The 144179-nt window shown below is 40.3% G+C and overlaps 3 protein-coding genes across 3 annotated transcripts; all 3 read left to right on the forward strand.

The window, feature by feature from the left end:
• Positions 1 to 41349: 41349 nt before the first annotated feature.
• On the forward strand, positions 41350 to 71742 carry LOC308666707 (DGAT1/2-independent enzyme synthesizing storage lipids-like; the record flags this gene model as incomplete). Its single annotated transcript, XM_081325602.1, has 6 exons — positions 41350 to 41572; positions 64537 to 64701; positions 65810 to 66003; positions 67950 to 68010; positions 69126 to 69265; positions 71638 to 71742. The coding sequence occupies 6 exons, from the start codon at positions 41350 to 41352 to the stop codon at positions 71740 to 71742; spliced, it is 888 nt and encodes a 295-aa protein (XP_081181728.1).
• A 9594-nt stretch (positions 71743 to 81336) lies between these two features.
• On the forward strand, positions 81337 to 100008 carry LOC308665896 (DGAT1/2-independent enzyme synthesizing storage lipids-like; the record flags this gene model as incomplete). The annotated part of the gene is made up of 6 exons (XM_081324240.1): positions 81337 to 81661; positions 91274 to 91438; positions 91612 to 91805; positions 97280 to 97340; positions 98167 to 98306; positions 99904 to 100008. The coding sequence occupies 6 exons, from the start codon at positions 81337 to 81339 to the stop codon at positions 100006 to 100008; spliced, it is 990 nt and encodes a 329-aa protein (XP_081180366.1).
• A 13923-nt stretch (positions 100009 to 113931) lies between these two features.
• On the forward strand, positions 113932 to 131002 carry LOC308666708 (DGAT1/2-independent enzyme synthesizing storage lipids-like; the record flags this gene model as incomplete). The annotated part of the gene is made up of 7 exons (XM_081325603.1): positions 113932 to 113973; positions 115492 to 115816; positions 118320 to 118484; positions 118661 to 118854; positions 123051 to 123111; positions 123936 to 124075; positions 130898 to 131002. The coding sequence occupies 7 exons, from the start codon at positions 113932 to 113934 to the stop codon at positions 131000 to 131002; spliced, it is 1032 nt and encodes a 343-aa protein (XP_081181729.1).
• Between the last annotated feature and the right edge of the window lie 13177 nt (positions 131003 to 144179).

The following is a 144179-nucleotide window of genomic DNA, read 5'->3' on the forward strand; positions in this document are numbered from 1 at the left end:
CCAAAAATGGGCCGGACAAAATTATTGGCACCCTTAACTTAATATTTGGTTGCATACCCTTTGGAAAAAATAACTGAAATCAGTCGCTTCCTATAACCATCAATAAGCTTCTTACACCTCTCACCCGGAATTTTGGACCACTCTTCCTTTGCAAACTGCTCCAGGTCTCTCTTATTGGAAGGGCGCCTTTTCCCAACAGCAATTTTAAGATCTCTCCACAGGTGTTCAATGGGATTCAGATCTGGACTCATTGCTGGCCACTTCAGAACTCTCCAGCGCTTTCTTGCCATCCATTTCTGGGGGCTTTTTGACGTATGTTTGGGGTCATTGTCCTGCTGGAAGACCCAAGATCTCGGACGCAAACCCAGCTTTCTGACACTGGGCTCTACAGTGCGACCCAAAATCCTTTGGTAATCCTCAGATTTCATGATGCCTTACACACATTCAAGGCACCCAGTGCCAGAGGCAGCAAAACAACCCCAAAACATCATTGAACCTCCACCATATTTCACTGTAGGTACTGTGTTCTTTTCTTTGTAGGCCTCATTTCATTTTCGGTAAACAGTAGAATGATGTGCTTTACCAAAAAGCTCTATCTTGGTCTCATCTGTCCACAAGACGTTTTCCCAGAAGGATTTTGGCTTACTCAAGTACATTTTGGCAAACTAATCTTGCTTTTTTATGTCTCTGTGTCAGCAGTAGGGTCCTCCTGGGTCTCCTGCCATAGCGTTTCATTTCATTTAAATGTTGATGGATAGTTCGCGCTGACACTGATGCTCCCTGAGCCTGCAGGACAGCTTGCATTCCTTTGGAACTTGTTTGGGGCTGCTTATCCACCATCCGTACTATCCTGCGTTGCAACCTTTCATCAGTTTTTCTCTTCTGTCCACGACCAGGGAGATTCGCTACAGTGCCATGGGTTGCAAACTTCTTGATAATGTTGCACACTGTGGACAAAGGCAAATCTAGATCTCTGGAGATGGACTTGTAACCTTGAGATTGTTGATATTTGTCCACAATTTTGATTCTCAAGTCCTCAGACAGTTCTCTTCTCCTCTTTCTGTTGTCCATGCTTAGCGGGGCACACACAGACACACAATGCAAAGACTAAGTGAACTTCTCTCCTTTTTATCTGCTTTCAGGTGTGATTTTTATATTGCCCACACCTGTTACTTGCCCCAGGTGAGTTTAAAGGAGCATCACATGCTTGAAACAATCTTGTTTACCCACAATTTTGAAAGGGCGCCAATAATTTTGTCCGGCCCATTTTTTGAGTTTTGTTTGACATTATGTCCAATTTGCTTTTCCCCCTCTCTTTTTTGTTGTGTTCCAATACACACAAAGGGAATAAACCTGTGTATAGCAAAACATGTATTCCTGCAATACTTTTCTGTGAGAAATACTTGATTTTCTGGAAAAATTTCTGGGGTGCCAACAATTTTGGCCATGACTGTATAAATATAATTTTATTGAAATCGTCCACAACTACATCATAACAATACATTGCAGTGCTTATTAAAATTCTTTTTAAAAATACAAAACATAAGAATAAACATTCTAATAATTTAGACAAGTTGCTGTTACATTATATAATCAATCCTTCCCGTAACCATCCCTTTTTGTCAACCATTCATACCATGGTCTCCAAGATAAATAATAATCTGCATCCCCCTTATCTTTCAACAGCATGCTCAAACGGTCTGATTCCGCACAATCAATGAATTTCTTGATTAACAGATCCTCGGGAGGACTAACAGAATTCTTCCAATATTGAGCCCATAGATGAAGGGGAAAGAAATTCAGATGTAGGGACAGGAATTCAGACAAAGGAAAAAGAATTCAGACCTGAGTCGATAGAGAGCTTTGAACCAGCCAGGCAGCCTCGTCTCCAGAAAAAGAACTCCCCCGAGCACTGCCCGCTGAACTTTTATTCACCTCCAATCTTACAAAAAACTACATCAGTCTCATACCAAATAGGATACATAGAAATAATTGGATTATTCAGGTGCCTATGAGATCACACAAAAACAAGGTAGCATAAGATGTATGTGAAGGCTTTATCATAGCGTTTCCCAAACTTCCCACATGCCAGGCTCCCCGCCAGCCAGGAGAGTGTGCTCTCACTGAAGCTAACAGAGAGGCCCAACTAGAGGGGAACGGAAAGGCTGAAAGGTGAAAAACCAAATTCTTGAGAGACCAAATTCTGGCCGTTCCCACATGTCCCCTTTTTTTGTGTAATGACAGAAGCAGAATGTTTGAGATAAGCTTGCGTAACATGTACATCTTTGGTGTTGAAAGTAGAGGTGCGGGATCACTTAACAAATGGCACAATGCTAACAAAGAGGGAATCCATTGAATACAGTAATACAAACTAATCAATATGACTATAGTTAAAATACCATAAACAAATAAATGTTTAAGCGAAGCTAAATCTGGTAGCCATAGAAAAAGCATTTTCCTAAGTCTATAAGTTGGAGAGCCCCAAAAATACATAGTATATAGGTGGTGGATATATTAAAATTGGTAAAAAGAGTATAATTTTGAATAGTAGTAGCTGGAGCACAGACAGGAACAATGCAAAAGCTAATAACTTCATGAGCAGAAGCAGACATTTTTAAGCAAAAATTACTCTGACTAGAAATGTTGGCCAGTTGTAGCTACAAATTGAATTGTCCTCTATTTGCTAAATCTTCATGAATTCCTACAGCTGAAGAATAAAAAAAAAGCAAAAAAACACAGCAACAGTCCAAGTGCTGAATTGGTGTTAAGTTGAGCGATAAATGATGACAGGAATAGTTGTAAGGTCACAAAGGGCATCTGCGCTGAGTGTTTTTAACATTCCCCATGTTACTGGTGGCTGAGTTCCTGCTGGCCGCGAAGGTCTTTTACGCCTTCGTGGTGTTTCACCCACCGGGTTCGGGTTCAATGTCAGGGCTGGATTGAACTCTGGGAGCGGACATGCTCAGCCTCTGGTGCCAGCTCATGTTTGGCTCGGAATGGCTTCACACACCTGGCAGGCACCCACACCGGTCCTGTAGGAATAAGAATAGATGCAAAACCCCTTCCCCAAGTAATCAATTTAGCTGGTCCCTTCCAGGTTGGCTCGGGCAGCTCCTTATATAGCACTCGTGGTCCTTCCAGGGAAAGCTCCTTCCTAAAATGTCTCTCTGCAGGAGTATAAGCTTGATTAGTGATAGTTAAATGATTCAAAGTAAACAACAATACTGGAATTAAGGTTTTAAGATCTGAGGGAGTAATTCCCCTTTCTTTTAAATGTTTAAACAACAAAGCTTTAAATGTACCATGTGCACGTTCCACTATAGCTTGGCCTGAGCTATTGTATGGAATGCCATGTTGGAGAGAAATATCCCAAGTTCTGCAAAATTGGAAAAAAAGCATTAGAAGTATATGCAGGAGTATTGTCAGTCTTTAAGACAAGTGGTCATCCCATGACAGCCATGGCAGCGAGAAGGTGCTGAATAACATGAGAGGCAGTTTCGCTGCGAAGGGGGGTAACCCACACATAGCCAGAATAAGTATCTATGCAAACGTGAAGATAGGAAGCTGGAGAAAATTGCGGAATGTGAGTAACATCCATCTGCCAGACAGCTCTTGGACCAACAGCATCAAAGGGAAAAGAGAGGGGGGAGGAAGAGCAAGGAGGACAGGCTGAGATAATATCACGAGCCTGAGAAAGTGGAATGTTAAAGGTAGCACTCTGGTGAAAAAAAGAATGGCTAGCTAAAGGGTCAGTAAAAAGTGGAGCCGCCTTAAGAGAATGTAAAGCAGCGTCTGCTCTGTGGTTGCCATCAGAAATAGTATCAGAAAAACCTGTATGGGAGCGAATGTGAGCAACAAAAAATGGAATAGTTCGGTCACGCAGGAGAGTTTGAAAAGTAAGGAATAAGAAAAGTAAATTACGATCCAAAAGTGGAGACAACTAAGCAAAGGCAATATGATTAAAAAGATTGTCCACAATAAGATTAAAAGGAATTGAATCATGCAATTTAAAGGCTAAAATCACTGCAGAAAGTTCAGCACGCTGGGCTGAGGTTTGAGAAGCTGTGAACTTAGTTTGCTATTTTCCATTAATTTGCCATTAATTTTTACAGATGAGATCCATCTGTAAATAAAGTAATAGCATTAGGAAGAAAGGTAAAAACCTGTGCAGATTGAAAAACAAAAGGTAATTCCTGTAAGAAAATCAAATGTTGGTCCTTGGGGGGGTTAAACAACACAGCTCCCACATAATCTACAAAGGCAATCACAAAAGCATTAGACTTTTGCAGAAAGAAATCATGCTGATCCTTGGTGCAAGGCAAATGAAAGACTAAAGGATGAAAGCCAGAATATAACACCTCAATGGGAAATACATTTTTAGCTGGTGTGCGTGTCAAATACAACCATTCTAGAATGCAGATAGATTTAAGCATTTCAGGAAAAAATAAGATAGCAGTTGGCTGTAACAATCCTAAAAGAGAAGCTCTGTTAACCATAACTTTGCGAAAGGCAGAATTGATTTGATGAAGGCAATGTTGCATCGCTGTGGAGACTGGAATCTGTGCGTCAGGGGTTAAATGACCTGCAACAAAGCAGTAGTTAACTCTAAAAATGGTCTAGCCCAATTAAGATCTCCTAAAAACTTTTGCAATTGTACCAGAGTAAAATGAGATGGAATGCACAGAGTTGGAACAAAAGGAGAAAAAGAAGATTGAAGCATTCGATCACCTAAATATAGAAAGGGAGGTTTTATTTGAACCTTCTCAGGGGCAATGACAAGTCCCGATTTAGTCAAGATTTCCTGTAAGGTTAGGAAACAGTTAACAGGTAAAGGCTTTCTAGCAAGCAAGTAATCATCCATAAAATGGTAAGCAAAGCATTTTTTGTCTTTGGCTGGATGAACTACAGCTGCAAGAGCTGTAGCTAAAAGTTTTGTGTTATGAGATTCAGTTTCAATGCTCTGACACAAATCAATCATCGGAGCAATAGTTGTCTCAGGTTTGGAATCAATTGCTTTCAGGGCTGTTTTGCAGTTCTGATTAGTATTTTCAAATGCCAATTGTTTCATCAGAACATCAGCAGCAGCTTCATTTTGAACCTTTTCAGGGAGAAGCTCTCGGGTGAAATTGCTTTGCAACCCATTGTCTGTAACACTTCCTTTCAGCTCTTTGTGTACTGCAGATGGGACAGACTCATGGACTTGCTGATTTTGAGCGTTTTGGACCATGGGGCAGACAGCCATTAATGGCAATGCCTCCTGGACATCCTCTGAATTTTCAGAGACCAATGCAGACTGCACCATTTGCTGAATAGCAGTCTGTGTTTGAGGCTGTTGAAAGTCCAAATTTTGCTGACTCTCAGAGCTCCCATGCCGTGAAGAATTATGATAAGACAGTGGTGGCTGAGGGTCTGGGGGATACAGGATTGGTGCCTCAGGAATTATTAATTTTGGAGGGTACAAGATTGGTGCCTCAGGAGTTATTAATTTTGGAGGGTACAAGAGAGGATTGGACAACTCAATAATAGCTTTACCACAAAGTTGCCAAGTGTGCAGTACTGATACTGGAGTGGTTGCAGCCTGATGCAAATCTTTCCTAATTTCTTGCCAATCATAGGGATTAAGAGACCCATCTGCAGGATACCAAGGGCATAACTTACCAATAATCTTAACCAGCTCTTCTACATCCTCTTTATAAACTTTAACTGTTTGCTTAGTCCTTGTCAACAAATTGCAAAGGTCAGATACCTGTTTTTCCTGTCCTGTTGAAAGAGAAGTCCCCATATTTACCCCGTTGACTCTTTAAATGGAATGAATTGTTGAACTGACTTCGTTGACTCCTTAAATGGAATGAATAAGTTGGTCTTACCTCGTTGACCCCTTAAAACGCAATGAATTAGTTGAACGCGTTCGTTTAGCTCCTGCCGAGTGGAGGTAAGCCAGAAGTTACAGTTTGCCTCACAGCTGCATATGTATCACACCCCTCACAGGCATCACGTCGGGCACAGGCATCACGTCGGGGTCACCAGATGAAGGGGAAAGAAATTCAGATGTAGGGACAGGAATTCAGACGAAGGAAAAAGAATTCAGACCTGAGTCGATAGAGAGCTTTGAACCAGCCAGGCAGCCTCGTCTCCAGAAAAAGAACTCCCCCGAGCACTGCCCGCTGAACTTTTATTCACCTCCATCATTACAAAAAGCTACATCAGTCTCATACAAAATAGGATACATAGAAATAATTGGATTATTCAGGTGCCTATGAGATCACACAAAAACAAGGTAGCATAAGATGTATGTGAAGGCTTTATCATAGCATTTCCCAAACCTCCCACATGCCAGGCTCCCCACCAGCCAGGAGAGTGTGCTCTCACTGAAGCTAACAGAGAGGCCCAACTAGAGGGGAACGGAAAGGCTGAAAGCTGAAAAACCAAATTCTGGCCGTTCCCACACATAATATCCGTGCCGCCGTTAACAAATGCGACATCAAATACCATGCAGATCTATTCAGATTGTCTGGTTTTAAGCCTAACAAAAACGTCTCAGGAGTCAGTTTAACAGAATGTCCCAAAATCTCATTCAACCATATATGAAGCCGATGCCAATACTTCCTCACTTCACCGCAGGTCCACCACTGGTGGTAATAGGTGCCCTCTCTTTCTCCATTTTTGTCCATCTATCAAATTGTTCCAAAGGTCTGGCAGATATTATTGTTAGCAGATGTAAGCTGTTCCAAGTAAAGCTTCCTTTTGAAATTGACTGATGGTGATTTCTGTCAATGATGATGATGTGAAAGTGATGCTGTAGATATTTTGGAATTGCATCCAAAACACCTATACTATTGGTATATCTTGGCTTTCCTTTGCCACAGCTATTCTACTTCTATTTACAAGTTCATTATACTTTGTAATCTTTCTCCTGTTCTTTTTGTTCTATTCTGCTGTCTTAAAGTATTGCAATGGCCATTATCTAAACTGTTTCTCTTTCTTATTAACAATTACTAAATCTGAGAGAGGTTGTCTGGCAGATCTTTGTCTGTTTGAATTTAAAGTTTCAGAGAACTTTGGCTTCTTCATTTTCCATTATTTCCTCTATGCTTTTTAAAAATCCCAACAGTACTTGCTTGCAGGCAAGTGGTATTTCTTGCACATATTCCAGTGCACCATTGTTGCTACTCTGTTATGCCATTGTTTGTAGTCAGTCTGTGTGATCTTCTTGTAGCAGTTAAATAGGTTGTCCACTGTTTCTTCAGCTTCTTTTTCAGAGGCGGCATTTGCTGTCTGTTGCTATCTTTTCACTCTTACCATCAGGAAATTCCAGGTTGAATCTCCCTCTTATGAGCTTCCACCCAGTGCTTCTTGTCCTACACTCAGGCGCTACGGAGAATCAATGGATGCCCTCTTCCCTTCAAGTATTAGAAGATAGCTATCATGTCTCCTCTGAGCCTTCTCTTCCTTAGACTAAACATACATAGCTCCTTTAACCATCATACGATTCAGCCTAGAGACCCTTCATCATCTCTGTTGCTCTTCTCTGCACTCTTTCTAGAGCCTGAGCATCTCTTTTTCATCATGGTGATTTACCTTAGTTTTATTATACCCCAGTTAATCATTAGATCAAATGCTTTATTTATCAAATAAACTACAGGAGGAAAAACCCTTCAGTGGCCACCTAATGAGAAAGAAGGACTCACTGGACAAGATCCTAATACTGGGAAAGGTTGAGAGCAAGAGAAGAAGGGGACGACAGAGAATGAGGTGGCTGGATGGAGTCACTGAAGCAGTAGGCATGAGCCTAAATGGATTCCAGAAGATGGTAGAGGACAGGAAGACCTGGAGGAACGTTGTCCATGGTGTTGCGATGGGTCGAACACGACTTCGCAACTAACAACAACACGGTGAAGAAGCAATGTTGGAGATGCCAACTTCAATATCAAAAGCAAATTATGGACAATAAATCAGGTGTGATTTTTTAAAAAGGGTAGAAGCCTTTCTCTTTTGCTTTTTATCTTATCCAAAGTATGATACCAGAGTCAGTTTACAAATCTTGTTAAAAATATGAATCTTCACTGATTTATGACTTAACAACTCATCAAATTTGCAGACGACACCAAGCTGGCAGGAATAGCCAATACTCCAGAAGACAGGCTTAAAATACAGGAGGATCTGGACAGACTCGAACACTGAGCGGTATCTAACAAAATGAAATTCAATGGTGAAAAAACTAAGGTTCTACATTTAGGCAGGAAAACTCAAATGCACAGGTATAGTACAGGTGGTATCTTGCTCAATAGTAGTAACTGTGAGAGGGATCTTGGAGTCCTAGTAGACAATCACTTCAATATGAGCCAGCAGTGTGCTGCAGCTGCCAAAAAAGCCAACACAGTGCTAGGCTGCATTAACAGAGGGATAGAATCAAGATCAAGTGAAGTACTAATACCACTTTACAATGCTTTGGTAAGGCCACACCTGGAATACTGCATCCAGTTTTGGTCACCACGATGTAAAAAAGATGTTGAGACTCTAGAAAGGGTACAGAGAAGAGCAACAAAGATGATTGGGGGACTGGAGGCTAAAACATATAGGGAACGGTTGCTGGAACTGGGTATGTGTAGTTTAACGAAGAGAAGGGTGAGGGGTGACATGATAGCAGTGTTCCAATATCTCAGGGGCTGCCACAAAGAAGAGGGAGTCAAGCTATTCTCCAAATCACCTGAAAGCAGGACTAGAAATTAGTCAAGGAAGAGAAGCAACCTAGAACTAAGGAGAAACTTCCTGCCAGTTAGAACAATTAACCAGTGGAACAACCTGCCTCCAGAAGTGGTGAATGCTCCAACACTGGAAGTTTTTAAGAAGAGACTGGACAGCCATTTGTCTGAAATGGTATAGGGTTTCCTGCCTTAGCAGGGGGTTGGACTAGATGACCTCCAAGGTATCTTCTTCTTCTTCTTCTTCTTCTTCTTCTTCTTCTTCTTCTTCTTCTTCTTCTTCTTCTTCTTCTTCTTCTTCTTCTTCTTCTTCTTCTTCTTCTTCTTCTTCTTCTTCTTCTTCTTCTTCTTCTTCTTCTTCTTCATCATCATCATCATCATCATCATCATCATCATCATTATTATTATTATTATTATTATTATTATTATTATTATTATTATTATTATTATTATTATTGACTCAGCACAGTCAGATCTTAAGGTATTGCTTTCTGAGCTATAGACAGAAGAAAGACATATGTGACCCCCACTGTGTGGTAGATGTGAGGATTGGGCCAAGTATAAAGGTTTAATATGACTTAAGACTATGTATCCCAGACCAGAAGAAAGAAAGAAAGAAAGAAAGAAAGAAAGAAAGAAAGAAAGAAAGAAAGAAAGAAAGAAAGAAAGAAAGAAAGAAAGAAAGAAAGAAAGAAAGAAAGAAAGAAAGAAATGCAAGAAATGCAATTTAATTGTAGGAATTTACAAAACAATGTTAAGCAAGCTTTGAACATTTATGCTAGAAACGACACTTTGGAATCCAGGATCTATTAGCTGGTTGGGTGATCAAAGAAGTATTTTAAATATGGAAAATTAATTGAAGTTTATTAAGCAGACAAATTAGGATGATGAGGGAGAATTGGATGAATTTCAGCTTTTTAAATAAAACAAGATGATGTAACCTGTAATATGAGATTGTAGAGATTATCATTCTCCTTGTATGAGATTTACATAACATATTTTTTTATAATGGAGTACAGCTTATAAACTGTATTAACTATAATATCCTTAAAATTGTAGATGCTGAAATTTTGACTGCATTTCGTTTATTAAAGGCATTGCCATCAATAATCAATCCTGTTATATTTAATCTGGCAAAAGACATCAGGACTTAATACCTTCAAAATATTGTTGATACCTTCCAAATATTTAGCTATATACAGGTGAAACTCAAAAAATTAGAATATCGTGCAAAAGTTCATTTATTTCAGTAATGACACTTAAAAGGGGAAACTAATATATGAGATAGACTCATTACATGCAAAGCAAGATAATTCAAGCCGTGATTTGTCATAATTGTGATGATTATGGCGTACAGCTCATGAAAACCCCAAATCCACAATCTCAGAAAATTAGAATATTACATGCAATCAATAAAACAAGGAGTGTACATAGAACAATATCGGACCTCTGAAAAGTATAAGCATGCATATGTACTCAGTACTTGGTTTGGGCCCCTTTTGCAGCAATTACTGCCTCAATGCGGCATGGCATGGAAGCTATCAGCCTGTGGCACTGCTGAGGTATTATGGAAGACCAGGATGCTTCAATAGCGGCCTTCAGCTCTTCTGCATTGTTCGGGCTCATGTCTCTCATCTTTCTCTTGGCAATGCCCCATAGATTCTCTATGGGGTTCAGGTCAGGCGAGTTTGCTGGCCAATCAAGCACAGTAATCCCACAGTCACTGAACCCGATTTTGGTGCTTTTGGCAGTGTGGGCAGGTGCCAAGTCCTGCTGGAAAATGAAGTCAGCATCCCCATAAAGCTCGTCTGTGGAAGAAAGCATGAAGTGCTCCAAAATCTCCTGGTAGACGGCTGCGTTGAATTAATGAAGCACAGTGGACCAACACCAGCAGATGACATAGCTCCCCAAATCAACACAGACTGTGGAAACTTCACACTGGACTTCAAGCATCTTGCAGTGTGCCTCTCCATCCTTCCTCCAGACTCTGGTTCCTTGGTTTCCAAATGAGATGCAAAAGTTGCTCTCATCAGAAAAGAGGACTTTGGACCACTGAGCAACAGACCAGGTTGTTCTGTACCAGCCTGCTACTGGCCCTGCAGAAAAGGCAGGGACAACTCCTTTTACAAGAAGGCAAGAGGCTGGAACTAAGCCTGCCAAATTTATGGATACAAAAGCAAACATAACAAGACATGAACCATGAAACAGGAGCTATTCAAGCGGTTGCCTTCAGCAAACCAGCCCTCCCACGCATTCCCCTTTTATACAGTTCAGGGCGTGGCTTCTCTCTGCCTCCTTCCGAGGTGCCCCATTGCCTTCCTCTGTTTACTCCTGATTGACTGCCTCCTGCATCGGCCGTCCTTGAACAGGGCCAGCTGTGGGTCATCTTCATCCACGCTGTCAGGCTCACACAGCTAGGTTTCCATCGTGACCAGGTGGGAGGGGCCTGGCTGAGGGCTCTCATCAGCAAGATCTTCAACCCCCTCAGCAAGCTCTTCAACACCCCCCTCCTCCTCTGAGTTGTCCAACCCAACTGCCGAACCCACAGGCTGACCCTGAATCACAACACTGGTCTGTTTTTCTTTAGCCCAGGTAAGACGCTTCTGATGTTGTTTGTTGTTCAGGAGCGGCTTGACAAGAGGAATACGACATTTGAAGCCCACGTCCAGGATCCGTCTCTGTGTGGTGGCTCTTGATGCACTGACTCCAGCCTCAGTCCACTCCTTGTGAAAGTCCCCAACACTTTTGAATGGCCTTTTCCTGACAATCCTCTCTAGGCTGCGGTCATCCCTGCTGCTTGTGCACCTTTTTCTTCCACACTTTTCCCTTCCACATAACTTTCTATTAATGTGCTTTGATACAGCACTTTGGGAACATCCAACTTCTTTTGCAATTACCTTTTGAGGCTTTCCCTCCTTATGGAGGGTGTCAGTGATAGTTTCCTGCACAACTGTCAGGTCAGCAGTCTTACCCATGATTGTGATTCCTACTGAACCGACTGAGAGACAATTTAAAGGCTCAGGAACCCTTTGCAGGCGTTATGGCTTAATTACCTGATTAGAGTGGGACACTTTGAGCCTAGAATATTGCACCTTTTCACAATATTCTAATTTTCTGAGATTGTGAATTTGGGGTTTTCATGAGCTGTATGCCATAATCATCACAATTATGACAAATCACAGCTTGAACTATCTTGCTTTGCATGTAATGAGTCTATCTCATATATTAGTTTCCCCTTTTAAGTTGCATTACTGAAATAAATGAACTTTTGCATGATATTTTAATTTTTCGAGTTTCACCTGTAGACTGGCAATTATGAAAATTTATTACTTGTATGTGTGGAAGAAGCCTTGGATACAAATTTCTTAAAATAAATTATATAAAAAGGACTTTCAAGATCCCTTTAGATGACTTTCCCTCAAGGAGAGGATCTAAAACTGGCTATCCAGTTAAAATGCGACCTCAAAATGAAAGAAACAATCAGAGAAATGTGGCTCTATAGTCAACCTGGTTCAGTATCATGTAGAGCAGTGTTTTTCAACCACTGTTCCGCGGCACACTAGTGTGCCGCGAGATGTTGCCTGGTGTGCCGTGGGAAAAATTGAAAAGTAATTATAAAATACTTTCTTTGTGTTTATTTGATTCCTATTCAAGAGAATTACTTTATATATAGTCAATATAGGCACAGAGTTAAATTTTTTAACATTTTCTAATGGTGGAGTGCCTCGTGATTTTTTTCATGAAACAAGTGTGCCTTTGCCCAAAAAAGGTTGAAAAACACTGATGTAGAGTTTTATAGAGGATAACCAGCATCTTGAAATCTATTGAGAGTCATTTCAGCTCACAAAATAAGTGGGAGGACTCATAACTAAGCACACCATTGTACTCTCAGTATGGTGTTTAAAGGACATGGCCATAGTCCGTCTATGACTAAGGCATTTTGACAGCAAACAGAACCTCCCTATCTAGGAACAGTTGCAGTTGCAAAAAAGGATTAAGTTGTACAAAGGCCCTACTGATGACAGCTGCAAGATGTTTCTCAAGTAGGAGTTGTCAATCCAACATCCAAATTGCATAATAAGCAGAGGACAGCAGCCAAGAATGGAAAATTGTTCCAGGAGTGAAGGAGAGGAGCAAAACCCATAACTATTTGAGTTGCTTGTGTTGCACTAGAGCTTCTTTCCCATGCAGATCTTCATATCTAAATTTAGTCCAAATTCTAAATTAACTAAGTCATTTGTTCATCTTTATTTTAAGAGAAACCAGTCTCTGATATGGCAGCTAATCATACACAGACTTATAATTCATAAATCTAAAAACGAACTTCAGACTTGTTTTTCATATGAAAATATTATTTTGGATAGTAAAGCATATTCTCACAATTTAAACAGTCATTCCTATACTGAAGGAATTAAATTTGGTTTCCAGTCAAAAAGCAGTTATTTTCCTTTATATGAAGCCACCTTGCATATTTTGTAAATGTAAAGTTTAGTAATACTTAACATACAAAATTGTTTGAAAAAGGAAAGTCAACATTTAGGTTATGTTGCATGTCTACAGTAGATCATCATTCTCAGCTTTATGTCATTGCTACTAGATGTGATAAAATGTTGAAACTGCATACATATTTCCAACAAAAAAATGAATTTCTGTTGTCCATTTTAACAATAATCACTGGAATTATGTATCAGCAAAACATGTACTTTCTCTGAGTGTATTATTTGCAGTGAATTTAATGTTTTCAATTTTTCCATGCCATTGTCCTTTTCAATTCTGCATTTTTAGTTCATTACAGTTTTTGGCTCATTGAGTCTCTGACTATCTTTCAATAAGAAGTGTCCTGTATTTTGTGTTGTAAATTTTGGCTAGTTCTTGTAATTCCTTTTCCACTATAGTACTCATCTGGACATACTGAAACCATAAAGACGTTTCTGATAATCTTGAAGAATTATTTCATTTTGGGGTGGTTAATAGTTGTTGCGTTTTTTTGTAAATAGTTATATTTTGCAGGTTGTAAGAGTTTTCTTCCCCTTGAACAATTTTTAGCTTACTGTATTCTTCATGAACATATATATTTAATACTGGAGTCAGAGAAGATTAGCTTAGTCTTTTGCTGTGATAGTTATCCAATATTCTTTAAAAAGTTGTTTTTAATTCGTGATTTCTTATGCTTGTAACTTTTTTATGCAGTTCAAACATATTTATGTAAGAGGAACAGCTTCCACTTTCATGAACTTAGGTAATAATGAATTCAACACCCAGAACATTACAGATCTTAAAGAAGTTTTTTTAGAAGAAGAAAAATAAATATATTCTTTTAAAACCATTTTTATATATTTACAGGTTTAAACATCTATAATAGAAATAAATGAAATGACACATAATCTTCAACATTTTTGGCAATTCACTGGAAATAATTTGTGTAAGCTTGATAAGAATTAGAGAAAAGATTTGGTTCATATCCCCTAAAATCAAGACAATTCCTTCTACTTTTTCAAAAAATGGCTGAATAAACAACAAATGTGTCTAACCAGTAAAGCCCAAAATCCCCCCCTTTTTTTAGCTATCAAGTTTTTGACACTGTGCTAAGCACTTGTGTTACTCAAATATTTTCATGTCCTAAAAGTAGTACAATCTGTGGAAAAGTTGAAAAGCCTTGCCCTAGATAGATATAAGAATATAAATTATATCATAAAATCAAAACGAGCAGCTGCTGTTAGGAGACTGAAGTGGCTGGAAAAAAAAGTGAATAATATCCAAAATTAGTAAGCAAAAAAGGAATATGGTGTGTGACTGTGTGTGTATGAGAGAGGAAATGGAAGAAAGAAAGAAGAATGGAGAGATAAAGGAAATCTGCTAGTACTATTATTAATATAATTCTTTGAAATCAAAGCATCTAACATATAGCAGATATTCTGGTGGTTTTCCAAGTGTTGCTGAATTATGACTTTTAATATTACATCATTGACATTATGTTTGGATTTTCTCAGGCTATGTTGTTGTGGTTCTTTTATTAGGCATGGTCAAACAGGCAAGATATGTGACTTCTCTTCAGTTTTAGCCAGGAAGTTGATGTTAATGATATGAACAGGAGGCTGTTCCAGAGAATTGGCCCAAGCATTACTTCTGGGTTGTAGTCCTCCTGACCTTTTGGAAATGAAGAAGCAACCACTGCTTCTTCTGGCATAACTGGAGTGATGAGGCCAACTACCACAGGGAGATGTGGATCTGTAAATAATTAGGTACCAAGCCATAAATGGCATAATAGATTATTACACTGGTATAGTTGATGGGTAATTAGCACATAAGCTACCATAGTCAGATCTCATCCCAAGTAGAGCCACAGATTGACTCACTAGTTGAAGTTAGACAAATGTTCTTCTGGCCACAGTCTCCACCTGCTAATCCAGCAGGATGTACAAGTCCAGAAAGTCCCCCAAATCATGGACTTGCTTCTTCAGGAGCAGTGCAATTCTGCCAAAGAAAAAATAGTGTAGAGGATTTCCAATGTACATAGAGCAGCTTTGTCTTAGTATATTTATGTTTAATCTTATGATTTTCCATCTAGATGAGCATAACCTCTAGGATCTGGGACAAGACTTCAACAACATCTCCAATATGGCCTGGGGTTGTTAAATACAGTTGCATATCATTGCCAGATTGGTGGTATTAAATGCCAAATTGCCAGATAACATTTCCTAGTGGCTTTATGTAATACTAAACATCAACGGGGAGAGAACCAACATGTGTGGTATACAATAAGAGAAGAACTACAGTGCAAATCTCTCCCTGACTACCATCAGCTGCAACTGACCACTGAAGAAGGAGTCAAACAATTGCAGAACAGTAATTCCAATTTCCCATTCCCACAGCTGCTACCCATGTCCAGTTCTCAATGTAGACCATCAATGTAAATGACCAATACTATCTTTGTCCCATGTCCTGGCTTGAATCAATATTGGTCCAGATAATTCATTTCATCTGGCACCCTTTGTAATTTCTTCTATACCACCATCTATATAATTTTTCCACAAAGCCAATTCAGATGTACTTTGGGCAAATACATTTGTTCAGCAGAAAAGCAGCTGCTTGGAAATAAATTTTACCTTGGATAAAATCTGTTTTATGATCAATCATCTTCAAGGTTGTTGGTCTTGCTAGCATTGCTACCAAATAAGAAAGCATGATCTGGCCACACTATTGCATTTCCAACAATTTTTAAAAAAATGAATTATCTATTTCAGCAATAGGTAGTAGAGTAATATACCAATAATAAAATATCTTCTACCAGTTCTCTCTATATGCAATATTCACAGAAAATTTAACATTTTACTTCTATTATATTGTCATTTTTTCAGAACAAATCAAGATGTTAAAAGTTTTATTTTAGGGTATAGAGGTTGAGGTGGGGGCAGTTTAGCCTCACTAGGTAGACAAAATCAGAAAAATCTAGTTTTTCCTGCTTCTTCTGAAGGAAGTTTATGTCATTAGGAACTCCAGATGTGGTTTCTGGAGGCCTCACACAGGATGGAAAGCATAAATTAAAGGAGACATGCTGATGGAGGATTGTGCTTCATCACAGTTCTGCAAAATACCTCACTCCAATTATCCTGCTGAAAAGAGACAATACCACAGATATTGTTCTAGGACCTGTTTCAGACTCTCCATCTGACTGTTCATTGCTGATGTCAAGAAGATAACAAAAGGGTTTCTGCATCTAATAAGTAGAAAAAGGATTTTCAAAACTTGGAGGTAAATTGAGATCTATAATGTGAGATCACATGACTATGTCTATGTACCTAAAAATGTGGTCTAAAAATGTTGTGATGTTTCCTAAACTGAAAGGAGGTATTTGCAAAAAATGAAATGAGCCATCTTTGTAAATAAATCCATGACTATTAGTATGATAGTGTATTCAACTACAGAGATTGATCTTCAGTTAACACCAAAGTTGCACTAGAGAACTTAGTAGCTGCAGTAAGGAGGAGGATCATGGGAGAAGAAAGATTTCAACCCTCTTTCACTTGCCATTTCTTCTCTGCTTAGACTCTTCCATTGACCATCCATTATCAGTGCAAGATTGTATCAGCCCTTCAAGCAAAAGGACGGTAGACCAGACTAAGAAATCAAAGTCATGTAGCCCAATCCAGTGCTACTTTTATTGTAATGTGGCAGAATCTTTTTCAAAGTTTTGGCTTGTGATGCAAATTGTATGGGGGTCTGGTTAGACTGCAATGAAGTAGAAGTTTTTTTAAAAAGCAAGAGAAAAGTCACCACAATCAAGTGTACCTTGGCAGGTTACATTAACTGAGAATCTTTTAAAAAAAACACAAAAACAAAACAGTTCCTACTAAAACATAAAATCACCAAACCCAAGAATCATAATAGACTACATATAATAAATCAAAGCACCCTATTTCTCATATAAGCCCTTTGAAACACTTTAATTTTTAACAAGTTTAAATGGAAAGAATGTGTGCCAACCCTGTTTTCCCAAAGGTTGAGGAAGGGCTCTTTCATAATTATTATAAATTAGGTGCTGCCACTGAAAATAAGTACTTTCTTCATCTACACTTTGTGAATGTCTATCAGTTTCTCCCAGGACATACAAGTTGGGGGTCGATTGCTTCTAAAACTTCTGAGTGGGTTTCATATAGAGTGAATCCCAGAGAGGCAATGGTGAGACCAAGAGGTCAAAATAACAGAATTTTCCTACTCTAGGTACAACTGCAGCTGTTGCATCAACTGAAGATGGACGGAGGCCACTTAACCTTGCCTTACCCATGAACTGTAATTATGTATCTAGAAGGACCCATAAGCTTTGGATCCTTCAATTTCAGGGGTAATGACACTACCCTGTCAGGAGACAACTCAGAGAAACAGTTTGAAAATGCCTCAATTTTGCTGGGATTCTATCTCATCTTTTGTTAATGTCAAGAAGAAAAATGGAATGTTGAAAGAAATTACAAGGCTGGGCTCTTTTTTCTCATGGCCCAGTGGCTTGAACTGCCCACTTACAAAAGGAAGGAGTCAAATCTTCAACCTTTGCAGTAGACCAGATGGATACTTTGTTCTATGTTAACAAAGGCCATCAGGAGTTGTAAAAGAAGTTGGAAGAGTATACTACCTCCTTACAACTCTTCAGAAAGGTCACTCACAAGGTCAACCATCTGATGCCCAGACTTGAACCCTGATGAAAAAAGGCTAATATTACCTTCCAGCTAGGAATTTTATGACTGCCAACAATTGCAATCTCAATAACCTTCTGAACCTTTAAAAACAAATTGGGGATGGGGACATAGTTTTCAAGAATGGTTGGGTCACCTTTTGTGGAAGCGGCACACTTCAGCCTGTTCAAGACTGCAAATGGTAACCCTTCCCAGACTAAGGCACTCAAAAAACAGCCCATTGCACACAGAGGATCTTGTATAGGAGCCAGGAACTGCTGCACCAATATCAGGGGGCCACTGGCATATCAGAAAGCAATCTCATCAAAGTCCAAAATTAATTCCAAGGACTATTTAGATAGCACCACCATTGATTTTTGGATTCTGCTTCTGAAAAGACAAGAGAATGTTGAATCTGAGTGACTTCAGTGGGAAAGTGCTACAGAAACCAGTCACAGAAATCAGCCAGGGGATGTCCCTATTGATCTGTCCCCCAAATTAGATAAAAGCCCAAAAGGTGGCATGCTAGAAGAAGTAATGAAGTTTTGTTTCACATTTTATGATGATAAGGCCCTTTATGGTCATGCTTGACATTTTACTATGCCCCAAATCACCAAATTATCTATTTTTATCTCCCAGATATATTTACATTTCAGTTCCTAGGATTGCAGAGAGATTTTGGACATGCTGCTTAGGACTGATGGTAGATAGGGCCACAAACTATCTGAGAAATATCTTGAGGAGGAAGGCTACATTAACTTGCTTCACTATATGCTTTTCTCTTTTCTAAGTGAACTTGTTTTATTTTCATGTAACATAAACAATAACAAAATAATGTTGATTTTCTGTTTTCAGCTTATGAGGTCATTGCTATGAAGAAGGTTCCAGAAGGATTAGGATTATTTATTACTACTTTTATTGAATATTCCTTCTTTGCAGCTAAACTCTATGCAAAAACTGGGAGATTAGGCCTTCTGCAGTTCATTGTTATTATTTTTTATTTACTGCCCGGCAAAACATTTTAATGTTAGAGCATTGCAAATGCACCAAATACTTCTAAAATTCATTTTTCTAGTGTGATGCCAGGGTTTGACAATGAGCATGCTTCAAAGTGGGATGCAAGGTATTTCCAAGAAGGCATTTGATATTTTCAGCTAGTGATATGGACAATCAGCTGTCACCCTCTAGCTTTAATTTGATATCTTCTGTTAAGTCGTGGGCTCCGGTGAGCTGGAATGATGACACAAGATGGAGTACAGGGAAACTCATTCTTTTATTCTTGCTGGAACTGTACTGGGGTTTGGGCCGCACCCAGCCACAATATATAGCCTAGCCCCTAGGTGGCAGTCAATAGGTTTGAACCCACACTTGCCACCTGGGGCTGACCAATTGCAGGACCGGATACGGCCTGTCTGGGTTGCTGGAGAGCCGTTAGCTCCTCCAGCAACACACGTGGTGTAATACCACAAGCCCAATACATAACACCCCTCCCTTCTAAGATCAGACTATAATACCCATCAAATAGTCTTAACAACAGTCAAGACTTATGAATCACTCCCAACAACCGTAATAAAATAATAACAAAAATAATAAATAATAATACTCATAGATTCGTGGTGGCTACAATGACATTCCCCTTCATGGATTACTGCCTTGTCGTGGCGAAGGGGCTTGCGTAATTCAATGAAGCTATGAGCTATGCCGTGCAGGGCCACCCAAGACGGAAAGGTCATAGTCGAGAGTTCTGACAAAACGTGATCCACTGGAGAAGGAAATGGCAACCGACTCCAGTATCTTTGCCATGAAAACCCTATGGACAGTACCAAAAGGCAAAACGATATGACGCTGGAAGATGAGCCCCTCAGGTCAGAAGGCGTCCAATATGCTACTGGGGAAGAGCAGAGGGCTAGTACTAGTAGCGCCAGAAAGAATGAAGCGACTGGGCCAAAGCCGAAAGGACGCTCAGCTATGGATGTGTCTGGTGGTGAAAGGAAAGTCTGATGCTGTAAAGATTTTTCTCCATAGGAACCTGGAATGTAAGATCCATGAATCAAGGAAAGCTGGACGTGGTCAAACAAGAGATGACAAGACTAAACATTGACATCTTAGGTATCAGCGAACTAAAATGGACAGGAATGGGTGAATTTAATTCAGATGACCATCAGGTATACTACTGCAGGCAAGAATCCCTCAGAAGAAATGGAGTAGCCTTCATAGTCAATAAAAAAATAGGAAAACCAATACTGGGATACAATCCTCAAAATGACAGAATGATCTCAGTTCGAATCCAAGGCAAACCATTCAATATCACAGTAGTCCAAGTCTATGCCCCAACCACCGGTGCTGAAGAGGATGAAATTGACAAGTTCTATGAAGCCCTACAGCACCTTATAGAACTAACACCCAAAATGATGTCCTTATCATCACGGGGGATTGGAATGCTAAAGCAGGAAGCCAAAAGATAACTGGAATAACAGGCAAGTTTGGCCTTGGAGTGCAAAATGAAGCAGGGCACAGGCTGATAGAATTTTGTCAAGAGAATACGATGGTCATAGCAAACACTCTTTTCCAACAACCCAAGAGACGGCTTTACACATGGACATCACCAGACAGTCAACACAGAAATCAGATTGACTATATGCTCTGCAGCCAAAGATGGAGAAGCTCTATACAATCAGTAAAAACAAGACCAGGAGCTGACTGTGGCTCAGACCATGAGCTTCTTGTTGCAAAGTTTAGGCTTAAATTAAAGAAAGTAGGGAAAAGCGCTAAGCCAGTCAGGTATGAATTAAATCATATCCCTGTTGAATATACAGTAGAGGTGACAAATAGATTTAAGGAATTAGATCTGATAGACAGAGTGCCTGAAGAACTATGGACAGAGGTTCGCAACATTGTACAACAGGTAGCAACCAAAACCATCCCAAAGAAAAAGAAATGCAAGAAAGCAAAATGGCTGTCTGAGGAAGCTTTCCAAATAGCTGAGGAAAGGAGGGAAGCGAAAGGCAAGGGAGAAAAAGAAAGATATGCCCAATTAAATGCAGAATTCCAAAGAATAGCTAGAAGAGATAAGAATGCCTTTTTAAATGAACAATGCAAAGAAATAGAAGAAAACAATAGAATAGGGAGGACCAGAGATCTTTTCAAGAAAATTGGAGAGATGAAAGGAACGTTTCATGCAAAAATGGGCATGATAAAGGACCAAAATGGCAGGGACCTAACAGAGGCAGAAGAGATTAAGAAGAGGTGGCAAAATTACACAAAAGAACTATACAAGAATGAGCTTAACGTCCCTGATAATCACAATGAGGTGGTCACTGACCTCGAGCCAGACATCCTAGAATGTGAAGTGAAGTGGGCCTTAGAAAAGCTGAGCAACAACAAAGCTAGTGGAGGTGACAGTATTCCAGCTGAGCTATTCAAAATCTTAAAAGACAGTGCAGTAAAAGTGCTACACTCAATTTGCCAGCAAATTTGGAAAACTCAACAGTGGCCACAGGATTGGAAAAGATCAGTTTACATTCCAATTCCAAAGAAAGGCAGTGCCAAAGAATGTTCAAACTATCGTACCATTGCACTCATTTCTCATGCTAGTAAAGTTATGATTAAAATTCTACAAGCTAGACTCCAGCAGTATGTGGATCGAGAACTACCAGAAGTACAGGAAGGATTTCGAAGAGGCAGAGGAACTAGAGATCAAATTGCTAACATTCGCTGGATCATGGAGAAAGCTAGAGAGTTCCAGAAAAACATCTACTTCTGCTTCATTGACTATGCTAAAGCCTTTGATTGTGTGGATCATAACAAACTCTGGCAAGTCCTTAAAGAGATGGGCGTACCAGGCCATCTTATTTGTCTCTTGAGAAATCTATATGCGAGCCAAGAAGCAACAGTGAGAACTGGACCAGGAACCACTGATTGGTTCAAAATTGGGAAAGGAGTCCGGCAAGGCTGTATACTGTCGCCTTGCCTATTTAATTTATATGCAGAGCACATCATGAGAAAGGCAGGGCTAGATGAATCAAAAGTTGGAATTAAGATTGCCGGAAGAAACATCAACAACCTAAGATATGCAGATGATACCACTAATGGCAGAAAGTGAAGAAGAACTAAAGAGCCTCTTGTTGCGGGTGAAGAAGGAGAGTGCAAAACATGGGTTGAAACTAAACATTAAGAAAACCAAGATCATGGCATCTGGCCCTCTCAATTCCTGGCAAATAGATGGGGAAGAAATGGAGGTAGTGACAGATTTTATTTTCCTGGGCTCCAAGATCACTGCAGATGGGGACTGTAGCCAAGAAATTAAAAGACGCTTGCTCCTTGGGAGGAAAGCCATGGCAAATCTAGACAGCACACTAAAAAGCAGAGATATCACCCTGCCAACAAAAGTGCATATAGCCAGGGCTATGGTCTTCCCAGTTGCAATGTATGGCAGTGAAAGCTGGACCATAAGAAAGGCTGAGCGCCAAAGAATTGAAGCCTTTGAACTATGGTGCTGGAGAAGACTCCTGCGAGTTCCTTGGACTGCAAGGCGATCAAACCGGTCAGTCCTAGAGGAGATCAACCCTGACTGCTCTTTAGAAGGCCAGATCCTGAAGCTAAAACTCAAATACTTTGGCCACCTAATGAGAAGGAAGGACTCACTGGAGAAGAGCCTAATGCTGGGAAAGATTGAGGGCAATAGAAGAAGGGGAAGACAGAGAATGAGGTGGCTGGATGGAGTCACTGAAGCAGTAGGCGTGAGCCTAGATGGACTCCAGAAGATGGCAGAGGACAGGAAGGCCTGGAGGAACATTGTCCATAGGGTCGCGATGGGTCGGACACGACTTCGCAACTAACAACAACAACACAATGACATTAAACAACGTCTGCAGGCTTACCAATGCAGTAAGGACTACAATGACATTAAATAATGTCTGAATGGCTTACCAATGGTGTAAGGCAGGGGTGTCAAACTCAATTTCATTGAGGGCCGCATCAACATTGCAGTTGCCCTCAGGGGGCCGGGTGGGTGTGGCCTGGATGGGCGTGCCTAAAGTGTGTATGGCCTACTAGGTGGGCATGGCCAGCTCTACATTGTTCGCATCAAAGGTGCCTATGGGGGCCTGGGCAGGAGTGGGACAGATCTGAGGGTCTCTGGCAGGAATATGGTCTCTGGGCCAGGGCCAAGGCAGTGGGGGCCGTTCCCTCACTGTTTCCAGGATGGCTTCGCGGGCCGCATGATGCCACTTTGTGGGCCGGATCTGGCCCCCGGGCCTTGTGTTTGACATGTCTGCTGTAAGGACTACAATGAGATTAAACAACATTTCATGGACATGCTTACAAAACAGTACTGGCAGTTTCAAAATGCCCCAGTTTCTGTAGGTAGTGGCACAAGTTTCACAACACTATACACCAGTTTATTTTACAATGTAGTCTGTGAGGTATGCAGGAGGCTTGTGTGGCCTCAAGGAATGCCTTGGAGTTCCCCTCACTTTGTGGTCTACCAGGTTACCTATTGGGCTGGGTAGACCCATGTCCCCTTGTGCTCCAGTGTCCAGTGGGATGGAAACACTCTGGCTGGCCTCACCAGGTTGGCGCACCCCAGAATCAGTCTGTTCTGCAGAGTAGGCACAGCAGTTGCTGAGATTTGGCTGGCTTGCCTGGTCAGGAGTTCCATGTTGCACTTCTGAGCTTCCCGGTTCTTCCTCAGACTCTACTTCTGCTGAGAAGTGGTTCCAGTGTGGGCTGGCTTGGCTACCAGTTTGAGGACCTTGGGAGGGACTGATGCCACAGTCCTCACTTAGTGTCCATTCAGGAAACCTTTTCCTGAGTTGGTCGATGTGTCTTCTGACCAGTCACCCTCCCTCCAACCCCACTTCATAAGATAGGGGTCCGGATGCCTTGGTTACTTGACCAGGAACCTATAAATTCCCTGGCCCATAGTTTCTGGCCCAAACCCAATCGCCCATGTGCAGCCCCCTCGGGGGTTTTGGTTGAGAGGCTTCTGATGCCACTCTGTCTGGATGCAACCTGTCCAATTTAGTAATTAAACGCCTTCTCCAATGTAGCTCAGCAGGACTTTTACCTGTAGCAGTGCAGGGTGTAGAATGCTGGCAGAACAAAAAATCTGCCAATCTGTGATGCCAGTCACCTGTGACAATACGCTTGAGTGCCTCCTTTGTTGTCCTCACCATGTGTTTGGCTTGTCCATTCAAAGAAGGATGAAATGGTGCAGATGTAGCATGTCTGATGAGGTTAGCTCTAAGAAAAGCCTGAAACTCAGCAGCAGTGAATTGGGCCCCATTATCAGAAACTAAAACGTCAGGCAACCCATGTGTTGCAAAGAGTTTTCTCACCACCTGGATTGTCCTAGCAGTAGTCATGTTAGGAACTGGAATTACTTCCAACCACTTTGAGTGGCTATCCACTACTATCAGGAAAAGCTGCCCATGAAAAGGCCCAGCGTAGTCTATGTGAATCCTAGACCAGGGGGTATGCGTTTCCTCCCACCTGTGAACTGGGGCCTGAGGCATTTCAGGCCTAGATTGCTGGCATGTAGAGCAACCATAAATTTGATCCTCTACAGCCTTATCAAGGCCAGGCCACCAAAGGTAGCTTCTAGCTAAAGCTTTCATTCTGACAATGCCTGGATAGCCTTCATGTAAGGAGTGTAAGACTCTGTCCCTTAATGAAGTGGGAATTATGACTCTGTTGCCCCATAAAATACAGCCCTTGTGTGTAGACAACTCATGTCTCCTGACAAAATAACTTTGAAATTCAGAGCCTGGACTTTTTTTCAACCAGACTGTGTATACCCATGATAACACTCTACTCAGAATTTTATCTGTGGCAGTTTCAGCAGCAATATCCCCTGCATGGAGGGGAAACTCAGGTAGGTCCTGTATGGACAATATTCTAGCAGCAGGAGCTGGATCAGGATCCATTATTGGCAGTGGTAGTCTGCTGAGGCCATCCGCATGGCCCATTTCCTTCCCTGGTTTATGAACTAACTTAAAATTGTATGCATTCTTGGCATAGGGCATTCTTGGCATAGGGCAGTAACATTTGCAGTAAACTTGCTATGTGAAAACCATCTTGGAAAACAAGAGGAGTCAGAACAATACTTCTCCAAGGAAGATTTGTGCCTTCAGCTATCCAGGTAAGAGAAGCATACATTGGTGAGCACATTGCCATCTCTGCATGGGAGCATCCAACTGATATAGGACAAAAAGTTTTCATTGTCTGGAACAATTTTTCACCCAGCTTAAAATCAGGGTGAGGCAAGCTGCAAGATGTGGAGGCATCTATTTTAGCCAATTTACTTAATCTGCTTTGGTCCCATACTCTGATACATTACATTCAATTTAGCGAAGAAATTATATGGTAGGGACCAAGCTGGAACGCTGAGTCTTTGGAGAAGGGCGGGATATAAATGGGATTTTTAAAAAAGTTTGTTGCTAATTATCACGTCAGCAGGTGAGCAATAAGCCAGACCTTATGGATATCAGCCTTGTAAGATAGTCCAAACAAGAAGCATGTGGAGATAATTAATTCTACCTTATTGACGTCACATCAACAGAATCTTGCAAAACTACATTTCTTCTCTATCATATTTACAACTGAAGAAACTGGGGAGGATCCCTTCTACGATATTTGCCACACTCACGTTCCTGCTGCAGGCTAAGCTGCTGCTTATCTGATTGTTCTCTTGGCTGCAGTTCTTTCCCTGTCTTCTAAGGTCATTCCCACAGATTAGTTTATGTAAATAGTGAGGATGAACTAAAGTGGCTAGAGTTTCCCTCAGATTAACAATGAAAAGCCATGGAAGGATTTTCATATTTTTGTCCTGTACTTTTTTTGTCCAAACCTTTTGCCTACATTGGATGGATGTTCCCATGCAGATATGCCAATGTGATTGCCATGTTTTTTGGTTTTGTGTTTATGTTTCTTTTGCCCAAATAAGCAAAGGAACAAATTTTCCTTCAAGAAGATCTTATTCCTCTTGAGCTTTCAAACAGCAGGAAATCAAGCTGCAGTCTTTAGAGAAACAAACTTCTATGGCAAAGGAGTATCCACCATAACGTTTATTTTCCATTATGAGTCTTTGATATTAATTAAGATGCATGTGACCATTAATCCAAAGATTTGCTTTGTAGATTCACTGTCCTGGAGACAGGAGTCAGTTTCCTAAACACTATTTGAAACTTTTTGCAGCCAGGTTAATACTTGAGTGGAGTGGGAGGTGCCGATTGCAATCCTAAACAGATAACCTTTGACTTACTATAAATGAGCCACAACTTTAGTTGTAAGTCATGATGGTCATAAACCTGGTCATCACATCATTAAACCAGATTTTACAACCTTTTTTGCAGTGGTCATTAAGTGAAAGAGGTGGTCATAAAGTGAATACCATAGTCATTAAGTGAATACAACAGTTGTTAAGTGAGCACACTGTTCGCTATGGGGTGTTTTTGCCAGAAAGAAAGCAAACCCCAGTTTCTAGGGAAAAAAAGATAATATATCATGGTCACATGACCATGCGATGCTGCAGACAGCCATAAATGTGGCCCAGTTGCCAAGTACTAAAATGTGTGTCAACGCTGCTAACATTGGATGTTCTTGCTTTTACAACAGATGGAAATGCAGCCATTTTTCTCTATTGCTTCTAGAGTTAGTTGATGCTGGGAGAGGGAATGTGGATGAGAGTCCAGCTAGTCCTGGAGGGGGGAGGAGCCAAGATGGTGGACAGGCAGCAAAGGCTATAAAGAGCTCCTCCAAAAGTAAAAGTTTTATTTTATTTTACTTTATTTTTATTTTAACTTTTTAACCTCTTTTAATATTGTATTTTTAACCTACCCCTTTTAACCTTTTTAAACCATTTTTAACCCATTTTAACCTTTTTAAACCTAGTTTTAAACTTATTTTTAAACCTGTTTTAACAAACTTGAATGGGGAAAAGAAGGAAGAGGCAGCACTCTGCAGCAGAGAGTTTATCCAAGCCTTTGAAGCAGCAGAAAATGGAAGATTATATTGCAAACAGACAGTCTGTTCCAGTAACTAATTGACAGGCACCTTATCAGATAAATTTAATTTATGTGACTCATTGGAATGGGACTTACAAACCGAACTGGAAGGCAAACAGCATGTAGAGCTGTCCTCCTCCCTCTTGGAGAGTGGTTCCCATCCTTGGAGCCCAGCAGCAGCCTTCGTTGCACAGGAGGGAGATGTAACAAATTTAAAGGGAGAAAATGTGACAGACTTCCTCTCCACACGATGTTTGCTTACAGTGTCGGGCCTGGCAGGCCCGACACCCGGCGAGGCCTCGGAACGACTCACCAGGCCCTGTGACCAGCCGCCGATGTGCACAACCAGCCCTGACGTACCTGGGGCTCTCCGGCGGCCCGGGGAAGAGCGCGGCCGCCGAGATGTCCCAGCAGCCATCGGGGCTTTCCGGCGGCTCGGGGAAGAGCTGCGGACGCGCGCAACCGGCCCTTCCGTCTCCAAGGTTTTCCGGCGGCCCGGGGAAGAGCGCAGTCGCCGGGATGTCCAAGCAGCCACCGGGGCCTTCCGGCAGGCCGGGGACAAGCCGCGGATGCCCGCATCCGGCCCTCTCGCCTCCGAGGCATACCGGCGGCCAGGGGGAAGGTGCGGCCACCAGGACATCCCAGCAGCCACCAGGGCCCTCCGGTGGGCTGGGTTCGGCCCGGACGGCTTCCGGCGGCCCAGGGGAAAGCTCGCCTGCACAGCGTTCCCCTGAAAACCCACCCCAGTAGACAGTTCGCTCCGAGGCTTTGCCTGCCGAGGAGCAGCAAAGCAAGCGACGCCAGAAGATGGCCCAGGCTATGCAGGTCGCGGCGGTTTGGGGTCCTGTGGGGGGTAAAGGGGGTGTAAGAACTTGAGGCTGTGAGGGGGGTTGCCTGGGCTGGGGGGTAGCTTACCGGCTGCAGGGTGGTGGGACGAGGACGGGGAGGGTATGTACCTGAAGGGCGGGATCCAAAGGGCGGAGGCCAGGGGGGGGTGTTTAAGTAGGTTGTTGGCTTGTTTGGGCATGGTGATGGGTGTCGGCCTCGCCGGCTATTTAGCAGTGTTAGTTGTGCTGTGCAACCAACGCTGACTTCATTTGTCTTCGGGTGGATGTTTATGGAGCGGAATAAACGTTGCTCAGAAGAACCAGCTCTCATTCCGGCCGCATTCTTTTGCCTCGTCGGATGGGGGGCTGATAGTTTGATACAGCTCAAACTGTAAATGCAATATATGATCTTTTGTCAATTGTCATAAATTTTTAAAGGGTTGGGGGGAAATGATTAGGGTTGGGAGGGAATTGGGGTGTACCCCACCAACCGATCATCAGTCCAGGCCTGAAAAGGTTCCCGGCAAGATTGGGTTAGGGGTCTCCTGGTTTCCCTGGCATTGGGGTGGGGTTTCAAATCCCCACGATGATTGGGAACGGCAGCAGGCGGTTACATGGAGGGCCATATCAATACCTGGGATCGCGCCCCCGCTGTCTTCAAGCGGTGCCGTGCTCCGACCCTCCAGTTGGTACCCATTTATCTGGGGGTGAGAGGGATCAGGCCCCTGAGCTCAGGCTGGTGTACTTTAATGCCAGATCCGTTGTGAACAAGGCTCCCCTCGTCCGTGATTTGATCGAGGAGGAACATGCGGATCTGGCATGCATTACAGAAACCTGGTTGGGCTCAGAGGGAGGTCTCCCTCTGACTGAGCTTTGCCCTCCAGGTTTCTGTGTGTTACATCAGCCACGGGCTCAGGGCACGGGCGGTGGGGTGGCGGTAGTTATACGGGAGACCTTATGTCTGCGGGAGACCACTATTGTACAGATAGGCGGGAGTGAATCCCTCCTCCTGAGGTATGGCCCTGGGGCTCAGTTGGGCTTGTTGCTAACATACCTGGTGCCCAGCTGTGTAGCAACGGCCCTGCCCGAGCTTCTCGATGTCCTCTCAGGGTTGACGGTTGAGTTTCCCAGACTTATAGTTCTGGGCGACTTTAACCTGCCTTCTCTGGGAGGGTCGTCTGAGTTGGCCTGGGAGTTCATGGCCTCCATGACAGCCATAGACCTGACCCAAGTAATTCAGGGTCCGACTCATGGGGGAGGACACACTCTCGACCTAGTTTTCTTATCTGGGCAGTGGTTTGATGATCTGGGAGGGGGCTCGCCAACTATTGTCCCCCTGTCATGGTCCGATCATCACCTCCTGCGGTTGGTCTTCCACTATGCCACCCCCCGCTGCTGGGCTGCGGAACCGACCAGGTAGTTCCGCCCCAGGCGCCTAATGGATCCGGAACGGTTCCAGATGGCACTTGGGTCTATACCTCACAGCCCGGCCAACGCCTTGGTGGATGCCTGGGAAAGGGCTGCCACCGAGGTGCTCAACCGTGTTGTACCCTTGTGACTCCTGACCCGGTGGAGATCCTGGTGGGCTCCATGGTTTTCTGTGGAGCTCCGGGAGATGAAGCGTCGGAGACGAGGTCTAGAGAGCTGTGGAGATCCAGCCAGTCTGAGTCTGACCGGTTGCGGTTAAGAACCTTTACAAGGTCTTATCTCACGGCAATGAGGACAGCAAAGTCTAATTACTTCGCTGCCCTCATCGCATCCGCAGATAATCGCCCGGCCGCCCTGTTTAGGGTGACTCGCTCCCTCCTTAATCAGGAGGTGAAGGAGGAGCCCTTGCAGGGGCGAGCCGAGGAGTTTAGCTATCATCTGACGGACAAAATCGCTCAGATTCGAGCCGGTTTGGATTCTGACTGGGCAGAGACTGATGGGGAGGAATCGAGCGGTCTAGAGAATGTTACCTGGGGTGAATTCGATCCTGTGACCCCAGATGAGGTGGACAGGAACATGAGGAGACTGAGTTCCGCCACATGTTTATTGGACCCGTGCCCCTCCTGGCTGGTATATGCAGCCCGGGAGGAGACACGAGGCTGGTTCCAGGCAGTAATAACTGCTTCCTTGAGGGAGGGTACCTTCCCTGCTGCCTAGAAGGAGACGGTGGTGAGGCCCCTCCTCAAGAAGCCTGCCCTAGACCCAGCTATTTTGAACAACTATTGTCCGGTCTCCAACCTTCGCTTTCTTGCAAAGGTGGTTGAGAGCGTGGTGGCACTTCAGCTCCCTCTGTTCCTGGAGGAAACTGATTATCTGGACCCATACCAGTTGGGCTTCAGGACCGGGTACAGCATGGAGACGGCATTGGTTGCGCTGGTGAATGATCTCTGCCGGGCTTGGGACAGGCATTGTTCCTCTGTCCTAGTCCTATTAGACCTCTCAGCGGCTTTTGATACCATCGACCATGGTATCCTACTGCGGCGTCTCAGGGGGTTGGGAGTGGGGGGCACTGTTTTACAGTGGTTCCCCTCCTACCTCCTGGGCCGCTCGCAGTCGGTGTTGATGGGAGGGCAGAGGTCCGCCCCGAGGCCTCTCATTTGTGGAGTTCCTCAGGGGTCGGTCCTCTCTCCCCTCTTGTTCAACATCTATATGAAGCCTCTGGGTGAGCTCATTCGTGGTTTCGGGGTGGGGTATCATCAGTATGCTGATGATACCCAGCTTTTTTTTCCACCCTGAACCAACCCAGTGATGCCTTCGACGTGATGTCCCGTTGCCTGGAAGCGGTCCAGGTTTGGATGGGGAGAAACAGGCTTCGTCTCAATCCTGCCAAGACTGAGTGGCTGTGTATACCGGCATCTCAGACTAACCAATCTTTTCCATCCTTAACTATGGGGGGTGAGGTGTTACCCCCCGTTGATAGGGCCCACAACTTGGGAGTCCTCCTGGATTCATGGCTCAGTTTGGAAGATCATATAGGAGCCGTGGCCAGGGGAGCTTTTGCCCAGGGTTGCCTGGTGCGCCAGTTACAGCCCTATCTGGACCGAGATGCCCTACGCACAGTCACCCATGCACTTGTGACCTCCCGGCTAGACTACTGCAATGCTCTCTACATGGGGCTGCCCCTGAGGACCACTTGGAGGCTTCAACTGGTGCAGAATGCAGCCACGCGAGTTGTAATGGGAGTCTCCCGATACTCCCATGTAACACCTCTTCTCCGCGAGCTGCATTGGCTTCCAGTTGCCCTCCGGGTGAGATTCAAGGTGCTGGTGATGACCTATAAAGCCCTAAATGGCATGGGCCTGGACTATCTAAGGGAGCACCTGCTGCCAGCGTCAATTTCCCATCGTCCTGTGCGCTCCCACAGGGAGGGCCTCCTCAGGGTACCACCGATCAAGGATTGCCGACGGGCAATCCACAGGGGGAGGGTGTTCTCTGTGGGCGCGCCTGCCCTATGGAATCAACTGCCAACGGAACTCCGAACTGCCCCCGACCTTCGTTCATTTCGCCGGGACCTAAAAACCTGGCTCTTTGAGCTATCTGGTCTGGACTGAGGGGCTTAATGTTTTTAAATTGTGATTTAATTTTTGTGGCTAGACTTAATTTAATTTATTTTAATTTATTTTAATTTTATATTGGATTGTTTTTAAATTTTGCCTTGTAAACTGCCCTGAGTCCTTTGGGAATAGGGCGGTATATAAACCGAATAAATAAATAAATAAATAAATAAATAAATAAATAAATAAATAAATAAATAAGGTCAACTGCCTGAAAGAATCTTTCGCAAAGTTTGTTAGGAGTCACCCAAATACTGTAGAAGGACTTGGGAGGATAACCATGGATAACCATGGGATGGCTAACTCAGAAAATGAAACTAGAGAAGGACCTTGTTTTCCTCCCAAAAATTTGAACACACATAGAGAAAATACTCAATCAGGTAAAGCCCTAAGAGATGACCAATATAACTACAGTCTGCAAACTAACCAGGTTACTTTGCAAATTTATGACAAGAGAGTAAATAGAGGGTGTTGGAGTAATAGAGAAGCTGTTAGGCTGTCCCTGAGCCAGCTGTTCTGCTGTGAATTCACTCTGATAGATCTACTACATGCAGAGTGGCTGCCAGCAAGAACACAATGTATGAGAATTCTCCTATCATTCAAGCAGCCCACAATTCCCTCCATGCTCTTCAGAATGAAGCCCTTTCTGAGCACCTTCTCAATATTTCCAATAAGGGTCTTTTGCTCAGAAAAAGTGTGCCCACTCCTGAAACAGCGTCACCAAGAGGGCACTGTCGCTTTAAATTTAGGCTGCAAACAGCCCTCACACTACTAAGCCTGAGGCTGCTGCAACTGAACTGACCCTGAGAAAGCAAAGAAGCAATATACAAACTGTGTTACCCACAGCTGAGGATGTGCCAGAGGAAATGTTGATTGACCTATTCAGTGCATTGCCAGAACCTGAGCAAGTTAACTGTTATGTATTGAGCTTTTGGGAATACCTTATCACGTGTATGCTGGAAAGCTAATGGTTCTCCAGCAACACAGATAGGACTTTCCAGTCCAGGCTGCAGTCAACTTGGTGGGAATGATGGGTTCAATCTGATTAGTTGTTCAGACTATGGGAGACTATATAAAGACTGCATGGATACCCCTAACCCTCAGTACAGTTAAAGTTATGAATAAAGCAACTATTCTTCTGTACTCATCTGACTGGCATCTTTCCTGCTCATCCGAACCCAAAACCTAATAGTGGCGATGAAGGTGGCTACCTGTGGTGGCCTGGTTTAGATAAGGCTGTTGAGGAACAGGTACACAGTTGCTATATCTGCCAAAGATCAAGACCTGAAATGCCTCAGGCACCTGTCCATAGATGGGAGGCAACTCACACGCCCTGGTCCAGGATTCATATTGATTACGCTGGGCCTTTTCAAGGACAGCTATTCTTAGTTGTAGTAGATAGCCACTCAAAATGGCTGGAAGTAGTTCCAGTCCCCAATATGACTACTGCTAGGACTATCCAGGTGCTGAGGAAACTTTTTACTACACATGGGCTACCTGATGTCGTGGTTTCAGATAATGGGGCTCAATTTACCGCTGCTGAGTTTCAGGCTTTCCTCAGAGCAAACATGATCAGACATGCCACATCTGCACCATTCCACCCATCATCGAACGGACAAGCAGAATGAATGGTGAGAACAACCAAAGACGCACTCAAGCGCATCATCACAGGTGGCTGGCACCACAGACTAGCAGACTTTCTACTTTGTCAACACTCCACACCTTGTACAGCCACAGGAAAAAGTCCTGCGGAGCTTCACTGGGGCAGATGCCTCATCACTAAACTGGACAGACTCCATCCAGATAGAGTGGCGTCCGATGCTGCTCAACCTAAACCCCCGAGGGAGCTACAACCTGGTGACTTGGTCTGGGCCAGAAATTATGGGCCAGGACACTTGTGGGTTCTGGGGAAGGTGGTTGACAAAACAGGGCCCCTATCTTACACAGTAGGGGTGGAGGGAGGGCGTCTGGTAAGATGGCATGTGGACCAACTAAGGAAGAGATTTCCAGAACGGTCACTAAGTGAGTATGGGGGTACTAGTCCCTCTCGTAGGTATCAAGCTGACACACAGGCTAGCTCTTATCCTCCCTATCAGCGTTTTCAGCACACACCAGGTTTCGAGTCTGAAGAGGACCAAGACAGCATGGAGGTGCAACACGGAACCCCTGATCAGTCAGATCAGCCAAACTACAATGACCATTGCGCTCACTCTGCTTCAAGTGTTGACTCTGGGGTGGGTCTACCGGGTGAGGCCAGCCAGAGCAATCCTCCATCCTCAGATTCTCCAGCACAGGAGAGCATGAACACACCTGGTGTGCCAGATAAGTTGCTAGACCACGAAGTGGGCAGAACTCAAAGACGTTCCTCATGGCCTCATAGGCCTCCTGCATACCTTGCTGACTATGTTGTTAAATAAGACAAAGTGTTGTAAATGGTTACCAGCTTCTGAGCATGCCCATTGTTTTTTGGATTTTGTTAATCAACATGTAATAGGTTGCATTGCATACTGAAAAGGGATTAACAGAGAGAACATCTCTCAGAAAATCATTCTTTAATTTTGTTGTAGTCCACTTGTACTTAGGGTGGTGTAATACTATTGGCAGAACAGCAAAGCTGTCTTTAATCTCATTGCATGCAACCTATACACTGCATGTCCTAGAAGGTCACGTTATGATTATTCTACCTTGAATGGGGTCAAACATTCAATTAAGCATTGGAGGTTGGGAGTGAATCATAATCCTTAAATGACAAGGGTTATAATGTCTGTTTCTTAAAAGGGGAAGGGGTGTTATGTATTGAGCTTTTGGGAATACCTTATCACGTGTACGCTGGAAAGCTAACAGTTCTCCAGCAACACAGATAGGACTTTCCAGTCCAGGCTGCAGTCAACTTGGCGGGAATGATGGGCTCAATCTGGTTGTTCAGACTATGGGAGACTATATAAAGACTGCATGGATACCCCTAACCCTCAGTACAGTTAAAGTTATGAATAAAGCAACTATTCTTCTGTACTCATCTGACTGGCATCTTTCCTGCTCGTCCGAACCCAAAACCTAATAGTGGCGATGAGGGTGGGATCCTGCTTTACAAAGAGCTGAAGTCACGAGGGGTCAGTTTTACATGCTGGTGGGAAGAGGCATCTTTCTCCCCACTCTTTCGGCCAGCTAGTATTAATACGCTAGCGGCCACACGCTCAGAATTACCCATCTGAGCTCGTGAAGCAGGAACCAGAACACAGGAACTCAAAGATGCCAAAGGTCGCCAAGCTCTGAGAGTTCGACATTCGCCACCCTGAAGAGTGGCTGTTGTACCTTGGGCAGATCAAAAATTACCTACGGGCCAATCCAATCACTGAAGAAGGTCTCAAGGCAGCAACACTGCTCTGCATATATGGACCTGCAATGTTTGATTTAGTGGAGAGCCTTTTTGCCCCCACGCCAATAGAGTCAGTATCATTTGCCAACCTCAAGCAGAAGTTGAATGGGGATTTTAAACCAAGAATGTACAAAATGGCATGAAGATTTAAATTTGATCAGAGAGTGCAACGCCCAGGAGAAATGGCATCAGAGTTCATTGCAGGCCTGCACCAGGCCGCAAGTCTTTGCAAATTCTCCAACCTGGAAGAACGCCTGAGGGATCGGTTGGTATGCGGCCTTCGTGATAAAACCCTCCAACAGAGACTATTTGCAAAACCAAATTTAACATTGTTGGAGGCACAATGAAATAATGGCTGACGAAGCAGCCAGAGGCACAGTACAAGTAGTGCAAACCACCAAACCTCTCAAAACAGAAAAATCAATCCACCACAAGGTCTCAAAATATGGTGGTGAAACCACAGTAGAGGAAGAGTCAGAAGTAGACAAGCTACAGAAGCAAGCAGGAACACAAGAACGCGAACTTCAACAAAAAGAGAACAATTATAAGGCAGTTCTCTTCCCTAGATGCATGGGTTGTGGCGGCAACCATGCCCGCGCGAACTGCAGGTTCTGGATGGCCATGTGTCAGGCCTGTGGAAGGACTGGACACATCGTGGTCATTTGCTGAGCCCATCAAAGAGACAGTCAACACAAGCAGCAGTCGGGGGAGCCGACAAGGATAGGTACCGGGGCCCAGGGTCCAACCAGTGTGGGGTTTTTTAAAAGCTGGAGAAGTATCTGCCACACAGGGGCTTGTCATCCCCTTTAATCCAAGCTTAAACTTTCAATCAAATTACAAGGCATTCCATGTAAAATGGAATTAGACTCTGGCTCAGCAGTCTCAATGATTTCACACGAGACATTTAACTATGTTTGCAGTTGTAGCAATCACTGGGTAAAATTGAGGCCATCAAGCATTATTCTGACCGACTTTCAGAACGCCCATGTTAAAATCAAGGGGGAGGCCACCCTATCAGTAAAATTTAAAATGTTTCTAGGGCACCTGGATGTCGTAGTGGTAGAGGGCCAACAAAAAAGTCTGATAGGACTTGACTGGTTTGAGTCATTGGGAATCCAGATAACAGGCATAAATTGAACACAAAGTGTTGACCTCAGAATTGTGTGTGAGGAATTTGCAGACGTATTCAATTCTAAGTTGGGAACTTACACAGGGCCACCTATTTCGTTCAAATTAGACCCTAATGTAACACCAATCAGAATAAAACCAAGAAGAGTTCCGTTTGCGTTAAAACACAAAATTGAAGCAGAAATAGATAAATTAGTGGAACAAGGAGTGTTGCAACCTGTTGAAGGGGGGGAATGGGAAACCCCTATTGTTACCCCACTTAAGCCAAATGGAGAAGTTCGTATTTGCGCAGACTATAAGTAAACCCTAAATAAAGCTTTAAACCAGCATGCTTACCCGGTTCCAATAGTCAGCCATATTCTCGCCTCTTTACAGGGAGGCGCCATTTTTGCTAAGCTCGATTTGGCTCAGGTGTACCAGCAGCTGCCTGTAGATGAGGCCACAGCAGCAGCTTAGACTATAGTCACACACAAAGGAGCTTTCAGGGTCAAACGGTTGCAGTTTGGCATGAGTGTAGTACCTGGGATATTTCAAGAAATTATGGAACGCACACTTAAGGGCATTCAGGATGTTTGCCCATACTTTGATGATGTTCTCATTGCAGGAGAATCTGAAGAGGTTTTGGCTAGTAGGCTCAGGGATGTATTACACAGGCTACGTAACGCGGGACTTAAATTGAAAAGAAACAAATGCAGTATAGGGGTCACTTCAACAGAGTTTTTGGGATTCCGTATAGATGCCAGTGGAATCCACCCTGCAGAATCAAAGGTAAGGGCCATCAAATTGGCTCCTAGTCCCAAGAATAAAGCAGAATTACAAGCATTTTTGGGTTTATTGAATTTTTATCATACATTTCTGCCTCATAAGGCAGCTGTTGCAGAGCCCTTTCACAGGCTGCTTGATAAGAAGGCTGTCTGGAATTGGACCAATGTACACAGAGCCGTCCTTGGACAAGCGCTGGCTCTTCGGCTTTGAAATGGAGATGAGCACCGGCCCCTAGAGTTGGAAACGACTAGCGGCATGTGCGGGGGAATCTTTACCTTTACCTTTTTACATGAGAGGAGTTTTCAGGACCTTAAGGGCCTGTTGTCAGACAAATCTACTGTCACACATTATATAGAATCTAAACCTGTTTGCATTGCTTGTGATGCATCTCCCTATGGAGTGGGAGCTGTTCTAAGCCACTTAGAAAAAATGGGAAGCAAGTCCCCATAGCATACTATTCTAGAACCTTATCTGTTGCTGAAAGAAATTATGCACAAATTGATAAGGAAGCCTTGGCCATAGTAGCTGGGGTAAAAAATTCCATGATTATTTATATGGAAGGAAATTCACTGTATTCACTGATCACAAACCTCTTTTGGGCTTATTCACAACAGATAAGCAAACCCCCCACATATTATCACCTAGAATGCTCAGGTGGTCCATATTTTTGTCTGCTTATAATTTCAAGATGATTCACAAACCTGGAAAAGAAATGGGCTATGCAGATGGCCTCAGTAGGCTACCCTTACCTCTTGTGGATCCTGATCCAGCCCCTGCTGCACAAATACTGTCCATACAGGAGTTACCTGAATTCCCCCTCCATGCTAGGGACATAGCTGCTGAAACTGCTACAGATAGAATTCTAAGCAGAGTATTGTCTTGGGTATTCATGGGATGGCAAGACAGAAGTCCAGACCCTGAATTCCAGAGTTATTTTATCAGAAGGCATGAGTTATCTGCACACAAAGGATGTTTGTTATGGGGGTAATAGAGTCATTATTCCCTCAGTTTTAAGGGATAGAGTACTACAGTCCTTGCATGAGGGACACCCTGGTATAGTGCGCATGAAAGCATTAGCTAGAAGCTACCTGTGGTGGCCTGGTTTAGATAAGGCTGTTGAGGAACAAGTACACGGTTGCTATATCTGCCAAAGATCAAGACCTGAAATGCCTCAGGCACCTGTCCATAGATGGGAGGCAACTCACACGCCCTGGTCCAGGATTCATATTGATTATGCTGGGCCTTTTCAAGGACAGCTATTCTTAGTTGTAGTAGATAGCCACTCAAAATGGCTGGAAGTAGTTCCAGTCCCCAATATGACTACTGCTAGGACTATCCAGGTGCTGAGGAAATTTTTTGCTACACATGGGCTACCTGATGTCGTGGTTTCAGATAATGGGGCTCAATTTCAGTGGTTCTCCTCCTACCTCCTGGGATGTTCACAGTCGGTGTTGGCAGGGGGACAGAGGTCGACCTTGAGGCCTCTCGTTTGCAGAGTTCCTCAGGGGTCGGTCCTCTCGCCTCTCCTGTTCAACATCTACATGAAGCCTCTGGGTGAGATCATTCGTGGTTTTGGAGTTGGGTATCATCAGTATGCTGATGATACCCAGCTTTTTATTTCGACCGCAAACCACCCCAGTGATGCCCTCGACGTGATGTCCCATTGCCTGGAGGCAGTTCGGGTCTGGATGGGGAGGAACAGGCTTTGGGTCAACCCTGACAAGACTGAGTGGCTGTGCGTGCCGGCATCTCGGGAAACTCAGAGTATTCCATCTCTTACTATGGGGGGTGAGTTATTACCCCCCGTAGATAGGGCCCGCAACTTGGGAGTCCTCCTAGACTCACAGCTTTCTTTAGAAGATCATATAGTAACTGTGACTAGGGGGGCCTTCGTCCAGGTTTGCCTGGTGCGCCAGTTGTGGCCCTATCTAGACCAGGATGCCTTGCGTACAGTCACTCATGCGCTCGTGACCTCTTGGTTAGACTACTGCAATGCTCTGTACATGGAGCTGCCCTTGAGGACCACTCGGAGGCTCCAACTGGTGCAGAATGCAGCCGCGAGAGTTGTGTTGGGGGTCTCCCAATACTCCCATGTTACACATCTGCTCTGTGAGCTGCATTGGCTTCCAGTTGCCTTCCAGGTGAGATTCAAGGTGCTGGTAATGACCTTTAAAGCTCTACATGGCATGGGTCCGGAGTACCTTAGGGAGCACCTGCGGCCGGCATCAACTTCCCTCCGCCTAGTGCGCTCCCACAGAGAGGGCCTCCTCAGGGTGCCACCGGTCAGAGAGTGCCGACTGGTGACCCCCAGGGGGAGGGTGTTCTCTGTGGGTGCAGCTGATCTGTGGAACCGTTTACCGGTTGAGCTCCGGATGGCTCCCAAACTTCGCTCCTTCCGACGTGATCTAAAAACCTATTTGTTTGAACAAGCCGGCCTGGTCTGATGGATTTGGGTTTTATTACTGTTTTTATGTAATTTATTTGTTGTATTTGGGCATTATGGTTTAATCTCTTCTTAATTTTTGTACTTCGGTATTTTAGTATTTATTGCCCTGTTCACCGCCCTGAGTCCTTTGGGAGAAGGGCAGTATACAAATAAAATAAAATAAAATAAATAAATAAATAAATAAATAAATAAATTTACTGCTGCTGAGTTTCAGGCTTTCCTCAGAGCAAACATGATCAGACATGCCACATCTGCACCATTCCACCCATCGTCGAACGGACAAGCAGAATGAATGGTGAGAATGACCAAAGACGCACTCAAGCGCATCATCACAGGTGGCTGGCACCACAGACTAGCAGACTTTCTACTTTGTCAACACTCCACACCTTGTACAGCCACAGGAAAAAGTCCTGTGGAGCTTCACTGGGGCAGATGCCTCATCACTAAACTGGACAGACTCCATCCAGATAGAGTGGCGTCCGATGCTGCTCAACCTAAACCCCCGAGGGAGCTACAACCTGATGACTTGGTCTGGGCCAGAAATTATGGGCCAGGACACTTGTGGGTTCTGGGGAAGGTGGTTGACAAAACAGGGCCCCTATCTTACACAGTAGGGGTGGAGGGAGGGCGTCTGGTAAGATGGCATGTGGACCAACTAAGGAAGAGATTTCCAGAACGGTCACTAAGTGAGTATGGGGGTACTAGTCCCTCTCGTAGGTATCAAGCTGACACACAGGCTAGCTCTTATCCTCCCTATCAGCGTTTTCAGCACACACCAGGTTTCGAGTCTGAAGAGGACCAAGACAGCATGGAGGTGCAACACGGAACCCCTGATCAGTCAGATCAGCCAAACTACAATGACCATTGCGCTCACTCTGCTTCAAGTGTTGACTCTGGGGTGGGTCTACCGGGTGAGGCCAGCCAGAGCAATCCTCCATCCTCAGATTCTCCAGCACAGGAGAGCATGAACACACCTGGTGTGCCAGATAAGTTGCTAGACCACGAAGTGGGCAGAACTCAAAGACGTTCCTCATGGCCTCATAGGCCTCCTGCATACCTTGCTGACTATGTTGTTAAATAAGACAAAGTGTTGTAAATGGTTACCAGCTTCTGAGCATGCCCATTGTTTTTTGGATTTTGTTAATCAACATGTAATAGGTTGCATTGCATACTGAAAAGGGATTAACAGAGAGAACATCTCTCAGAAAATCATTCTTTAATTTTGTTGTAGTCCACTTGTACTTAGGGTGGTGTAATACTATTGGCAGAACAGCAAAGCTGTCTTTAATCTCATTGCATGCAACCTATACACTGCATGTCCTAGAAGGTCACGTTATGATTATTCTACCTTGAATGGGGTCAAACATTCAATTAAGCATTGGAGGTTGGGAGTGAATCATAATCCTTAAATGACAAGGGTTATAATGTCTGTTTCTTAAAAGGGGAAGGGGTGTTATGTATTGAGCTTTTGGGAATACCTTATCACGTGTACGCTGGAAAGCTAACTGTTCTCCAGCAACACAGATAGGACTTTCCAGTCCAGGCTGCAGTCAACTTGGCGGGAATGATGGGCTCAATCTGGTTGTTCAGACTATGGGAGACTATATAAAGACTGCATGGATACCCCTAACCCTCAGTACAGTTAAAGTTATGAATAAAGCAACTATTCTTCTGTACTCATCTGACTGGCATCTTTCCTGCTCGTCCGAACCCAAAACCTAATAGTGGCGATGAGGGTGGGATCCTGCTTTACAAAGAGCTGAAGTCACGAGGGGTCAGTTTTACATGCTGGTGGGAAGAGGCATCTTTCTCCCCACTCTTTCGGCCAGCTAGTATTAATACGCTAGCGGCCACACGCTCAGAATTACCCATCTGAGCTCGTGAAGCAGGAACCAGAACACAGGAACTCAAAGATGCCAAAGGTCGCCAAGCTCTGAGAGTTCGACATTCGCCACCCTGAAGAGTGGCTGTTGTACCTTGGGCAGATCAAAAATTACCTACGGGCCAATCCAATCACTGAAGAAGGTCTCAAGGCAGCAACACTGCTCTGCATATATGGACCTGCAATGTTTGATTTAGTGGAGAGCCTTTTTGCCCCCACGCCAATAGAGTCAGTATCATTTGCCAACCTCAAGCAGAAGTTGAATGGGGATTTTAAACCAAGAATGTACAAAATGGCATGAAGATTTAAATTTGATCAGAGAGTGCAACGCCCAGGAGAAATGGCATCAGAGTTCATTGCAGGCCTGCACCAGGCCGCAAGTCTTTGCAAATTCTCCAACCTGGAAGAACGCCTGAGGGATCGGTTGGTATGCGGCCTTCGTGATAAAACCCTCCAACAGAGACTATTTGCAAAACCAAATTTAACATTGTTGGAGGCACAATGAAATAATGGCTGACGAAGCAGCCAGAGGCACAGTACAAGTAGTGCAAACCACCAAACCTCTCAAAACAGAAAAATCAATCCACCACAAGGTCTCAAAATATGGTGGTGAAACCACAGTAGAGGAAGAGTCAGAAGTAGACAAGCTACAGAAGCAAGCAGGAACACAAGAACGCGAACTTCAACAAAAAGAGAACAATTATAAGGCAGTTCTCTTCCCTAGATGCATGGGTTGTGGCGGCAACCATGCCCGCGCGAACTGCAGGTTCTGGATGGCCATGTGTCAGGCCTGTGGAAGGACTGGACACATCGTGGTCATTTGCTGAGCCCATCAAAGAGACGGTCAACACAAGCAGCAGTCGGGGGAGCCGACAAGGATAGGTACCGGGGCCCAGGGTCCAACCAGTGTGGGGTTAAAGTTATGAATAAAGCAACTATTCTTCTGTACTCATCTGACTGGCGTCTTTCCTGCTCGTCCGAACCCAAAACCTAACATTAACATTATTCAAAGATTGGATGACCTAAAAGAGGCACTGACAACAACTCAATCTACAGAAAAGCCTCTATTTAATTTGGCTCCACTAACCACGCAACCTTGTGACAATATATTTAATCAACAATCTGCCTTTACCTCAACAGTAAAAAAAAGTACTGTCACACAGGCTGACAGTGGGGTAACTGCACTGACTGACCCAGCCTCTAAGAAACAACTGAAAGACAAAGGGCTTCATCAGACAGTGCCCCTTCAGCTGACAAACACTAAGGATATAATCTAGCTTCCATCCTCATTTGATTTAGAAGTTCCCACAACATCTTTCCACAAGATGAATCCTCAGCTATGCCCCTCCAAAAATGGACATAAATTTACATTTATAGACTTATGCCAGAGTACCTGCCTATTGGGGAAAAAAATCATTCTTGGAGCAAGAGCAGAGGCACACTGGCAACCGAGATAAAGAGGAGCAACAACAAGTTCTGCAACCCATGAGGAGAAATATCGAAACTCACAACTGTGTTTATATGGGAAGCTTAGATGATATCAACCCAGCTCCAATGTCAAGTTGACATCTGGCATTTTTACCATCTAGCCAATCAACCAAGCCAGATCACCTTGCCTCTGAGAACCCCATACAGTTGATGACCTGGAACATAGCTGGCTGGAAAGGGATGGTTGATAGTGGACTAATGAGCTTTCTCTCTAGATTTGATGTAATAGCCTTTCAAGAAACCTGGCTAACCGAAGTGGATGAACCAGTACAACTGCCAGGCTTTCAGGGATGGGTCTCCTCAGCCCAAAAAACAAAGAACAAAGGGAGACCCTCTGGTGGGCTATGCATTCTTATAAAGCAAGAGTTGCAATGGCAGGGAGAGAAATTATATAACAAAGATAAATATCCGTACTTTCTAGCTGTCAAATTTGAATATGACCAGTTTGAGTTAATATTGGTAAATGTGTATATTCCTCCAAGGACATTCCAGCACTATAATTCCGAATATTGGATGGGCTTGGAAGTTATCCTAGAACAGGGGTCAGCAACCTAAAACAGTGAAAGAGCCACTCGGAACTTGTTCCCTCACAAAAGGAAAAACTGGGAGCCGCAAAAAATGTGTATGCATGTGCGTACATGTGCGCATGCGCATAACAGGGTTTGACTGAAGAGTGGAGCCAAGGTGAGATATGCACCTACCCTGCATATTTGAATTGATTGGTTGAACTTTTTTAGTCCCACTTTTTTGGGGGGGACTGCACATGGCAGAGGACTGGGAGCCGCAAGAGATGGCTGAAAGAGCTGCATGCGGCTCCGGAGCCGCGGGTTGCAGACCTGTGTCCTAGAAGATATATCCATACTGTACCCTCAGTCCATAGTGGTATTATTAGGAGATCTGAATGCTAGACTGGGTCCCTCTCTATATGAGCTTGCCCAGAAGAAGGGAATCCCAGGGGAGTTCTTTGATAACCATCCTCAGTGGCTCTTGAGAGACTGTAAAAGTAATGCCGCTGGCCTGCTCCTAGTCTCCTTAATTTTTAAGGGTAATATCCAAATTTTGGGAGGTAAGGACAAGAATTACATATACCCTTATACATACCACTCAGCCAATTCAAGTAGTGTACTGAATCTCTTTTGTGTGTCGAGAGATAAGGCTGACCTCTTTTCGCAGGTCACAGTACACCTTAGCGACAATAGTGACCATCAGCCTGTAAGTGTGACATTGCGAGGCTACTCAGATTTAAGAGCATATAACATGGCTGACAGATGGCTCACCAAAAAGGTAGAGGTGACCCAAAATAAAAGGTTAATTTGGGCCAAAGTTGATACTAAGGCAATATTAGAATGCCTTAAAACAGAGAATGCTACTAAGTGGGCTAGAACAATCCAGTCATCTACTACTGACTGGATGTCAGCCTTCAATGCATTCTCCAATCTTTGTAACATACTGAAGAAACACCTAACAGCTAAACCTGTTACAAAAAGAGCCCAAGTGGGTAGACCTTGCTGGTTTGATCCTGATTGCCAGCAACTGAAAAAGAAATTGAAGGCAACCATGAGGCTTGCCCAGAGGAATCCTACTGCCCATATACAAGCTAAGATGCTGCACACAAGAAGGGAATATAAAAAAAAACTATAACATTAAAGAAAAAAAGTTTTGCCATTTCAATCTGGTCAGAACTTGAGTTGGCTGCCAGAAGTCATAACTCAGTATTATTTTGGCACTCTGTAGCAGGTATCCTGAAGGAACAGAGATTTGCTTTTGACATACCAATCTCTGCTGAGGACTGGGAGAATTATTATCAGTGCTTGTTTGCCCCCACCGAACCAGTAAAGAAATTATTTTTAAACAGTGATTTAGTAAAAACCCTAGAACTTCCCCCTCTTGGCCATCAGTCTCAGAAAAGGAGAAACAGTCCATCATTAAAAGCTTAAAGAACAATAAAGCCCCAGCTGAGGATTTTTTACCAGCAGAATTATTTAAGAAATTTCCCAATTGGTGGGGCCCTGTATTAGCAGGTCTTTTTACACACATAAATAACACTTGCCATATACCAGATGGGTGGAAGATGGCAATAGTTGTTCCAATATATAAAAAAGGGAATAAAAAGGATCCTAGTAATTATAGGCCCATCAGCCTGATTGACATTGTAGCAAAAAAATGTGCTAGGTACTTTTTGAACAGAATTGAAATCTGGGTAGAGGAAACAACATCCTCACAGAAGAACAAGCAGGTTTTAGACAAAACAGATCTACTATTGATAACTGCTTTGTCTTGAACCATCTAATTGCCAAATATGTCTATAAGAGGAGACCCCTGTTTGCTGCTTTCATAGACCTTACAGCAGCATTTGATATTGTAAATAGAGAAGTACTATGGAGTAAATTGACATCTCTTAAAATAGAACCCAGACCCTGGCTTTGATTAAAGCCCTTTACACAAGTACCTGTTTAAGGGTGCGGTATGGGGTTAATGAGGCCCTGACTAACAGGATTCACACAAATAAAGGGATAAGGCAAGGGTGTATTCTGACCCCATTATTATTTAATTTATATATCAATGACTTGCCAGGGTTAATGAAGGATACCATGGTACACATGCCGATGATCTTAAATACTGTAACAGCTTGCTTTATGCTGATGATATGATTTTATTATCATACTCACAAGTAGGATTACATAGGCTATTAAGAAGATTCAGCTCTTATTTATTTTTATTTTTTTTATTTTAATTCCATTTATATCCCGCCCTTCTCTGAAGACTCAGGGCGGCTTACAAGCTTAGCAGTAGCCTTCATTCTATGTATATGCCTGCTTATTTCATTAGCAAATCTAAGTAAAAAATAATGGTGTTTGGAAGAAACCATCAGAGACATAAGTGGCAATTAGATGGTGAACCAATTGAACAGATTAACACCTTTGTATATTTGGGTGTAACTTTTTCCAAGACTGGATCTTGGGCCTGCCATCATCAATGGAGTACATTTAGAGCAAAAGCCCATTTGAATTTACTGCTCAAACTAAAGAACCATAGTTACCCAGGGTCCCTAGCTCCATTAATCAAGGTTTATAAGGCTAAGGTTACCACAATGATCTTGTATGGAGCAGAAATTTGGGGTCTTTACTTAACCACAGTCCTAGAACAAACACAGTCCCAGCATTTGAGATGTATTTGGGGTGTAGATCCAAGAATATCTGCTGCAGCAGTTAGGGCTGAATTGGGAATTCATACAATTCAGGCATTATCTAAAATTAGAGCTTATAACTACTGGTGCAAAGTTAATGAAATGGAGACTGCTAGACTCCCCAAATTATGCCTATAGAGCAAATAAAAATAGAATCACAAATCTCCTGGATCACCAAACTAACAAATTTTGTAAGAAGCTGTGGCCTTCCTGTCTCTTGTGTAACAGGAGAACAATCTAAAAAAAAGAGTTGCCCAAAGAATTAAGGCTATAGAAGCACAAACTGACCTAGCTATCCTTAGTAAGGTGGGTAACTTGAAATGGCTGAGTAAATACAAATGTACTTTTCAAGTAGACAGTTATTTGAAGTTACAACTCCCAAAACATCTTAGGGAGATATTTACGAGAGCGAGATTTGAACAGCTTGACACAATGGTCAGATATGGGAGATTTCATGCTGTACCGTACAATGAGCGTCTCTGCATTTGCGAAGCAGCAGAGGTAGAGGACCTGGCTCACATCCTATTTGACTGTTGCCTGTATAAGAGGGTGAGAGACAGGTATCTTGGTCTATATACCAAATAATAATAATAATAATAATAATAATAATAATAATAATAATAATAATAATAATAATAATAATAATAATAATAATAATAAAGTTGGAAGGGACCTTGGAGGTCATCTAGTCCAACCCCTGCTCAGGCAGGAAACCTTATACCATTTCAGACAAATGGCTGTCCAGTCTCTTCTTAAAAACTTCCAGTGTTGGAGCATTCACCACTTTTGGAGGCAGGTTGTTCCACTGGTTAATTCTTCTAACTGTCAGGAAGTTTCTCCTTAGTTCTAGGTTGCTTCTCTCCTTGACTAGTTTCCATCCGTTGCTTCTTGTCCTGCCTTCAGGCGCTTTGGAGAACAGCTTGACTCCCTCTTCTTTGTGGTAGCCCCTGAGATATTGGAACACTGCTATCATGTCACCCCTCACCCTTCTTTTCGTTAAACTACACATACCCAGTTCCAGCAACCGTTCCCTATATGTTTTAGCCTCCAGTCCCCCAATCATCTTTGTTGCTCTTCTCTGTACCCTTTCTAGAGTCTCAACATCTTTTTTACATCGTGGTGACCAAAACTGGATGCAGTATTCCAGGTGTGGCCTTACCAAAGCATTGTAAAGTGGTATTAGTACTTCACTTGATCTTGATTCTATCCCTCTGTTAATGCAGCCTAGCACTGTGTTGGCTTTTTTGGCAGCTGCAGCACACTGCTGGCTCATATTGAAGTGATTGTCTACTAAGACTCCGAGATCCCTCTCACAGTTACTACTATTGAGCAAGGTACCACCTATACTATACCTATGCATTTGATTTTTCCTGCCTAAATGAAGAACCTTACTTTTTTCACCATTGAATTTCATTTTGTTAGATAGTGCCCAGTGTTCGAGTCTGTCCAGATCCTTCTGTATCTTAAGCCTATCTTCTGGAGTATTGGTGGCGTCTTCTGCCAGCTTGGTGGCGTCTGCAAATTTGATGAGTTCCGCATCTATCCCCTCATCCAAATCATTAATGACGATATTGAAGAGCACTGGGCCCAGAACAGAGCCCTGGGGCACCCCACTACACACTTCCTTCCATGTAGATGCGGTTCCATTGAGGACCACACGCTGAGTACGGCCTGTCAGCCAGCTACGAATCCATCTGGTGGTAATGCTGTCTAACCCACATTTTTCTATCTTATCAAGTAGTAGGTTGTGATCTACTTTATCAAATGCCTTACTGAAGTCCAAGTAAATTATATCTACAGCATTTCTCTGGTCCAAATGAATGACCCATTTGGATCTCCATATCAAAATAACTTACTTTATGTCTGGCCAGAACTTGAAAATAACATTTAACGTAGCACAGTACTAAAACAAAATGATCCGGTTGAGATCTGCATATGTGGGACTGATTGGGGTAAATTGCAAGGGCGACTCCGAAATATAATATCATATTTTATCTATATCTTAAATTACAGTATTGTACATTATTACAATTTCATTTTAGATTGTATTTTATTACTATTTCATCTTACATTGTATTTTATTTTAATTCCGTTTTAAATTGTATTTTATAAAATTCCATTTTAAATTGTATTTTATAAAATTCCATTTTAAATTGCCTTTATCCAATTTTAGTAACAATTTGTTGCTGGAACTTTACACTTTGATATGGCCCAAGGGCTAATCAATAAAGACTTATTATTATTAAAACAATAACTCAGCCTTGGGAATCCAAGGTCATTGGGCCCAGAGTTCATAGAGTTTTGGTGGGCTAGAGAGTTGGGAAGAAAGCCCGCACTTCAAGCTAATTGGGGAATGTGATTTATGAATGCTTATTGGAGGAGAGAACTGTGTTTTGATACTTTTTATCCAGGGAAGCGGAATTTAGTTTTTGGCTTTGTTAAATAGTGGGTTCAGGACACATGGAGACAGCACAAAGATCACTACAAACAGCCTTTATTGAACTCAGAACAAAAGACAAAGACAGAGCTCCCCGGAGCCCTTTAAATACCTTGCTATACATTGCTTAAAACCAATCTCAGCATTGGATTTTCCCGCCGTATGCTGGCAAGGCAATCCGGATGCTTGACTGGTGCCACCTGGTGTTATCAGTGGCCAAGCCGTGCCTGAATATCCCAACTATATACACAACAGGCTTCAACTATGTAGTGCCGATACTTTGTTTCTCGAATAAAAGATTCTTTAAGGTAAACAATGCCTCCAAGTTCTTTTGAAGAGTTTCATCTGTCAGAAACATGACAATGTGGTCACTTGACCGTGGAGGGGCAGATGTCAGAATTTTGAATGAAAGCCATAAGCCTCTTTTTAGAGGGCCATCATAACTTCAAATGGTCACTAAGTGACTGTTGTAAGTCAGCAACTACCAGTGTGCACTAGCTACAAACACTTGAATCTGTGGGGAGTCTGCTGTTTTAAAACATGGTAACATATCAAAATATTTTTATTGTTTTAAAAATAATAAATTTTATATTATCAGACGATACATGTATTCCTCATTTGGCAATTATAATTGGAACTAGTAATTTGGTTGTTAAGTGAAATAGTCTCTAAATGAAAAATCATGGGACATATTTTTATTTCAAAAGATATCTATAAAACTGGAGAAAAAATTCTTTGAACATTTAAACTCTCTAATTCAAAAATTTGTCTGACAAGGAAAGAAAGCTAGAATTAATGTTCTGCTTCCTTCTCTGTTTGGCTGGGGTCCATAGGCACGTCAGCCACAGTCAGTTCTTGCTGACTTACCAGGGGAGTCAGCCCCTCCAGCACTGTTGCTCGTGTCAGCTTCCTCCTCCTCCATATCATCCTCCGAGTCAGCATGCGAAGATAAAGCACCCTCCAGGGCCGGGGTCACAACACTTAAATTGAAAATGTTACAAGAAGCCAAGGGAAATGGAGGCTTTGGTTTGCCAGATTGGGTTTTATATTATCAAGCATCAGTGTTAACATGGATAAAAGAATGGATAACTCTTAGAAATAAAAGATTGCTGTATCTGGAGGGACATGACCTGCAACTTGGTTGGCATGTTTTTCTATGGTATGGGAAAAATAAATACATAAATACTTCCAAAACCACTACATTAGAAATGCATTATTATTAACTTGGGAAAAAATAAAATGTAAAATTTATTTGAAAATTCCAGGATGGCTTTCAACAATGGAAGTATTCATACATCCAATCTAGTCAGTCTTGATAAAATATGGACATACAAAAATATTCTAAATTCTGAAGGGAACTTAAAATCCAGGCAAGAGATGGAAAATCAGGGCATCAATTTAATATGGTGGTCACATTTACAAATGCAAGTCAGATATGATAAAGATATTAAAAAGTATGGATTTTACAAAGAACAGACTATGTTTGATCAGACATTATTAACTTCTGATGAAAAGTTAATTAAAAAATGTACAATTTCTTATTAAATGTCAAAATGAAAGATGAACTAGTAAAAGAGACAAGGATAGAAAAATCATGGGATATGACATTCCTCACAGTTTTATTTTACCTTTACTTTACTTTAGCAGAACTACAAAGCTGTGTGATGTCAAATGGCAGGGAAGGTTTCAAGAACTTGATTCACAAGGAAGCTGGGTAAAAGGGCAAATCTTACAGCCCCTTTTCCCTACTCCCCTACCCTTTGGAATGCTCTCCCTGGTGCTGGGAGAATTAGCAAGAAGAAAGCTGATTTTTAGATACACACAGAGAGAATAATATGCTAATGTCAGCTGTTTGCCTTGGGTGCTTAGGACACAACCAAAGTATTTAGGGTGGAACTGATTAGGATCTTGTTAATTTTAAGCAGTTGCTGCTTGCTGGCAGTTCTAATAAACTATTTAAGGTCATAGAGCTGAGCTATTTAGCTTCCCTCGTCACTTTTATTTTGTTCCTGCTGTGCTACAGAGTAAAGCAGGTGAGGAAATGACTGAGAGAGACACAGGTTGTAACTGTTGGCATTTGTCTTTCCTTCTTTTTCTTTGTCTTTCCTCTTTCCCTTTCTCCTTTCCTGTCCCTTCTTGGATGCTCAAATGCAAAAGGGGAAACATTTCTCGATGCCTCCTTGCCTTGTGATCAAATGCCACTTTTGCTAGTAGTTTGTGGCCACTTAAAAGATTGAGAAAAACCAGGCTCACTTTATCCCGTGCTTACATTTATTGGGGGCGTCCACAGACAACAGTACAGCAAAACTGTCAAAATGGTGGCTGTGATAGTTGATTAGAGCTCCTCCATTTTTTTATGTGGAACAGCTTTAGCATTTAGGAACAGAGGTAGTGTAAAGTCGCGTGCTTCACATAGAGACGGACACAGAGCTGGGGTAAAGATGAGTTTATTCTGAACAGAACGAACTGGGGAAACAGGGAAGCCTGGCGTCTATTAGTACCTGCCCAGGTGGATGGCATCCAATCAGTTGAAACCTGGGCTTCCTGCCAGTGCAGGTGACAATGGGTGTAGATCCTGGCTTCCCACCTGGGTGACCATGCCTGGGGCTGTCAACAGCTTAAGTCATTAGGCTTATCCTGAGTGAGCAGTCATCGCCCGGAGCTGTCCAGCCCCTCTGCTGATCTGCACCATCAGCCTCCTGCTGTGCTGTCCTTTGTGTATGCTGGGAGGCATACACTGCAGGTAGCTTAGCTGCTTTTCTATTAATACATAATCCTTAAAAGGGCTCTCTTGTAGGGACCTTGCCTTGGTCTAATTTAGACTGGAAATATAGCAAATGAAAATATTTTTCCCACTCTGCTTTCTCCTGTTTTCTCCACTGGAAATGGCTGTTAGCAACAAACAAGGAAGGGATACTTTCCTAAGAGCTCACAATTCAAGAATACCAATGTTAACTTGGATTGCCAACAAAGTTCTGTCTGTGACAAAACAGAACACAAAATTGCTTTCTCGTTTGAACTGGGCATTTCCATCCAAATTGCCTCTCCCTCCCCTGTTTTTTTTTAAACTGCCAGAGGCTCCAGGCAGAGATGGCAGTAGGCAGGCAGCAATGGGCTGAGGCTTCACATTTTGACCCCTCTCCCTATTGTTGCCTTTGCTTTTCTCTCAGTTCATCTCTCCTAAACCAGTGCATGTGTTTGTCTGTTTGTGTGTCTGTGTGCATGTGTATGTCTGTGTATGTGTGCAGGCAGGCAGGAGGGTCTCACCCCTTACAGCCCCACGCCCTCAACAGAGACCTTCTATGATGGCAGGCTGCAAACTAATGAAATCTGGGGTTGTTGTTTTTTTGAGTACTTATTGCTTTTTCTCAATGTGCCGCTGATCACATCATGCCCTGCCCCACCCTCAGCTCCTGCCCCCAGGTGAGTGGAAGGCTGCAAGAAGATCCCATCACAGCTTCTCTTATCTCTCCTGTTCTTTTCCTCCCCAATGTTACAGCGTGGGGCTGCAAGGAGTCAGACTTCCCCATGCATGCACGTGGGTATAAGCATGCGGTGCACACACACACAGAGACACACATTAGCGTTTCTGTGAGAGGTGAGCTGAGAGCCATGCAGAGTCCCTTCAGGCACAGAGGCAACGATAGGGAGGGGTCAAAATGGGAAGCCTCCTGCCTGGAGCCTCTAGCAGCTAAAAAAAAAATAAACTTGAGAAGCACTCAGAAGGCAGTCTGAGGGGGAGAGACCGCCAGTGCTGCTGGGGGCCATGCTGCTGCTGGCTGTCGCTATCCCATGCAGGCAGGGGCAGTGAAAGGGAAGCCTAGTGGCTGTGAAGCTTATCTACTGGTGGGAGCCATCAAAGCCGCTCAGCCTTAGATCATCGGGGCATCCTGTCGGCCCAACCTCACCATCCTTTAGAAAAGCTGTAAAAACCTGTCTTTTAAAATAATCAGAATTTGTGAACCCAATCTATGGAAAATGGTTGAATGGTATTTTCTCTCAAATATTTGTTTTTATGTAGTTTTAATTTTTTTAATGGTGCTTCAACACTATGTATCACCTATATTCTGTGATAAAAATTCTTTTATCAGAACACAATGGTACCTGTTCTAATAGTATTCAGCTTTGGCACTTATTCTAAAAGGTTATGGAACAATAACCAAACTTTCATATCCCTAATTAGTTAGTTTTCCCTAAAAATTCTAATCTAAACTAACATATTTTTCAAGATCACTTCTTTCTCTGTATATGTTTGTATGTTTGTGCATATATGCTTTTTATTAAGAATTTTGATTATAAGTAAAACCTAATATAAATTAGTACAAGGAGGGTGGGCCTACGTCTCAGAGAATAACAGGTGACAAGACGTGGGCAGAGCCCAATTCCTTCTTTCCCCCCCCCCCCATATATTTACAATGCAAAGAGCTTCCAGATGACATATCCTTTTCTGTGAACCTGGAGAAATCATGGTGGACAAATGCAACACCAGAGGACTGGAGAAGAGCAAATGTTGTGCCTATCTTTAAAAAGCAAGAAGGAATGTTTACCAAGATAACTGCATATCAATTGCCTAGGCAATAATACTGGCGTTTAGCAATATTTAAGAGGGGGGGGAAAGACAGTTTCTACCTTTTGAACTTTGAAGAAGCAGGAAGGAAAGAGTATTGAGCATACCTCTCCTAAATATATTTACACTTGTTCAACCTAATATCCACTAAAGACAGATATTTGGATAGTTATGATTGTTGAGAAATAAGTAAAGTTTGAGTTGATTGGATGAGGGACAATACTATCAGTATCTCCAAAACAAAGAAGCAAAATAATGATATGAAATGGTCATTTTGAGATGAATATGTGGAAAAAATATAAAGCAGATCATAAAATTTTAAATCTCTAAGAGGTTTGGATGTAATGGAGTGGCAAAGTGTGGATTTCTTAAGTCTTGCCAGATTAACAGTAACTTCTTTTATGGTTTATTAGATTGATCAGAATGATTCCGTGAATGTAGAAAGCCTCACTCTCAGTAAAACATTTGGCAAAGTAACCCATTATATTCTCAAACTAGTGGGCTGGATTAGGTGTATCCACACTGGAATTAAATCCTTCCTTTAGAAACAGTATGAGAGTTTCTTCATGACTTGGGAAATAGCTGTTGAACAGGGTATTAGAAGGATTTGCTTATCCAATGTGCAGTTGACAAACAATTGTATAGGACTGTGCCTAATTGAAAGACAATTGTATTAACACCTTCAAAGAAACCAGGAGACTGTGAGTTGTAGTCTCATTTTAGGCACAGAAACCAGCTTGGTGACCTCGGGCCAGTTGTGGTCTCTCAGCCCTAGGAAGGGCATAATGGCAAATCACATCTGAAAACTTTTGCCAAGACAACTGCAGGGACTTGCCAGACACTCTCTGAGAATCGTACATAACTGAACTGAAAAGAAAGAAAATCACAAAGACATCCTAGCTCCATCATGATACACACACACACACACACACACACACACACACACACACACACAGATGGTTTTGCAGCTTTTCAGGACAGTGTGACATACACAGAACATAGCAATAACACTAGCAATAGCACTTAGACATATATACTGCTTCACAGTGCTTTACAGCCCTCTCTAAGCGGTTTACAGAGTCAGCATATTGCCCCCAATAATCCGGGTCCTCATTTTACCAACCTTGGAAGGATAGAAGCCGGTCACGATCAAACTGCTGCCAATCATCAGAATTAGCCTCCCATACTGCATTCTTACCACTGCACCACCATGGCTCATAGCCAAATAGCCAAATTGAACTAGAAAGTGCTCGTTTATTACTCTGAATTCAGATCTGCAGTTCTGGGAAGGAATGAGTACACTACCTCAGGAACATATTCTAATGCTATAGAAGTGAAAATGTCTTGTCATTGTGATGGACCATATGTGGAAGCAGTCTGCTATGGCTGCAAAAAAAAAAGAAAGAAAAGAAAAGAAAAGAAAAAAAGAAAAAGAAAAAAGAAAATACAATTTCAAATTATGGAAACTAATACTTTCATTCAATGCTAATTTTCCAAAGCCAGTCTTCTTGGTTGTGTGCCACAATTTAAGACTGTGTCAAATTGGAATGGCTTTGACAAGGATAGAGAGCATGGTTAGGAAACTGGCCTCTCAAAGCCTATTGAGTATGTTTATCCTTGAGATAAGGCAGATGAAATGAGTACTAAAGAATATTACAAACAAGAAGGCCATATTAATTTTCTATAATGCCAGAATATAGGATACAAAGCAATAAAGGTAAGGTACAGGAAGATCAATTCCAATGAAATAATAAACAAATGTTTTTGAGAGTAAATATAGGGTAATAGCACAATCAGTTGTATGAAAGTGTTTGTGGATGGGATGACAGAAAACAAGGTTCATTACTGCTGCTCTGACTGTGAGTTTAATCTTTATTTGCAACATTTAAATAGGCCTCCTGTACCTCTGCAGCTGAGAATATATTCACAGAGTAGGGTTTTTTAAAATGATCTTCTTCCATTACAAATACAGCTGTGAGAATGTAGGTTTTAAAAAACCATATTGACTTTATGCTTTCTTTCTTCCCCTGTATTTAACACACAAAGATTGCACTTGAAAATCTTCAATACAGACACCCAAAACAACCTGGAAACATACTTAGAGTTTATGTTCACTTTACTTGCGTTCACTAATGCAAATGAGAAAATTATCCAACTTCTAATATTTTGCAGAAATAATATTCTAACGAATGTCTGGATGCTTGAAATCTTCCTTTACAACCTTGTTATGCTTTGGGAGCTTTAGTTTCCTGATTTAAAATTTTTTATCCACTTCTGCTGACAGGTTTGCTGGTATATAATAGATATCTTGCAAGGTATCTTTTATCTTAACCTGCTTGACTTCTATGCTCCAGTTACCCTCAGGTGTTTAGTCAAATAGATCATTGTATAATTAACTACAATGCTACGCAACCTCCTCTCTTGTATTGTATAGTGTACCCATCATTGGTTCCATTGGTGGGATTTATCCCACCACATTTGGTAATCTGTATAATATGGCACTTGCCTTTGTGCTTACAATTTACATTGCTTGTAACCCAAGCATTAGGCTTTGCTATTAAAAACAATTAAGATAATGAGTAGATTCTTTGTGTTCAGTCCCCCTTTCCCTTATGCTTCTTTATTCATTAGAAATATATCCTGTCTTTTGTACCAGAAACTCAAGATAGTGTTCTTAGGGTTCCCCTCTCTTATTATTTCCCTTAAAAACAAGATTGGGTGGGTCAGACAGGAAGGTCTAGGGACCCTGTCAACTAAAAATTTCTAACTGGTAGGATCAAGGAGGAGAGCCTTTTCTGCCATTACCCTGACCCTATAGAATATCTTGCCCCCTGAGATGAGGTAGGCCCCCACTCTTCTGGCCTTCCAGAACAGCATTAAGACCTGTCTCTGTCAACTAGTATGGGAATTCAAGAGCAGTGTTGCAACCTTGGGGATGGTAAGTGACCTGAGGGCACTCTGTCCATCTTTTAACTTTGTTTTCTTAATTTGTTTTTATCTTTGTCTTTTAATATGGAAATTATAGTCATAGTAAACTGTCCAGAGCCATTTCAATAGTGAAATGGGAGGTCTATAAATTTGATTTATAAAACAAATTTAGCAAACAAACATTGATCTGCCCAAAATTTGGATGTTGACAGATTTGACAAATTAAACAATCCCTGTGCAAGAAGGTATTAAAGTTAGAATTGAATAAACCAACATCAGTGCTTCAGAAAGATTTTGAAGTTATATCAGAGCATAAGAAAAAAAAATCAAGGATATGGCTATACAGACTTCAGAGATTGTTCAGAGAGCTAGCAAGGCTTATGCCATATTCATAAAAACTGAGTATGATACTGGAGCAATTCAAAAAGATATTCTAAACATGAAATGTGTTTTGGCTAATGTTCCCCATAGACACAGAAGAAAGAATTTAGGGATCAGAGGCATTTAAGAGAATGTAGAAAAGAATAATTTATTAGGAGATGTTATTCCAAAAAAATGGATTTGTACTTTATATTAATCTCACCAAGATGCACAACATGGCCACAGAATATATAATCCAAGATTCACATGAGTGAAAAAAACCACAAAATGTTTTTTTTAATGTTACATTTAACTGAGAGATATGATTGTGCATGAAATGTATGAGCCAGGATGAAAAGCTGACTATTTAACAGAGATTTCAAGCATCTTACTTAAGTTCTTATAAACGGAGAGTAAAATATAAGTGGGATTTACCATTTAATCCAATTATCTTCCTACCTCAGGAAAAGGAGACTATTTTTATTTTTTCCAAAAATGAACTGAGTTTTAATAGCTTAAATAAGCTATCATGAAAAATTATCAGAACATAACCTTGGATCCTTGAAGCATGGCTGTTTTACATTAAGGTGAAGCTAAAATACACAGACAAAGAAAAGAGGAATGAAGTAGTTTATTATTATTTTTTTAAAAGGAAAGGAAAAAACGTTTAAAACCAACATTTATAATAGAGATTATTATAATAGATACTGATAAAAATGACTATTTATAGATATTTAAAAGCCCTTGCTGTGGGTGGGAATGGAAAGCATATGGGCTCAGAGCACATGCATGTGCACACAAACATATATACATAAACATTTTAAATTGAAGGAAAGGATTTATAATTCTTCTGTGAGCACTACTCACATTCAGTCTATGGGTATAGTGATATGATGGAGGAGGAACGAGATGGATTAGGGATACAGAGTGAAGAAAAGAGGTTAGAATTTAGCAGCAATTTCTTTAGCATTTTCTTCAAAGTATTGAAGTATCTCTTTGTTCAAAGAGGGAACCATGGTTCCTATTGTTTAGTACAATGCTTGTTTTAGGGAAGCAAAATATGAATTGGAGAAATAAAAAGCTGAAGTGAAAAATAGGATAGTTTATGGAAGACGAGAGATTTTTCTGACAACAATTTGTTATTGGATACAGAAGAGATTGAATTTAAACAAGTCATCACATACCATTTTTAAATATGGATTCAATGTAAATCACTTTTGAATGAGAAAACATGAAAGGAAACAGCAGAATGTCCTTTGGTCAATTTTAAGAAATGTATAAAATAATGATTTCTAATTTATATAAGATATTGCTGGAGATGGAAATAGATTACGGATGACTAGAATTTCTCTTCTGGATGAATGTAGGTATCTGTTGCTAGCTTTGTCCTGGTCCTTGTGGGTTCCACACAACTGCTTCCCATGAACTGTTCTATGAGCTTTGTGACTTTTGTTTTCTTCTTCTATTTCCCTTTTTTATTTTATTTTTTCTCCAGCCATCTACAGAATGCCATTTTGATCCTTTCATGAACAGCAGCCCTTCTCTGTCACTTCTCCTCCAACTAGATCACAACTATCCCTATTTGGTATGTCTCAGTTCCAACTTCCCACTGCCATAAAAATTGTGATTGTTAAGTGAAGAGTACCTGTAGATAAATATAGCAGCATCAAACCTGATAAAAATATCTTTTAAAATCTTGTGATAAAGGCAACAGCATTCAAATAACATACAAAGCAATTACATATACTAAATTTAATTTTTCTTTCAGGTGAAAGAATAATGAAATTATTTAATGGAAAACATGAATTTCTAAAATGTAAGATATACAACAGCCAGTTTGATGTAGTGGTTAAGGCATCAAGCTAGAAATTGAGAGACCATGAGTCCTAGTCCTAACTGAAGCACAAGACCAGCTTTGTGACCTTGGTCCAATCACTCTCTCTAAGCCTTAGGAAGTAGACAATGAGAAATCCTTTTGAACTGGTCCAAGAAGACACCAAAAGTCAACACTGACTCAAAGACAAGAGAAAGAGAGAGAAAGAAAAAGAAAAAGAAAGGGGAAGGGGGAGACAGAGGAAGAGAGAGAGAGATGGTGATATACAATCCTCTATTCATGCACTCTGACCTAAATCCAATGTTAAAATGATCTGACAATATTTTGAAGTATGACTGAGGAAAGGAGCTTAATGATTAAACTTAAATTAAGTGATTAAATTAATGATTAAATCAATAATGATTAAAAATTTAAGCGCAGCATCATACTTTGAAAAAATGAACACTATTGTTTTTTTTCCAGAAAAAGAAGAGATATCATCATAATTAAATCATATTTTTTTCATTTTCTTCTTTAACATGAATGAAAGGAAAGCAATTATGTTGGATACTTCTGAATATGAAACTTTAACATGGCTTATTCACATGGTAAAAGACTGGATTGATTTTGGTTACTTAGCAGAATCTGTGAGCTCTGTACTTCAGCTTCTGCTCTTATTATCAATACTTTTTCTTCTTATATATTTTGTATATTCAATCATTTTTTTAATTTTCTACATTTGCACATTTTATTTGTATATTTGGAAGAAAACATATACTAAAGAGGAAGATATCTTGTGGAACAAGCCAAGGCAAAGGTTGGCACAATGTATGAATTTATATGGAAAGATATGGCATGGTGAGTCATTCCTTAAATAATCCGAACATAATTAGGAATCAATCAATCAATCTGAATAGAACTGGGAGGGACCTTGGAGGTCTTCTAATCCATCATGTGAAATATTAGTATCACTTTATAAAGCCTTGGTAAGACCATACCTGAAATACTGCATTCAGTTTTACCACATTACAAAAAAAATGTTGAGATTTTGAAAAAAATGCAAAGAAGAGCAACTAAGGTGATGAAATCAAGAATGCTGTTTGTTTATGCATTTATTTCTTTTATTAATCAAATTTATATGGCCATTCAACTCACACATAGGTGAGTCCAGGAAATTTATAACATTTTTAAAAAAATCCCCCACATAATAAAACTCATAAAAAACCCACCCCCACAAATTAGCCTCACAAAAAACCCTACAAATTAGTCATTTGATTGGCTCCATCCCCATGTCGAACTTGTAATATCAATCTCTCTGCTTTTAAATAAAGTCAAAACAAGAAATTAGTACAGCAAGTTTTAATCCTGAATGGTTTTAGAGGTTGCTGGAGATTATCCCTGTTGGTCTACTAAAGCCCATTCAAAACCTTAGTTGTTGCTTGAAATAAGGAGGAAGTTGAGACCTTGGATCAGATTGCGCCTCTGCACCTTCTCTCCTCTTGCTGATCCCACCATTCCCCATATGTGTGTGCCTAGATTGGCATTTGTTACACTCTGCTTCACAATCTGCCTTGGTTGCCAGTTTGCTTCTAAATCCAATCCAAGGTGCTGGTTTTGATCTATAAAGCTGGGATGGGGTGGGACCAGGCTATTTGAGGGCTGCCTCTCCCCAGACATTAATCCAGAGATCTGCCAGAGAAAGCAAGCTGCAGATACTATCAGTTAAAGACCTACAGTTGTTGGATCCCAGGATATCTGCCTTAACTGCTGTGGTGCCCATTTTACTGAACTTTCTTCTTCCGAAAATTAGATTAGCTCTATCCCTTTTGAAATTCTGGATGGCCATCAAGATCTAGTTATGTTATCAGGCCTAGGATTTTCAGTAGCTGGAAACCTGCATAGATGGCTCCATTAGTGAGGTGGCTGTTTTATTTCCCTCTTCACCTGTGGATTGTATTCTTTAATAATATTTATTGTTAATGTGTTTTTATATACTGTATACATATATGTGTGTATAGGGACGTGGTGGCTCAGTGGGTTAGGACGCTGAGCTTGTCGATCAGAAGGTCGGCAGTTTGGCGGGTCGAATCCCGAGTGCTGTGTAACAGAGTGAGCGCCTGTTACTCGTCCCAGCTTCTGCCAACCTAGCAGTTCGAAAACATGTAAAAAATGCAAGTAGAAAAATAGGGACCACTACGGTGGGAAGGTAACAGCGTTCCGTGCGCCTTTGGCATCTAGTCATGACCACGGAGACATCCTCGGACAAACGCTGGCTCTTCAGCTTTGAAATGGAGATGAGCACTGGCCCCTAGAGTCGGAAACAACTAGCACGCATATGCGGGGGAACCTTTACCTTATATATGTGTATACATACACACACACACACACACACACACACACACACACACACACACAGAAAGCCATGTGTGATTATTTTTTTTATTAAAAAGTTTTACAATACATTTTATTTTTAACAAAACACAACCCCTCCCAACCCTCTCCCTACTCCCCAACCCTCCCCAACCCTCCCCAACCCCCCCCTCCCCTCCCCCTCCCCCCTCCCCGACTTCCCAGAGCTAAATACAGGGTATAAAAATACAAACAATCATAATCAACCTTATGCAAACAACAAAAAACTATTAAATCTATCGCACTTTAACTCTTATAAAATAACTACAAGCAGTATAAATATCACATCAATACTTATTCAAATGCTAGATGAAACTTTTTGGTCCCATATTTAAAATATAGTCAATCCACTTTGTCCATCCATTATATCTCTGTTGCGAATGGCCTTTCAAGTACGCTAAGATCTTTGCCATTTCCGCCAGGTTGGAAATTTTTAAAGTCCATTCTTCTATAGTTGGCAGTTCTTCCTTCTTCCAATATTGCCCTACTAAAAGTCTTGCTGCCTTAATTAAATTCAACATCAACTTAGTGTCCACAACAGTAATGTCAATAATAATGCCCAATAAAAACAATTGCGGACAAAACGATCTCTAATTTACTTTACCAAATTTTCATCAGTCATTGAAAAACCAATTTTCTGGTCTTCTTTCCACCTGGCCTGTAATTGTCCATAGTGAAACCAAGTTTATACAATTTTTTCTTCTCAAGATATTATACAACTGCAAATGCCATACATTCCTTTCCAAACTCAAAATTTCCTTATATATAATCACATCATATTTAACCCCAACACTTATATTTTCTATTGCGTGTTTCGATATTACCCATATAGGTATCTTACAATTTAACTTATGTCTATACTTTCCCCAAACTCGCAACAGAGCATGTCTTAAAATATGTACCTTAAACACATTATCCACCTTCTTATCATACAATAAATATGCATACCAACCAAATAACAAATCATGAGCTTCAAAATTTAATAATCTCACTTGTGTTAAGTTAATCCAATCACTTATCACTAACAAGGCAGCAGCTTCATAATATAGATTAAAATTAGGCATTTTAAGACCACCTCTCTCACACATATCCTGCATAATCTTAAATTTAACTCGTGGCCTTTTCCCTACCCAAACATATTTATTAATACCCTTTTACCATTCCTCCAAATTTGAATCTTTTTTAAGAATAGGTATCATTTGACATAAAAATAAAAATTTCAGCAAGACATTCATTTTCACTACTGCAATTCTTCCCAATAAAAATAATTGTAGTTTTTTCCGGCTATCCAATTCTTTTGGAACTTTTCCCCATAACTTTTCATAATTATTTTCATATAACTTTACATTTGAGAGTGACAAATATATCCCCAAATATTTAACCCTTTTAACAATTTCAAATCCTGTTAGCTCTTCTAAAACAGCCTTTTATAATACTGTCATATTCTTAGACAACATTTTAGTTTTTTATATGTTAACCTTAAATCCAGAAACTTCCCATATTGCATTATTATCTCCTTCAGTTCTGCAACTGAATCTTCAGGCTCGTCTCATTCGTCTCAAAGCAGCACGCGTCATCCTCTGGTCTCTGGCCTCCTCCGATGATACTGAAATTTGATCCACTCCTGTAACTTTCTCATCTATATGCGTTGTTCCTTCAGCACCTTGTAAATTCTCACTGCGTCGTTGAAACTCTCCCTCACCATTCTTCTTTGTAGCTTCCAAAAGTGGTATGGGGGCTGCTTTTAAAACATTACTATAAAAATCACGTGCCTGCAACACTGTAGTAAGACGATGTCTCATACCTTCATACTTCACCACCATACCTACTGGTATCTCCCATCTGAACTTAATATCACGTCGTCTTAATTCTTGTGCCAAAAAGGCAAATTCCTTCCTTCTCCTTAGGATTCTTGGAGGGATCTCTTTTAAAATCAAGACTTCTTGCTCAGCAATTGCAAATTTAGTATTGTAGGAGGCTTGAATAACCTCATTTCTAATTGCTCTCCTTGTAAAGTAAACCACCACATCTCTGGGTAGTTTCCTTTGTCTTGCAATCCACGAATTAACACGGAAAATTTTGTCTATATCTTCCATAATTGCATCTGCTGGTCGCCCCAGCACCCCTTCCAAAGCCTCAGAAACTATTTTCTTCAAATTTTCTTTAAGATCCTCTTTTAAGCCTCTAATTCTCACAGCAAACTCCATCTCATGATACTGTACCAAGGTCAAATCACTATCAATTTTCTCCACCACATTTTCGGTCTCTGTCATTTTTGCATCTAATCTAATATTATTTTGGCTGAGATCTTCCACTCTCTCGTCCAAGCGCTCAATACATATAGCCATGCCTTGAAATGCAGATAAGATGTCTGCCCTTATTTCTGTTAACTTCTCATCCAGAAGCTCTATGAGCTTTTCATCCATAAGCTCAGCTAATTGTTGCGATTGCTTTTCCATAGCCTCTTGTAACACATTCTGCAAGTCTTTAACTGTAAAAGTTGATACAGGTGCAGATGCAGGTGCAGGGGAAGGGGGCAATAAAGCTTGTACTGAAAACTGCTGCACCGGAGAAGCCCCCACGCTTCTAAGAGCTTTAGAGGATTTGGCAGCCATTTTCACCCACTATTGCCTGCTACGCACTTTCACTTTCAAACTCCGCAAAGTCCATTGAGTTAAAGATCATAAATTCACTTTCACCTAGATCTCCTGTGTCGCTCTGCCTGCATCCAGGTTCTCAAAGGTTCTCTCTTGCTGGCAGGGATGGTTGCTGACGCCCTGCTCTGCTCCAAAAAGCCCAGAGCAGAGGCGCCCCACAGTCCGGAGCATACCCAGGCTTCGGGGGGGCTCAATCCTTCAGCCGCCAAAACTTTTTGCTCTGGCGGCCCCGGAGAGCTCTACCCCTACCTGGGCGCTCACCCCCTCCTCTTCTCCCGAGGAGGGGGCTTCTGAGCTGCCGAAACAGCTGATCGGCGCTGTTTTCGGTGACTCTACAAAGCCGGCAGGGCTGACAGCCAGAATGGCTGCCTGCGGCGACGCCTTGCCACCCAGAAGTCCCATGTGTGATTATTTTTATCTGTGTTTTGTGGTTGTGATTGGAGCAGTAATCAATAATCAAGCTGCTGCATTCTTAAGCAACTGAAGCTTCTGAATGGTTCTCACATAGAGAGGATTCCAGGACTGATACTGGCATCTATCACAGAAGTGAGGTCTTCCTGCTCCAGGTAGGTATCCAGTTGTTGCCCCAAAGAAGTTGGGCAAAAGTTCACCTAGCCATGTTCTCCACTTACCCATGAAACAGTAGCCTTGAGTTCAGAAGGATACATTGATCCCTGCCTTTCAAGAGTGTCATATCATTAACAACAACATTGAAACTGGCAGAAAACTTCAAAGTAATTTGACACTATAACGCCATTTTGTAGTATTCCATCTTACCCTGTTTTATTCCATCCAGACTGTCAAATGTCAAGAGATTAATAGTCAGGGATAGTGATGCACAGTGGTCTTAAATACCACCTGAATTCTAAGTCTAAAGAGCTGGAGAAAAGTGCTACTTCTTGTCAAATCCTAAAGCTAATGCAGAAGAGTGGCCAATGCTGTCTTCTCATACTGAGAAGAATTCACATAACCTGCTTCATCTAGGGTGTTCTAGTATTATCCTACAATAATGGTCTGAGTAATCTTTCCTAACAGGAGAAGTTAGAGAACAGGAAATAATTGTGAAGAATGGGGGTATCAAAAAAGATCTCTAGTCTCCTTCAAGACTGCAGGTACCATGTTCATGTCCCTCCCAAACTGAGACAGTGATTACCTCTCCAAACCAGATTTTTATCTCCCACCCATTCATGCATTCTGCTGCCATTTGTGTCTAACATAGAGGCAAGGAGATTCATAAAATCAAGTTCTCAATTCACCAAGGACATACCAGAGAGCAACCTACCATTTCACTGAGGTTCATGGTCTAAGATGAATCCCAGGAAAAATGGTAAGACAGTGTGCACAGCTACCATTTTGGATTCTACTTATGAACAGTCAACACAATTTAAATTTGAATGACTCTGTTGGAAAAGTGCTGTGCAAAACTAGTCAGATAGGAAGTTTCCCATTTGCTAGCATCCTAGATCGGAGTTGGCCATTATGCAAAAGGCTGTCAGATGGCAGCCTAGGATGCAATAAATGAGGTCAGGCAATGACACATTTTCACTTATCACCACAGTTTAGGCTCATGCTTGAACTCAGTCTGTGTTCTGTCAGGCTCACTTGCTGTTGACAGATATTCCTAGAGATTAATGTAGTATTCAACTGTCACATATAATCAGAGCCCAACTTCCAGGATTCCTTGGAGAGACATTGATCATGTTGGCAAGGTTTTCTAACATGTTGCCTTGTTCAAGAGTGACACACTGTATTTTTATGCTGTTTTTTATTCTGTACATTGATGTTTTAAATCTTTAAGCATTAAAATGTTATTTATTTCTTTACTTATTGCTAAAATTTTACCTTTTTAGGTTATGAGATCATTGGTATGGAGAATATACCTAAAGGATCAGGGATGATTGTTTATTACCATGGAGCTACTACTATAGACTATGCCTTATTTGTAACTCATTTTTATGTAAAAACTGGGAAATTAGTCCGTTCTGTGATTCATTATGGCCTGTATTTAGTACCAGGTATGTTAACCTTTAATTACATTTTTATTTTATTTTTATTTATTTACAGCATTGGTGTAATGCCTTAAGTATTCTAAAAGTTCATTTTCTTGACAAAAAGGTCATGCCAAAGAATGAACATGCCATAAAATGGTTGCAAGATGTTTTAAAGCAAATGTTTTGTCTGTGCAACTTGAGATCCATAAAGACATCCATAGCTACAGTGACTATATTTTCTTGGAAAAAATAAAGGACAGACCTGAAAAGTGGGCAAACTTGCAAAAGGAAAAAAAATCCTTCATAAGGACTTTTTATGTTCATAACTTTGCTTTACAAGGAAAATTCAAAAGCAAAATGAAGAAAATTCATAATTAAAACAAATAAATCTAAAGGAGAACTTTCCAAAATAAGGGGCTATCCTTTATAATAATGGACATAGGATCATTATACCCATAGCCCATTTGTGTTTAGCTTACCACTCTGAAGATGACTATTTAGTTCCTATTCAGCATGCCAGATATATTTCTGTAAAGAGGCAGGTTTAATAGAAGTCATAATTCCAAAATCTAAAGAGAAACTTGGACTAGAAACAAATGTTCCGTAAGATATAGTAGAATGAATTTACATAGTGTCACATCAAAAACATAGTGTCACATATTAGTATACATCAAAATGCCATACATTGGACTTGAACTGAAGAACATGTACGATAAAATATGTCTTCACACCAGGTACTTTTAACAAGAAAATCTTCAGAGCTCCCCATTAGAACAGGACACACACACACAATTGACTGTTACATAATGAGTGCCTTAGTGAGGGAAGGAAACCAGCGAGAAGCTTACTCTAACTTGGGAAATGTGAATTTTCAAGTGTTTTGGAAACAATGTGGAAATGACAGAATGAGAGCTTTAGTGGATTCAATCCATACCTGGCAACACTGTAATGTGCAGAAAAAGCCCATACCTTAAAACCAGCAGAATGCTTGGGAAAAAAGGCAGAAATCACAATAATTGTCATGATGATTATTATGCCATATTATACAACATGATGGTGATAGTCATAAAAATTTTATTCTTTGCCCCAAATATGTAACATGTTGTTTTCTTCTGATTTTTTTTTAAAACAGGTATAGAACTGGTTTTTGATGTAATGGGTTGCACAAAAGGCAAAAAAGAAGAATGTGTTGAAATTCTCAAGAAAGGCGATTTATTAGGAATTTCGCCAGGTGGACTAAGAGAAGCAAACTTTAGTGATGAATATTACAACATGGTTTGGGGAACCGGCATAGGTTTTGCTCAAGTGGCTTTAGAAGCACAAGTGGTAAGTGATCTATTGCTCATGTTAAGGATCATGCCCCAAGAACTTAAGTGATTAAACTTCCATGTTTGTAGTTAGACAATAGCTTTATTTGTTTATTTCAAAAAAATCAGGTCAGGCACAGGGCAATACATACTAGCTGCAATGGCAATTATGTGTCCTTCACACTAAGGAGGTTGTAAATGGCAGAGGTTGGGGCTGTAAGGTTATTCTTTTTAGCACTGTCATAACTTTGAACAATTGATAAATTACCTATATATTCCAGGTCTGAGATTAAAACATAAAGTGAACAAGATTTCATATTTAATATATTAATTTCTCAATGTCTCATATCACCAGACATACTCCAGTGATTTAAATAGAAATTCTGCAGAATATAAGCAGAAAATCATTCTATTAAAAAGTGAGGTACAACAAACAATACTTGTCAAATATGAAAGCACCAGAAAGAGAAAAAATAACCATTGAACTATTTTAAATTTCAAATCAGATAGCTCTAATAAAAGGGAGAACAAGAGCATGTAAGACAGTTTATGTCTATTCCATTCAACAAAGTAGATCGTGACCTGAGGATGTATTAAATCAGAACTGATTATTCTTCTGGGGCGTCTTTTCAGTGAACAAAAAGCTACCCTAAGAACTGAATCTGTATCAATGGAATGATTCAGAATAGGAAAGGAACAGAAAGAGGACCTGATGGGTGAATAGACAGACAAATTACCTCTTTAACCTTTATAACAAATGCATTACAAAAATAGCAGGATCACATTACTAGGCTCAATATTCGATGCCAAATCAAGATAAAGATGGGCAGGGCACTCCAGAGGAAAAGCATATTTATCCTAGAGAGGACTGTAACAGCAAGCTTAAATAGGATCATAAAAGGTAATATTATTTCAGACATCTATGGACAATTACTGAGAGTAACATGGAGTGAAATCTATTAATCACACAGATTGTAAGATTAAAGAGAGCAATTCAGAAGCGTGCAAATGCAAGTAGACAAATAGGTACCACTTCGGTCGGAAGGTAACAGAGTTCCGTGCACCTCAGCATATAGTCACACTGGCCACATGACCACAGAAATATCTTCAGACAATGTTGGTTTTCCCTTGGCTGGGAAACAGAGATGAGCACTGCCCTCTAGAATCAGACAAACTGGACAGGGGAAACCATTACTTTTACCTTTAGAAAAAAAGATTGTAGGTTAGCATGGTGAGCATGTATTCAGTCAGTCATCAAACTGATGACCAAGAACTAAAAATATATTTTTGTCTTTCTCACTAAGTCATTTATAGCATAAAGATAATGAAAATTTAATGGGACAATTGACAAGTAGGATGGTAACTAATCAGAATATACCTAGGTAAGGGGAGATAACAGACACAAGAAAGACAGGATTAGAGTCATCTCAGTAAAAAGCTTAATATTGCAAAGGAATGTGATTCCTATTTCTGTATTTAGTGGCATTTGCAAAAGACAAAAAAACCTGCCATCTTCTCCAAGTACTGGTGGAAGTAAAACAATGTGAGCTTTTCATTTCATTCTTAAAACCAAGAGGACTACTTTCCTTCCTGCAAAGGCATCAATGAAGCGATGAATGAAAAATGAAAGTACAAAAAAAAATGAAAAATGTACTGAGCTTTAGGAACTAGAAAATGAAGACACAACAAGGGGTTATATTATTTTCAAATCAGCTATAGGATGAGATTGTTATCGCAGATTCAGTGATGAAAACTCTTGTGGTTAATGCTTTACAAGGAACAGCATAAAATTGGTTGTAGTAACAGTTATACTTTATATTAGCACTTGTTTTCAAAGGACATGAAGCAGTAAACATATATTCAAAAGGTAAATGAACTTGACTTAATTTTTTTAAAAATCCCAAAACAAATTGAGATGTTTTCCAATTTGTACCAGTTTTTACATTTCTCTCTTTCCCTGTTTAGCCAATCATCCCCATGTTTACGCAAAATATCCGTGAAGCTCATAGAACAGTTGGAAAAACAAGTAAGCTTTTCTTAAACATCTTGCTGTAATTCATTCTATATCCCTTAAAAATTATTATATTAGCATTACGAGTAAGTACAGAATTTTAGAAATAGCAAAAGAAATTTCTTTCACTTAAGAATATTGAATATAGCCAGGTGGAGACTCTCAGAATATTTTAAACAATTTCTTCCAGGTTTTCTTACTCTCTAACTTTAATTGTCTTTTATGAAATAAGCTATTAATTGATATCCCTTCTTTCTCTGGATTGTTTATTTACAACCATACTGCCATGACTCTGCCAGAAACTGCTTATCATATAGTTCAGACGCGTCAAACTCATGACATCATGTGACGTATTGGGACTGTTTTGCCATTGCTGGCAATGGAGTAGGTTCAGCTTCCACGTGACACATCCGGCCCGCGGGCTGGCAATTTGACACCCCTGATATAGTTGGTCCAGACTTATGAGCATAACTGGGACCAGAGCTTCCATAGCTATCTAGTCATTGACTGAATTGCACACAATTTTATGACCCTTTAGGCTGTAGTCATTAAGTGAATCATCGCAGTCATTAAGCAAAAACATGGTTCATAAGGGAATCCGGCTTCCTCCATGACTTGCTTATTGGAAGCCCTCTGGAAAAGTTATAAATGGTGATAATATGACCTAGGTTGTTATAAATGCACACTGGTTGCCAAGTATCAAAATTTTTATCAAGTGACCATGAGACATTACAACAATTGTAAGTGCAAGGACTAATCATAAGTTACTTTTTCAGCACCATTGTAACATTCAGTTGTTAAATGAATGGTTATAAGTCAAGGACTACCTGTATACAGTAGAAGGGAAACCCATCCCTATCATCCCTGCATTTGACAGGATATTTACCAAGCTTGTCTTCATTGTGTCTGTCCTTTCCTGTAGTTGGAATAGGAACAGAGCATTCTAATCATTCCATGTATATTATATGATTATGCAAGAATATTCCAACCCCAGGATAATTTTTCATAACTCTGAAGTCATGGGTATTTATTTCTCCATTTAAAAGATGCACTGTAAATTTAAAAAAATTGAATACGGATTTCTATAACATTTCAAATTAATCTTGTCTTCCATTTTATTTCTTTTTCAGAGCTAATGAAATGGCTATATGAACGTTTTCGATTGCTTGTCCTTCCCATGTACGGAGGGTTTCCAGTCAAACTCTGCACCTATATTGGAGAACCCATCCCTTATGACCCAAATGTAACTGCTAAGGAGCTGGCTCAAAAAGTAAGGGCATTTTTCACTCAAACCAATCTTTTAAATGCATCAGCTTTTTATACAAAACATGCTTTAGTTTCAAGGTATACAAAGAGATAGTGCTTATATATTTTAAACATAACATGAATTTATCAATCCCTTCTCTCACTGAAATTGTCATTAGTAATCATGAAATTAGGGGGGGGGAATGTAAAGCAAAAAAATGAACAGCTGCATCATACATTTTTGTACACTTAGTTAATACATTCCATTCTTATGATTAAGAAAAGGCAGCTTAAAAATATAAGAAATTCTGAGCTCATGCATGCCTGGTGGGCTACCTATACGTACAGGAAAATCAATCCAAGTCCACATTTTGTTTATAAAAGTAAGAAAACAATATCTTATAAATTTATCCAGATCTTACAAATTTCTTTATTTCTCTTCTTACTTTTCTTTCAAAATGTGCTTCCAAAATGAGTGGATCATGCATTACAATACTGCAATGCTTCCTTCATCATTTCACTCCCTTCACCCCTGCCTACCCCCAATACCTCTGCTAAGTGTTCTATTTGTTTGCCCCAGTGTTTACTAAATATAGGTACTTGGATAATTGCTGCATGCCTGCTGAAATATGAATGGTGCCAATTGATGGAGAAGGGCAAATGTTATTTCTATCTTAAAAAAGAAGATAAGACCTGGATGGATTTGGGAAGGCTTTAAAGCAGTCCATAAAATTACAAATCACTAAGATGCCTGGAAGAAATGCAGTGATTACTAGAAGCCAGTATGAATTTTTCAAGAAATCTGGCCAGATTAACATTATCCTACTTTATGGGTGGTCAATTTCCTGAGAAACTATGGAAATTCTTTGGATGTATATGTCTTGCTCTCAGAAAACATAACCCATCACATTATGAGCTCAGTAAAGCATTGATTAGATTAGGTAAATCTGGCATGAACATCTGTCTCAAAAACATTCAATATTACTTTATGACTCTTAAAGAATCTGTTGAAAGGGGTATTGCAGGATTTGGCTTCAGGTTGGGACACTTCAAAGCTTTTGTTCATGACTAGGATTGTAATGTAAAGAAATGATTATGAAATTTGCAGATAATGCATGGTTACATAGGAAGAACAGAGAAGAAGATCAGGAAATTGACAACTTAAATCTTGTGAGGTACATTGATCCTTGAGAAGATGAGTCACATTAAGTATTGATCCTTGAGAAGATGAGTCACATTAAGTATTAAAGGAGGGTCACATACAAGGAGAAAATTATACTCCCAGAATATAGGACACAGAAAAGAAAGTTAAGTTACAAGAAGGTCAACTCCAGTGAAATAATAGGCAGATTTTTTTGAGAGTAAACACAGGGCAACAGGACAACCTGTTGTCTGAAAGTGTTGGCAGGATGGCATGGCAGAAGGCAAGGTTCATGACTACTGCTGCTTCTACTATGGGTTTAATCTTTATCTGCAACATTTAAACAGGTCTCCTGTGCCTCTGCAGCTGAGAATATATTCACAGTGCAATTTGTTTTTGTGAAATGATCTTCTTCCATTACAAATATAGCTATGAATGTATGTTTTTTTAAAACAGTATTGTAATGGCCTAATTGGAGCCAGGTTCAGAGGAGAAGTTGGAACCAGAGCCATTCAAGGGGGATGGCACATCTCATTCAGCATGTTTGGACAGGGGCTGAGGATTATTGAGGGAGGTGGCCAACCAGAGGGAGAGCTCCCTGCCCTCACAAACACAGGGGAGGATCGGCTGCAAACAGGCAGTGGTGCTGATAGGCAGCAGATCCCCTCTGATGAGGAACAGCTGTCTCCTCCACTCAATCCAAGAGCACAGAGAGTAGAACATAGGCAAGCTCAAAGGAGGGCTGTGAGGCTACTCTGGAGAAGGTCGCCCTGTCCCTCATCATAAGGAATACCTGGTGTGGGTTGACTGAATGAAAACTGGGGGGGGGGGGTGAGGGACTTTGTTTTTCTCAGGAACAATTGTTGGTTTTGGCTTACACTCTCCTGGCTTTGACTCATGCTCCTGCCTGTATCTTGCCTGTGCCTTGTGGACTGCCTTTTGCCTCATGGACTCGCTTTCCCTTGTGGACTTGCTTTTTGCCTTGTGGACTTGCCTTGCCCTTTGTACATTGACTCTGGACTTTGCCCCATGAGCTTGCACCTTTTCTTCAGACTTTATTGTTTACTGGCTTTTGTTGGGGGACTGAGGGTGGCTGCCTTCAGGGTAGTGTGGTGTGGAGCCTTACAGGCCATTGTAGGGCTGTTTGTTATGGCATTCATGAAGCAATAAAGGACTGCATCAATGCTTGCCTCTGTCTAGGTGACCTGGGTCATAACAAATATTGACTTTATACTGTCTTCTTCTGTATTTAACAGACAAAGATTGCACTTGAAAATCTTCAAGACAGACACCAGAGGCGACCTGGAAATATACTTAGAGCTTTATTAGAGCGATTTGATAAAAATAAGAAAGATGCTTAGTCTTTACATATTTTGTTATGGATTAATGATTTTTCTGTCATAATCCATATCCATATATACTTCCTAAATGCAATATTTTTATTGTTTGGAATGTATATTTTTCTTTTTATGGACTATACAATAAACAATGTTATAAAACTGTTTTAAGTATTGTTGTATCAGAATGATAATTATAGATATTATTTTTCTGCTGTAAATGAAATTATGATGTAATTTTCTCTCATATACAGTACAAAAGCACATCCATGGAATACCACCGAAAATAAGCAGGCCTGTGTGCATTGCACTCACTTTGCATCACTGATATATATATCATAATGTCACATTGAGGACCTCTCCTCAAGCATGGAAAACACCATAGAGCATGAAGATAGTTCATTTTTATGGGCTTGAAGCAAAATAGAAAAGTCCCTCTGCAATCTCCATATAGAAGCAGAGTGCCTAATTTTCCTTGTATTATTTCAAAAAGGCACTTGGATTAAGATTTGATTAAAATGTTTCATCCTTCTGAAAATCTGTATAGTCTTGGAAATGTCCAAACTTCCATGGAATAATTGCAGTGGAAGTATAAGGAGGTTGCAATGCCAGCAAATATTGACTTTTGATGAATATTAATTTGGAGGATAGCTGGAGGACCAATAGTAACTAGATTAGCTGACCCGGTCTAAGGCACAATAGTATTAAGATTCAGCATTCAAAGTTATGGTTTTGCTTTCCTTCTGCTTTTTTTGCTAAGACCTCACTGACATAATGCATCTTGGCTGTGTGACCCTTACACATCCCTTATCTCAGCTTGCCCTGCTTCCAACTCCTGGTAAGAAGCAGACACAAAAAATAAGAGGACAATAGCTGTAGTCAGTGGGATGCTGGAGCCAGCTCCTACCAGCTCACTAGAATCATGCATTACATTCTCAAGAATTTTGTAAGCCAGTTGTTCAACATTTACCAGCATACCAATGTCCACAATCCAGGGTAGCATAGCAAATGAGAACATTGGAGTGAGAAGCATTTTTCTCCCTCTCTTAGCTTCTGAGATGGAGAGACTTAAAGGTCTTATCACTCAGAAGAAAGAGGGGTTTTTTTTCCCCAGGGCTGGGGCAACTGTCGGGAGAAGAGAAAGTGAGGGAGCCCTGCTTCAAGGTGAAAGAGTCCAACCTCTAGAAGAGAGTGGTGAAACACAAATCTAATAAATAAATAAACAGAAAAGAAGAGGAAGGTAGCACAACAGGAGAAGGAAGCTAGAGAGTAAAGTAGAAGACAGGCTGAACTTTGTAAGAACAAAGAAGAGCTGTATGGAGAGAAATCACAAGAACATATACAGAAATATAGGGTGGAGACATAAAATACTATAATGATCAAGGACTTTAAAGGTACAATGTAGATAGAAGGCATCTAGAAAATAAAGACTTGAAATAGAATAGTGACAATAATAGGAATAAGCCATCAATATTGCTACGACTAAGATAGTTTTTGAAAAAGTTGAAGACAATCTCATTTTACAATTTTCCTTTCATAAGATATCCTTCTTTCCCCAAGCAAGGATCTCCCCCAGCTTGGAAGAGAGATACAGAATCCAACCAACTCTTCTGATTTGCAGTATATCTTTAGTGAGTTTGAGTCAGTCTGGTTATTTGTGATTCAAAAAGAACTCATGATAGCAACTATAAGTCCGCCTTCCCCGGTTTTTCTTTATTTTACGTTTCAATGAGTTCATGACCCATGTTTGAGATTTAATATTGTCATCCATCCCTGCAATTTTGTGAATCTAACTGTAGAATTTCAAAAAGCAAGAGGCAGGAGGAAATTTGTGGTTGGAGGGTTGGTATTTGTACTCTGGAAATCTCAGTGAAAGGCAGGGCAGACATAGTCATGACTGTGACAAGAGCAGTGAAAGCTTAGTGGATGAGCTCCTTGGCTAGGCTAATGTTGGAAAAAAGGGAATTAGCAACAGTCAGGAACCTACCTGAATAGGCAAACTTTCACACTGGGGCATCTGGAACTATAGTTTCCCAATTTTGGGATATTTGAGTATCAGTTAAGATGATTTATAGGGAAAATTAAATTTGCTGCCAGGCAAGAAGAAGAAACTATAGCAGTGGTCACCGGCCTTTTCAGTTTGGCAACCTGGGGGGGGGAAGAGGGGCTGCTTCCATGCAGGTGGTAGGCGTGCACGCCTGCCACTCACACAAATGGAGCTTTGCACTGAGTGTGAGTGCCCAGTGCACAAAAAAGTGGAGCTGCACACATGCACACAGTCGCCCACTGCTTGCACAGTCTAGTCTCAAATGGGCCGTGGTCCACTAGTGGGCTATGGCCAGAGATTGGGGACCCCTGAACTTCAGGAAGGCATTAATTTATGGAAGATAGAACCAAGACTCCATGAATTAATTATAGCTAGCCTTCAGGGCAACTGTAAAAAATTGCAAGATCAATTAGGGGAAGCAAAAAGAGAAGCCCTAACTTCAACTACATCACTGCATCCAATTCTAAAGAGAAAGATTAAATCTCATAGCAAGTATTCTACCTACTTCATTATCCTAGCCTGATAATGATATGTTTGGAAACCAACCCACAAGCTCAGAGAATGAGCCTCCACCTTCATCCTACACCCAAGCTACAGATACTCTCAACTACGTGAAAAGGATTTTAAATTCAAAATAAAATTTATTTTTGTACTGTCTCTGATTGTCCTTTTGATCATTTACATGACTCACAAGTGACCAACACTAGAAAACCATGCTGCAAAAATCACTAATCCATTTCTTCTTCTGGTAATTAATGACCAGGCTAAACCAATTAACCTGCACAAATAATAGAAAACAAGGAAAATCCTTTACACAAATTTCCTTAAATCCACACATGAGTTACCCAAACGTAACCCATACATCAAAGAAAGAACCAAGGCTAACTGGCTGATGGATCAACCCCAGACAAGACTTCACCCAGCCAGCACCAGACCATTTTGTCTGGGGTGCTGTTTCTGGACTCTGCCCACTTTTTTTTTTAATTCCATTTATATCCCGCCCTTCTCCGAAGACTCAGGGCGGCTTACAAGCTTAGCAGTAGCCTTCATTCTATGTATATGCCTGCTTATTAGGGCTTTCACACACACACCCAAGCGGCATTATTACAAAGTCAGCTTAATTGCTCCCAACAATCTGGGTCCTCATTTTACCTACCTCGGAAGGATGGAAGGCTGAGTCAACCTTGAGCCTGGTGGGACGCGAACCTGCACTAATTGGCATTGATAGCATACTTTTGGCTCTGGAAGCAATCCAGGCAAGAAATAAATATATTTTCATGTATCCTCCCAACTTTGCAAAACCTCATTCTGGAAATTTATTAAGAAATGGGAAATATCTTTGCAGCTGAAGAAATGGTCAGGTCAGGTTTTGCCTCTGTTATTTATATTCACCTATGTATGTGGGTCTACTATCTAGGACAGTGTCCTCCACCTGGGAATGGCATGCTAGCCTAATAGCCTCATCTTAACGTTGTATAATTATATAATTAAATTAAAACAAGGCTCAAGAAGCACCCATGATTATTTTAAAAAGTTCAACTAAATCTAAAATCTTCCATCCCTTATTCAGGAGGGTCAAACTGCTGGCCTGCGGGCTGGATGTGTCATGAGAAAACCGTGCCCACCCCATTGCTGGTAATGGATAAAAAGCTCCAATACATTGCACAATGTTACGAGTTTGACACATCACGAGTTTGACACATCACGAGTTTGACACGTGTCTTACATTATAAATTCACCTTTTTGGAATCTTTTTGGACTTTGACACCTGACCTTTCACAGGTACTTTGCCAACAGGGAAAATAGAACATGTGGAATTACAACATAAAGAAGGTTCTGGTAAGGTAGGACATACACTTCCTCCACCTAAGATTTTCCTGGAGTCTGTGGCAACAGGCTGATATCCAAGGCAGTAATTTACCAGATTTTGAGGCTCGGAAACAACCCAAACCCTTTCCAGCACTTGTCAATTTTATTAAGGTTTCTTTAACAATTAATCTGTTTCTTGTCTGATCATTGGTCACTGAAGGAAGGAAAACCCTTTTAGATTCAGTTCTGAACTTCCAGAAGTCCATTCTGGGTCTGGGCAACAAAAATTAGCTGCCGAAGTGGTGCGAACCAGCTGAATCCCACCGCTGGGTGTGCTATCCTAAGAGTTTGGAATAAATCTAAAAGCAGTTCCTCTCATAAGATTCCTCTTTGGCTGTCATCCCAGGAACTTTTTTTCAGAAAAGAAATGACAGTGAGACAAAATTGGTGGCCTAGGGTGAAATATATTTCATTCAAGGTGAATCTAATCTCAAGATGAAAGAAAAATTGTGTCTGTCATTGGCTCACACACTTACAACCTAAAGATTTGATGTAGATAATAATAGCTATAGTTATAAATCTGCAAAACAAAATTTAAAACTGCGTTGTGTACTAATGATGAACATGCTATTGCTAAGATTTATAAAATGTGACTGAATCTGGGTTCCAGGAAGAGCAAACATGGCAAAGCAAATACTGGAGTGCATAAGACCAGACATGTTACTAGAAGGCAAAATCACAACACTGTGTTTCACTTATTTTGGCCATGTCATGCAGGAGAATTCACTGGAGAAAGCAATTATGTTTGGAAGAGGTAGCGGTAAAAGGAAACCAAACCTCCAAAGAACACAGTGGCTGGACACCATTAAAGCTGACACCAGCTAGAGCATAGAACAACTCAAAGAAATAGTGCAAGATTGAAAGATATGGAGAGACAGGGATCACAGACTTGCCAAGAGTCTCTAAGCCATTGGACTTGGTGAGTAAAGTAGAGATTAGGCCCCTTCCAAGTAAGTGAGTGATTATCTTAATTAAACATAGCTGGCTGCAGCCTGATTTAAGATGCAGTGCTGACCCATGTTTCTCTGTTGAAAACAATAATCTGATCTCATCCTTTGGTGTTTTGTTCCTATGTATTTTGCTCATGTAAAAACAAAACCTAAAACTCAGACTTTCTGACTGAATGACAAACCTGGCTTGACTCTTTGGATTGGAATAATAATAATAATAATAATAATAATAATAATAATAATAATAATAATAATAATAATAATAATAATAATAATAATAATAATAATAATAATAATAATAATAATAATAATAATAATAATAATAATAATATCATTGGAAGGGACTTTGGAGGTCTTCTAGTCCAACCCCCTGCTCAGGCAGAAAACCCTATATCATTTCAAACAAATGGTTATCCAGTCTCTTCTTAAAAACTTCCAGTGTTGGAGCATTCACAACTTCTGGATGCAAGTCTTCTGCATGTTCCTGTTGAGAGCAAAACTATCCAGGCATGTTCTCTTTCCAATAAACTGTGTTTTGATTTATATTCCTTTCCCTACCTGCTGTTTATCTACTTAGCTTTGAAACACCTAGAAACTCTGTGTGTGTGTGTGTGTGTGTGTGTGTGTGTGTGTGTGTGTGTGTGTATTTGAAATCTAAAACAGGACAAAGGGCTGGCTTCTCCCTGTGAGGGAGTAAAGTTGGAACTGCTACCTATGCTTTGAAAAAGCAGCTGCAATTAGGCAAAAAAACTTCCGTTGAAAGAAAAATCTTCATCAGAGTCCAGTCCAAGCTGCGAATAAACAAAATGGAGACTGCTTTAGAAAGAAGGTTGGAGTTTATTGAAGAGCAGAGCCAGACAGAAAGGTGGTTCTGGAAAAATTGACCACATGTAGTAGGGAGCGGGTTTTTATACCTTCTGGGGCTCTTGAGGTTGCTTCCTGTTTGAGGCTTTGTATTTCCTGTGTCACGTACTTTGACCTGAATCTGAGTGTGCCCTTTTGGTATTTGTGGGTTAATCCTATTATGTTTCCTGTCCTTAGAGTTTAGGTGGGGGTATGTAGATTTTAGGGGTCTTTGTCATCCTAATCTCATCAGTTTCTTCTAGCTTCCTGGCTCCAACCTTCCTGAATGGATTATTGAATTTGCATTTCTAAACGCTGGCCTCAGCCTAGGGGCTGGGGCTGATTTCTGGGGGCTGGTTTCTGTCTTTTTAAAGATCCTCTCCATTATTCCTTTAGGGAAATATATTCTACCTTTTTAATATTTCCTAAAATATTTCTTTCTCTGGATTCTTTCCACACTTCCCTTGAACTTCTCTTAGATAGTGAGATTTCCACTCATACATTTACTCACAGGCATCTAAGATGATGTTGCAGCTGCCTGTACTGAATCACACCTTGGTGTTTTCAAGTATGTTCTGACATTAAGTGGCAGCCTCTATTACTGATGTTAAGCCCCATCCCACCCAGTCTTTTGAGCTTACAAAAGCAAATCCTAAAACAGAGTGGGAAAAGAGGTGATGCAACAGGAAAAATAAAAGCAATCAGCCTACACGTGGGGAAGGGAGGTGATATCTGAAGATTGGCTGTTATTAGATGCAGACAAGATGTGTTTTGTTCAAATGCCAAACCCACAAGCTATGTTGAACATATCCTGGTGAGAGTCCTGCTTGGAGTTTTTCCTGGAGCTCAGAAGCAACTAGGAAAGGTGCAATCAGCTTGAAATGGTACCTCACCCAAATAGCGCAAGACAATTTGAAAAAAAAGGCAAAGGTTATATGTTATCTTAAAGATTTTGTGACTTTTGTTTGAACTAATAACAGAATTAGTATTCAGGTAGTCCCTGACTTATGACTGATCACTTATTGATTATTCAGAGATATGATAGACCTACCTGGAGGCTACATACAACCCAGAATTGAAGTTCCAATAGTCACACCACTGTAGTCACATGACTGAACTTTGGTGCTCAGCAGCCAGGCAGCATTTATGCATTTGCAGTTTCCCATAGTCATGCGATCACTTTATATGACAGTTTTGCAAAAAAAAAACCAGAATTTTTTCAGTTTTCAGTAAAATCACACTCATAGCAAACTGTTGGTTCACTTAGTAACTAGGGTATTCACTTATCAACAGTAACAGCTACTTTATAACTGCCACAGTTGCCTAACAACCACTGCAAAAAGGAAGATCATGTGACTGACCTGTTTTATGACCATCACAACTTTCAGTGGTGATGGGTAGTCTCTGTTATGGTCATAGGTTGAAGGCTATCTTTAGGGCACTGAGTATTAAAGACATTTATGTGTCAACATAAGCTGACAAAACAGAAATGTGGAGCTGACCGGAGCAGTAGCCAGTTGTTGAGGAAGGTATGTGCTGTAATACAGTATTTTGTACAGATCTGCTATGCTGTTGTATGTCCAGTCCTTGGAGAGTACCAAACCCACATAATTCCAAACCCTTCCCCCAAGAATGTGATGACTCCCTTGGACACTTCCTCAGATACCTCTCCAGATGTCAATTCAGAGGAGGCACATCAGGAGGACAGTTGGTCAATGGTTCCAAGCAGCCATCTGAGAGTGATTTGGCTGAAGCACAGCTGCAGCAGGACAGCCCTGAGGCTTCAGGTGGGGAAAGCACGTACTGCAGCCGGTCACTGATGAGGAAGAAGAACTGCCTTCTGCATCTGATCCAAGAACATGTAAGGCAGAGAAAAGGCAGGAGCAGTGAAGGTTAGTCCAATTATTTGTGAGGAGGCAGTCTCACCCCTCTTGATGGGCTGCACCAGAAGCTGGCTATTTAGCACAGCTGACAGATGGAGACTATGCTGGGAACAAAATATTCATTTCCTTGAACTTTGGATTGTGTCTGTTCAGCTATGGCCTTGCCTTTGCCCTGTGGACTTGCCTTTGTCTTGAAACTTGCCTTTGTCTTGGAAACTTGCCTTTTGCAGCTGTGTGCTTTCCCCACCTGAAGTTTCAGGGCTGTCCTGCTGCAGCTGTGCTTCAGCCAAATCACTCTCAGATTGCTGCTTGGAGCCATTAACCAAATCCCTCCTGGACTTGCCTATTCCTTGAGGACTAATGTTGGCTTCATTTGAGTAGCTTGTAGAACTCATTGGGGTTGAGCTGGTGTTTGCAGAGGAAATTGCTGGGGAATACCAATTCAGGCTTGGAAGCCTTAATAAAGACTCCTTATACCCGTGGTGTATGTCCATGCAGGAGTGGGACAGCACACAGCACATTACACAATGGGACAGGGAGAGATTACAATCAATTAATTAGTTTCCCAAGGACTATCACATACTCCTAAGAGGCAACTCATGTCCCAATCTCCTAAGTACCAAACCAATTAACCCTCTATGCTAAAATACTTTATTCTTCATTTAAATATGCAAGTTAATTAGCATGGTTTGGCTAATTTGAATTGAATTTGTATTCACCCCACCCTCTGAGGGAGTGACAACAGAACATTGTGTTGGTTTAAAAACAAATGATATCAGAGTTCAAACTTATTTTTTTAAGGAAAGAGTCTGAAACAGATCCCTTTAGAAAACAGGTGATATACAGGTGAAATTGATTTACTTTCATTCAAAGGGGGGACTCTAGATTTCCTTTGTCAATCAATAATGTTATGTTTGTTTATAAATTTACAACTTTTCCTTTAATGTTTTGATACTGAATTCAGAGTAATATTTTTATTATAGAAAGGTTGGCTGGTGAGGGGTTATTAATGTATAAATTACACTTTCATTCTGAAGTAAATTCAGTTGAGTCACCCATTTTCATCAACTCTTCTAAATGACTTGGGGTGTCAGAAAACTAGATATTATTTTAAAGATTTAATGGACTCTATGAAGATACTTCTCAAATATCTGCAGAATCTAAAATATTACTTCTATTTTCCTTTCATTTATGAACAAAACCAAGATGAGAGGCTGATAATGATACCAGCTATCATAGTGAATGGAATACTGATAGTTTTTGCCTTCTGATAGAAGTTCTTTGAGCAATTAGCTTATAGAAAACAAAGAGAGGAAATACTTATTCCTTCTGTCAGCTGATCAAAGAGTTTCCTTAATGATAGATTGCGAGGCAAGCAGTTTTTTTTAATCTTATTCTGCATTATGAATGGTGTTGGTGAAAATCCTAAATGCATATATGAAGTACTCCTTATTGAATTGTTAAAGGAATGGCAGGCTTGGAGATTTCTGGACCAGGTTCCAGCAGAGAAAAAAGGAAGGTGAATTTCTTGCAAAGAATCTACAATTGATTCCTTTCTAATAAAAATGAGGTGGGGGTGAGAGAGAATGGACATTAGCCAGGAAGAAAAAAAATTCCATGTCTGATTTTAAATAGAGGTTGTATAGAATTGTCCTGTGTACTCAATAACCCACAGATTGTTTTTAAAGTTAAGGACCACCTTCTATATTGGCACCATTGGCTGGTCATTAAAACTTGTCTTTTTTAGTTGGTTCAAAAATAAGTCTAACCTAAGTCTCTAATAATGCCAGTAATGTTTCATTACAAAGATCAATAGTCTGATTGATTGTACTAAGCCTTTATTTGTTTACCCTCTCTGAGCCCTATCATCTCCATAAGGCTATTTGAAAGTGTCATTACCATGTATGCAATACCATACTGATATTCTGCTGTCCTCTCAGAGCTCAATATTGCAACTAATAATAATAGTAAAGAATGTTTGTGTGTTTTTATTTGTCTTTTCCAGGAAGAAATTATTTGTTTGTGAATGGATTTCTATTTATATAGTCTGATTTCAAACATGACTGCGGAAAATATATATTGTACCTTAAAAAATGAATTTGCCATCTGGTCAATTTGCACTTTGAAAGAATACGCAGACTTTATGTTATATCCCTTAACTTTGATAGGGATTCTGATAATATTATATTATCCCTATGTGGTTGCATTCTTTCTATTATATGTCCACAATGCAATACTTGTTGTATGGAAAAAAATTGGCAATCTGCCAGAAGATATCAATAGCCAAGAATGGGACAAGCCAAAGCAATTTTTGGCACTGGTAACTGAATGGTTTGGAAAGATACTGCACAGTAAGTATGACTTTCTTCATTCATTCTTGAAGGCAGGGTTGAGTAACTTAGCATCATAGGCATCATTCTTTTGGCCAGCTATAATCATTAGTCATGTGTATCTTGGAGCCACATCTGAATCTAATAAAATGTTAATGGAAAACTGAGGATGCATAGTGTCAACTTATGTATAATTCTTTTTGGTAAAAGTGGTTGTAGTCAAGGAACTCCCTTATCTCTATGGCTGAAGAACTGGATAAAGAAGTTGTCTTAATCCATTATTCAGCAGAATAATTGAAGGCATATTTTTAAAATAATAAAAAACTGTATATATAAAACCTGTCAGGACCCACCCCAATCCACGTCTTAGGAAGACAAAAACTCTTGGAGTCAGTTCTAGTCCAAAAGGAATCTTTACTAGGACATGCTTGGTTGTGGGAATACAAGACAGGACTTAGTATTATTTTACAAATTGAAATTTTATAAAGGGTACCCAGTTCAACCCCCCTTTCCTCAATCCCATTTGGTCAGACCCCCATCCTTCTACTTCGTGTCATCCCTTTTGTTAAGGAATTTTGTTGTGCAGAGGTCTCCTTGTGCTACCAAAGAGTTGCACAGACAAGGAAGGGTACTGAGAGCAGTAAGAGTCACACACAGGAGTACACTGAGTTATAAAAGCAAAAAGTATTTTACTTTAAGATGGTGTAAAAACAAAAATGCACAGTCAAAAAATAAACAGTCCAAGTAGCAATCCAAAATACAAAGTCTTCTTACCGGTCCAGAGGTCAATAGACAGTTCAGGTAACAGAGCAAAAACAGTAATAGTAGAGAGCAGTGAATTCAGAGAGAGAGAGAAGCTATGTTACTAGCTCCCTCTTATAGCCATGAGAACACTTACACACCCATTGGTCAATTAACTTCTTAAAGACATAACATCATGGTTAATATATTTTCAACCCAACATTGTAGGCTAACACCATATGCCTAACATTCTCCCCTTTGGGTAGAATAATATATAACCCTTACAATCTTATGCACATTTTTTCACAATTAGCAGTGTGTTTCACAGCACTTTGTACCTTCGTAAAATGGTCTGCAATATTTACATCAGATGAACAATACTCTAGCTGTATTAATTTATCTTTGACACATTGTCTGACATTTAAATAACGAATATCAGTATGTTTGGATCTTGTCCTTCCTGCAGCATTGTTTGCCATCTTTATCGCAGCTTGATTGTCCTCATATACAATGAATGGATCATTTACATTTAAACCCATATCTAACAATAATTGTTTGTACACTAGCAGTTCTGTACATAACACTGATAGACATGAAAATTCAGCCTCCATTGTAGATAGGCTTATGTGTTTTTGTCTAATGGACTTCCATCCAATCAAAGAATCACCCAACATTATAGCCAACCCTGAAGTAGATTTACGAGTGCTTGTATCAGAGGCAAAACTCGCATCTGCATATGCAGTGAGGATTAACTCACGATTTGGCTCTAAATATAACGAGTAGTGAATAGTCTGCTTCAAATACCTTAATACTCGTTTAGCTGATTGCCAGTGTCTAACAGTTGGATTATTGTTGTACCTAGCCAATTGGTTTACACAGTAAGAAATATCAGGTCTAGTCCAATTACTCAGATACATAAGACTTCCTATCAAAGATTGGTACATAGTCTTATCAAATACAGGACTCTCAACATTAGTGTCCTTAAAATCCATAGCCATCGGAGTTTTTGCTGGTTTACACATTTCCATATTGTATCTCTTTAATAACTGAGATATTTTACTGGCTTGTGACACCTTAAAACCCCTATTCGTTTTCACAATATCTAACCCCAAATAGTGGCTTATTTTTCCAAGATTTCTAATTGTGAATTTATTCTGCAATCTTGAAATGATAGTTTGTGCTTCTAACTCAGTTTTTGTTATTATTGCAATATCATCTGTGAATAATAAAAGAAAAGATAATGCTCCGTTGTGTTCTCTTCTAAACAAACAAGGATCAGCATTACTGGCTACAAAACCTATTGCACTCAACTCATTAACTAAACATGTATTCCACTCATAGCCTGATTGCTTCAATCCATAGAGGCTTTTCTTTAATTCCCAATAATCATGGTCTCTATCATTGGTCAATCCTGGTGGTATTCTTAAATAAATAGTATGTTGCAATGGAGCATGTAGGTATGCAGTTTCAACATCTACATGGTTAACCATATATTGGTTTTTAGCCGCCCATACTAAAGCTGCTCTTAAAGTAGTTGCCCTCAGACTGGGTGCAAACACCTTGTCATAATCCTCAGTAGTTTGGGCAAAACCTTCTGCAATCAAATGTGCCTTATGGGTTACGGTCCCATCTACAGCCTTCTTTATTTTATATATCCATTTGCAACCTATAGCTTGCTCACCAGGTGGCAGTTTTGCTTTCTCATAGACCTTAAGATCCTGAAAAGACTTCAACTCCCTGTTCATTGCAGCTTTCCATGATGCCTGTTCCTTTTCAGGATACATCCTGATCTCATCATAGTTAGAAGGTACTGAACTAACTTGACATATTATACTAGCTTCATAGCAATCAGGTGGACGTCTGATGCGCGTTGAACGCCAAGGAATTACAGGGTTTTGAATTTCTGACTCCTTTCCTTCCTCTGATTCATTTTTTATCTCCCCTATCTCCTCTTCATCTTTTATATTTACAGGAGATGTATTATCATTACTATTTACGTTATCAGAGGAGTCCTCAAACATTAGAGGATCAGTATTAACAGTTTCTTGCTCTAACCTATCCCAACCAACGTGCTCAAGGAAATTGGCACTTGCACTGTTATATACATTAGTTGTGACTTGTTCCCAGAAACGATAGGATCTGTGATTAGCTTCGTAACCTACAAAGTATAATTGCCTAGCCCTATGCTGGCCTTTACACCTGAGTTGTGCAGGAATGTGGACCCAAGCTGGGGTGCCAAATGTGTGCAGGTAATCAAGGTTTGGTTTTTTACCATGCCATATTGTGTATGGTATTTTACCAGTAGAAGTATTAAAAACTATATTTAGAATATGGTTTGCACATTTTGCTGCCTCCCCCCACAGTCTATCTGTTAATTTGGCTATATGCCCTCTAGCCCCACAAGAATAACATTTCTTGATGTTGTAAGCAGTGGTAAATGGCTGCTCGTCTCATGGCTGTGTCTCTCTCAGCTGGTCTCTGTCACACCTCCTTTTGGACTCTTCAAGCAGTCTCCCAGTAATGTTAGTCAATGTCAGTTCCTCTCTGGTCAGGACTTCCAAAGAAGAAAAATACTCATCATAACTCTCATCCAAAGATGACAGAATAATGTAGACCTGCTGCAACTCTGAAAAAAATCAGCTCCTTTTCATGAAGCTCTTGAAAAGTTGCCTTCATGTAGTTTAAATGGGTCAGCATATCTCCATTCTTCTGCAGACGAGCCCTAAACAGCTTACGTGTAAGGTGTATATGTGCACCCACACTGTCTCGAACATAAAGCCTTCGCAAAACGCCCCAACACCTAGCAGCAGACTCCTCACCACGAATATGGACAAGCTGCTGGTCATTCAGTGTTAGCCCAATAATGCAAAGTGCTTTTTCATTGTTTCGTTTAACGTTGTCTATCTTCTTTGCATCCTCTTCATTATTTGCATCCCAAGCAGTAGTTTCTGGTGGGTTATTTACAACAGTCCATAGTCCTTCCTTGCGCAAAAGCAAGCAGCATTTCGTGGACCAGGAAACATAGTTTGTCCCATCCAACCAGGTTATCCAGGAGATGCCTGACAACTGTTCTTGTGCCATTTTACACCAAATAGCTAACACAAACTCAGCTAGGAATACTGTGTGTACTTACTCTCAGTACAGGCCTGGGCCCATAACCAGTGATAAGGAATTTTGTTGTGCAGAGGTCTCCTTGTGCTACCAAAGAGTTGCACAGACAAGGAAGGGTACTGAGAGCAGTAAGAGTCACACACAGGAGTACACTGAGTTGTAAAAGCAAAAAGTATTTTACTTTAAGATGGTGTAAAAACAAAAATGCACAGTCAAAAAATAAACAGTCCAAGTAGCAATCCAAAATACAAAGTCTTCTTACCGGTCCAGAGGTCAATAGACAGTTCAGGTAACAGAGCAAAAACAGTAATAGTAGAGAGCAGTGAATCCAGAGAGAGAGAGAAGCTACGTTACTAGCTCCCTCTTATGGCCATGAGAACACTTACACACCCATTGGTCAATTAACTTCTTAAAGACATAATATCATGGTTAATATATTTTCAACCCAACATTGTAGGCTAACACCATATGCCTAACACCTTTCGTGGGGAAAAAAGGAACTTTGAATCTTTATGGTTATTGCCTTCTTCCTCTCCAGAATTAAAAGAAAACACAAGCCAGATACCTTCTTCTCTAACCCTCCCTTTTGTTCCCCCCAGTTCAAAAGGTTCCCTTGGTCTTTGAAATAACCTAAGGCAGGCTGAATCCACATATGCTCCTCCTTCCTCGGGAGATGGCAGAATCCATATGGGGGGGATAATGTTTTAAACATACATTTATGAATGTGATATAAATGGATTCTGACATCCCGCTCTCCTTAAAAGAAAGATATGTCCATCTGTAGGGAAAGAAAAAAAAACATATATAAATGTTAACTCGGTTTGTTCGGATATTCTGTATGTTTGTTCGGATATTCTCTTAAGCAGCTTTGGTGTTTTAATGTGGCACTTGCTGACCCATTTGTTTTCTGAGGAGGGGAGGTGTTTCCAAGCCACTAAATATTGGGTCATTCCATGAAGTTTCCTGGAATCCAAAATTTCTTTCACCTCAAAATGTTGTTCCCCTTCCACCATGATGGGAGGTGGTGGCGGTGGGATTTTTGTTCGTAGGGGAGATTGTTATTCTCTCTTTATTAGGCTGCAGTGAAAGATTGGGTGTATTTGTCTAAGATTTTTAGGTAGTCCTAATTCAACTGTTACTGGGTTTATGATTCTTTTAATTGGAAAAGGTCCAATATATTTTGGTCCGAGTTTTTTGCAGGGTTGGAGTGATTTAAGGTATTTTGTGGACAGATATACCAACTCTACCACTTTGAACGGTGTGGGATCGGCTCTTTTCCTGTCTGCCTGTGTTTTGTATGCTAGTCTAGCATCTGTTAACGCTTTTCTGACAATAGGTCAGGTGTATTGTAATTGAGCAATCCATTCCTTTAGTTCTGGAATTACCGGTTCTTTTGGGGTTAGTTCAGGTATGGGGTTGAAGCTTTGGCCTGTAGCTACTTGAAAAGGAGTGTAACCTGTGCTGGAGTTGACTGCATTATTATATGCCACTTCTGCGAAAGGCAGTAGGTCTGTCCAATTTTTCTGCTGAAAATCTACATAACATCTTAAATATTGCTCAAGTACTGTGTTAGATCTCTCACATTGCCTGTTACCTTGAGGATGATGACTAGATGTCAATCTTTGGGTAGTTCCTAACAGGGATAAGAATTCCTTCCCTAATGCCGAGGTAAATTGCATCCCTCTGTCAGATATGATGCGTAGTGGTGCCCCGTGCAATCTGTAAATATGCTGTACAAAACGTTTTGCTAATGCTTTTGCAGTTGGAATTTTTTGGCTAGGTATGACATGAACTTGTTTAGAGAACAGATCTGTGACAGTCCAGACAACGGTGTTTCCGTTGCTTTCTGGTAGTTCACTGTGCATCAGTGCACTGGAGGAATAATCTTAAAATCTAGTACACACCATCATTCTTGCTAATGTTCTTCCCTTTGGGGTAGGGAGCCAGTCCAGAACTTCCAGGTGCGTTTGGGAGGACTTTTCCATCTCCCTGTCCCATCACTCTCAGGAGCATTAGGCTTTCTTCCTACCACTCTAGTTAATAACCCATGAAATTGCCTAATGATCACAACTTGGAGAGTGGGATTGTGGTCATTGAGCAAAGCAGTCACATGGTGTTTCTTGACAACTGCTTCACTAAACAACTGATATTCTGGGCCCAATTCTGATTGAAAATGAAGGATTGCTATAAAGACCTAAGTTTTTAGTCTGTTTAGAAACACATCAACTTTACTTTTTGTGCTAATCCATAATTTGTCATGGTTTGGCCTGACACAACATAGACATCACACTTTGTTGAAATAAAAATCTTCATCAGGGTCCAGTCCAAGCTGGGAATAAACAACACGGAGACTGTTTAGAATAGTTCTAATTTATTGAAAAGGAGAGCCAGACAGAAAGATAGCTCTGGAAAAATTGACCACATTTAGTAGGGAGTGGGTTTTTATACCTTCTTGGGCTTTTGTTTGGAGTTGTTCCTGTGGCATGAACTTTGACCTGAGTCTGAGTGTGCCTTTCTGGTATTCTGATGGTGGTGGATTAATCCTATCATGTCCCAAAAGTCATATTCTGCTTCCCAGGGGCTGTGGCTGTGGCTGATGACTGTTGGATTTTTGGTGTGAGGGATTGTTGATTCTAGGGATCTTTCTTTCTAATCCAAGCTTCCTGGCTCCAGTCTTTCTGATAAGATTACTACATCTGCATTTCTGCAGATTTGGTTTCTGTTTGGGGCAGAGAGACTTGGTGGGGGGTTCTGCCTTTAAAATCCTTTGGGGAAATATATTCTGCCTTTTTAATATTTCCAAAAATATTTCTTTCTCTGGATTCTTCCCACAATATTCCCCCTTTGTGCCATAAGAGTGTGTGAGTGACACACTTTTACTGGCACAAGATTAAAAAATTATCTGGTCAGGGAGACTTGATAAACAAGTTTTAAACTGTTAATACAAAAAAAGAGAAGACACTAATAGAGGCAGCAAAAAAAGATCCCTGCAGTGGCTCCCAAAAGGGGGAGGCTTTCAACCATGAAGGTCTAAAGTCAGGGTAAAAGATCTTTTACGTGGAAAAGAAATTTATAGTGCCCAATATTCTGTGCCAATTATTTCCAAATGTTGGATGTCACTTTGAGCTTCCAGTCAGGTCTGCACATGCATCTCAAAATTCTTCACAGCCATGTTTTCCTCAGTACATAAGCACTGGCTGCCCATTTTCAAGGGTTGCTTGCCTTAGCTCTTGTTCAGTGCATCCAGATTTGTGATGTCCAATTGAGGTTAGCCAGTGTGCAAGCCAGTCTATTATTTTTTCTTAAATTGCACACAGTGAGGCCTAGGATTCTCACTCTGAGTCCACCAGTGCAACATATTCAAGGCTTGGGTTTGGAGATCTCTTTCCTGCTGCCTCCTCAGTGAAAGCATATGAATTGAAAATCACCTGAGGGAGCCTGGTTACCTCCCCCTTGAAATTTGCAGGAAGTTGTGCATGCAAAGCTTAAATGCCACAGGGCAACAGCCAGCCTGGAGCTTTACTGAAGGTAGGTGAAGGGGATAGACTCAGTGTGTGCATGTGTGCACATAGCTACCCATAAAAAACAGGCAATACAAGCATTCTGGACAAATTTTCTCTCCTACCAAACAGAAGTCCAACGTGTTCAGTACTTGCTGTGCCAACCTTTCTCAATGCCATCCCTCCATAAATACATTCAAATGGCTTATTACAATACAAATGAGGCAAGAAAGAAAATCTTACAATGAGTTTCCACCCTTCCCCCATAGTCTTTCCAGTTGTCTTCTGAGGCTTCACGTGGGGGCCAATGGCTCCAGGACTCCTTCCTTCCTATGCAGCTTTCACAGGGATCTGGACAAATGGTAGGACTTGGGAAGATCTGTTCCATTCTGGTTGCATGGTGACTTTCTAGTGGATGGCTGGATCAAAACCCAATTCCATGGCTCAAATGAATGGAAGCAGTGTCTGGGTCAGTATGGTCTGCTTCCAAGGTTTGCAGGGGTGCAGGCTGAAAGACATTAGAACAAGATCTCCTCCCCCCCTTTCTGGGTGGACTCTCTCAGGAGAGGCAGACAAAGGCACGAAGAACAGAAGATAAGAAATTGATAAGTATTGGGGTGGGGTGTAGCTTGCAGGCAGAGTTTGAAAAGACATTACTACAGTTGTTAAAAAAACAGATAAGCAGACAAAATGGGGACAGCACAAATGAGGACAAAAGAGAGGCTGGATTCTGGTAAGAGAACAACAACAAAAATGAAAAGTCTCACTTCTGAAACTGAACATTTGCAATATGTTAAAGAGGACTTGCAACTTTAAAATGCTGGTCAGCTTGAGAATACTGAAAGCTCCAAATATTTTTAAAAGCCTAATATTTTAAGGTGTGCAATTTGCCAGGGGCAGGAGACTCTACCTTTTATATTTGTTTTCAAAAAATTTTAAACATCATGACAGCATTTTGCCCAGCATTACCAATGAACAGTTTAGATAAAAATATCACATTAGAGATTTAAAATAAATGCTTATGTGTTCCAGGATTAGTTCCATAGTAGTTTCACTGATTAGTGATAGCATAAGAAAAGAAACTTAATAAGAAGGTTATTTCCCTACACAAGCAGACTTGAGCTCATGAGGCTCTTGTACGTAGACACATCTCATGTTTCAGGAAAAGGATAGACAGATAACACCCATTTACAACATGTATAGAAAAGGAAGAATGAAACTTTTCCTGTAGATGAACTTAAACCATTCCCTCCTGACAACTTTGGGCTGTTCTTACAAGTACACAGAGAGAAATAAAAACAAAAAAACCCAAAATTCTCTTCACCCTGTTTGCTGGCCAGACAAACAGAATGAGGGTATTTTCTTTTCGGTGGCTTATTTTAAGCAGAATTTTAAAATTCTTTTCTCTTTTGATTAGAGACAATTAGCAGTTAACATTTACCTTGAGGATACACAAAAACCTTGACACACATACACACACAAAGACAAGGAAAAGAGAACAGAATAGAGAAACAGAACTCTTAGTTTTACACATCCTGGTCATTCCCACAACACATATTATGTATCTATTAACAGTTCTGGAAAAAGTAAATAGAATACCAAAATTACCTTTTAAAAATATTTTTAAATGTCCATAATTCCTAAGATAATGTTGAGATGTTTGAGATAAAAGATAAGCTTTTATGTCACTTTGATTGGTATAAATCTAAGTGAATTATAAAAAATTCTAACAAATTAGAAGGAATATTGTTGTGTAGTGAGTTCTTTGGAGGCAGTAAGTGAGGCAAGAGGTTGCAAACAGAAACATTGCTTTATTGAGGCAAGCAGGAACAGAACTGAAACAGAGGCTTCTGCGCAGCTACTTATACGGTTGGCCACTAGGAGGTGGCCAATAGGTTTAAAGGAACCAATTCCCGCCCCAAATCCTCCAATGATCTTCTTGGAGATAGCTTGTCTGGCAAGTCAGTGACCGTTATACAGACACACCAATTGAGCAACCTTAAGCAGCATTCAAAAGACACGTGAAAGCAGTTCAAGTAAATCCCAATACATTACAAATATGCTGGATCACAAAGGTAATAGCACTGAACTCAGACAATTTTTATTGATTTTGTTACCTAATATGACAGCTTGTAGTTCCAAAAATCACATATGATTTAAAATGTTTACCTTCACAAGAAAGCTAAGAAAAAAGGTCATTTTTCTACGTGAACTTCCTTTCTTCTACAGGAGACCCTTGTGAAACATTACTGAAGTCATTTCATTATTCTACCATTAACAGGTTATGAGGTTTCTGGACTAGAAAATCTACCCAAAGGACCAGCGATCCTTGTTTATTACCATGGAGCTATACCTATTGACTATTATTTTTTTATTCAAAGGATTTATAGACTCACTGGAAGATTCTGCTATTCTGTGATAGATCATGCTATTTTTTATATACCAGGTAAAAAAGAATATTAAAACTTTGGCTTTTATTTTCGAATGATATACCTTAGATTCACTGACTTGGGAAGTCCAATTTTTGTTCTTTAAAGACTTATGTCATGGTGGAAATATGTGTATTCTGTTTTCTTTTACTAGCAAGAACAGAATGATTTCTTATGTCTGCTTTTGCAGGAATACGTCTATTCCTCACTATCCATCACTCTATTTATTCTACAAGAGAAAAGTGTGTAAACATTTTGAAACAAGGGCACCTACTGGGAATTGCACCAGGAGGAGCACGAGAGCAAAATTATGGAAATAACTACTATAAACTAATATGGGGAAACCGGAAAGGATTTGCTCATATAGCTATAGATGCAAAAGTGGTGAGCCATCACATCTTTTTTCCTAGTGGTCTTTTACATTGGAATATGAATTTTTAGATGCTGTATTTCATTTTCATGTCATCTACTTACCTTTAAGCTATCTGCAAATGTACAGGAAGTTGCAAGCGACCACAAATCAGATTTGACAGGCCAGGAAAAGGCAAATCTTCTTTCTCCCCTTCACATAATCCTAGAAATGTAGTTCAAGAGCATATTACTGTATGAAAATGTTAACTTTTGTTGCACAATTATATTTATATAACCTACTACTTTCTCCCAAAATATAGTCAGTATAGGGCAGGGGTCTGCAACCTTGACAACTTTAAGACAACAGAATTCCAGGAGCTGAAGTCCACAAGTCTTAAAGTTGTCAAGGTTGCAGACGCCTGGTATTGTAAAAACATCTGCTTTAAAAAAAAGTCTTTAAATTATTATTACTTTTATTATCAGATTTATTTTTGTCACTTGATACAAGATAACTCTGAGCAACTTACTATAAGATAAATTGTACAAATATCCAACAATTATAAGTATAAAAACCGACAAAAATTAAAACAAATTTGTTTATTTAGTATATGGCATATCATACATGGACTAGCAATATATATTAACATTTCATCTAGATTAGTAGAACACGATAAAATATAAATGTTAAAAAGTTCTGTATTCAAATACCCATGTCTAGGCCAAACTAAGAAAGCATGGGTTTAAAGGAAGAGGTAGGGTGCCTTCGCTGTTAGTGCACCAGCCCATTTTTGAGTCTTTTCCTAAAGGCTAAAAGAGTGGCAGTGGATCTTATCTCCTGTAGCAAATGGCGGGAGTCCCCTCCTTTGGGAAAAGATGGTTCCACAGATATCCTGGACCAAAGCTATAATGAGTTTTAAAGGTAACCATATGTAAGCAGATTGGCAGCCAATGCAGTTCATGTAACACGGGATTACATGTGCCACCCTAGGGTTCAATCAGAATAAAGCTGAAAGAGACCTTGGAGGTCTTCTAGTCCAACCCTCTTCTCAACCAGGAGACCCTATTCCAAGGGTAGGCAACCTCGGCTCTTTCATGACTCATGGACTTCAAATCCCAGAATTCCTAGCTGACTCAGGAATTCTGGGAGTTGAAGTCCATGAGTCATAAAAGAGCCGAGGTTGCCTACCCCTGCCCTATACCATTTCAGATAGGAGGCTGTCCAGTCTTTCCTTAAAAACCTCCAGTGATAAAGCACCTACAATTTCTGAAGGCAATCTGTTCCATTGGTTAAATGTTCTCACTATTAGAAAGTTTCTCCTTAACTGCTTAGTTGCTTCTCTCTTTGATTAGTTCCCATCCATTGTTTCTTGTCTTGCTTTATGGTGCTTTGGAAAATAAGCTGATCTCTTCTTCTTTGTGTTCGCCCCTCAGATACTGGAATACTGCTAGCATGTCTTCCCTAGTCCTTTTTTTCTCTAGACTAGCTATACCCAGTTTCTGTAACCATTCTTCATGTTTTTTAATGTTTTATTGATTTTCTAATTTTACATTTAAGTATTTAAAAAGCAGCATGGCGGCTGAGTTAATAATTCAATGACATACAAGTATCTTTAGTACAAGTCTCAAACTACCACATTAAATATTTCCTCTCTTTTCCCCTTAGTATTTACTGTCTCATGTTTAAACTAATACAATTCTTATTATATCAATTAAATAAAAATAACATTCTTACATGTATCAATAATTTTTAGCTTATACATATCCTAGTTATTTTAACATTCAGTCTTTATAGACAGACAATCAATGTCCTAATTAGTTTTTCCCAATTTTTAGTTTCCCATTAATATTTAAATTTAACATTTAATATTTATAATTTCCAAGTTTTAAGTAACCAAAGTTCCCTTTATCACAATTCATCCCAAAATCTAATATTCAGGATACACGTCTTATCTATTTGAATATATTCTATTTCTCATCATTGTACATTGTCTAATTAATAATACAGTATAACATTCTTATTTCCTACTAATTTCCAAATGTCTTAAATTTAATAACCAAAATATCCCTTGTTTCAACATCAAATACTTCCTCTTTTTCTCTTAATGTCTGTTATCTCATATTTAAGCTAGTACACTTCTTATTATATCAGCTAAGTAAAAACATGTTTATTACATTTCTCAATAAATTTTTAGCTTATATATATATATATATATCTTAATTACTTTTTTACAAGTTTTATTGATTTTTAATATTTACATATACATGTATTTGTGAAGCAATATGGTGGCTGGGTAGTCAAAATAACAAATAAGTTGTAAATAGTTCAGGTTACATTAACAGGGATTCCCTCTCTGATTCCCTTAGTTATCACGTAGTCAAAATAATCAAGTTAATACAGTTCTAGTTGTACCTAGTCAATTAACAAAATTTTCAATATATTTTCACTAATACATATCAATATCCTGTTTTTAAATTTTATCTAATTGCAATAAAATATTCTAGAATAGCCTATAGTATACAAAAGAAAGCTTAATTTTTGGGTAACCCACAATTCCCTATTTCAATAAAGAATAATTCTCTTGTCTACAAAACTTACATTGTTTGTTACAAAACATTCTTATGTTTTACCATTAAAGTCTAGTTTTCATCTTAACAAATCACCAATTATTAGAAGTATATTTTTTTATCTTAACCATTCAACAATTATTAAAATACTGTCTTTTATATATAAAATTCTAGATTCTATAATATAGTTCAAAAGTAACAACTAATATCTTCTATAAGTCATCTTAACCGTACATCAATTGTTAAAATACTATCTTTTGATATATCATTTCAATTTCTATAATATAGTTCAAAATTATATTCTAACAGCTTACTTTTGTTTTCCCTTACAGATCAAAAGTAATAAAAATAAAAATAAAAAATAAATATTTTTAGAGATTCCCCTTAATCCATCGAAAGGTATTTTTATACTCTATCTTTAGGAATCCTAAAAAAGAAACAAATTCAGTTTTTGAAATCTAACTCTTGCCTTCCTTTTGTGCCAACCAGGCTTTCCACTTGGCATCTTTAAATTCTCAAATTTCTTCCTATAGCCCTTATTTGAATCCAGGGAACGTACCCAAATGTCAATTTTGCAAGGAAAATGTCCCCTTTGTAGCCATTGTAGTTTTGCTTTAATAGTTCACTTTTTGATGATTGATGTAATATAGTTGTCATTAGATCAGTCAAGCCTTTTTGTTCTTCCAATTCTATCTGGGTTAGGAAGAAAGTAGTAGCTGGTATTATGATTGTCATTTGATTAGTTGAATTCTCAATATAGTGTATTTGAAGGCCTTTAGAATCTTCACTCTTAGCATTGCTTTCTTCAGATGCTGTTGCTTTTTGAGTTGTAAGTTTTGTAGTTGCCATTAAATTTGGACTTTAAGGTTTTCTATAGGTAGCTTTTGTTGTTCTTTGAAATCTATTTTAGTGTTAGTTTCCACTTCTATTTGGTTTTGGGTTATCTTTTCCTCATTTAAAGTCATAATTTGATTTGGTGGCTTTGAGTTGTCAGATTTTTCTTGCAGTTTGGCTTTAATTTGCTTTGTCATTGTCAAAATCATGTCCAGTATTAATTTATAGTCAAGTGGTGGGATATATTCATCCATTTCGTTATTATTTGCAGCTAAGTCTTCCATGGAGGCTATTTTAATAAGAATCAAGGATTATCCACCTCCAAAAGAGTTTTCAGTGCCAGGTGTTCCCACACTTATCTTTAAGAATAATGTCAAGGACACCTCTGTTATTCAAGTCAGCTCTCACAACAAAAAAAAAGAAATTTACTTGCTGTACCAGGTTTCCCCACACGATGTCATCAATAACATATAAAATGCAATGTAAAAACATTCTTTTCTTTGTTTCTTAACACATTTTTCTATTTTCTCTAGAAAGGTATCACATCATTATAATATTGACGGAATTCTTTTTGTTTGATGATATTTTTCATTATCTCTCTTTTTAATTGCAATATCATTTTCTGTTTTTTATTTTTATAATTCACATGCTAGCTATATCCATGGTTTATTTACACACTGATTTTTTTTGCTTTATATAACTGAGTTTTATTTCAATTTCTCTTACTGTTAACATAAATAATTGTCCTTGTAGAAGCTTAAATTTGTTGAGGAATACTATCTTCTCTGGAACTTTGTTTAATTCTTCTGCCTCTGTGACCTTTATTCCACTATTTTTATTACAAATTATATTAAACAGATAAAGCTAATACAAAAACTTACACAGAAAATTGTTTAAAATAAAAGAAAAGAAAATAGTAAAATCAAAAGAACTGAAAGGTGTGGAAAATACCCAGTGAGCACATTCAACATTGACAACTGATCACTTAAAATACAACCAAGCTTTTGCCAATTTTTTTAAACTCTTTAAAACCATTGCTTCCTTTAATCATTTGTATCAAACCATATAATAAGTCATCAAATAGAACTCTGTGCTCAGGAAGCCTCTCTTCAGATGTAAATAAATTACATCTGGAATTGGTTAAGAACCTTGTCTCCATATATGATAAATTGTAGTGGTGAGCCTGACTGGAATCTTTAGGATCTCAGCAAGCTTAGCTCATAAGCCAAACACAAAAACTTCAATTCTCTCAGTCTATTGAATTTCCCAACAAGCGGCGCCGCTGCCCGTTCGCGTGGAGGTGCGCGCGCACCTCTCCAAAGGTTTGGGGAGGTGCGTGCGCACCTCCGCCCATTCGGAGAGGTGCGCGCGCACCTCTCCAAACGGGCGGTGCCATTCTCCATTTGGAGAGGTGCGCGCGCACCGGGCGGCTGGGAGCCGCAGGAGACGGCTCAAAGAGCCGCATGCGGCTCCAGAGCCGCGGGTTGCCGACCCGTGGTCTATTCATAAGAAGCAACTGTCTGGAGTGCATGTGGGCATTTCATAATGTCTTCTTTTTTCAGAAAAATCTTCACCAGCCACAATTCGCCATCTGCTACTCAATCTCCCCTGCAACACAGTCCTTGCTCCTTCAAGGACGTTTAGTTCTTCCTAGTTCTCACAAATATGGGCAAGGTTTATAGGATAATAAACACACAAACAAAAAAGAATCATAATGTTTTCATTAAACTCTTGTCTCTTTCTTTGACATATCCTGAGTTTAGTAAATCCAAGATTTAACATGAAAAATAAAGTTGTGGTTTAATGTTACTTTTTGAATCAAGATCTTCAAAGATTAGATGCATGAGAATTCAACACTAAAGACAGAATGAAGGATAGTTCAGCACGTCAAAAGCTGAGTTCAAACTACATTTAGTAGGATAATGCAGCTGTTGGAGTGATTAAAATCTCCAAAGCAAATAAGGGATAGGAAGTCAAAAGATGCAAAGACATATATTATCCACATTAGGTTCCCAAAGATCTATTTTATGTCCAAACAATACCTTTCATTCCTTTCATGTACCGTGACTAAAATGAGTCTCATTATTTGTTTCTTTTATTTCTTCTAGCCAATCATCCCTGTATTTACACAAAATATTAGAGAAGGATATATAACATATGGAAATATAAGTAAGTAAAACCTTATGTATTCTCAGGAATGCTATTACTTTTAAGGCTATAAATCTATGCATCTGCATCTTTTCCTGCCATTTTTAATTTCAGTTATACTCTAGCTCAAGCAGCAATAGCTAAACCTGGGCTATAAATATTTAAAATATATAATGTCGATCAATTTGGGAATATGTCGATCAATTTGGGAATATGTTCATTTCATTCTTTTAATGAAGATCGATTAAAGAACAAGAGTTTCCTTCTAGAATGATAAAAGACTGTCTAATCTCTTTTCATCTACTTCAACAAAATGCTGAATGAATATATAGATATATGAATTTGAAATAAATGAAAATATCTAATTCTGAGTTCTACTGAACTTCAGAGCTTTGCTGGAAAACCTGATTCAATACATTTCCTATAATTGACATAATTTCATGGGGTTTTATGGACACAGGGCTGAGCCAGAAATTACAGAATATACTGTAAATGCATTGTGCTTATTCTGGAAACTCTGTCTGTCTGTCTCTCTGCTTATCTGTCATCCTGATAGATGTATCAGTCTTCTGGGATCTGTGTGTGTGTTTACATGTCTGGATTAGTCTGCTTTTCTAAACTCTAATTTTCAAACTTTGTAAAAATCTAAGCTAAACTTTGCAAATTGTAACACCCAAATATGATAGCTTATTCTCTTCTCTTTCCAGTGGAAAACCTTTACATTAGAAAGTTCTGATACTGCTAGTAAAAATTGCTACTTTTTGAATATAGGTTTCTAACAAAGACTAATATGAAACTTTGCTCTTTGCTAAAATTGTTTCTGAGATTTTCTAAATCTTGTACACAGGACCAATGAGATGGTTATATGAGCAAACTCGATGGTATATCTTTCCATTATATGGAATATTTCCAGTTAAACTTATAAGCCATATTGGAAAACCAATTCCATACGATCCAGATATAACTCCTGAAAAATTAGCTGAAAAAGTAAGTGTATTCTATTGTAAGAGAAAAATATACATTCAAATTAACACTTTGTTCATGAAATTATAACTCTATAGTAACAGATTGTAAGCAGTTATTGAAATACATTACCTAGATGTGCATAAGTATAGTTGAGTGTTTGGTACATAACTGTCATTGTAAGACTATAGGCCATCCATCTATCCCTCCATCCTTACATTCATCCATCACTTATTTAAATTAATCAACATGGCTAACTGTAAGCTTAAATAAAATAAATAAATAAATAAAAAATAAAATAAAAATAAATAAATAAAAGCATCTATGAAATAACTATCATACTAAAGCCCTAAGAACTTTAGTTGCAAATAACTGCAACTTCTTGGTTGTCTTCAATGACATAGAATAAATGAAAACATTTTGAGACATGACAAAGGCAGGAGTCACTATCTGAAAACCTAGTCCAAGAATGTGTACAGTTTTCTTACCTGTTGAAGACTGCTTAGGGCACAATTTGAAATTCCTGTTCCAGCACCCCAGCACCTCAAATTGCATACCAACTTTTTCTGGGTGACTGCAACTTTGTCAAGATCAGTAGACAGAAATTTCATGTGATCAAATGGCTTCAGTATAATAGGAACTCTATCTTGCTGGGATTCAACCCTTAGCTCCTTCTAGTCCTTCACAAATCCAAATACCAGTCAAGACTTCAATATATCTCCTGTTCAGCCTCTAATGTTGGTAAATATCACCGCATTAATGATATGAGGCGTCTCAGATTGTTGAATGAACTCTCCCAGGTGTTTCATGAATAAGTTAAATAAAATGAGGGAAAAGGTCAAGCCACCGGGCACCTCACAGTCATTCACACCAATAGGTTGTAATTGCCTGCTTAAGAAGGAGAGAAACCATTGAAAACCAGTGCTTCCAATCTCAAACCTAGCATATAGTCCAAAAGGATATCCTGGCCAGTGTTATTCAATCCTGTTAATAATTCTGACAAAATAAGGAGAGGAACACACACGTCATAGAGATACTGGCCACAAGAGATGTAGTTATACCAAGTTGAAATCAATATATAAGGTCTCCCATTAGTCAAACAGAGGATTACCTAAGCACACCAAAATGTATAAGTTTTTTAAACAATTTGGTTCCTCATTTCACTCCATTTCTGAAACAGGCAGGCAGGCAGACAAATACACACACACACATACACACACACACACACACAAACAAACAAACACACAAATGGAAAAGTGGGTGGGAGAAAGGGAAGTGGCTTTCTCAGTTCTCTGGGCAAGTATACTAAAACACTCTTCCGCACCATTCCTTCTTTGAAATTATAATAAAATAACATATTTCTGTTCAAGAATGGCAGTAGGTAGAAATGTTTAGAGTTACAAAGTGATTCAACCTATTTGCAGAAATTCATAGCTCCTAGAGCACCTTTCTATAGCACCTGATCAATAGAATGGAGTATCTTTTCCTTATAGGAGAAATGAGCTAGACATAGAACGCAACGTTCTCTCTATAATTCCTGAAACATAAATCTAAATTATATCATTTTTCCCTTTCTTTTTCTCATCCCACTCTACCCCATGCCATTCCATCTCTCCAACAGACTAAAAGGGCAATGGAGGCTTTACGCGACAAACACCAGAAAATCCCAGGAAGTATATTGCACGCTCTGAGGCAACGCTTTGAGACACGTAACAAAGATAAATAGTGATATAACAACCACAATCTCTCTCTATAATATATATGTATGTGTAGATGATGTATGTGCTTGCGTAGTGCAAGTGTTTCCCAAGGCACTTTTCTTTTAAAAAATGAAGAGGCAAGATTAAGAAGGAGCAAGAATATCTGTTTATTTCAACATATTTAAATCTCCAACATCAGATTAAATTTCATTTAAATATACCAAAGGATTACATCATGGTCGTTTCACATCAATTATGTTTGAGAAATCCCAATGAACTGGCAAATGACTGGAGGAGACCAATTATTATTCCTATCTTCAAAAAGATGGAAAAGGAAAATACAAGATATAAACTAGTCACTCTGACTTTGAAACTCTGGACAGTTTTACAGTATATATTGTGAACATAAATAGATTTATAATTAAACATAATTATCAGAAACTTGACTTGCCTTATCTAATATTTTTTCAGATAATTTTCTTAGTAGACTGTAGCAATTTTGTAAGGATAATATAGCTTGATTTTTTTTTCCAAAGCAGTTGACAGAATAGTTCATTCTGACTAGCAGGTTACCACAGTAATATATATGCTGCATGGAGTTTAATTGACTGCACTGACTTTGAGTGTACCTAACTGAGATGTGTTGCTAGGAGAAAAGATTATTTCATATTGTTTCATAATGTGCAATTGTTAAAAAAAATCAGACACATGTTAATAAGCTAATTGTGTCATATAAAATTTTTTACATGAAAAATTCTTTCATTTTGTTTAGTATATTCTGTGTACTGGTTATGTAAAACATGAGATGTGTTCTAATACATATTTATCCTCTCTTTGGTTTTTCTGTCTTTTAAATTAGTTTAAATCATCATAAGAAATATTTTTAAATACCAGGTAATTCCACTCATTTAAGAATTATAAAATCAGGTGAAAATAATAGGGATAAAATTGTATGAATAAAGCACTTTATTCATACAGATACTGCCCACAAGAAATATCAATTTGGAATCAATATATAAGGTCTCCTATTATCTAGAAAGAAAATTCCCTAGGCACATAGAAATATATAACTTTGTAAAATATGTATATTCTTCATTTCCCTCCATTGCCTGAACCAAAACACACACACACACACACACACACACACACACACACACAAACAGACCTGAAGAGTGGGAAAGTGTATGGGAGAAAGGGAAGTGCCTGTCTCAATTATCTGGGTCAGTATGCTAAAACACCATTCCTTTTATGAAATTATAATAAATAAGCCATATAGCATATTTCTGTTACAGAATGGCAGTATGCAGAAAATGTTTAGAGTCACAAAGTGATTCAACTCACTCACATTTATAGCACCCAGTGCACCTTTCCATAGCACCTGCCTCTTTATTTCTCTGATCAATAGAGCAGAGCATCTTTTCCTTAGGAAAAATGGGCTGAGCTTGGAATGCAAGAGAGAAGTTCAGCTGCAGGAGTTAGAATCACACACCTTACAAAGCCATAATCAAGTTCATTTCCTTTTGGATTTGCATGTTCTGAGAGTCCAAGCTAAGGTTTATATTTTCAAGTAAAAGGTAAATCCAGCCAATCAAACCACAATTAGGAGCAAATTAAATAAGAGGTATCAAACTTCATTTTTAATTATACGACTGCATGCAGAGAGATAGTTCTACACCATGTACAGTATTTTAATATAACGTAGTTTAACCCAAAGGAAAATTGTGATTTATTTATGTACAGTAGGAGGAGAATAAAAACCTTTGCCATAAGCTAGAATTTTACGTATATACATTTAAATATGTCATCTGTTCTATATATCCTTTCATTCCATAGTGTTCTTTCTATAGTTCCTGAAACATAAATCTAAATTATATCTTTTTCTTTCTTTCTTTCTTTCTTTCTTTCTTTCTTTCTTTCTTTCTTTCTTTCTTTCTTTCTTTCTTTCTTTCTTCTTTTCTTTCCCCCATCCCACCCCACCCCATGCCACTCCACCTCTCCAACAGACTCAAAGGGCAATAGAGGTTTTACAGGACAAACACCAGGAAGCATATTGCATGCTCTTAGGCAACATTTTGAGATATGTAACAAAGATAAAAACTGTGATATAATAAACATAATCTCTGTAGATAATATACATATACAGTATATGAAGATAATATGTATGTATATGTAGTGCAGGAGTTCCATGAGTTAAATGAAAAGGGAAAGACTAAGAAGTGGCAAGAATATTTAGTTTATTTCAATGTGTTTAAATCTTCAATACCAGATTAAATTGTATTTTAAGATACTGAAAGCTTTGGCTGATGATCTTTCTGCACCCTTATGAATTATGTTTGAGAAATCCCAATGAGTTGGCATGATGACTGGAGGAGACCTATCTTCAAAAAGAGGTGAAAAAGGAAAATCACATGACATTTTAGAATGCATACTGTGAACATCAAGAATTTATCTTTAAACACTTTGAAAAGATTACCAGAAACCTTACTTGCCTTACCTAATGTTTCTTCTTCCTTAGTAAACTGTAGGAATTTTGTAAAGCTATTATATCTTTATTTCTTTACAAAGCAGTTAACAGAGTACGTCATTCTGACTAGCAGGTTACTAATGCATGGAGATTAATTGGCTGCATGGCTGACTTGAAAATTGTCCTCAGAGAGTGATGCTCACTCATCCATTGTGAATGTAATATTGGGTAGGATCATACAATATTTAATTGTGAATTAATGTTTTTGTTACTGATTAAGATGAAGAATGCTTATGAAAAGTGGGATGATTAATACCTAGAACAGTGCTTTTCAACCAGTGGTACACGTACCACTGGTGGTACATTGGCACCTGGCAGGTGGTATGCAACCATCCTAGAGAAGTGGTAGCAGGGGAGGGGAATGAGCTGAAGTGGTGGCAGCACCGCACAAGCCTGAGCTGCAGGACTGTCAGGGCTTAGCAGAATTGCCAGGATCAGCCGTAAGCTCCAGCTGACTGGCGATTTTGCAGGGCTCAGCAGAAGCGCCAGGATCAGCTGGAACCCTGCACTGATCCTGGTGCTTCTGCTGAGCCCTCAATCTTGGTGCTTCTGAGAGGAGGTAGGGTCACAAAGTATGCCAGCTGCAAACAAACAGGGGAACAGAGTTCATGTCTGATAATTTACAAAGATGGCTGAGAAATGTAGGCATAAAGCAAAGAAGTACAAACCCTCACACACCAGCAGAAAATGGAGTGGCATCACCTGTATTATAGTTTAGTCCTTTCTTTAGAATTCTGTGTTCTGCAATTGATAGTGGGTGGTTGAACAAGTGGACCACTCATTCATGCTCTGATGTTTCTTTGGTTCTGGAACTGAGTTTAAGGAGTTTGCTTTGCAGTTTGGTTTTTCTTTTTCCAACATTTCTCTGGGAAGTACTCATGATGATGGTGACCAGTCTCTCCATATGCTCTGATGAGATGGTCTGTTCCAACTGTTCCTTGAAGTTTACTATGATGTGGAGATATTTGTTTAAACTGAAGTGTGCATCTGTGATCATGAGCTGTATCATTTTTCACCCACTTTCTGAACTGTTTCCAAACAACTGTGCAGGTTGGATGTTTGTATCTGATACTGGCAGGTGGGGCATGCTGTTGTAGGCATCGTGCAGGAAGAAAAGTTGTTCCTTGGTGGAAGTGTGCCTGCAGGAAAAAAATTCACATTTGCATACTATCTGAAGCACTTGATGCTTTTAGATCTAGGGCAATACATCTTAAAGATTATATAGTTTGACCAATCACGCTATAGATATTAGTTTTATTAAGCAATTCATATAGTTTGTTTTCAGTGTGCATTTTTCTTTCATATTTCCAAGATAGACGCAGGAAGAGCTATAATTTTATGATTAATCATTACCATCTTCATCTATACTCATCTTTTGCTCTGTAACTTTATTTCCATAGTTAAACAAAATAATCCTTCCTTTGGGCATGTTGTTTGACTACTAAGTTGTGACTTATGAGTGAACACAATACTCTATAAATTATAAAAATATCTTAGTGGTTCAAAAATTTAAATGTTTGAGATTTAGATGTATAAATGGAAGTCTATGTCCTTTAATCTTAATCAAAATCAAATAAAAATGCACCATTGCTTCTATACATACATGATCTTCAGACAGAGCTGCTAATCATAATTTGTTGCCCAGGACACAGCAGTCTGATTCATATACAGCCTTAGTGGATGCATTGAAATTACAATTCACAAAAAAGATAAATCACATTACACTTTATTAATAGTGTCTTGTGAATTTTCCCTCTACCTGCCATGGAAATACAGAGATATCTGTTTCCTGATATATCCTGATCTAGCAATGAAGAAAAAGGAAATAAAAGTGCATAGCAGTAAATATTTTAATCATAACTTGGCTATGACTAAATTTAGGCAAATTTAAGCCTATAGGAATTCTATAGGCATCTATACAGCTATACAAGACTGAACATTGACATCTTAGGAATCAGAAACTAAAATGGACAGGAATGGGTGAATTTAATTCAGATGACCATCAGGTATACTACTGCGGGCAAGAATCCCTCAGAAGAAATGGAGTAGCCTTCATAGTCAATAAAAGAGTAGGAAAAGCAATACTGGGATACAATCCCAAAAATGACAAAATGATTTCATTTCGAATCCAAGGCAAACCATTCAATATCACAGTAGTCCAAGTCTATACCCCAACCACCAGTGCTGAAGAGGATGAAATTGACCGGTTCTATGAAGCTCTACAGCACGTTATAGAACTAACACCAAAACATGATGTCCTTATCATCATGGGGGATTGGAATGCTAAAGTAGGAAGCCAAAAGATAAATGGAATAACAGGCAAGTTTGGCCTTGGAGTACAAAATGAAGCATGGCACAGGCTGATAGAATTTTGTCAAGAGAATACTATGGTCATAGCAAACACTCTTTTCCAACAACCCAAGAGACGGCTCTACACATGAACATCACCAGACAGTCAACACAGAAATCAGATTGACTATATGCTCTGTAGCCAAAGATGGAGAAGCTCTATACAGTCAGTAAAAACAAGATCAGGAGCTGACTGTGTCTCAGACCATGAGCTTCTTGTTGCAAAATTTAGGCTTAAACTGAAGAAAGTAAGGGAAAGCACTAGGCCACTCAGGTATGAGCTAAATCATATCCCTGTTGAATATACAGTAGAGGTGACAAATAGATTTAAGGAATTAGATCTAATAGACAGAGTGCCTGAAGAATTATGGACAGAGGTTCACAACACTGTACAAGAGGTAGCACTAAAACCATCCCAAAGAAAAAGAAATGCAAGAAAGCAAAATGGCTGTCTGAGGAAGCTTTGCCAATAGCTGAGGAAAGGAGGAAAGTGAAAGGCAAGGGAGAAAAAGAAAGATACACCCAATTGAATGCAGAATTCCAGAGAATAGTTAGAAGAGATAAGAATGCCTTCTTAAATGAACAGTGCAAAGAAATAGAATAAAATAATAGAATAGGGAAGACAAGAGATCTCTTCAAGAAAATTGGAGATGAAGGGAACGTTTCATGCAAAAATGGGCATGATAAAGGACCAAAATGGCAGGGACCTAACAGAGACAGAAGAGATTAAGAAGAGGTGGCAAAATTACACAGAAGAACTATACAAGAATGAGCTTAATGTCCCTGATAATCACAATGAGGTGGTGGTCACTGACCTCGAGCCAGACATCCTAGAATGTGAAGTGAAGTGGGACTTAGGAAAGCTGAGCAACAACAAAGCTAGTGGAGGTGACAGTATTCCAGCTGAGCTATTCAAAATCTTAAAAGACGATGCAGTAAAAGTGCTACACTCAATTTGCCAGCAAATTTGGAAAACTCAACAGTGGCCATAGGATTGGAAAAGATCAATTTATATTCCAATTCCAAAGAAAGGCAGTGCCAAAGAATGTTCAAACTATCACACCAATGCACTCATTTCACATGCTAGTAAAGTTATGTTTAAAATCCTACAAGCTAGGCTCCAGCAGTATGTGGATCGAGAACTACCAGAAGTACTACAGAAGTACAGAACTAGAGATCAAATTGCCAACATACGGTGGATCATGGAGAAAGCTAGGGAGTTCCAGAAAAACATCTACTTCTGCTTCATTGACTATGCTAAAGCATTTGATTGTGTAGATCACAACAAATTGTGGCAAGTTCTTAAAGAGATGGGAGTACCAGACCGTCTTATTTGTCTCTTGAGAAACCTATATGCGGGTCAAGAAACAATAGTGAGAACTGGAAACGGAACCACTGATTGGTTCAAAATTGGGAAAGGAGTCTGGCAAGGCTGTATACTGTCGCCCTGCCTATTTAACTTATATGCAGAGCACATCATGAGAAAGGCAGGGCTAGATGAATCAAAAGTTGGAATTAAGATTGCCGGAAGAAATATCAACAACCTAAGATATGCAGATGATACCACTTTAATGGCAGAAAGTGAAGAAGAACTAAAGAGTCTCTTGTTGCGGGTGAAGGAGGAGAGTGCAAAAGTTCGCTTGAAACTTAACATTAAGAAAACCAAGATCATGGCATCTGGCCCTCTCAATTCCTAGCAAATAGATGGGGAAGAAATGGAGGTAGTGACAGTTTTTATTTTCTTGGGCTCCAAGATCACCACATACAGGGACTGCAGCCAAGAAATTAAAAGACTATTGCTCCTGTGGAGGAAAGCCATGGCAAATCTAGACAGCACACTAAAAAGCAGAGACATCACCCTGTCAACAAAAGTGCATATAGTCAAGGCTATGGTCTTCCCAGTTGCAATGTATGGCAGTGAAAGTTGGACCATAAGAAAGACTGAGCGCCAAAGAATTGAAGCCTTTGAACTATGGTGCTGGAGAAGAGTCCCTTGGACTGCAAGGCGATCAAACCGGTCAGTCCTAGAGGAGATCAACCTGACTGCTCTTCAGAAGGCCAGATCCTGAAGTTGAAACTCAAATACTTTGGCCACCTAATGAGAAGGAAGGACTCACTGAAGAAGAGCCTAATGCTGGGAAAGGGTGAGGGCAAGAGAACAATGGGACGACAGAATGAGGTGGCTGGATGGAGTCACTGAAGCAGTAGGCATGAACTTAAATGGACTCCAAAAGATGGTAGAGGACAGGAAAGCCTGGAGGAATGTTGTCCATGGGGTCGCAATGGGTCAGACACAACTTCGCAACTAACAACAACAAAATATAGCTATTAAATGATATTTTATGTCATTCAATAGAACAATATGCAGTTCAAGGGAGTCAACTGTTTACAACATTTATACACCTCAGTGCAGCATTTATTTCAACAAACAGGATCCCTCTTTGGAAGAAACTAATAGACTTGAACATGGTCCACAGATGTCCCTTTTAATCAAGAGATTATATTCAAATGCATGCCTAACAGTAATGCATAGTTACACATGACTGCATAGTGCCCTGACAGGGAAAATTAGTACCAATAAAGGAATCAGACAAGGATGTATACTGGCTCTCATTTTTTTAAATCTTTATATTAGAGATATCCCAAAGTCCCTTCATTCTACTGATATGCCTATGCCAAAAGTTAAAAATAAACCTGTTAAAATTCTGTTTTATGCAGATGACAGGCTATTCGTGTCATACACCGAAGTAGGTATCAGAACACTGTTACTCAGGTATGTGGTTTATACTGTGGATTCAACTACGTAGATTCAATAAGTCCAAAACTAAGGTAGCTGTTTTTAAGAAGAAGCAGAGTTTGCAAAGAACTGCAGATGGACCAGTGCAAATTCCTCTCATATCCCATGTGCACATTGTGCAGAGGAGCCCACCCTGCATGCTGATTGGTTCTGACTTCCTGCTGGGAAGTGGGGGAAAGCAAGGCACATTCAAGTGGAAAATGTTAAAATATGCTGACATATAAGAAGAACACGTGTAGCTGAACAACAGACACATATGTTCCCTCACATGCAGCCATGGAGAAGTCTGCTCTAGCCTTCAGGGAGAGTGAAATTCCAAAGGGCAGATGCCACAACACAAAATTCTCTTCCCCTGGGTTCCATCAGATGATATTCCTTTGTGGATGGAAGCCACAACATGCCCTCCTTGCATTGGATTAGATTGGATCAGATCATAGACCCCAAAAGGTATCATGGACTCAGACTCAGATGAAGCTGCTCCTGCTGAACCAAGTGGAATGTCAGCCTCAGGAGAATACAAAACAAAGAGTCACCTGAGGCAGATTAAACACAGGCACCATGAAAACAGTTGGAGCAGACTTAAGTCTCATTTCTAAAACTGCTTGTTCTTAAGTTAAAAATGAGCCTTAGTTGGCATTAGCTAAAAGGATGATTAATTCAAGGTCATGATTTCTTTGCATTGAGTTTTCTCTCACTCCACCCTCTGAGGGAGGAGAATGTAACCTTTGTTCATTTAAAAACATATTACATCAAACTAAAACTGATTTTCTAAGCAAGCTGTTTGAAAGAGGTAAGGATTCTGACATGCAGGTAGAATTCATCTCCTTTTATTGAATAATACCAGGTGGTTCCGCCCCAGGCGCCTGATGGATCCTGAAAGGTTCCAGATGGAGCTTGGGACATTTCCTGCTTCCCTTGCCCACGACTCTGCTGAGGCCCTAGTAGAAGCCTGGGAGAGGGCGGCTGCTGGGGCCTTGGATCAAGTTGTGCCTTTGCAGCCTCTGACCTGGTGCAGACCCCGGGTGGCCCCCTGGTTTACCGAGGAGCTCCGGGAGATGAAGCACCGGAAAAGACACCTAGAGAGCTGTTGGAGGTCCAGCGGATCTGAATCTGATCGAACACAGCTAAGAATTTATTTTAAGTCTTACCTAGTGGCGATGGAAGTGGCAAAGCGTGTTTACTTTTCCACTCTCATTGCGTCCGAAGATAACCGCCCAGCCACCCTGTTTAGAGTGACCCACTCCCTGTTTAATCAGGGACCGAGGGATGACCCCTTGCAGGGTAGGGCTGAGGAATTTGTACAGTATCTGCAGGACAAAATTGCTCAGATCCGGACTGGCTTGGACTCTGACTGGGCGGAATCCGGCGGAGTGGAGAGGGCAGGTCTTGATCATACCATTTGGGGTGAGTTTGACCCTGTGACTCTGGATGATGTGGACAGGATTATGCGTAGATTGAGCACTACAACTTGTTTACTGGACCCATGTCCCTCCTGGCTGGTTTCGGCCGCCTGGGAGGTGACAGGGGGCTGGCTCCAGACAGTTGTTAATGCTTCTTTGATGGAGGGTATCTTCACCTCTGCCTTAAAAGAGGCGGTGGTGAGGCCCCTTCTCAAGAAGCCTGCTCTGGACCCGGCCTCGTTGAATAACTACCGTCCTGTCTCCAACCTTTCCTTTGTAGCACAGTTTTTTGAGAGTGTTGTGGTGCATCAGCTCCCGCAATTCCTGGATGAAACAGACTATCTGGACCCATACCAGTCTGGTTTCAGACCCGGCTACAGCACGGAAACGGCATTGGTCGCACTGGTGGATGATCTCTGGCAGACCTGGGACAGGGGCTGTTCCTCTGTCCTGGTCCTACTTGACCTCTCAGCGGCTTTTGATAATATCGACCATGGTATCCTGCTGCAACGGCTCAAGGGGTTGGGAGTGGGAGGCACTGTTTTACGGTGGTTCTCCTCCTACCTCTCGGGCCACTCGCAGTTTGTATTGGCAGGGGGATCGATATCTACCCCAAGGCCCCTCACTTGTGGGGTGCCTCAGGGGTCAGTTCTCTCCCCCCTCCTGTTTAACATCTATATGAAGCCGCTGGGTGAGATCATCCGTGGCTTTGGGTTGAGGTATCACCAATATGCGGATGATACCCAGTTGTTCATCTCCACCCCGAGCCAACCCAGTGATGCCCTTGATGTGATGTCCCAGTGCCTGGAGGCGGTGCGGGTCTGGATGGGAAGGAACAGGCTCAGGCTTAACCCCTCCAAGACCGAGTGGCTGTGGATACCGACATCTCGTATTGTCCAACAAGTTCCATCTCTTTTGATGGGGGGGAGGTATTGCCCCCCTCAGAAAGGGCTTGCAACTTTCTGTCCTCCTGGATTCACAGCTTAATTTGGAAGATCATCTAACGGCCGTGACCAGGGGGGCCTTCGCACAGGTTCGCTTAGTGCACCAGTTGCACCCCTTTTTGGACCAAGATGCCCTATGCACGGTTACCCATGCCCTTGAAACTTCTTGCCTGGATTACTGCAATGCTCTTTACATGGGGCTGCCCTTGAAGAACACCTGGAGGCTTCAACTGGTGCAAAATGTGGCCACGCGTGTGCTTATGGGAGTATCTCGGTACTCCCATGTTACACCACTCCTGCACGAGCTGCATTGGCTTCCAGTTATCCTCCGAGTGTGATTCAAGGTGCTGGTAATAACCTTTAAAGCCCTGCATGGCTTAGGCCCGGGGTACTTGCGAGACCACCTGCTGCCATTGTCAACCTCCCATTGCCCGGTTCGCTCCCACAGAGTCAGCCTCCTCAGGGTTCCGTCGGCCAGGCAATGCCAGCTGGCGACCCCCAGGGGGAGAGCCTTCTCTGTGGGTGCACCGACCCTCTGGAATGAGTTGCCTCCAGAGCTGCGGACGGCCCCTGACCTTCGGTCCTTCCGTCGTGACCTGAAGACGTGGTTGTTCCAACAAGCGGGCCTGGACTGACTACAATTTTTAATTAGGCTTTTACTGGGTTAAATTGTTTTGTAATTTTGTATTTATTGTTTAATTCTCTTTTAAATTTTTTACTCTATGTTTTTTAATTTTTATTGTTGTGAGCCGCCCTGAGTCCTCAGGGAGAAGGGCGGCATATAAATTTAATAAAATCAAATGAAATGAAATGAATAGGGGTAGGGGGTAAGAGGCTTCCTTTCTATTTTTAAACAATAATATTTTTATTGCAGAAAGGTTGGCTGGTGAGGGATTATTAATATATAAATTATACCTTCATTCTGAAGGAAATTCAGTTGAATTATCCATTTTCATCAACTCTTCTAAGTTCCTTGGGGCATCAGATGAAGTGCTGTAGAATCATTTTGCAGAAAACTGAATGTTACTCCAAGATTTTATCAACTTTCTGAAGAGGCTCCTCAAATATCTGAAGAATCTGAAATATTACTGCTATTTTCCTTTCATTTATGGCCAAAGCCAAGAAGTGATACCAGTTGTCAGAGTACATGGAATATTCTATTGCTTCTATCTGTCTTCTGCTAGAAGTTCTTTGAGCTTACAGAAAGCAAAGAGAGGAAATATTCATTGCATCAGCAGATCAGGGAGTTTCCCTAATGATAGATTGTGAGATAAGCTATTCTTTATCCTATTGTGCATTAGTCTTTGATGTTGTGGAAATCCTTAAATGAAGCCCATATGAAGCACTTATATCGATCTATTAAAGGGGTGGTGCCTTCTTCCACACTTATGTGACTGTTTGGGCATCTGCTCCTGGATGACTCCATACACATTTCTCCCCCCCCCCCCGCGCTTCCAAATTCATAAGGTTTTGAATATCATGTTTGTAACCAATGTTCATTTTTAAAACAATTTTATTAAGCTGAGTAGCACAATGGACACTTTTTGGGTTCATATATCTAGGCTGACATCTTGTTCTGTAGCATCTTTTCTATAGCATCTTTTCTGTAGCATCTTATTTCATCAGAAGCTGTAAGAATAGTTTCATAAATTGCTTTCAACATAGAGACAATCTGTTCCTGATCTTCATTCATGTTCTCTTAGTGATGTGTTAAATTAAAAGCTTTATGATCAGAGAATGAAAATAATTTTGGCACTGAGTACAGAACACAGCTGAGCTTCTCATAGCTGATATCTGCCAAAGTTGCAAAAGTCTATAGTCTGGGCTTTAAACCAAGTCTCTCTTAGACCAGCGTTTCCCAACCTTAGGAACTTGAAGATGCGTGGACTTCAACTCCCAGAATTGGAGTTATGCTGGCTGGGGAATTCTGGGAGTTGAAGTCCACGCATCTTCAAGTTCCTAAGGTTGGGAAACGCTGTCTTAGACAATAACAAGTTGTAATATCAGGTTTAGCCACAAGATGTCACCCATACCGTTTAAATTTTTGTCTAAGATGCAAAATTTTAATCATCCTTTTTCTAATTTTACTTCTTTTTTGTAAGTAAAAACCCAAATCTTCAATAAGAATAAAAGTTCTTTTAGTCCTCAAATTTTAAAAAGTTAGAAATCCAGTTAAAATCAGGTTATTTTTTCAGCGTTTTAAACTCCCCTGGATAGTCAGTTGCCGCTATTTTTAGAGGGTGGGATAAAATTTCCCGTCCCTCTCTCCACAGGGGGCAAAATACTTTGGGCAGCTTATACAGGTAGAAAAAAATAGTTAGGATTGAATAGAGGTTCAGATCTCACCCAGTCTCATCCGCGCTGATTTATAGGTGCCTGGTGGTAAGTTTGACTTCAGCTGTCTGCAGCCTAGTGACGGGCCATATTTCTATGGCTGGTCTTTCGTCTGCCAGCTTAGAGGGCTGCGCCAGATTGAACAGAAGGGCTACCGCTCTCCTGCAATCAAGCGGGGGTCCTCTCTTTGCTTGTCACCCTACAAGGCGACTTTTGACCCTTTCCAGAGTCCCCCACTGGTGAGAAATTAAAAGTGGATGATGAAGCTCTGATTTGCTAAGCTTATTTAGCTGCCCATCTCACCTATATAACTTTCAGCGGCATAGAAAATTTTAAAAACCATATAACAACAATCACCACAAGCTTTACAACAAAAATCATTTTAAAACAACACATTTCTTTTAAATCCTAATTATTATTATTATTATTATTATTATTATTATTATTATTATTATTATTATTATTATTATTATTATTATTATTATTATTATTATTATTATTATTATTATTATTTAATTTAATTTTTATACCACCCTTCTCCCGAAGGACTCAGGGCGGTGTACAGGGCAATACAATAAAATACAATATATAAAAATTAAAAGAAATATTAAATACAGTAGCCCAATTAAATAGATTAATACAAAATGTTAAAATACCCCTAAACCCATCAGACCAGGCCGGCTTGTTCAAATAAATATGTTTTTAGGTCACGTCGGAAGGAGCGAAGGTCGGGAGCCGTCCGGAGCTCCACCGGTAAACGGTTCCAAAGGTCTGGCGTGCCCACAGAGAACACCCTCCCCCTGGGGGCCGCCAGTCGACACTCTTTGACCGACGGCACCCTAAGGAGGCCCTCTCTGTGGGAGCGCACTGGACGAAGGGAAGTTGATACCGGCAGCAGATGCTCCCGTAAGTAACCCGGACCCATGCCATTTAGGGCTTTATAGGTCGTAATCTTGAGATGGTGCACTCAATGTCCCTACCAATGCAGCCACTTTGCAACTTCCATATACACTTTCGCAAAGCCCAGGCCAAGTGGCAAAACCATGTCTTCAGGACCTTCTGGAAGGCCACAGAATTGGACCCAATCTGACCTAGACTGATTTAGAGTTGTACAATTCCCAGTAGCCGTTCCCACATACCTGTGCCAAAAAAGGCCTGATGGATAAGCAGAGGTTGCAAAGAGCTGTAGATGGACCAATGCAAATACCTCCCAAATCCCAAGTGCATGTTGTGCAGAGGAGCCCACCCTGCATGCTGATTGGTTCTGAATTCCTCCTGATCAGATCATAGACCCCAAAAGGTATCATGCAGCAGGACTCAGATGAAGCTGCTCCTGCTGAACCAAGTGGAATGTCAGCCTCAGGAGAATACAAAACAAAGAGTCACCTGAGGCGGATTAAACACAGGCACCATGAAATCAGTTGGAGCAGACTTAATTCTCATTTCTTAAACTGCTTGTTCTTTAGTTAAAAATGAGCCTTAGTTGGCATTAGCTAAAAGGATGGTTAATTCAAGGTCATGATTTATTTGAATTGAGTTTTCTCTCACTCCACCCTCTGAGGGAGGAGAATGTAACATTTGTTCATTTAAAAACATATTACATGAAGCTAAAACTGATTTTCCAAGCAAGCTGTTTGAAAGAGGTAAGGATTCTGACATGCAGGTAGACTTCATCTCCTTTTATTGAATACTGGGGTAGCGGGGAAGAGGCTTCCTTTCTATTTTTAAGCAATAATGTGTGGGTTGTTTATAAGCTTTGGGGCTTCTACATTAATGTTTTGATTCTGAACTGAGAGTAATATTTTTATTGCTGGTGAGGGATTATTAATATATAAATTATACCTTCATTTTGAAGGAAATTCAGTTGAATTATCCGTTTTCATCAACTCTTCTAAGTTCCTTGGGGCATCAGATGAAGTGCTGTAGAATCATTTTGCAGAAAACTGAATGTTATTCCAAGATTTTATCGACTTTCTGAAGAGGCTCCTCAAATACCTGAAGAATCTGAAATATTACTGCTATTTTCCTTTCATTTGTGGCCAAAGCCAAGAAGTGATACCAGTTGTCAGAGTACCTGGAATATTCTATTGCTTCTATCTGTCTTCTGCTAGAAGTTCTTTGAGCTTACAGAAAGCAGAGAGAGGAAATATTCATTGGGTCAACAGATCAGGGAGTTTCCTCCCTAATGACAGATTGTGAGATAAGCTATTCTTTATCTTATTATGCATTAGTCTTTGATGTTGTGGAAATCCTTAAATGAAGCAGATATGAAGAACTTATATCCATCTATTAAAGGAGTGGTGCCTTTTTCCACACATATGTGGCTGTTTGGGCATCTGCTCTTGGATGACTCCATACACATTTCTCCCCTCCCTTCCAAATTTATAAGGTTTTTAATATCATGTTTGTAACCAATGTTCATTTTTAAAACAATTTTATTAAGCTGAGTGGCACAGTGGATGCTTTTTGGAGACTGATGTAGCGTGCTTTACTCATCCCTGATATTTTCTCTGTGAAAGAACTACAAGAAGAGTATTTTGAAATTCACAGTGATGATGGTCTTGAAGTTAACTTGCTGACATTTTAGAAGATTGATATTTTCAAATATAACTAGCACCCTTGCTCTCTTCATCACAATCAGCCTGCAGATGAAACAGCTGTAGGTTTGGAGATACCATTCAATGTTGGCCAGGTTCTAGCAGAGGGAAAATGAATGTGGGTTTCTTGCAAAGAATCTATTTTATTTTTCAATAAAAATAAAGGGCCATGAAGTTTAAGGAAAAGAATGGACATCCCCACGGAAGAAAAGGTTTGCCTGATTTTAAACATGATGTCCAGAATTGTTCTATACGCACAATAAGCAACAAGTTGTTTCTAAAGTCCAACACTCTTCTAAACAGACATCTTTGGCTGGTCATTTTTAAACATTTTCTTTCTTGGTTAGATAAAAAAACGCCTGTTCATGCCAGTAATGTTTGATTAAAAGATCAATAATCTGACTGATTGTACTAAGCTTGACTTTTTTTTAACCATCTCTCAGCCGCAATCTTTTCCATAAGGCTATTTCAAAGTGTTATTACCACGTATGCATGCCATCCTGATATTCTGCTGTCCTCCCAGAACTAATAAAGTATGTTTATATGTTTATTTTTCTTTTCCAGGAAGATTTCTCCTTATATAATTCGATTTCAAACATGCCTGTGGAAAATATATATTATACCTTGGGAAATGATTTTGCCATCTGGTCAACTTGCACTTTGAAAGAATATGCAGGCTTTATGTTATATCCCTTAACTTTGATAGGGATTCTGATAATATTATATTATCCCATTTGTTTAATATTCTTTATACTCTATGTCTACAATGCTATACTTGTTGTATGGAAAAAAATTGGCAATCTGCCAGAAGATATCGATAGCCAAGAATGGGACAAGCCAAAGCAATTTTTGGCACTGGTAACTGAATGGTTTGGAAAGATACTGCACAGTAAGTATGACTTTCTTCATTCATTCTTGAAGGCAGGGTTGAGTAACTTAGCATCATAGGCATCATTTTTTTGGCCAGATAATCATCAGTCATGTGTTATCTTGCAGCCACATCTGAATCTAATAAAATGTTAATGGAAAACTGAGGATGCATAGTGTCAACTTATGTATAATTCTTTTTGGTAAAAGTGGTCCTAGTCAAGGAACTCCCTTATCTCTATGGCTGAAGAACTGGATAAAGAAGTTGTCTTAATCCATTATTCAGCAGAATAATTGCAGGCATATTTTTAAAATAATAAAAAACTGTATATATAAAACCATAAAATACCAGAAATATTAAAGCATGTGCATGTTGGGATCATTATATTAAAAAATAGCATTAGAAAAATAAAAATGAATATTTTTCAAGCCTAGTGTTAGGAAACATCAAAAAGCAAATATGGCTTAGAGAATGTTCCTGAGAGAGAAAATCCATCAGTGCACTGGAGGAATAATCTTAAAATCTAGTACACACCATCATTCCTGTTAATGTTCTTCCCTGTGGGGTAGGGAGCCAGCCCAGACCTTCCAGGTGCATTTGGGAGGACTTTTCCATCTCCCTGTCCCATCACTCTCAGGAGCATTAGGCTTTCTTCCGACCACTCTAGTTAATAACCCATGAAATCGCCTAATGATCACAACTTGGAGAGTGAAATTGTGGTCATTGAGCAAAGCAGACACATGGTGTTTCTTAACAACTGCTCCACTAAACAACTGATATTCTGGGCCCAATTCTGGTTGAAAATGAAGGATTGCTATAAAGACCTAAGTTTTCAGTCTGTTTAGAAACACATCTACTTTACATTTTGTGTTAATCCATAATTTGTCATGGTTTGGCCTGACACAACATAGACATCACACTTTGTTGATATAAAAATCTTCATCAGGGTCCAGTCCAAGCTGGGAATAAACAACACAGAGACTGTTTAGAAAGATTGTAATTTATTGAAGAGGAGAGCCAGACAGAAAGATAGCTCTGGAAAAACTGACCACATTTAGTAGGGAGTGGGTTTTTATACCTTCTTGGGCTTTTGTTTGGAGTTGTTCCTGTGGCATGAACTTTGACCTGAGTCTGAGTGTGCCTTTCTGGTATTCTGATTGGTGGTGGATTAATCCTATCCCAAAAGTCATATTCTGCTTCCCTGGGGCTGATGACTGTTGGATTTTTGGTGTGAGGGATTGTTGATTCTAGGGATCTTTCTTTCTAATCGAAGCTTCCTGGCTCCAGTCTTTCTGACAAGATTACCACATCTGCATCACACCTGGTTTCTGTTTGGGGCAGAGAGACTTGGGGGGGATTTGGTTTCTGCCTTTAAAATCCTTTGGGGAAATATATTCTGCCTTTTTAATATTTTCCAAAATATTTGTCCACCATTGCAACATATTCAGGGCTTGGATTTGGAGATTTGGCTTATTACAATACAAATGAGGCAAGAAAGAAAATCTTACAGTACAATGAGTTTCCACCCTTCCCCCATAGTCTTTCCAGTTGTCTTCTGAGGCTTCACGTGGGGGCCAATGGCTTCAGGACTCCTTCCTTCCTCTGCAGCTTTCACAGGCATATGGGAGGATGGTAGGACTTCGGAAGATCTGTTCCACTCTGGTTGCATGGTGACTTTCTAGTGGATGGCTGGATCAAAACCCAATTCCATGGCTAAAATGGATGGAGGCAGCATCTGGGTCAGTGTGCTCTGCTTCCAAAGGTTTCAGGGGTCATCTGTGCAGGCTGAAAGACATTAGAACAAGATCTCCTCTCCCCCCTTTTCTGTGTGGACTCTCTCAGGAGAGACAGACAAAGGCATGGAAAACAGAAGATAGGAAATGGAGAGATATATGGGGGGTAGCTTGCAGACAGAGTTTGAAAAGACATTACTACAGTTATTAAAGAAAAGGATAAGCATACAAAGTGGTGATACCACAGGGGTGGTGGTTTCTGCCTTTAAAATCCTTTCGGGAAATATATTCTGCCTTTTTAATATTTCCCAAAATATTTCTTTCTCTGTATTCTTCCCACAACACATATTATGTATCTATTAACAGTTCTGGAAAAAGTAACTACAATACCAAAATTACCTTTTAAAAATGTTGTAAAATGTCCATAATACCTAAGATAGTGTTGAGATGTTTGAGATAAAAGATCTCAAACATCTCAACACTATCTTAGGTATTATGTCACTATCTTAGGTATTATGTCACTTTAATTGGTATGAATCTAAGTGAATCATAAAAAAATTAGAAGGAATATGCTGGATCACAAGGGTAATAGCACTGAACTCAGACAATTCGGATTGATTTTGTTACCTAATATGACAGCTTGTAGTTCCAAAAATCACATATGATTTAAAATGTTTAGCTTCACAAGAAAGCTAAGAGAAAAGGTCATTTTTCTACATGAACTTCCTTTCTTCTACAGGAGACCCTTGTGAAACATTACTGAAGTCATTTCATTATTCTACCATTAACAGGTTATGAGGTATCTGGACTAGAAAATCTACCCAAAGGACCAGCAATCCTTGTTTATTACCATGGAGCTGTACCTATTGACCATTATTTTTTTGTTCAAAGGATTTATAGACTCACTGGGAGATTCTTCTATTTTGTGATAGATCATCTTATTTTTCATATACCAGGTAAAAAAGAATATTAAAAGTTTAGCTTTAATTATTTTCAAATGATATACCTTAGATTCACTGACTTGGGAAGTCCAATTTTTGTTCTTTAAAGACTTATGTCATGGTGGAAATATGTGTATTCTGTTTTCTTTTACTAGCAAGAACAGAATGATTTCTTATGTCTGCTTTTGCAGGAATATGTCTATTCCTCGCTATCCATCACACTATTCATTCTCCAAGAGAAACGTGTGTAAAGATTTTGAAAGAAGGGCACCTACTGGGAATTGCACCAGGAGGAGTACGAGAGCAAAATTATGGAAATAACTACTATAAACTAATATGGGGAAACAGGAAAGGATTTGCTCATATAGCTATAGATGCAAAAGTGGTGAGCCATCACATCTTTTTTCCTAGTGGTCTTTTACATTGGAATATGATTTTTTAAATGCTGTATTTCATTTTCATGTCATCTACTTACCTTTAAGCTATCTGCAAATGTACAAGAAGGTGCAAGCAACCACAAATCAGATTTGACAGGCCAGGAAAAGGCAAATCTTCTTTCTCCCATTCACATAATCCTAGAAATGTAGTTCAAGAGCATATTAATGTGTGAAAATGTTAGATTTTGTTGCACAATTATATTTATATAACCTACTACTTTCTCCCAAAATATAGTCAGTATAGGGCAGGGATCTGAAACCTTGACAACTTTAAGACTTGTGGATTTCAGCTCCCAGAATTCCTCAGCCAGATTTATTAAACTAATACTTCATTTGATTCTATGCCTTTGTTAATACATTCAAGAATTGTATTGGCTTTTTTGGCTGTTGCTGCACACTGCTGACTCATTCTCTAAGTGATCGTCCACTAGGACTCCAAGCAGGAGATGACAAGAGTGTGGGTGACTGAGTGCAGGTCCAGAAAAGGGCACAATTGATGGAGAACATGAAGTTGTGTGAAGGCTTTCTTAGCCATGAATTTCACTTGGTCTTTGAGCAGCAGTTGTTAGTATAGGAGAATCCAAAGTTCCACATTGGGTCTTTCTGGGGCAGGGGTATGCAACCTTGGCTTTTTTATAACTTGTGGACTTCAACTCCCAGAATTCCTGAGCCAGCCATGCTGGCTCAGGAATTCTGGGAGTTGAAGTCCACGAGTCATAAAAGAGCCAAGGTTACCTACCCTTGGTCTGGGGTATTGTCACCTATCCAGAACTAAAGATGATAAGCTTCTGGATCCTGAATCTCTGAATACGCCCACTTATTAAGATTCAGCTATATTTGACTTGTTTTTAAATATGTGGCTTTCTAAAATTGTGTTTTAACTGTCTTTTAATAAAAATCCTCACTGATACTCATGAATAAATTCTTGTAAAATTATTTTCAGTCTATCAACTAAAATAATTGTAAAGAACATACAGTCATTATTTAATAATGATATTGACCTATCATTTCTTGTAAGAGTTAAATATTATCACTCTTTAGGTATTAAAGCTCTATTGAACTCTTTTTTTAACTCTCTGGCATCTTTCTTTCCTGTCAGATAGAGTTCATCATGGTTTGTAAAGTTGCAAAATTTTATCCTCAAAACATTTAGAATAAGAATCTTATAATCCATATGGTCCAGGCTTAATGTTTTCATAGTTTCAGAAAACTTCTTTGTTGTTCTAGGTCTTCTGTAATCCTCCATAAATTTTGTTTCTTAACACATTTTTCTATTTTCTCTAGAAAGGTATCACATCATTATAATATTGACGGAATTCTTTTTGTTTGATTATAGTTTTCATTATCTCTCTTTTTAATTGCAATATCATTTTCTGTTTTTTATTTTTATAATTTACATGCTAGCTATATCTATGGTTTTTCTACACACTGAATTTTTTTGCTTTATATAATTCAGTTTTATTTCTATTTCTCTTACTGTAGCATAAATAATTGTCATTGTAGAAGTTTAATTTGTTGATCTTTTCTGGAATTTTGTTTACTTCATTTCTCTTTATTTCTTCTAATATAGGTTGTGTTCTCCGTTGGCTCTTATTTTTAATGAAATAATGTGTAATACAGGCTTTATGTGAATTTCAAATTATTCCCAATCTGTGTCTTTACCTAAATATATATTTTTTAAAAATATTAATTTCTCCCTTATAGTCTTCCACTATTGCTCTTCTTTCCTGTAGTAATCTTTCATTTAATCTCCATCAAAAAGAATAAGACTTTTTAAAAACCAAACTCACAGGATTATTATCCAAATTGTCTCTGATAATATTGTGAAATCCTTGTACCCATGTTCGTTGAAATTTAAATCATGTATATTCTTAACAGGGACCTATGACTTTCACAGAAGTACGTATACTGTCTTGAATTGCCATTTTTCTGTCTCCATATTTCCACCACACTAAGGTGTCCATCAAATCAAAGAAAACATTCGGTAATTTGCCTTAAATAATTTGAATATTCTCAGAGGTTCTGCCCACTTGTGATGAGATCACTCCATTTTAATCCCTCATTTGAGGGATTTTTATAAGAGAAACCTATCAATCTGTCCATAAATCATTTATAAAATAATATTTTCTCCTTATTTGGGACTTGGTCCCCTTTATGAAAGTCCCATGCAAATGAAATTCTACCCCCCAAATTTACCATACTCATCAGTCAATATAAATTTATATATAAAACAACTCCATTTCTTTTTATTATTATTTTTTTCTTGCTAAAATAAACTTTTCACTCCAAATTTTACAATACATTTTTACATTTAGTCCTGCATATATTATATTTTATAAATAACTTCAGGAGGTGAATGTGTCTAATACTCTCCCATCTTCCTGTTTCCACACAACACCTGCTCTGTGAGGTAAGTTGGGTTGATAATGACTGGCCCAAAATCACTCAGCCAACCTTCATACATACGGAAGGACTAGAACTCACAGTTGCCAGGTGCCTGAAATACTAGACCAGACTGGCTCTATATTTATGACTTTTTTCATATATTCTTTAATTTTTAAAAAGTGATTTTTTTTCTCTTTTCAGAAGCATTTGCTCCATTTATATTCCACATTAAGCATTTATCATTCATAATCAAACCAAAAGCTTAGAAAAATGGATACCTGTATCACATAATTCAATATCATCTTTTTCAGTTTCCTGTTGCATCTGTTGGGGTTTTTGTATAGTCTGCTTTGACACCACCATTTGAATCTCCTTCAATTCTTCTTCATATTTCTAGAATTCTCCTGCCTTCCTGATAGATTGAAAACTTTGCTGCCTTAAAGTAAAAATCCAATTTTTTCAATCAAAATTGGTTCTTTTTAATTTCTCAGTCAAAATACCCCTTTTTCTTATGCAAAACTCTAATACGAATTTCTTCAAGAACAATTATATATCTATTGTCAGTCTTCAATCTTGTATTAAAATGCTGCTACAAAGCTTGATTTCCTGTCTTGTTTCTGAGAAATGCAGCAAAACATTTCTTATTCTCAAAAATCTTCTATTTATTCTATATATTTCATCTTTCTGCCTATGTAACTTTTATTCCAGTATTTTTATTACAACTTATATTAAACAGATAAAGCTAATACAAAATTTTACACAGAAAATTGTTTAAAAGAATAGAAAAGAAAATAGCAAAATAAAAAGAATTGAAAGGTGTGGAAAATACCAGCAAGCACATTCAACATTGACAACTTATCATTTAAAATACAACCAAGCTTTTGCCAAAAAAATTAAGTCTTTAAAACCATTACTGTTCTTTAATCATTTGTATCAAACCATATAATAAGTCATCAAATAGAACTCTGTGCTCAGAAAGCCTCTCTTTAGATAAATTACATCTGGAATTGGTTTAGAAATGAGGCTTGTGTGAAACTTGTCTCCATATATGATAAATTGTACTGGTGAGCCTGACTAGAATCTTTAGGATCTCAGCAAGCTTAGCTCATAAGCCAAACACAAAAACTTCAGTTCTTTCAGTCTATTCATATGAAGCAACTGTCTGGAGTGCATGTGGGCATTTCATAATGTCTTCTTTTTTCAGAAAAATCTTCACCAGCCACAATTCGCCATCTGCTACTCAATCTCCCCTGCAACACAGTCCTTGCTCCTTCAGGGACGTTTAGTTCTTCCTAAGTTCCCACAAATATGGGCAAAGTTTATAGATAATAAACACACAAACAAAAAAGAATCATAATGTTTTCATTAAACTCTTGTCTCTTTCTTTGACATATCCTGAGTTTATTAAATCCAAGATTTAACATGAAAAATAAAGTTGTGGTTTAATGTTACTTTTTGAATCAAGATCTTCAAAGATTAGATGCATGAGAATTCAACACTAAAGACAGAATGAAGGATAGTTCAGCACGTCAAAAGCTGAGTTCAAACTACATTTAGTAGGATAATGCAGCTGTTGGAGTGATTAAAATCTCCGAAGCAAATAAGGGATAGGAAGTCAAAAGATGCAAAGACTTTAGCGACATATATTATCCACATTAGGTTCCCAAAGATCTATTTTATGTCCAAAGAATACCTTTCATTTCTTTCATATATGGTGACTAAAATAAGTCTCATTATTTGTTTCTTTTATTTCTTCTAGCCAATCATCCCTGTATTTACACAAAATATTAGAGAAGGATATATAACATATGGAAATATAAGTAAGTAAAACTTTATGTATTCTCAGGAATGCTATTACTTTTAAGGCTATAAATCTATGCATCTGCATCTTTTCCTGCCATTTTTAATTTCAGTGATACTCTAGCTCAAGCAGCAATAGCTAAACCTGGGCTATAAATATTTAAAATATATAATGTCGATCAATTTGGGAATATGTCGATCAATTTGGGAATATGTTCATTTAAGTCTTTTAATGCAGATCGATCAAAGAACAAGAAATGTGAGTTTCATCCTAGAATGATAAAAGACTGTCTAATCTCTTTTCATCTACTTCAACAAAATGCTGAATGAATATATAGATATATGAATTTGAAATAAATGAAAATATCTAATTCTGAGTTCTACTGAACTTCAGAGCTTTGCTGGAAAACCTGATTCAATACATTTCCTATAATTGACATAATTTCATGGGGTTTTATGGACACAGGGCTGAGCCAGAAATTACAGAATATACTGTAAATGCATTGTGCTTATTCTGGAAACTCTGTCTGTCTGCTTATCCGTCATCCTGCCATCCAACAGTCTTCTGGGATCTGCGTGTGTGTTTACATGTCTGGATTAGTCTGCTTTTCTAAACTCTAATTTTCAAACCTTTGTAAAAATCTAAGCTAAACTTTGCAAATTGTAAGGTCCAAATATGATAGCTTATTCTCTTCTCTTTCCAGTGGAAAACCTTTACATTAGAAAGTTCTGATACTGCTAGTAAAAATTGCTACTTTTTGAATATAGGTCTCTAACAAAGACTAATATGAAACTTTGCACTTTGCTAAAATTGTTTCTGAGATTTTCTAAATCTTGTACACAGGACCAATGAGATGGTTATATGAGCGAACCAGATGGCTCATCTTTCCATTATATGGAATGTTTCCAGTTAAACTTATAAGCCATATTGGAAAACCAATTCCATACGATCCAGATATAACTCCTGAAAAATTAGCTGAAAAAGTAAGTGTATTCCATTGTAAGAGAAAAATATACATTCAAATTAACACTTTGTTCATGAAATTATAACTCTATAGTAACAGATTGTAAGCAGTTATTGAAATACATTACCTACATGTGCAATAAGTATAGTTGAGTGTTTGGTACATAACTGTCAATGTAAGACTATCGGCCATCCATCTATCCCTCCATCCTTACATTCATCCATCAGTGTTTATATATCGCTTTTTTAAATTACTCAACATGGCTAACTGTAAGCTTAAATGAAAACATCTATGAAATCACTATCATACTAAAGCCCTAAGAACTTTAGTTACAAACAACTGCAACTTCTTGGTTGTCTTCAATGGCAGCTTCACATAGAATAAATGAAAACATTTTGAGACATGACAAAGGCAGAGTCACTGTCTGAAGACCTAGTGTTTGGTTCTGATTGACGAGGACTCAGAGTGATTTAACAATGAACGAGTTTATTGAATACACAAAGTCAACTGTCAACTGTCAAATGTGGCAACCCTTTTATAGAGAAAGCGTTAGAACTGTAACCAATCAATGGAGTCTCTTTTCCCGCTCCAAGGTTGTGGTGACCAATGATTGCACCTTAATTTCCCGCTCAGAACCTTGCTAAGCTGCAATGCATTTGCAATCGCTTACTTGCCTTGTAATAACTATTTACATACACAACACCCCTTACCCCCCAGTTGATGTTATTTCTTTACAAAATCCTTTAGGTATTTTGGTGGCCTATGTATTCTGGAAGGGTATCTGTTACTGTGGCTGGTAGGGACCCCTCTTCCTGGTTGACTGCTTGGCTGCTTGTCGCTGCTAAGCCTGGGCTCTGGATTACTGGCTTCAGGTGTGCTGTTTTGTGTAATAGGTTGAGTTTGTAATTCAGTGGTCACTGGCCTACCTCGCAGGAGTATTTCCCCTCCGATTTGACTGAATTGTTGTTGTTGGGTTAGAGGGGATGAGTCATTTTGCCCATCCTCTATGCCACTCACTGGCCTGTTGTTATCTGTACTGTTTCCCCCTACTATGCTCGGGTCCCCCTCAACTGGCACACACCCACTAGATCTTTTCCTCAGCTGGTCTATGTGTCTCTTCCAGATCCTGTTCCCTTCCCCCTCAATAGTGTACGACAGGGGACCTAAGATTTCAGTCACCACCCCTGGAATCCATTTGTCCCCTTGAGCATAGTTCCTGGCCCAGATCAAATCCCCCACTTTAAATGTCCTGTTAGGAATGTCAAATTCAATGTTTGTTTGTAGTCTGTCAGGGTGCAATCTGTCCAATTTGGTGGATAGTCTCCTGCCCCACCTCATTTCAGCTGGACTTTTCCCTGTAGCAGAACATGGGGTCGAGTGCTGAGCCAACAAGAACTCCGCCAGTCTCTGATGCCAGTCACCTCGAATAATTCTTTTTAAAGCGTCCTTTGTGGTCCTCACGTTTCTTTCAGCCAATCCGTTGGTGGAGGGGTGGAAGGGTGCTGAAGTCTTGTGCTTAATCGAGTTGGCCTTGAGGAAATCCTGAAATTCAATAGATGTGAATTGTGGCCCATTATCAGACACAATTAGATCCGGCAACCCATGAGTGGCAAAGAGGCCCCTTAATGCCTGTATTGTTCTGCCCGCAGTTACTGAACTGACCGGTACTACCTCTAGCCATCTAGAGTAGCTGTCAACCACTACTAGGAATGTTAACCCTTGGAAGGGTCCAGCAAAATCAATATGAATCCTGGACCAAGGATTCCTAGCTTGTTCCCATTTATGTGTGCGGATATGTTGTTGTTCAGGCCTGGAACGTTGGCACAAATGGCAATTGGCAACGCATTCCTCAATGTCGTTGTCCAGTCCTGGCCACCACAAGTGACTCCTAGCCAACGCTTTCATCCTGACTATTCCAGGATGTCCCTCATGCAGTTCCTGTAGAATAGCTGATTTGTGGATTCCTGGAATAACTACACGAGTTCCCCAGAGTAAGCATCCCAAATGAACTGACAGTTCATCTTTCCTTCTGAAATATGGGCTGTACATTTCGCCCGGTTTGGCGTTAGGCCAACCGCTCATGACCCAGGCCATTACTCTTCTTAAGGTGAGGTCCTTATTAGTTGCCTCAGCAATGTCTTTTGCAGTTAATGGCAAATCAGGAATGTCCTGTAGGGACATTATTTGTCCCGCTGGGGCAGGGTCCTCCTCTGTTGTGCTTAGGGGCAATCTGCTAAGAGCGTCTGCATGACCCATGTCCTTACCAGGTCTGTATTGGAGGGAAAATGAGTATGCTGAGAGGAAAATGGACCACCTCAGCATCCTGGGTGACATAATCTGGGGAGTCTGTTTATCTGTGGTAAACAGTCCCAGCAAGGGTTTGTGGTCCGTCAGTATGGTAAAGTTCCTACCATACAGGTAGTCATGGAACTTCCTAACACCTGCCACAATGGCTAATGCCTCCCTGTCTATTTGTGCATAGTTCCGCTCTGCCTTGGTGAGTGTGTGGGAGTAGTATGCAATGGGTCTTTGTATTCCTTGGTTATCTAAGTGGCTGATTACAGCCCCTACGCCATATGGCGAAGCATCGCACGCCAGGTAGATTGGTTTGTTTTCTATAAAGTGGGTTACAGTTGAATTACTGGAAAGGATGTCTTTTAGAGTTTGGAAACTCACTTTGTGCTTGTTCTGCCATTGCCAAGGGGTCTTCTTATCTAAGAGTCTGTGTAAGGGTTCTGCAATGGCAGCCTTGTGTGGCACAAACGTATGGTAAAAATTTACCAAGCCAAGGAAGGCCTGTAGTTCTGCCTTGTTCCTTGGTTCTGGGGCCCCTTTGATCGCTTTAATTTTTTCAGGGGTAGGGTGGACTCCACCCTTGTCAATCCTGAACCCCAAAAAATCAGTGGATTTAACCCCTATGCTACATTTTTCCTTCTTCAGTTTCAATCCAGCCTTCCTAAATCTACCCAGTACCTGTTCCAGCCGCTCCACTAACATTCCTTCATCCTTTCCAGCTATTAGGACATCATCAAAGTAAGGGCATACTCCAGGTATGCCCTTTAAGGTCCTCTCCATCACTTCTTGGAAGATGCCTGGAGCTGCTGCAATTCCAAATTGCAGTCTGTGAACTCGGAACGCCCCCTTGTGGGTAACGATCGTCTGTGCCTCTGCAGCCTCTTCAGAAACAGTCAACTGTAAGTACGCATGCGCCAAGTCTAACTTGGCGAAAATGGCGGCGTCCTGGATCGTGGCGAGGACCTGCTTCACCGTCGGGACCGGGTAAGCATGTTTTTCCATTCCAATGTTGAGGGTGGCTTTGTAGTCCGCGCAGATTCTCACATCCCCGTTGGGTTTGAGGGGTGTGACAATCGGCGTTTCCCACAAACCGCCCTCAACAGGTTCTAATACTCCTTGGCCTACAAGCCGGTCGAGCTCGGCCTCGATTTTACCCTTTAAGGCAAAAGGTACCCTTCGGGCCTTAAGCCTGATTGGTCTTACTGAGGGGTCTAGGTTGAAGTTAATGGGGGGGCCCTTATACTTGCCCAGAGATCCGTCGAATACGTCTGCAAATTCCTTGCAGACGGATTCGATGGTCTTATTTTTAATCACTGAATTTATTCCCCCTATCCAAATTCCCAGGGCCGGGAACCAATTAAGTCCGATTAAACTAGTCCTATTTCCCTCTGTAACTATTAGTTCTAAGACCCCCTTAAACCCCTTAAATTTTACACTAAGGCTGGTCTTCCCTTTTATTTTTATTGGACTTTTTTGAAAGTCCGTTAATTGAATATTTGTTGGACTAAGTGGGATTCTTTTCCCACTTATTTGTTCAATTCTCTCAAGGGTTTCAGTGGAAATTATCGACACTGAAGCCCCTGAGTCAATTTCCATTCTGCAAGGGACCCCTTGCAGAAAGACTGTGATTTTTAATTTTCCGTCCGGAAAATTGTGACCATTCCCCGGCCTTCTCCGATTGATTCGCGCCACCTCCCCAACATTTGGAATTTTAACCCGGGTTATTGGGGTCTCCTTGCCACTAGCATTAGGGGTTACCTTACCCTCAGACCACACATCGACTTCGTTCAGACGGTTGTCGCGAGCGCGGTTCCTGCAGATGGCCTGGATGTGGCCGGTCTTGCCGCAGGCCCTGCACTTGGCGGTACGGAATCGGCAGGAGGCGCGGGGATGGTTGCCGCCGCAGCTGCCGCATCGGCCCTGGCTGTCGTTGTCGCGCGGTCTGGTTGCGGTGTTGTCGCGCGGTCTGGTCACGGTGTCCCGCCACGGTCGTTGTGCCCCGGTCGGTTGTCTTTGCAGAGTTTCGGGTTGTTGACGGTGGCCGGATTCGGGCCCCTCACTTCTGGGTTGTCTTGGTGCCATCTTCCCAAACCGCCTGGAGACTTCGGCGATCTCTTCCTCCCACTGCTGGTCCACCTCCCCGCAGTCCACATAGCCCTCTTGGTTGATCTCGGGCGCTGCTGCCATGCTACTGCGGGGGGGGTCGCGATACCCGGTTGACTCGTAAGTTAGGAGTTCGTCAATCACCTCCTGTAAATCGCCGGTGGGTTTGGCGATTATTCTGTTCTGTAGCTGCTCATCACGTAAGCCCAGTACAACTCGGTCCCGGATTCTAATTTCTAAATTATCGTATTTACACCGTACTGCGGCTTCCCTGACGGCAGCGACAAACTTTTGTATGGACTCTCCGGGTCTCTGATTCCTCTTTTCGAAGATGCGCCGCCAAAAGAGCTCGGACCTTCGGGGTGTAAAGTGGACCTTTAATTTAGCGAGGAGGTCGGCATAAGGCACGCTAGAGACTGGTTGCGGTTGGCACAGTCCGACAGCAACTCTGTAAACCGGCGTGCCACAGATCGTTAATAATGCCGCCGCTTTTTTACGGTCGTCAGTGATTCCGTTCACTAGCAGGAACCCTTCCACTTGACCGATGTATTCTTCCCAATCCTCGGGGAAGTTTGGGTCGAATTCCTTCAAGGACCCTATCTGCGCCATTCGGAGAATTTTTATTTCGCCGCGGCCGCCGGTTGACTGTGACTCGTTTCGAATTGCCGCCTTTGCGCAACAATTCGCCGCTTCTCTGGTCTTCTGTCAATCCCACCTTCGTCGCCAATTGTTTGGTTCTGATTGACGAGGACTCAGAGTGATTTAACAATGAACGAGTTTATTGAATACACAAAGTCAACTGTCAACTGTCAAATGTTGCAACCCTTTTATAGAGAAAGCGTTAGAACTGTAACCAATCAATGGAGTCTCTTTTCCCGCTCCAAGGTTGTGGTGACCAATGATTGCACCTTAATTTCCCGCTCAGAACCTTGCTAAGCTGCAATGCATTTGCAATCGCTTACTTGCCTTGTAATAACTATTTACATACACAACACCTAGTCCAAGAATGTGTATAGTTTTCTTACCTGTTGAAGACTGCTTAGGGCACAGTTTGAAACTCCTGTTCCAGCACCCCAGAACCTCAAATTGCATACCAACTTTTTCTGGGTGACTGCAAGTTTGTCAAGTGGAACAACCTGCCTCCAGAAGTGGTGAATGCTCCAACACTGGAAGTTTTTAAGAAGAGACTGGACAGCCATTTGTCTGAAATGGTATAGGGTTTCCTGCCTGAGCAGGGGGTTGGACTAGATGACCTCCAAGGTCCCTTCCAACTTCTTCTTCTTCTTCTTCTTATTATTATTATTATTATTATTATTATTATTATTATTATTATTATTATTATTATTATTATTATTATTATTATTATTATTATTATTATTATTATTATTATCAGTAGACAGAAATTTCATGTGATCAAATGGCTTCAGTATAATAATAACAACTCTATCTTGCTGGGATTCAACCCTTAGCTCCTTCTAGTCCTTCACAAATCCAAATACCAATCAAGACTTCGATATATCTCTTGTTCAGCCTGTAATGTTCGTAAATATCACCACATTAATGATATGAGGGGTCTCATATTGTTGAATGAACTCTCCCAGGTGTTTCATATATAAGTTAAATAAATTGAGGGAAAAGGTCAAGCCACGGGGCACCTCACAGTCATTCACACCAATAAGTTGTAACTGCCTGCTTAAGAAGGAGTGAAACCATTGAAAACCAGTGCTTCCAATCTCAAACCTAGCATATAGTCCAAAAGGATATCCTGGCCAGTGTTATTCAATCCTGTTAATAATTCTGACAAAATAAGGAGAGGAACACACACGTCATAGAGATACTGGCCACAAGAGATGTAGTTATACCAAGTTGGAATCAATATATAAGGTCTCCCATTAGTCAAACAGAGGATTCCCTAAGCACACCAAAATGTATAAGTTTTTAAACAGTTTGGTTCCTCATTTCACTCCATTTCTGAAACAGGCAGGCAAGCAGGCAGACAAATAGACACACACACATACACACACACACACACACACACACAAACAAACAAACAAACACACAAATGGAAAAGTGGGTGGGAGAAAGGGAAGTGGCTTTCTCAGTTCTCTGGGCAAGTATACTAAAACACTCTTCTGCACCATTCCTTCTTTAAAATTATAATAAAATAACATATTTCTGTTCAAGAATGGCAGTAGGTAGAAAATGTTTAGAGTTACAAAGTGATTCAACTTAGTCATATTTGCAGAAATTCATAGCTCCTAGAGCACCTTTCTATAGCACCTGATCAATAGAATGGAGTATCTTTTCCTTATAGGAGAAATGAGCTGGACATAGAACGCAACGTTCTCTCTATAATTCCTGAAACATAAATCTAAATTATATAATTTTTTCCCTTTCTTTTTCTCATCCCACTCTACCCCATGCCATTCCATCTCTCCAACAGACTCAAAGGGCAATGGAGGCTTTACGCGACAAACACCAGAAAATCCCAGGAAGTATATTGCACGCTCTGAGGCAACGCTTTGAGACACGTAACAAAGATAAATAGTGATATAACAACCACAATCTCTCTCTATAATATATATGTATGTGTAGATGATATAGTATGTGCTTGCGTAGTGCAAGTGTTTCCCAAGGCACTTTTCTTTTAAAAAATGAGGAGGCAAGATTAAGAAGGAGCAAGAATATCTGTTTATTTCAACATATTTAAATCTCCAACATCAGATTAAATTTCATTTAAATATACCAAAGGATTACATCATGGTCGTTTCACATCAATTATGTTTGAGAAATCCCAATGAACTGGCAAATGACTGGAGGAGACCAATTATTATTCCTATCTTCAAAAAGATGGAAAAGGAAAATACAAGATATAAACTAGTCACTCTGACTTTGAAACTCTGGACAGTTTTTGAGTATACTGTATATTGTGAACATAAAGAGATTTATAATTAAACATAATTATCAGAAACTTGACTTGCCTTATCTAATATTTTTTCAGATAATTTCCTTAGTAAACTGTAGCAATTTTGTAAGGATAATATAGCTTGATTTTTTTTTCCAAAGCAGTTGACAGAATAGATCATTCTGACTAGCAGGTTACCACAGTAATATATATGCTGCATGGAGATTAATTGACTGCACTGACTTTGAGTGTACCTAACTGAGATGTGATGCTAGGAGAAAAGATTGTTTCATATTGTTGCATAATGTGCAATTGTTAAAAAAATCAGATACATGTTAATAAACTAACTGTGTCATATAAAATTTTTTACATGAAAAATTCTTTCATTTTGTTTAATATATTCTGTGTACTGGTTATGTAAAACATGAGAAGTGTTCTAATACATATTTATCCTCTCTTTGGTTTTTCTGTCTTTTAAACTAGTTTAAATTATCGTAAGAAACATTTTTAAAATGCCAGGTAATTACACTCATTTAAGAATTATAAAATCAGGTGAAAATAATAGGGATAAAATTGTATGAATATTGTGATTAATCACCAATAACACTTTATTCATACAGATACTGCCCACAAGAGATATCAATTTGGAATCAAAATATAAAGTCTCCTATTATCTAGAAAGAGGATTCCCTAGACCCGGGGTAGGCAACCTCGGCTCTTTTATGACTCATGGACTTCAACTCCCAGAATTCTTGAGTCAGCTATGCTGACTCAGGAATTCTGGGAGTTGAAGTCCATGAGTCATAAAAGAGCCGAGGTTGCCTACCCCTGCCCTAGACAAATGGAAATACATAACTCTGTAAAACATGTATATTCTTCATTCCTCTCCATTGCCTGAACCAAAACACACACACAGAGACAGACAGAGAGAGAGAGAGAGAGAGAGAGAGAGAGAGAGAGAGAGAGAGAGAGAGAGAGAGAGAGAGAGAGAGAGAGAGAGAGAGAGAGAGAGAGAGAGAGAGACCTGAAGAGTGGGAAAGTGGATGGGAGAAAGGGAAGTACCTGTCTTAATTATCTGGGTCAGTATGCTAAAACACCATTCCTTATTTGAAATTATAATAAATAAGCCATATAGCATATTTCTGTTACAGAATGGCAGTATGCAGAAAATGTTTAGAGTCACAAAGTGATTCAACTCAGTCACATTTACAGCACCCAGTGCACCTTTCCATAGCACCTGCCTCTTTATTTCTCTGATCAATAGAGCAGAGCATCTTTTCCTTAGGAAAAATGGGCTGAGCTTGGAATGCAAGAGAGAAGTTCAGCTGCAGGAGTTGGAATCACACACCTCACAAAGCCATAATCAAGTTCATTTCCTTTTGGATTTGCATGTTCTGAGAGTCCAAGCTAAGGTTTATATTTTCAAGTAAAAGGGGTGCTTCCCTGCCGCTTTGAAGGAGGCAGTGGTGAGGCCCCTCCTCAAGAAACCTGCCTTGGACCCAGCTATTTTGAATAATTTTCGTCCTGTCTCCAACCTTCGCTTTCTTGCGAAGGTTGTTGAGAGCGTGGTGGCGCGGCAGCTCCCTTTGGTCCTGGAGGAAACTGAGTATCTGGATCCATACCAATCGGGTTTCAGGCCCAGGTACAGCACGGAAACAGCATTGATCACGCTGGTGGATGATCTCTGGTGGGCCCGGGATAGGGGTTATTCCTCTGTCCTGGTCCTATTAGATCTCTCAGCGGCTTTTGATATCATCGACCATGGTATCCTGCTGCGACGTCTCGGGGGGTTGGGAGTGGGAAGCACCATTCTATGGTGGTTCTCCTCCTACCTCTCGGGCCGTTCACAGACGGTGTTGGCAGGGGGGCAGAGGTCAACCCCGAGGCCCCTTGATTGTGGGGTGCCCCAGGGGTTAGTCCTCTCTCCCCTCCTGTTCAACATCTATATGAAGCCACTGGGTGAGATCATCTGTGGTTTCGGGGTAAGGTATCATCAATATGCTGATGATACCCAGCTTTTCATCTCTACCCTGAACCAACCCAGTGATGCCCTTGACATGATGTCCTGTTGCCTGGAAGCGGTACGAATCTGGATGGGGAAGAACAGGCTCCAACTCAACCCGGCCACGACCGAGTGGCTTTATGTATCGGCATCTTGTTTAGTCCAGGATATTCCATCTTTGGTTATGGGGGGGAGAGGTGTTACCTCCCGTTGATAAGGTGCAAAACTTAGGTGTCCTCCTGGATGCACGACTCAGTTTAGAAGATCATATAGGAGTCGTGGCCAGGGGGCCATTTGCCCAGGTTTGCCTGGTGCACCAGTTGCACCCCTATCTGGACTGAGATGCTTTACGTACAGTCACTCATGCGCTCATTACCTCCCGTGTTGATTATTGCAATGCTCTCTACATGGGGCTGCCCTTGAAGACCACCTGAAGACTTCAGCTGGTGCAGAATGCAGCCGCGCGGGTTGTGATGGGAGCATCCCGATACTCCCATATTACACCCCTCCTGCGTGAGCTGCATTGGTTACTGGTTGCCCTCCAGGTGAGATTTAAGGTGCTGGTTCTTACCTATAAAGCCCTACATGGCTTAGGCCTGGGATACCTGCAGGACCATCTGCTGCCAGGAACAACTTCCCATCGCCCTGTGTGCTCACACAGAGAGGGCCTCCTCAGGGTGCTGTCAGCCAGACAATGTTGACTGGTGACCCCCAGGGGGAGGGCCTTCTCTGTGGGGGCACCTGTGGAATCAGCTTCCCCTGGAGCTCCAGATGAACCCAGACCTCCAGTCCTTTCGTCATGACCTTAAGAAATTTCTTTTCCAACAGGCCGACCTGGACTGATGATAAGGGGTGTTTAATATGGTTTTAAGGTTTTATTGGTTGTAGTTGGGGCTATAGATATAGTTTATTTTTTAATATTTGTATTTTTACTTGTATTTTACTGTTGTTAGCCACCCTGAGTCCTTCAGGAGATAGGGCGGCATATAAGTCCCATTAAATAAATAAAAATAAATAAATAAAAAGGTAAATCCAGCCAATCAAGCCACAATTAGGAGCAAATTAAATAAGAGGTATCAAACTTCATTTTTAATTATACTACTGCATTCAGAGAAATAGTTCTACATCATGTACAGTATTTTAATATAACGTAGTTTAACCCAAAGGAAAATTGTGATTTATTTATGTACAGTAAGAAGAGAATAAAAATCTTTGCCATGAGCTAGAATTTTACGTATATACATTTAAATATGTCATCGGTTCTATATATCCTTTCATTCCATAGTGCTCTTAGGCAACATTTTGAGGTATGTAACAAAGATAAACTGTGATATAACAAACATAATCTCTGTAGATTATATATAATGTTTCTTCCTCCTTAGTAAACTGTAGAAATTCTGTAAAGCTGGTATATTTTTATTTCTTTACAAAGCAGTTAACATAGTACATCATTCTGACTAGCAGGTTACTGATGCATGGAGATGAATTGGCTGCACAGCTGACTTGAAAATTGTCCTCAGAGAGTGATACTCACTCATCCATTGTGAATGTAATATTAGGTAGGATCATACAATATTTAATTGTGAATTAATGTTTTTGTTACTGACTAAGGTGAACAATGCTTATGAAAGGGTGGGATAATTAATACCTAGAAGACAAAAAAAAATTCAATAATTTAAAAGGGTACAGAAATAGCAGAAAATGAAATTTAGCAGATATTAATGTAGATGTGTGAAATTAAGAAACAGAATTCAGGATTAAAAGATACCAAGCTTGATAATAGTACTTAATTTTTAAAAATGGGGTTGTGGAGAATTATAGTTGATTGCAAATGGAATTTGAGACAACAGAAAGCAAATGCAGTTTCATGCTACTTTAATAGAGGTAGGTTGGTTTATTTCAGAAGCCAGTGGGTTCTGGGTCAGCTGGCAGCTTGAATGGATACCATAAGGATTTTTATACAGTTTTTACAGTGTTTGTTTGTATGCTTTTATTATTGGAATATTTTAGTCTGTTTCACAAAGGCTAGCAATGAGTCCAAAATGTTGGTTTAAACAAATGTAATTAGTTTTACCCCCCCCCCCCTATCTTGAGTCTGTCTATGGCTTTTAGCAGGTTTTCTTTGTAGGTAAACAGGCTTAATTTAAGGTTATCACCTTTCACAATTACATTGTTTAAACTGAGGAACACCTGAGGCTATTTTTTGTCAGCTTGAAGGAAAAACCCCGGAGTTAGTGTTTCTTTATTCTGGGAGGGTTTGGTAAGTCTTTCTTGCTTTGCGCTTATTCCTGTGTCTTTAGGGGTACAGTGAAGGGATTGGGGGTGTGTGCATTCTTACTACACTCTGGAAAGAGGGTAGCAGGGAGGAAAAAAAGAGAGGAAAGGGACAGAGGGCCGACCAGCCAGCTGATCACCAAGGTAGTGGTGCATATTAATAAATATGGATAAATTTGTCATATATTTCTCAGTGCAAAGGGAAAGTGATTTAGCAAAGGAGCTGCCACCGAAGAAATTAAAACCAGTACTTTTTTCCTTTTTTTACAGTTTGTAACATTTTATTACAGAATAAAATACAAAAATACAAAAGCAAAAAAGTGGGGGAAGTGAGGGGGAGAAGGGAAAAAGAAAAGGCATTGACTTCCAACTTCCTCTGTTGCAGTAGAAGGAAGCATTAACACCAAAGTTCAACTTTTTACTTTTCCATAATTTTATAAACTAGCTATTTCTATAACAACAAATGAATCTAAACAGTAAAGTCCAAAATCCGCCCCCCTTTTTTTAAAAAAAAATCAAGTTTTTCACACCCTGCTAAGCACTGGTGGTACTTGAATATTATCATGTCCTAAAAGTGCTACAATCTCTGAAAAGGTTGAAAAGCCCTGCTCTGGACTACAGTCACTAAATCCTGAAGTCCAAGACTGCTTCTTTTCTGTAACCTAGCTCCACACATTGCAATAAGGCTGAAAACTCTGAATTGGTGAAGATATTGCTGGTGATGACCTATAAATCCCTAAATGGCTTGGGTCCGGGTTATCTGAGGGAACACCTGCTGCCGGCATCAATCTCCCTTCGTCCCGTGTGCTCCCACAGGGAGGGCCTTCTCAGGATACTGCCGGTTAGGGAATGCCGGCGGGTTATTCCCAGGGGAAGAGCGTTCTCTGTGGGCGTGCCGGCCCTATGGAACCAGCTCCCCATGGAACTTAGGACTGCCCCCGACCTTTGCTCATTCTGCAGGGACCTGAAAACTTGGCTCTTTGAGCTGTCTGGCCCAGGCTGAGGGGTTTTAATTTTTATTAGGCTTTAGTTTTAAATTTTGGGGACTTTATTTAATTAATTGTTTTAATCTGATTTTAATTTTTGTATGTTTGTATTAATCTTCCCTGTACACCGCCCTGAGTCCTCCGGAAATAGGGCGGTATATAAATTTAATAAAATAAAATAAATAAAAATAAATATTGCCTTATTCATTATGAGTTGCTATAGGAATTTGACACCATCAGGAGTGTGAATTTTTGGGTTGGTCTCTGCAGGATAAGTTTTCATTCCTGCTGATATTAGTTTAATTTTTTGCTGTTTTCCCTCTGGAGCTGTGTGGTTGGTTTGTGACACTCACTGACCCACATGATAATTTCTGAAGGTGTTTCATCAGCAGTCTCCTTTTCTTCTCATTTCCCCTTTTCCCCAACAGGGAAACAAAGGCAAATGACACTGGGTATGCCTGGGAAATGAAAGGAATCACCAAGTCATACAAGTAGGTAGAACCACTTCTCATATCACCTGAGCCAATATGGCCTAAGCTGTGCTCTTTTTAAATAGAGATATGAAGATATAAAGAGGGACGCGGTGGCTCAGTGTTTTAGGATGCTGAGCTTGTCGATCAGAAGGTTGGCAGTTTGGCGGGTCAAATCCCAAGTGCCGCGTAACAGAGTGAGCGCCTGTTACTCGTCCCAGCTTCTGCCAACCTAGCAGTTCGAAAGCACGTAAAAATGCAAGTAGAAAAATAGGGACCACTACAGTGGGAAGGTAACAGCGTTCTGTGCGCCTTTGGCATCTAGTCATGCTGGCCACATGACCATGGAGAAGTCCTCGGACAAGCACTGGCTCTTTGGCTTTGAAATGGACATGAGCACCGGCCCCTAGAGTCGGAAATGACTAGCACACATGTGCGGGGGAACCTTTACCTTTTCCTTTTATGAAGCTTAAAAGATAGGAAAATCTTGAAACTTTGATCATAACCCATGTTTAGAAATTGCTTTTCAACCATTTATTTCAGGAGATAATAGGACTATGGATATGGCCAAAATGTACATCACAGCTAAGGAACTTTAAAGTGAGGGGTTCTTGTGTTCTCTGAGCTTGCTTGTTTTCTTGCAACCATTTCATTACACAAACTAGGTAACATCATCAGTGTTGATCAGGAGTGGGGTTTTCTCTCAGTTTATATTCTAGCGTCTTGCCCTATCAGTATTGGTGGGGGTGATCGTAGAGGTTCTTTGGTCAAGCTGTTTACTATTGGCTTCTTTGGCAGTGTCTTTCAGAACCCACTCCAATCCACATCTTAGGAAAGAAAAACTCTTGGAGACAGGTTTGTCCAAGCAGGAACTTTTACTAAAACATAGATGACAGTGGATATAATAGACAGGATCTGAAACTGTCTCACAGATCGATACTTTTAAAGTGTTCCTGGGTAAAAACCTCACCCCCCAGTCCATTTGATCAGTCCCGGATCAGTCAAGTTTCAGGTGTCAAACCCCTCGTGGGGAAAAAAGAGAGCCACCAGTACATTTGCAACATTATTACTTTCTCCTCTTCACATTCCATCCGGAGATACAAACCAGAATTCCCCCCACCACCACCTTTCTTGTTTGCTCATAATCAGATAGGGAGAGGATTTCCTTTTATCGCAAGAGCCAGGATTCTCCCCACCCCCTTTCTTTGTTCTTCGTAGTTCAGATGGAGAGGGTTTCTTCTCGGTCTTTTGTGATGGCCACCAGGCAAGCTGAATAAACAAACATTGCATCTAAGTGAAAGAGATGGGGCAATTAACATCCCTGTCTTCTCTTTCCTCCTTGGGAATGGCAGAATCCAGTAAGGGGGATGAGATTTGGGTTTGTGCAGAGAGGTTAGAAATGAAATAAAAATGGATTCTGACAGTGTCTTGATTGGGGTATTGTTTATTTGATTGTGTGTCTGATGTTATTCTTGGACTTAATCTATGCTCATCTGGGTGCTGCTTGCTGATGGAGAGGTGCTTAGGTCTTTTTGCTTTCTTTTTGGCTAGTTGATTTTCTCTTTTAAATAGTCTATAGATATTGTTTATGTCTATGTGTCTATTAATGACTAATTTGTTAGAGTGCCAGTCTTCTAGAAATTCCCTAGTGTTTTTGGACTTAATTTAATATAGGATGGTCACATTTTCCCAATTGAAACTATGGTTAAATCTGTCCATATGTTGTAAAATTAAAGTTTTCATCATGTCTTTTGACTACCAGCTGGTGTTCATGGATGCGTTCTACCAGTCTTCTGCCTGTTCATCCTACATAGTGATTGTTGCAGTCATTATATTGTATGTTGTAGATCAGGGCTTTTCAACCAGTGGTACATGTACCATTGGTAGTGCATTGGCACCTGGCAGGTGGTACACGACCATCCTAGAGAAGTGGTAGCGGGGGAGGGGAATGAGCTGAAGTGGCAGCAGCACCGCACAAGCCTGAGCAAGAGACAGCTGGAGCTGCAGGGCTGTCAGGGCTTAGCAGAATTGCCAGGATCAGCCGTAAGGTCCAGCTGATCAGCAATTTTGCAGGGCTCAGCAGAAGCGCCAGAATCAGTGCCAGGTTCCAGCTGATTGGTGATTTTGCAGGGCTCAGCCGAAGCACCAGGATCAGCTGGTACCTGGCGCTGATCCTGGTGCTTCTGCTGAGCCCTCAATCCTGGTGCTTCTGAGAGGATGTATAGCCACAAAGTATGCCAGCTGCAAACAAACAGGGGAACAGAGTTCATGTCTGATAATTTCCAAAGATGGCTGAGAAATGTAGGCATAAAGCATAGAAGTACAAAGCCTCACACACCAGCAGAAAATGGAGTGGCTGAAAGGAGAAATGGTATATTTGAAGGACTCACTGCTGGCAGATGCAGGAATGAATAACACATACTGGGGAGAAGTTATAAAAACAGCCAACTATTTAGTGAACAGAGTATGGAGTGTAGCTATAAATGAAACGCCATATTACATGTTGTATGGAAGGAAACCTTCATTGGCTCACCTAAGGACATTTGGCAGTTATGCCTGGATGCATGTTCCCAAAGGCACCAGAAGGAAAGGACAGAAAAAGGCCAGGATACTTAGGTTTGTGGGATATGAGCCAGGTTCCAAAGGATAGAGATTTTTAGATGGAACAAAGAAACTTATGATATCGAGGTCTGCTAATTTTGCAGAGCAAATAATTGGGACAGGGTGCATGCTAACACTGAAGTGTTCATGCCAACGAGTAGTGCTAGTTCTCAGGAAGAAGAGGCTACACAAAACCCAATGAAGAAAGAACAGGATAGCAATAATGTACTGCAGTATAAGGCAGGAGTGTACACAGAGAAAAATTGTTCAATTGTTCAAGCTGATACTAAGCTTTAAATGTAGGCAAATGTAAATGTAAAAGCATTTTGGTTAACAGCTGTTTAGCTTTAAATGGGAGCAGTGTCAAAGTAATGATTTAGAAGCTAGCCAGCTTGTATAATGTGAGATTAATGATGCAATCTTAGGAATCACACAGCAGGAGTCTGTATCCCTTTAAGAGCTTGAGTATAAAAGGGAAAGCCTTGCTAGAGTCTTTCTCTCTTGTCTGTTTCTTGCTGCTTAGCAATTCCTGCTTAGCAATTTTGGTCCTTTATCATGCCCATTTTGGCATTAAACATTCCCTTCATCTCTCCAATTTTCTTGAAAAGATCTCTGGTCCTCCCTATTCTATTGTTTTCTTCTATTTCTTTGCACTGTTCATTTAAAAAGGCATTATTCTCTCTTCTAGCTATTCTCTGGAATTCTGCATTCAATTGGGCGTATCTTTCTTTTTCTCCCTTGCCTTTTGCTTCCCTCCTTTCCTCAGCTATTTGCAAAGCTTCCTCAGACAGCCATTTTGCTTTCTTGCATTTCTTTTTCTTTGGGATGGTTTTGGTTGCTACCTTTTGTACAATGTTGCGAACCTCTGTCCATAGTTCTTCAGGCACCCTGTCTATCAGATCTAATTCCTTAAATCTATTTGTCACCTCTACTGTATATTCAACAGGGATATGATTTAATTCATACCTGACTGGCCTAGTGCTTTTCCCCACTTTCTTCAGTTTAAGCTTAAACTTTGCAACAAGAAGCTCATGGTCTGAGCCACAGTCAGCTCCTGGTCTTGTTTTTACTGACTGTATAGAGCTTCTCCATCTTTGGCTGCAGAGCATATAGTCAATCTGATTTCTGTGTTGACCATCTGGTGATGTCCATGTGTAGAGCCGTCTCTTGGGTTGTTGGAAAAGAGTGTTTGCTATGACCATCGTATTCTCTTGACAAAATTCTATCAGCCTGTGCCCTGCTTCATTTTGTACTCCAAGGCCAAACTTGCCTGTTATTCCATTTATCTTTTGGCTTCCTACTTTAGCATTCCAATCCCCCATGATGATAAGGACATCATTTTTGGTGTTAGTTCTATAAGGTGCTGTAGGGCTTCATAGAACCGGTCAATTTCATCCTCTTCAGCACCAGTGGTTGGGGCATAGACTTGGACTACTGTGATATTGAATGGTTTGCCTTGGATTCGAACTGAGATCATTCTGTCATTTTGAGGATTGTATCCCAGTATTGCTTTTCCTACTCTTTTATTGACTATGAAGGCTACTCCATTTCTTCTGAGGGATTCTTGCCCGCAGTAGTATACCTGATGGTCATCTGAATTAAATTCACCCATTCCTGTCCATTTTAATTCGCTGATACCTAAGATGTCGATGTTCAGTCTTGTCATCTCTTGTTTGACCACATCCAGCTTGCCTTGATTCATGGATCTTACATTCCAGGTTCCTATGGAGAAAAAATCTTTACAGCATCGGACTTTCCTTTCACCACCAGACACATCCACAGCTGAGGGTCCTTTCGGCTTTGGCCCAGTCACTTCATTCTTTCTGGCGCTACTAGTACTAGCCCTCTGCTCTTCCCCAGGAGCATATTGGACGCCTTCTGACCTGAGGGGCTCATCTTCCAGCGTCATATCGCTTTGCCTTTTGGTACTGTCCATAGGGTTTTCATGGCAAAGATACTGGAGTGGGTTGCCATTTCCTTCTCCAGTGGATCACGTTTTGTCAGAACTCTCGGCTATGACCTGTCCGTCTTGGGTGGCCCTGCACGGCATAGCTCATAGCTTCATTGAATTACGCAAGCCCCTTCGCCACAACAAGGCAGTAATCCATGAAGGGGAAGGCAGGGCTAGATGAATCAAAAGTTGGAATTAAGATTGCCGAAAGAAATATCAACAACCTAAGATGTGCAGATGATACCACTCTAATGGTAGAAAGTGAAGAAGAACTAAAGAGCCTCTTGTTGTGGGTGAAGAAGGAGAGTGCAAAACTTGGGTTGAAAGTTAACATTAAGAAAACCAAGATCATGGCATCCAGCCCTCTCAATTCCTGGTAAATAGATGGGGAAGAAATGGAAGTAGTGACAGATTGTATTTTCCTGGGCTCCAAGAACATTGCAGATGGGGACTGTAGCCAAGAAATTAAAAGACGCTTGCTCCTCGGGAGGAAAGCCATGGCAAATCTAGACAGCACACTAAAAAGCAGAGACATCACCCTGTCAACAAAAGTGTGTATAGTCAAGACTATGGTCTTCCCAGTTGCAATGTATGGCAGTGAAAATTGGACCATAAAAAAGGCTGAGCACCAAAGAATTGAGGCCTTTGAGCTGTGGTGCTGGAGAAGACTCCTGTGAGTCCCTTGGACTGCAAGGTGATCCAACCGGTCAGTCCTAGAGGAGATCAACCCTGACTGCTCTTTAGAAGGCCAGATTGTGAAGCTAAAACTCAAATACTTTGGCCACTTAATGAGAAGGAAGGACTCACTGGAGAAGAGCCTAATGGTGGGAAAGATTGAGGGCAAGAGAAGAAGGGGACAACAGAGAACGAGATGGCTGGATGGAGTCACTGAAGCAGTAGGCGTGAGCTTAAATGGACTCCAGAAGATGGTAGAGGACAGGAGATTGCTTTTTCAACCACTTAGGTCAGGAGGTTATAGGACTATTGATGTCACCAAGGCGTACATCCCAGCTAAGGAAATTTAGAGTTTTCTGTGAAATATTTTCTTTGCCACCAGCTGAAGAGTTTTGTTTGCTTCTGTTATTCATTTATTTTTTGAAAGCTCACAGTCATAGTAATAAACACATAACTGACTCCAATATGTAAAATAACGCTGTCGTGTATTTACTTATTATTGTTATGTATTCACACATTGTGTTATGATAGAAATTAACAGGGCTGAGGTAAAAGCCGCGGCAGCTTTTGACAGCTGTCAAAAGCTGCCGGGCAGAACTACGCAGGCGCCAACCGACTGACAGCTCGACACGCGCTACCGATGACAGCTCCGAGCTGTCAAAACCTGCCGGCCCCGATTGGCGGAAACAAACGGCGCGGGAACTGACTCACCCCTGATTGGTCAAACTGTTGACAGCTGCCAGTATAAATAGATGTCATGTTCTTCTGTTGTTTGCCTGGTTCGGAATAAAGAGTTAAGCTGTTTAACTCGCTGTCTCGCCTGCTTATTAACCAAAGCAAACGCCATCTGCTGAAACATACTTTTTGTCTACAAAATATCCTTCTAATCTAAAGGGAAATGAGTTTTGTATTGATAATTTTGTGTAGGACAGGAAAAAGAAGTGGAAGGTGGATTTGAAGAATCTGCTGCTGTGTTATTTTGCATATTTTATATTGAATTTATTACATAATTCTAATAGAAATTGCAATCTTAGACAATATTATGGACATTAAATCTAGTAGATTCATTTCTAAGTAGCCCCATAGAAAGTTATGAAATTACCGTATATACTTGAGTATAAGCCGAATTTTTCAGCCCACTTTTTGGGCTGAAAAATTCCACTTCGGCTTATACTCCAGTCAACAAAAAAACTTACTGAGGACTTGTGCGCGGCCGAGGCTTTGGTGCTTCCGGGATCGCGCGCACCTCTCCCAAGCCACCGCCATCCGGAGACCTGCCGAAGTTTGGGGAGGTTTGGGGAGGTGCGCGCGCACCTCCCCAAACCTCCCCAAACGTCGGCAGGTCTCCGGACCTCCGCGCCTTGCCTGCCTGCTTCTTTCCGCAGCGGAAAGAAGCAGGCAGGCAGGGCGCGGAGGAACGGAGACCTGCCGACGTTTGGGGAGGTTTGGGCGCCTCCCCAAACCTCCCCAAACGTCGGCAGGTCTCCGTTCCTCCGCGCAGACCTGCCGACGTTTGGGGAGGTTTGGGAGCCTCCCCAAACCTCCCCAAAGGTCGGCAGGTCTCCGTTCCTCCTGCCGACGTTTGGGGAGGTTTGGGCTCCTCCCCAAACCTCCCCAAACGTCGGCAGGTCTCCGTTCCTCCTGCCGACGTTTGGGGAGGTTTGGGCGCCTCCCCAAACGTCGGCAGGTCTCCGTTCCTCCGCGCAGACCTGCCGACGTTTGGGGAGGTTTGGGCGCCTCCCCAAACCTCCCCAAACGTCGGCAGGTCTCCGTTCCTCCTGCCGACGTTTGGGGAGGTTTGGGCGCCTCCCCAAACCTCCCCAAACGTCGGCAGGTCTCCGTTCCTCCGCGCAGACCTGCC

This window comes from Vipera berus (genome assembly GCF_964194415.1).
Source record: "Vipera berus genome assembly, chromosome: 3".
NCBI lineage: Eukaryota > Metazoa > Chordata > Lepidosauria > Squamata > Viperidae > Vipera > Vipera berus.